At 42.0% G+C, this 142,500-nt stretch overlaps 6 protein-coding genes across 8 annotated transcripts in view; 3 read left to right on the forward strand and 3 right to left on the reverse strand.

Annotated features, from left to right (window-relative positions):
• Positions 1-2,859: 2,859 nt before the first annotated feature.
• Positions 2,860-4,324, reverse strand: LOC306923216 (E3 ubiquitin-protein ligase TRIM35-like; the record flags this gene model as incomplete). Its single annotated transcript, XM_079501242.1, has 1 exon — positions 2,860-4,324. Exon 1 carries the CDS (start codon positions 4,264-4,266, stop codon positions 2,860-2,862), a length of 1,407 nt encoding a protein of 468 aa, XP_079357368.1. The 5' UTR covers positions 4,267-4,324.
• An 8,055-nt stretch (positions 4,325-12,379) lies between these two features.
• Positions 12,380-19,754, reverse strand: LOC306923597 (high choriolytic enzyme 1-like). Its single transcript, XM_079501782.1, has 7 exons — positions 19,680-19,754; positions 18,962-19,007; positions 17,435-17,587; positions 16,081-16,198; positions 14,375-14,553; positions 13,634-13,715; positions 12,380-12,512 (listed from the first exon to the last, which is right to left on the reverse strand). The coding sequence occupies exons 1-7, from the start codon at positions 19,746-19,748 to the stop codon at positions 12,386-12,388; spliced, it is 774 nt and encodes a 257-aa protein (XP_079357908.1). The 5' UTR covers positions 19,749-19,754; the 3' UTR covers positions 12,380-12,385.
• Positions 19,755-23,337: 3,583 nt separating this feature from the next.
• On the forward strand, positions 23,338-35,760 carry LOC306923665 (uncharacterized protein). 2 transcript variants are annotated; one of them, XM_079501889.1, is made up of 12 exons: positions 23,338-23,388; positions 24,326-24,375; positions 24,483-24,534; positions 25,065-25,764; positions 26,899-27,022; positions 27,796-28,230; positions 29,037-29,106; positions 29,217-29,408; positions 29,938-30,082; positions 30,705-30,926; positions 32,524-32,640; positions 35,478-35,760. In XM_079501889.1, exons 2-12 carry the CDS (start codon positions 24,354-24,356, stop codon positions 35,559-35,561), a joined length of 2,163 nt encoding a protein of 720 aa, XP_079358015.1. In that variant the 5' UTR covers positions 23,338-23,388; positions 24,326-24,353; the 3' UTR covers positions 35,562-35,760. The 2 variants fall into 2 exon arrangements, with proteins under 2 accessions (XP_079358015.1, XP_079358016.1); XM_079501890.1 differs by having other exon boundaries at positions 23,366-23,388; positions 24,303-24,375.
• A 6,495-nt stretch (positions 35,761-42,255) lies between these two features.
• On the reverse strand, positions 42,256-100,425 carry LOC306923217 (plasma membrane calcium-transporting ATPase 1-like; the record flags this gene model as incomplete). The annotated part of the gene is made up of 20 exons (XM_079501243.1): positions 42,256-42,645; positions 45,738-45,929; positions 47,426-47,533; positions 47,703-47,914; positions 49,422-49,635; positions 51,585-51,776; positions 55,789-55,895; positions 56,363-56,450; positions 58,270-58,449; positions 60,015-60,252; positions 62,493-62,734; positions 63,493-63,735; positions 64,612-64,826; positions 65,475-65,621; positions 70,836-70,865; positions 75,442-75,648; positions 79,957-80,082; positions 81,235-81,492; positions 86,355-86,552; positions 100,212-100,425. 20 exons carry the CDS (start codon positions 100,423-100,425, stop codon positions 42,256-42,258), a joined length of 3,801 nt encoding a protein of 1,266 aa, XP_079357369.1.
• A 19,246-nt stretch (positions 100,426-119,671) lies between these two features.
• bet1l (Bet1 golgi vesicular membrane trafficking protein-like) lies at positions 119,672-125,372 on the forward strand. The gene is made up of 4 exons (XM_079501125.1): positions 119,672-119,782; positions 120,195-120,280; positions 121,370-121,426; positions 123,343-125,372. Exons 1-4 carry the CDS (start codon positions 119,767-119,769, stop codon positions 123,508-123,510), a joined length of 327 nt encoding a protein of 108 aa, XP_079357251.1. The 5' UTR covers positions 119,672-119,766; the 3' UTR covers positions 123,511-125,372.
• A 1,019-nt stretch (positions 125,373-126,391) lies between these two features.
• Positions 126,392-142,500, forward strand: part of deaf1 (DEAF1 transcription factor) — a 70,695-nt gene continuing 54,586 nt past the window's right edge. For both annotated transcript variants that reach the window (XM_079501891.1, XM_079501892.1), the window contains exons 1-5: positions 126,392-126,878; positions 127,265-127,368; positions 131,228-131,357; positions 133,466-133,615; positions 140,688-140,827. In XM_079501891.1, coding sequence (XP_079358017.1) covers positions 126,677-126,878; positions 127,265-127,368; positions 131,228-131,357; positions 133,466-133,615; positions 140,688-140,827 — 726 coding nt within the window. In that variant the 5' untranslated portion in view covers positions 126,392-126,676. The remainder of the gene's footprint in view (positions 126,879-127,264; positions 127,369-131,227; positions 131,358-133,465; positions 133,616-140,687; positions 140,828-142,500) is intronic.

The raw sequence follows: 142,500 nt of genomic DNA on the forward strand, positions 1-142,500 counted from the left end.
TGTATTTATTTTGTACTGAATAAAGTGTAATTCTGTCCAATCTGTATAGTAGAGTATATATTTAGACCTGAGGACGATTCTATAAATGTCTTCTAAATCCTGACAGTTTTGTGAAAAATCCATGTTTCTATGTCAGTGGTGCTCAACCTTTTTCATGTTAAGGACCCCAAAAATATATGTAATTGGCCGTCGACCCCCATCTGAAAATATGTAGTTCCAGGGGCCTTCCAGAGGCAAAGATTTGAGGGTTTTTTTTAACTGTGAAAAAATATATATTCAAAGGTTTGCAACACATGTTCACAATTAAAAAAAAATAGCAGATCTACAAGCTCGTAGATATGAGCTTGTAGATATGCTATTTTTCAATACCTGAAGTTTAACATAATGCTTAGAACATCAAAAGGGGATCCCGTCCTGAATGGGTTAATACTGTAACATGTGCAACTGGGATGGTTGCGTTGTCTCCCTGCTTCAGACATTTAGATCATCATGTCAAAGGTCATGTGACGTCTCACTATAGACAAACTTAACTTAACTTAAAAAAAAATCTTAAACACAAAAAAAAGAGAACTTAAAAAAAACCTTAAAAAAAAAATCGTAATTTATTCTAATTGTTGTTTTTTGCAATTTACGAGCTGCGTTCGCTTCCCGCGTTCGCGCGTCTTACTTGTAATGACAGGCAGGGCTCACATCTGTCTGATAGGAGTCATAATGACAGACAGGGCTCTCATCTGTCTGATAGGAGTCATAATGACAGACAGGGCTCTCATCTGTCTGATAGGAGTCATAATGACAGACAGGGCTCACATCTGTCTGATAGGAGTCATAATGACAGACAGGGCTCTCATCTGTCTGATAGGAGTCATAATGACAGACAGGGCTCACATCTGTCTGATAGGAGTCATAATGACAGACAGGGCTCACATCTGTCTGATAGGAGTCATAATGACAGACAGGGCTCTCATCTGTCTGATAGGAGTCATAATGACAGACAGGGCTCACATCTGTCTGATAGGAGTCATAATGACAGACAGGGCTCTCATCTGTCTGATAGGAGTCATAATGACAGACAGGGCTCTCATCTGTCTGATAGGAGTCATAATGACTCACATCTGTCTGATAGGAGTCATAATGACAGACAGGGCTCACATCTGTCTGATAGGAGTCATAATGACAGACAGGGCTCACATCTGTCTGATAGGAGTCATAATGACAGACAGGGCTCACATCTGTCTGATAGGAGTCATAATGACAGACAGGGCTCTCATCTGTCTGATAGGAGTCATAATGACTCACATCTGTCTGATAGGAGTCATAATGACAGGCAGGGCTCACATCTGTCTGATACAGTGGCGTGCACAGATAGACACTAGGGGGTGCTAGAGCATTTTGGCAATGTGCCCTTTTGAAAAAAAAAATAATAATCTTTTTGATTTTTCTTTTTTGATTTTTCAAAAATAGCAGACCTACAAGTTCATAGCGCGCCACTCGGTGGCGCGCTATGAGCTTGTAGATCTGCTATTTTTCAATAGCTAAAGCATAACATAATGCTAACACCAAAAGGGGTTCCCGCCCAAAATGGATTAAGGCAACCGGCCGGTTCCACGCGCTGCACAAGGTGCCCTTTTTTAACTTGAGCACCTGCCCCTCTAAATGTCTGTGCACGCCACTGGATAGGAGTCATAATGACAGACAGGGCTCACATCTGTCTGATAGGAGTCGTAATGACAGGCAGGGCTCTCATCTGTCTGGCAGCTCAGAGATGTGTCCATATGTATTTATTTTGTACTGAATAAAGTGTAATTCTGTCCAATCTGTATAGTAGAGTATATATTTAGACCTGAGGACGATTCTATAAATGTCTTCTAAATCCTGACAGTTTTGTGAAAAATCCATGTTTCTATGTCAGTGGTGCTCAACCTTTTTCATGTTAAGGACCCCAAAAATATATGTAATTGGCCGTCGACCCCCATCTGAAAATATGTAGTTCCAGGGGCCTTCCAGAGGCAAAGATTTGAGGGTTTTTTTTAACTGTGAAAAAATATATATTCAAAGGTTTGCAACACATGTTCACAATTTAAAAAAAATAGCAGATCTACAAGCTCGTAGATATGAGCTTGTAGATATGCTATTTTTCAATACCTGAAGTTTAACATAATGCTTAGAACATCAAAAGGGGATCCCGTCCTGAATGGGTTAATACTGTAACATGTGCAACTGGGATGGTTGCGTTGTCTCCCTGCTTCAGACATTTAGATCATCATGTCAAAGGTCATGTGACGTCTCACTATAGACACAGTATATCTGACACAAATTCTGACCTGAAGGTCAAGATTCAATTTATCCCCTGAGCGAGCAGACAGGCTCTATTAGCTCAATGGTAGAAAATGGCAGCACTTGAGCAGGACACCAGGGTTCAAATCCAGGGTAGAAGAGCAGCTTTAAGTGGAAGAAACCTCAGGCAGAAATAGACTTTTAAAACGTGTGTAATATTTAACGTACTGGCTTGTGATCAACGTCATATAAGACGTCATAACTTTTAATTACTTAAACGAGGGACCAATATATGCATCATGTAACTGAACACCAACGTTGTGTGGTATAGATGTTTATTTGATTTTAAAATAAAATAAGAATAAGATAGATCTTTCAGATCTATAATTTCAACAGAAATCAAAGGTAAATATGCATCAATACACAGTTTACACACTAAATAAAACAATTTAGAAATTGGTGTCCATAGACTTGGCCTCTCTGTAGCCATCAATGATTAATATTACCAGTGTTGATAGTTTATCGTCGTCGTCATCATTATAATCATCATCATCATCATCATCATCATCATCATCTGTAACTACGTCATTCCACAGTTACACTGACCTTCCCCGGTAACATCCTAAGAGGCATGTTGGACTGACCAGTCCAAATCCTTGGAATCAGTGTTTCAGTGAAAGTGTGTGTGAAGGTGTGTATGTGTGTGTTGGTATCAGGATCAGAGAACGACAGCGTTCCTCTGTTCCAGTCCAGCTGGACTCTGATCCTCTGAGGTTTCTGCTTCAATGAGAGAACAGTGCCTGACTTTGGTGTGGAGGAGAATGCTCCGTATTTACCTTTAAAAAACTGTATGAACATGTCTTGCCCCCCTCCGTCTCCCTTCCTCTGGCAAGACTCTGCTAACACACCCAGTTTCCATTCTGTATTGTCTCTAACCTCGACATCCCAGCTGTGAGTCCCTGAGCTAAAGCCCTCAGAACCCACGACAATTCTACGGTTGTCAAACCTCTCTGTGTTGTCAGGGAGCAGCTGTCTCTCTCCACGTCTCACACTGGTCAGATCATCAGACAGGGTGTATACTGGATGGGCCGTGTTGGGGTCCAGGATGACTGGATTGTAGGTGATGATGTCCTTCATCTTGTTCCAGACTCTGAAAGGCAGGTTGCCCAGGTGTTTGGTCACGTCTATCAGTGGTCCCGAGACCGGCTGTGGGTCCGGTAGTGTGCGCTGGACTCTCTCCATCGTGGTCTTGTAGTTCTGCAGGAATGAGACGTGTTCTGCTTTCAGCTGCTCCTCTGTGGCTCTGATGTTGTTTGAAACGGTTGATATGTCTCTGTTCAGACCCTCAATCTTCTCCTTCATCCTCTGGCTCTTCTGCTGCTCTTCCTCCCTCAGTTCAGCAATCCTCTTCTTCTCTTCCTCTTCTAGGAACTGATGCATCTTCTTAAACTGGTCCTTCATCTGCGTCTCTGTGTGCTGAGCCTGGACCTTGAGGTGTTCTGCTGTTTGGTCACACTTTGTTTTCACTTTATTGAAGACCTCTAGCTTCTCCCGTAAAGGCTTCAGTGATTTCTGGACTTTCTCCTTGTGATCCACTGCAGCTTCGTCGATGGGACTGATGCGGTGGTTGGCGTGTTTTTTAGAATCTCGACACACAACGCACACTGCCTCGTGACATTCCAGACAGAACAGTTTGAGTTTCTCAGCGTGCAAACCACAGAGACCCTCGACCTCAGACCCTGTTGACGCTCTCGGCTGTCTCTCCTGTACGAAGGTCTCACACAGGTTCTTCAGAGCCAGGTTTCTGGGTGGATCCACTGAATGTCTCTTCCTACAAACGGGACACTCCTTTATTTCCTTCTCTCGCCACCATTCCTGCAGGCAGTCTTTGCAGAAGCTGTGGCTACACGACAGGAGAACGGGATCTTTAAAGATGTCGTGACACACGGGACAGGAAAAATCCTCTTCCGAGAAAGACACCTTGGAAGCCATTTTGTCTTTTGAGTGAAGCTACGAACAATCAAGCCAGGAAATCAGCCAGTCCCTACAGTATATATACAATGTTAATGTCTAATTTCACTGTGAATCGTGGTTGTAGTTAAAGTCCAGTCAGCTGTTGTTAAAGTTGATTCAGCAGCAGGTAGTTCCAGTAGTCTGGGTCAGTATTCAGCAGGTTGTTCCAGTGGTCTGGGTCAGTATTCAGGAGGTTGTGGTTTGGGTCAGTATTCCCTCCTGTAGCTGTGGATGGTCTGTCCGCTCGCACTGGAAGTGTGTGTTTGACTCTTATCGTCTGAGATGAGTCCGACAAGAGGCGGAACCACACACACACACACACACACACACACACACACACACACACACACACACACACACACACACACAAGGGAATTCTCAAGGCGTGTTTGTTTGTGGACAAAGTTGGTAAACCGGTAAATCGTGTATATAGGAGGACAATGTCTGTCGCTTGTAAAACAACAGTAAAAGAACAGATCTAAAGCTCGATCTGTGAGCTTGTAGATGTGGTGAATATGGAGGATATGGAACGGAGGGGGGTGTACCTGGGACGCCAGGCACACCGTTGAGCCCTCTGGAGACGTAGTGGGCTAACATCAACGAAACGTCGATGAAGCAGGGGGCCCACCTGAAGACCTCAATGAAAGTCCTACACTCCATGTTCACCACTCCACTCTGACCTTCAAGAGCGCTAACTTACCATAGGGATTGAAACATCTAGTTCTATTAGCTATACCAGTAAACGTACAGAAGTATTGGCATCAAGATGTACTTGAAGTACCAAAAGTAGAAAGTACTCGTTATGCAGACTGTTCCATTTCACAAGTTTTCAAATGTCTAAAAAATCTATTAGTTCCTTTCCACCTTTGTCTCCTATACTCTCTTCCCTTCCACACAGCATGTCCTCAGGCTGACTGAAAGGTGAATGAAAGGTAGCTTGAGGTTAAAGGGGCATTCCACTCATTTTCAACATTTTACTATGTCATTAATATACCTTAGAGCTGTTGTGTGGAAATAATATAAAAGCCCCCCCATTCTGTGTTTCCTAGAACTGTAATTATTTTCAGACCTCTAGTTCTAGGAAACACAGAATGGGGGACCTTTTTATTATTTCCACACAACAGCTCTAAGGTATATTAATGACATAGTAAAATGTTGAAAATGAGTGGAATGCCCCTTTAAGCAGCGCTTAGTTCTCACTTTAAAACTTCAAAATAATGGAGCTGCATTTCTCCAAAGAGCTTTACAATGCAATGCAGCTAGGCGACATTACATTCACCAACAACACATCCACACACTGACAGCAGAGGAGACTATAGACACCAACCTGCTCATGGGGAGCAGTTTGGGGTTCAGTGTCTTGCTCAAGGACACTTCGACTGAGTCGACTCTCACAACACAGTGGGAGCAACTTCAGTGCGACGTGTTGTAAGCTTGTAGCCTGGATGGCCTATTTTTGGTTATTCGTTATTTCAGTCTTCAAGAAAACCCTAATGACCTCATATATTTCATAAGCGCAAGCGTTAAAAGCCTCAATTTGCTACTTAGGGCTACCAAAACATCATACAAAATAGCACTGACATTTAAATGACTTTATATGACCATTATCTAATGCACACCTATAGGACAAGAATGTTTAGCAGCTAGTTAGCCTATTTGTTGGCACAGGTCTATTCAAGCTGATTTGAGAAAAATAATGTTTTTCGCTCACAAGCCCTAAGCAACAAAACATGCTCATCAAGTAGTACTATAAACAAATCTCTGCTGACTGAAATGCTAAACAGCCATTACTGTGGAAAACACATCGTGAAAGGCACCTACCCAAATCACAATAACTAGTAGGCTATGACATAATACAATAATATAATAATATAAAGCTGTATAGCACTTTGTTGGGTAAACAGCATTTTCATGCTGTAGCATGTTCATGTACAGTATGTCCTTAAATAACTAACAGTGAAGAGTTATACCTATATAATAGAAGAGATTTAGGCCCATCAATGATATACACTTAAACAGATGGGTGGTCCCACAAACAAACACTTAAACAGATGGGTGGTCCCACAAACAAACACTTAAACAGATGGGTGGTCCCACAAACAAACAAATAGACTGACTAAAGCATTGGCAGTGAAGACATGCTTTTATTTTTTATTATCGACTCAGCTTAATTTATATTACGACTAGCGCTATAAATATAAGAAATACATGCTTGTCAAACTGTTGCTGAATAATTAAACCGTCTGTTGGTAATGTTAGTAAACATTGGAGTAAGCCATTATTGTTTGCCTGAAGGGGCGGGATCTCTTGTGATTGGCTAGTTGTTTGTCATGGAAACGGGTCGGGTGACTCAAATGGTCTTTTTAGACAAATTATCAACCGGGGCTTATAGGCTATTTATGAGCCTTTATTTTATACCATCACTGCCCTTTTATTTATTGTATGTCCATTTATACCTTGTAATTTATATGGGCACTTGAGGGAAACATGGCCCAGAGGGTAACATGAAAGGTGAGAACCAAAACATTCTGGGCACTAGGGAAAACTCAAACTGGCTCTAGGAACCAAGGACTGTCTAAAGAGGACAAGACGCGAAGACCGTCAGTGTTGGGTAACTAACACTACGTAACTTAATATATTACGTAATATATTACCGGAATACGGTAACTTGTAATATAATACATTACTTTCTGTCTGTCTGTCTCGTTGCCCGTGGCTCTGTCTTGTGACATTATGTGACAACTGCAGAAGTTAAAGAATTACGTATTTCCGCTCCCCAATAATAGTTCTCAGGTCTGGTGTTTGTCCTCTTTTTTTCTCAGTCGTGTTTTCAAATGGATTTGGCTAGGCGGCCGTTTGGCCTCGCCTTATTGTAGATACACCACTGGTCTACGTAATGTATAATTTATAATTATACTAAATATTTAATTGTTCGATTTGAGCATTTAAAAAAAAGTAATATGTAATATTAATATATTACTCTTGCTCAGACAGTAATATGTAATACAATATATTACTTGACAAATTAAGGTAATAAGTAATAAGAAATATATTCCAAATATAAAGTAATATACCCAACACTGAAGACCGTACGGGCGACGCCATGTTGCTTATGGTGCTCCATGGAAGGAAAGAAACATGCGCAATGGGCTATATGCAGCCAACACTTCCGCGTTCAGGTCCTTGCTAGGAACTAGGAAGATGGGCAGTGGGCACTAGGCAAATGTGCATGGCACCAAAACACAGAGTGGGCACCAGGAAAACTGGGCACTAGGAAGAGGGGCCACTACCACTTGTAGTGTCCAGCCACTGGTATTGCATAGGGTACCAGGATGTTAGAGACAGGTGGGTCATATACGACACTACACCACTAAATACCAAAACAGGAAGGTTAGGTTTTGGCATAGTTTTACAGAAGGCATAGTTTTTGTTGTTTTTTTTTACTACGAGGTTAGGGTGAAGGTTATAGGTTTACCGTTTAGCCATATATTTTTACTACTGAAGTAAGGAGGTTAGATGTAGGCATAGTTTAACTGAAAAGATAGGTCAGGATAAAGGTTAGGTTATTATTAGGCATCATTTTACTAAATACCGGTATAGTGCCCATTCTTCCCCGATAAGGTGTCCACTCTTCCTGGTGCACACTCTTCTGAGTCTTCTCCACCCAAACAAAGTGCCCACTCTTCCCTACTAAATGCCCATGCAGTCATCCCCAAACAATGGTGCCAGATTTCCCTATACACCCCACCTTTACTGTGTTCGCCCAGTGTGCATCAAAAATAATAAGTCATGGTGGTGCAAGACGATTATTGGTTCTTCTGTCAAGACGTAAAACAGCGTGTCCGTCACGCCTCAAGATACACACTCCATATATGGTCAGTACAGAATTCATTCCATATGTTGATCTGACCTCATTAAACCCTGTATACACTCAAAACAGTGAAAACACACACCATATATGGCGTGTGACATGGAGAAGACTGGATCATCACCTAGATCTGCATATATGGAGCTGGCCAGCAACTCTACATCTGACATCACGGACACCAGATTAATAGTTTGACTCCTGCTTCTTAACTGGGCCGTATTAAGAAGCCATGTTGTTTGCTTCTAGCCCTCAGGGCGTCTTACTGGTATAGGCTACCTCTGTCCTTTCCCATGGACGGTGGACCTCCATCCTCATCAACTAGGCCACTGGTTCCCAAACATTTTAGCTCATGACCCAAAAGAGAAATTTGATGTCTGACCACAACCAAGCTATAGTGTGCGAGATATCAACACAGGTTTGTGTATTTGTGTTGTCATGGCGACATCTCCACACCAGGGGCGTATGCACACCTGGTCCTACCTGGGCCTGGGCCTATGTATTTCTGAACTCGGCCCAGGCGAAATATAGTGGGTGCGTGTATTGTGTTTTATCAACTGGCTGTGAGCACTGAGCAGCGGAGCGGAGACTGTCAAGACACTGTGGGCACGTTCGGAAATACCGCACCGGAGCGCACTCGCCTATTAGTTTGCATTGCACAGTGCGCTCAGTGTGCTATTTCCAAACGCGCCCACAGTGCCAGGAGGCGGGCCGTGTGTGTGTGTGTGTGTGTGTGTGTGTGTGTGTGAGATAATCAAACTTGCATGTGTGTGTGCCCGTGCAACATGTGAGTGAGCGAGAGAGAGACAGACATGCTAAAAGAGGGTGTGTGTGTGTGTGTATTATTACTATGTGTGTAAGTATTATTACATTACATATTACATTACATATTATTATTATGTGTATAAAGTATTATTGGTAGCCTATCAAAATGTAGGCTACTTAAGAAGTAAATGTAGGCCACTATTTACAGATGGCAGACATGTATATTGGCTGAAGTGGTTAATGTATAGCCTATGTTGTGTTAGCCTGGCTATTGGCTAATAAGCCAGACCGAATCAGCCGTTGGCAAAAAAAATGCCTGCTGTGATTTGAGTCTGGCTTATTAGCCAGGCTATGGGTGACACAGCCTTTATACCTTTTATTTAAGGTACATTCCTAGCTGTACTTTGATTTTTCTGTGTGTAGTGGACCTTCTCAGCTGTTTCTAATAGTGAATGAGGACAGGGATAAGAAGTTCACAAATACGAAGGATATTGCTGATGGGTTTAATACATTTTTTGTTGATGTTGGTCCAAATCTAGCCAAAGAAATAAAAATAACAGGGAAGAATGTTGAGGAGGAGGACTGGGGGGAGAGAAACCCAAACTCAATCTCTCTGGAAGCCGTTGACAAAGAGGAGATTATAGAGATTGTTGAAAATTGCACTAACAAATCCTCTACTGATGGAAATGATATTGACATGGCTTTGATAAAAAACATCATTGAAGGAATCATTGATCCCCTTTCTCATGTATGTAACCTGTCATTTAGATCGGGATCATTTCCTGATAAAATGAAACTGGCTAAAGTTATTCCCATATACAAAACGGGGGAAAAACACCTATTTACCAATTACAGGCCTGTTTCACTGCTGTCGCAGTTCTCCAAGATACTGGAAAAATTATTTGTTGTAAGACTGGACAAATTCATAGACAGCCATAACTTACTAAATGACAGCCAGTATGGTTTTCGATCAACACGATCAACTTCCATGGCTTTGATGGAGGTAGTAGAAGATATTACAGGTTGTATTGATAATAAGAAACATGCAATGGGTGTGTTCATTGACCTTAAAAAGGCGTTTGACACGATTGACCATGGGTTGTTGGTAAGAAAAATGGAGAGGTATGGTATAAGAGGGACAGCGCTTGATTGGCTTCAAAGTTAAATAAGTAATAGACAACAATTTGTCCAATTGGGAAATTATAAGTCTCTGAACCTAAACATTACCTGTGGTGTCCCACAGGGGTCAGTATTAGGACCTAAATTGTTTATTCTATATATAAATGACATTTTTAAGGTATCAAACATTTTAAAACTAGTTGTTTTTGCCGACGACACAAATATTTTTTGTTCAGGAGACGATTTAAACCAGCTCACAACAGTATTGAAGTCTGAGCTATCAAAATTAAAACATTGGTTTGACAAAAATAAGTTATCACTAAACCTGAGTAAAACTAAATTTATGATATTTGGAAATCGGAAAAGAGATATAGAAATTAATTTAGAAATAGATGATGTAAAGATTGAAAGAGTATGAGATCAAGTTTCTGGGTGTCTTAATTGACCACAGACTCTGCTGGAAATCCCACACAAAATATGTGTGTTCCAAACTGGCAAGAACAATAGGGATATTGGGTAAAGCTAGACATATACTGGATAGGAAACCATTACACACTCTGTACAATTCACTTGTGGACCCTTATCTATCGTATTGTGTAGAAGTATGGGGCAATACCTATAAAAGCACTTTGACAAAGATTTGCACTTTACAAAAAAGAGCAGTACGGGTAATAAATGGAGCAGGATACCTTGATCATACCAATAACCTGTTTTTAAAATCTTATATTCTAAAGTTCCCAGACTTGGTGAAATTTAAAACTGCACAAATCATGTTTAAAGCCTGGAATAAATGTTTACCTGTGAATATTCAAAAACGTTTTAAGGAGAGAGATGGTAATTATGACTTAAGAAACAAACACAATTTTAAACAGACAATTATTCATTCAACACTGAAAAAAGAGTGCACTTCAATATATGGTGTTACACTCTGGAATAATCTTGATATAGACATTAAACTGTGTAAAAATATTAAACAGTTCAAGCACTGCTATAAGCAGTCACTCCTGCAAAATTATGAACAGCTGATTGGCTAGGATTAGTTTTACTCTGTGATGTCTTTTTATTCTTTACTATAGATTATTACTTAGTTAAATTATTACTTTCAATAAAATGGATTTACAATTACTGTATGTAATACAATGGTTTTATTATTTTTTATTATCATTATTATATACATTGTTTTGTATTATAATGTATTGTTTTACAATATATGTAAAGGTAAGAAGGGGGCCGGACAATATAAGCATTGCTTCTCTCTGTCCCTTCTTGAACAAAAAAAAAATGATGTGATTGATATTGTGTTGATGTACTGTTATTTGTACTTTTTATTTTCAAGATAAATAAAGATCAAATAAAAAAAAACAGTTGTGATGCTTATAACTTTATGAAGGTAAAACACTTTGCTCAACACTTTAGAGCATCTTTGCTATACAACTGCCCCCAGATAAACTAAAGTTGTACGAGTGACACGTCAATGACTCTGTGTGGTAGCCTACTTTTCCTGTTGCACATCCAGCAGTAGCATCATGGACTGGTTTTCTCTACAATCCTAAAGGGAGATTTTCAAGTGAAATCAGCTGTATTTTGTTCCCATTCGCCAGTACTTTACAGTACAGACAGCCACATCATGCATCCTCTGATACACATGGCGTCACAGGCCACTTTTCGGCTGACAAGGGAAGGAGTTTTGCAATGCACTTCAAGCACTGATACTGTAGGTTAATTGTTTTGAGATGGCAGAGACAATGTGCTGTTTCCCCACATAGTGAGAGTGAATGGAATTACAGTAATCTAGTAGGCCTACTACTACTTCCGGCTTCAGATAACGATAAGATGACTGGTAATATTTTGACTTATTTTGGATAAGCTATGGCCGTCAAACTGAACAAAACAAAAACAAGGAACACGTCGTAGGTAATGGCTAGATGAAGTTTATTGATTTCATGTTGTTATTATTAAAGTGAAGAAAGCACCCACAGGATTAAAACCATCGAAGTTCCCCTGCGCCGTCTCAGTCACCTGTATGAAAACAGAACATGAGGTGAATATCAACACATTTTGAAGCTATACAACATAATTGCTCAAGTTTCATTATTGTTCAAACTGAAGACAACATCTGATGCTTTCCCTTTGTCTTTAGACAACATACTGTACAAGTTGAGGAAACCGGCGGCGATGCATGTATGAATGCATAGTATGAATAAAACCAGATAAAGGAGTCTGTTTTTGTATTCATGTGAAAATAATGACTACAGCAGGAGCTGTGGAGGTTGTGTTTGTCCCATTGAGACCTGGAACGCATCCATGTCATGTTAGCGTTTAACCACATTAACCATTAAACCTTACTGCTTAGCACTTGTACAGCCTGTTGAGCCTGTCGATGTCATTCCTGCTCATCTGACTGGCTTTGCCGATCTCAACGTTCTGGTTGGGGATGGGCACCATGGTGGGCTGGTTGTTCTTGGAGAAGGCAAACCTGGTGGCATCACAAAGAACACATCGTATTCAGCTGAGTGCTAATGGAAGGCAGGTAGAATTGATTGATTGATTTATTAACAGTTTGCAGAATTACAGTACATTTCAAGTACAACTCAATACAAAAACTGTTAACAGTGAGTGGACGACACCATAAAGCATTACACTTGTTTACAATAGGGCCCACCATTTTCAATTCATCAAAACATTTAGAGACGTACGAATATACACAACTATATAGTCAAAAGGAAATCATCATAGGAGTTAAAAAGGGAAAAGAAACATATACAGTGAGGGGGAACAGGGGTGGGTGGGGGATTCAGATTTTACGGGGGCCAGTTTCAAATTGCAGCCGCCCGTAGGTATCCTTTGAGAGCAGTTTTGAAGGAGTCAAGCGATTTGCATGTCATGGTAGGGCGTTCCACATTTTGGTGGCATAGGAGCGAAATTAATTTAGTCCCTTGTTTGTGCCGAATCTGGTTTGCACAGGTTTGTTGAACTCCCTCTGGTGTTGTGGGTGTGGACTTTAAGGACGTATTTAGACAGGTACATGGGTATCTTGGTGGTGTAGCGAATCTTGTGGACCAGACCCATTGCAAGGTGCTGTACTCTGTCGTCAACCCTAAGCCATTCCAGCCTGTCAAAGTGGGCAGGGGTGAGGTGGGTTCGGGGAGTGAGGCCAAACTGGTCAGTAGCCTGACCAGTTTGTTTTGGGAAGTCTGGAGCCTTCTTTTAAGGGCCTTAGAGCTGCTGTGGTACCAGGAGGTGCAAGCATACTCGAAGAAACCTTGTACGAGGGCTCCTGTTTTTGTTGACCAGTGAAGAGATCCTGTATAGGAATCTTGTTCTTTGGTTGACCTTTTTGATTATGTTGGTGGCCATTTTATCACCGGAAAGATTTGCCTCCAGGATGGAACCTAGGTAGGTAATTTCATCTTTTCGTGTGATAATATTGTCACCCACTCTAACCAAGAAGCCATCTGCCTTGCTGAGATTACTATTTGATCCAAATAGAATGGATTAAGTTTTTCCCAGGTGTAAAGATAGTTTGTTATCAGAAGAACATACTGTAGCGTGAACATATACTGATATACAGTATTCTGACAAGAGAACATAACCCACTTGTGGTACTGCATGACAGAGTTGTAGTCATAGGCCGTTCCCTGGTTCAGAGTGTTGATCTTGTTGAAGTTGTGCTGCATGCCTAGAAACACACATAATTCCTGATTTATAAATAGTTGCACATCTGTGTGTAGTTCCACCTATCTCATGGTGTCAGGCACAGACAAATAGCTTGAACTACAAGGTCACAACGTGGCGCAGCTTCTAGATCTGTTATATTTGTGAGTATAAATCAGGCTTTAGACCTCAAAAATAAATACTGTGTGTGTGTGTGTGTGTGTGTGTGTGTGTGTGTGTGTGTGTGTGTGTGTGTGTGTGTGTGTGTGTGTGTGTGTGTGTGTGTGTGTGTGTGTGTGTGTCAGCAGCAGAGAAAGTCAGCAGCTTGTGTGCCTGTCTCTCAAAGTGTCTGTCTGTCTGTCTGTCTGTCTGTCTGTCTGTCTGTCTGTCTGTCTGTCTGTCTGTCTGTCTGTCTGTCTGTCTGCCTGCCTGCCTGCCTGCCTGCCTGCCTGCCTGCCTGCCTGCCTGCCTCTTCGCCTGAGCTATATGGTTTTGGGAGTTACTGTCTTACTCTTAATCATGTTACTGTGTTTTTTTTGCTTGTTTTAATGTTATTTTAAGTTTGTGTTTTTCTCTCTTTTTTTGCCCTGTAAAGCACTTTGCGCTGTATTACTATTATTATCATCATCATTATTTAAGGATTCAGGAAGAATGTGTGCATAAAAAGGACATGAGATATCTGACCACTCTGGACATTCTGCAGGAGGACGCGGATGTGGTTGTCCCTGTCGGAGCGGGTCTGCTCGTGGTTGAAGCCCAGCGCGTGGAGCAGCTCATGCTGGACAGTGTTGTGGTAGACACAGCCCTGACGGCTCAGAGACACCGTCTGGGCGTTACCGGTAACACCCACGTAGGAGTAACACCTGCAAACGCCATGCAGAGAGAATGAGGACATTTCTTACACAATGTCCAACAGAACTCACACAAGCATTATTTGAACCCATTAATTAAGACCTAGCTGGAACGCATCCGTCTCACTTTAGCTTTTAACCACTCAGTGCCGCACTACGGGCTTGTAGATCTGCTATTTTTGAGAAATTGTGAAAACGTGTGCAAATCTTTAAATATATATTATTTCACAGCAAGCGTTTATAACTCATGTGTTTGCTTCTGGGGGCTCCCTGGAACAAAATATTTTCAGATGGGGGCCTGTATTTTCAGATACATATAATTTTTGGCATGAAATAGTTTGAGAACCACTAATACAAAAATATAGGTTTTTCAGAAAACTGTCATGATTTAGAAGACATTTGTAGAATCTGGCCTCAGGTCTCAAACACTATATCGGTGCTCTCGGGTGGAAACCATGTATGTCCAAAAGCATATATTTCTTTCCATTATTGTTTTAAAAACGAAAATAGCCAATGATGTAAATAGCCTAAGCTCACGAGCTTGTAGATCTACTATTTTCATGACCTTAGTGAAAGATACTTGTAAGATGAAGATAGGCAACAACATAAACGTTGAAATGTTGAGAAACAGGTTCCTGCCCAACGGCAACAACATTTAAATAAAACATCTATATCTAATGTATCTGTACTTATTTAACATGACATTATAATAAATACATAGCATGACAGCTGTAGTGCTACAGCTGTCATACAAGTGCTATAATTCCGTCTTCTGAGTACAATATCTAGCACTTCTTGCAGCTGCAATTTCATTTGATGCTTTCTTGTTTCCAGTGAATACATGCATAATAATACACCAATGAAAATATTAAATAGGAAAACAAAATCAGCTATCAAAATGTCATCCAGTCAGCACCTCAGCATATGGCTGATATCCACAGTACATTAAGTTAAATATCTATACCTGCTTGAATGAAAGTAAAACCTAGAAATCTTCATGGGGTGCATACTTAGTTTAGACTAGTCATTGGTTAGACATGGGTTAAGGTTAGGTTTAGGTGTGCTGCCCGTGGGAGGTATAGGGTTAGGGTGAGGGTTTGAGATAGGTTGTAGTTGTAGGACTAATGACTGGTTGTTCATGAAAGGTCTACTGTTTGACATTGTCTATTTTGTTCATTACTAAACAGAGGTCCATCTTTTAGTGGCAGCGGTGGCCGAACGGATTGCGGAGCGGTCTTGATACCGGAAGGTCGCCAGTTCGAATCAGCTGTCCGACACGTTAAAATTACCACCGCTGAAGTGCCCTTGAACAAGGCATTGAACCACTACGATGAAATGTTCTATGAGCAGGGCCTGGCTGGAAACAAGTTCTTGAGCTTAGCCCAGATACCCTGGGTAAATATAGTAATCATTTCATTTCATTTATCTTGTTGAAAGTTTCCACTTTCAAATCTGTTACTTGTTGCAACTTGCAGAAACCTGTATACGTGACACCAACGTGGGACGGACTATGAACGTATAGGCATTATTTATCCTCACCCGTTGAGGGACTGAATGTGGAGGTAGTCTCTCTGGTTGGTGCGCCTCACAAAGTTGATGCAGGAGAAGCCGGCGAAAGACTGAAGACCACGTTCAATGATCTGGAGCTCTCTGGAAGCTATCAGAACAGTATTGGGTCAGAACAACAATGATCTGGAGCTCTCTGGAAGCTATCAGAACAGTATTGGGTCAGAACAACAATGATCTGGAGCTCTCTGGAAGCTATCAGAACAGTATTGGGTCAGAACAACAATGATCTGGAGCTCTCTGGAAGCTATCAGAACAGTATTGGGTCAGAACAACAATGATCTGGAGCTCTCTGGAAGCTATCAGAACAGCATTGGGTCAGAACAACAATGATCTGGAGCTCTCTGGAAGCTATCAGAACAGTATTGGGTCAGAACAACAATGATCTGGAGCTCTCTGAAAGCTATCAGAACAGTATTGGGTCAGAACAACAATGATCTGGAGCTCTCTGGAAGCTATCAGAACAGCATTGGGTCAGAACAACAATGATCTGGAGCTCTCTGGAAGCTATCAGAACAGCATTGGGTCAGAACAACAATGATCTGGAGCTCTCTGGAAGCTATCAGAACAGTATTGGGTCAGAACAACAATGATCTGGAGCTCTCTGGAAGCTATCAGAACAGTATTGGGTCAGAACAACAATGATCTGGAGCTCTCTGGAAGCTATCAGAACAGCATTGGGTCAGAACAACAATGATCTGGAGCTCTCTGGAAGCTATCAGAACAGCATTGGGTCAGAACAACAATGATCTGGAGCTCTCTGGAAGCTATCAGAACAGTATTGGGTCAGAACAACAATGATCTGGAGCTCTCTGGAAGCTATCAGAACAGTATTGGGTCAGAACAACAATGATCTGGAGCTCTCTGGAAGCTATCAGAACAGTATTGGGTCAGAACAACAATGATCTGGAGCTCTCTGGAAGCTATCAGAACAGTATTGGGTCAGAACAACAATGATCTGGAGCTCTCTGGAAGCTATCAGAACAGCATTGGGTCAGAACAACAATGATCTGGAGCTCTCTGGAAGCTATCAGAACAGCATTGGGTCAGAACAACAATGATCTGGAGCTCTCTGGAAGCTATCAGAACAGTATTGGGTCAGAACAACAATGATCTGGAGCTCTCTGGAAGCTATCAGAACAGCATTGGGTCAGAACAACAATGATCTGGAGCTCTCTGGAAGCTATCAGAACAGTATTGGGTCAGAACAAACTAAAACTACATACGGATAAAGTCTTATAATAAATCAAAACGTGATGAGACTATAATACTGGTTCTAATAATACTTTGAATAAACGTGTGTATACGATGAGACTATAGCACTTACAATACGAGTTCTTGATGATGTAGGGCACATAGACCTTGCCGTCGTTGGACTTTCTCCACATGCAACCACGGGACGTGCAGGGATCGGCGTTCCTCTCGTTCTCGTTCTCGTAGGCGATGTCGTCCTCGATGTAGGGCTCATCCTCGGTGTGCACTGTGAGTTAACACGAGGGAGGACACGGTGACTACTCTGTAGTGTGTGCCGCGGTGCATGTCATGCACTGAAAATATCTAAGCAGATCTATTCTACTGGCTGTGTTTACATACTGTACTGTACATGGACAATATTTATTCATTCAGAATGAATTCATTCCGAACAGAGCCCTGCACTGAGCATTTTTCAGGATATTAGACGTCTAAAATATGTCTAAAATCTACGTTGAAACAAGGTCGTTTCAACAGCTAGATGTAGACGGTCTATAAATAGATGTTTAAATGTAAACATGAAAGACAACATCTGATCGAACTACTCGATCAGATGTTGTCTTTCATGTTTACATTTCTTCACTTTATTATTATTGTTAGTATTATTATTTATGATTATTATTATTTTTCAAATGTGTTACTTTCAATGTTGCTGCTGTCTCCTTGGGGAGACAATGTTGTACTGAGAACTGAATGATGCTATATGATGCTTGTGTATAAAATGTATTGTCTACCCCGGCAATGACAATAAAAACAATAAGTTGAAAAAAAAAGAAACGTTCACTTTTAGACCAGCAGCTATAGCCCGGTTTTAAACAGATGTTTTAATTCTCAGACTATTTCTCAGTGGGAGATTCATACCCAACTGTTTACATGGAACCTGAATACAAGTATTCCTCGTTCCAAGCCAAGCATTGTGGTCTAACACAGGGGTTCTCAACGTTTTTGGCCGGGGACCCCCGAAAATGCTTTGGCAACGTCTCGGGACCCCCGCCCCGCCCCCTCCCGACCCCCAATATAAATTGACTGCTACAATAACCTTAAACCATTTTGGGCGGGAACCCCTTTTGGTGTTTTAAGCATTGTTATAATTTAGCTATTGAAAAATAGCAGATCTACAAGCTCATAGCGCGCCACCGAGTGGTGCGCTACGAGCTTGTAGGTCTGCTATTATTATTATTATTTTTTTTATTTTTTTTTGAAAATAATTTGAGGACCCCCTAAAATAATTTGGCGACCCCCCGAGGGGTCGCGACCCACGGGTTGAGAACCCCTGGTCTAACAGACAGACATGTGTAAAATAATGCACGTATTCCAAACTGTGTCGTGATCGGTGCCTGTAAATCACAGGCTCAATGTTTTAGTACCCCTATAAATAATACGTTTTCTGAAAAAGCTATGTTTCTATGTCAGTCGTTCTTCGATTTTTCAAAAATAGCAGACCTACAAGCTGCGCGCTATGAGCTTGTAGATCTGCTATTTTTCAATAGCTAAAGCATAACATAATGCTAACACCAAAAGGGGTTCCCGCCCCAAAATGGGATAAAGGAATGCAGACACATCACCAATAATAATAAATCAATAATAATGAATGTTGCCTCACCAACATCCTTGTTGGCCTTCCACAGCAGTTCACCGACAGACAGTTCCTGGGTGACCTGTGTTGAACACATTGAAGTATATTCATCATTTATTTATACCAAAGACGTACAATGATAGAGATCATGACAAATATTCTGTATCAGCTTCAGTTTTATAGTGTTCCAGTTCCATTTTTTGTTTCGTCACATCCAATTTCACTGTGTCCTGTCCTGTATGACTTCTCTCCTGATTGGATAAAATTGGTGCAACCTTGAAATGCATGTCTGTTTACAAAGACTGGCAGACCCCAGTTACTGAACAAACATTCTATGCTGTGGCAATGATTGCTATTGGAATATATAGAGTTATTTAACACTTATTTTAACAATATCACTTTACCACCTTTGGATTTTTTTTCTTCTTTTTTTTTAACAAAATAGAACGATGATAATAATATTGTTCATTTTTCACAGCAGTGGGTAACTGTTGGTCTACACAGCGGATAAAATGTGTATTCTGTTTGTACTCACCAAAAGGTTCAGCCCAAAATGACAGCACACAGAGAAGGGTAGAAAGAGAAAGTAAAATGTCAGGTGTGTTTCCAACATGAAGACAGCACAGATGGTGTCAAGGCAAGAAGGCACTATATAGTTACATATACTGACAAATTAATTATAGTACACGACTTAAGTAAAAGTACATTGAATCTTCATTACACACAACCCCACACATTCCCTCACCTCTTCCTCTGCCCAGGCAGAGACAGCGAGCAGGGCCAGGAGACCCAGGACGTACTTGAGGGCAGCCATGTTAACAACCTGTGGTTAGGAGAACAGTGTCGGTGCTGTATAGCAGTCGCTAAAGCAGCTCCTTTTATACCTCCTGTCATGCAACACAAATATATACTATGTTGCATATCTTCTGATAAGATGTACTGTGTAACGCACACTCACTGTGCCTTGTAAACCTGCTGTCAATTCCCACGTACATGCCTGCCCACGTAGACTAGACTAGACTACCCCTGGAGGGAGACAGCTGTTTCTTGCACAAAGATACCCACTGTGCACTGGTGTAGTTTTCTGACATATGCAAATAAAATAAATCCCTGATCTTGTTGAGCTTACTTAACACAAGTACGATTAAATCAAGGTTAATTATGTTGATGCTACTGTCCCATTTTTGTATTTGTACGTATTTTCCAAAATATAAATATGAAGGAATGTTAAAATTAAAAAGTTAAAACAAAGTACCGGTAAACCTTTTTAACAATAAATGCAAAGCAATAGCCTAATATCTTTTTTTAACTGGTTCAGATTTGAAGATAATATATGAAACCTAGTTTGTGTAATACGTATATGAAATGTGTGTGCGTGCGTGCGTGCGTGCGTGCGTGCGTGCGCGCGTGCGTGCGTGCGTGCGTGCTTGCGTGTGTGTTTGGCTAATCTCCAACATCGTCACACAAAAGTGGTTGTGCTGCTTGGAGAGCAGCGGTGGCCGAACGGATTGCGGAGCGGTCTTGATACTGGAAGGTCGCCAGTTCGAATCAGCGGTCCGACACATTAAAATTACCACCACTGAAGTGCCCTTGAACAAGGCATTGAACCACTACTATGAAATGTTCTATGAGCAGGGCCTGGCTGGAAACAAGCTCTTGAGCTTAGCCCAGATACCCTGGGTAAATATAGTAATCATTTCATTTCATTTCTGCTGTCCTGTGACTGACCTCTTTTGACCAGTGGTCACCCTACTGTGTACTGCTTGCTGTTCTACTGGACTGGAGTCATCTCGGAGGTGGTGAGCATCAGCTGACTCAACCTTGTGAGTCTCCTGACATCCTGCCGCGCAGCCTCCGGCTCCCTGCCAAGTGGAAACCTCAGCTTCTATGACCCCTGCCTGGAATGCCTTGCATGGGATGAGGAGACTCGGGAGAGTGTGGTGTGTTGTAATGGGGCTGAGACATGGACCCTCACAGTGGAGTCAGTACTGCTGTTTGTATGGGGCTGAGACATGGACCCCCACAGTGGAGTCAGTACTGCTGTGTGCATGGGGCTGAGACATGGACCCTCACAGTGGAGTCAGTACTGCTGTTTGCATGGGGCTGAGACATGGACCCCCACAGTGGAGTCAGTACTGCTGTGTGCATGGGGCTGAGACATGGACCCCCACAGTGGAGTCAGTACTGCTGTGTGCATGGGGCTGAGACATGGACCCCCACAGTGGAGTCAGTACTGCTGTGTGCATGGGGCTGAGACATGGACCCCCACAGTGGAGTCAGTACTGCTGTGTGCATGGGGCTGAGACATGGACCCCCACAGTGGAGTCAGTACTGCTGTTTGCATGGGGCTGAGACATGGACCCCCACAGTGGAGTCAGTACTGCTGTTTGTATGGGGCTGAGACATGGACCCCCACAGTGGAGTCAGTACTGCTGTTTGCATGGGGCTGAGACATGGACCCTCACAGCACATATGGAAAGAGCCCTGGATGGAGTTTGCACAAGAATGCTACGAATGGCACTAGGTAGGTGTCACATGGACCGTCCGGCGTCCGCATCATAAATGTGGACCTCCTCACCACGGGTCACAGACAAAGTCAGAGAGAGAAGGTTGAGGCTGGCAGGGCACTGCATCAGGCACCCAGAACTAGGAGCCAACCCAGGGCACAGCCAGGAGGGGCAATAAGAAGCACACCACCTACGTAAACGTACTACGACGCAACAGCTTAGCTATAACAACAATGCAGAGCTCAAGAACCTGATGTTAGATAGGAGAGTGTGGATGGCCGCGAGCCAGGAGTCCCCAGTTGGTGTTGGCTAGACCTCACTCTCGCATCGCATCATGACCTCTGACACATCTGCCTCTCTGTCTGTCTGCGAGCAGCTCATCTTGGACACCGCTGGGTCGATCAGTGTGAAAACTTTAATGCAAAGCCAAAACAGATCGTGACAAATCATGACAACAAACACAATATTTTGGGCCGAATAATTACAAAGAAGAAAAACAAAAAAAAAGGTGTTGTAACCTGCCCTTTTTTCTTCGAATTATTTGTTCAGCCCAAAAAAAAGTTTGTTGTCATGATTTGTCACAATCCGAGTTGGCTTTGTCAACGTCTTTAAATAAATACTTTTTGAAAAGTCTATGGGGAAAATGAACGGGGAATTATTTCCTGGGCCCTCGTCGGGGGCCACTTTGACTTGTTCTGCCCTTAGGGGACAGCACAAACACCAACATTTGCATTGTCTGTCGTAGGGGTGCACGATTCCGGAATTATGACCGATATTCGATCTCCAATTATTTGCAGGGTCATATCTGCCATTCTGCCAATAGTGATATTATACAGAGGACCACAATGGAGACAAGTCTAGGCCCTATAGGTGCTTAATGGCCCAAAGCCTGTTAATAAAGTATTCAATCAATCAATAAATAGCCTATACTCTTTTTCCAAGTGTCTGTTTTCACTACTGAATCAGAATGACTACTGAATGAGTCACATTATTATAGAGTCATCAATATCAGTGAAAATATTAAATAATCAGGATTATTTTTATACTGATCCGATACGGATATGGCATTTTTATGGCAGATATGGCCGATTCAGATACGCTACCAATTATATCGTGCATCTCTACAAACTGTATATTGCAGCTTTCTCGTGTATATCTATACTGACACTGACGGCTATACACTCCACAACTGACACACAGCCTGGGTATATTAAAGCAAACAAGCATGGCAGATCAGAGATCTGCACAATAGCAGCATATTACTTTTGTTTTATTTCCTCTACAGACCATTTGAACTACAATATTGTATGACTCGTTGCTGTCGGGAGGAAACCACCTATCTCCATTTCTTAGGTTTATTTTTTTATTTTTTTAAATATATAAATATTTGTCTTATTAAGTCACAACACCAACTTTGATAAGGCAGTATTGCTTTGTTTTAAAAATAGCCTATATGGTTTTCTTCATTTCCTGAAAAAGGTTGTTAATAATTACAATTATATGACTTTATAATATAGCCCATTATTTCAACCATGCATTCAAATTGCTTTGTCTGAATAAGGGAGTTTGTCAAACACTAAATCACTTCTAATCTCAGCCACCACCCATGCCATAATGCCTTTGAAAGGTTAGTTATATAGTAAAAAAAAACCCAAACAGGCTAAAACCCGCTAAAACTTGGTAGGTCAGGTCATAGGTACTTCTAGGTATGTATGTCACAGTTCACACGGTCTGTCCTGCGGTGTCCTCTGAGCGCAAACGGTGACGTTGTGTGTACGTTTCCACTGCTGACTGATCTATGGACTACATTACCCATAACTCTCAACCAGTGCACTTCCGTAAGATGTTTCCAACCAATGGTAAAGCACGTTTCACGCATAAAAGAACGACATTTGAAACATGTTTGTTTTGCTTGGTCGCTGACTGTTTGGGGAAGATTATTTTACGGTAGGCTGCCTGCATTAAAAAAAAGAACAACGCCAATATATTAAATATTTATTTTGTCGTCTGTGGTTGGAACTTGGAAGTTGTCACGGATGTGTGTGTGACTGTCGTCTTCGTGGCTTGTTTAAATATAACAATGTTTTATTTATTAATGTAGCTGCCTGCAGAACAGTGTAGCCTACTTTACTGCTATCAGCTGACCGACTAAACGTGATGCGTAGCAAGATGAGATTATAATAATGACATTGACATTGCAGTAATGCTACAGTATGCGACAATTTGTGGTTTTTAGATATTTATGTTTTGTTTTGGCGATATATCCAGACCGCAGCTGTTGGTACAGTATACATTATGCCCATGGTAGCATGTAGCCTGGTGAAACCACTCCCCCTGCTGGACAACATTTGCATTCTGCAGGCAGGAGGAGGGAACTAGTGAGTCAGGTTAGGTAGCATCATGCCCCAATGAGCAGTGCACTGAGCAGATATGTGGTCAATCTAGGCCCCACACTTTTAAACTGACCAGCTCAACAAGATCTACCCACCCCCCAAAAATATTATCTCATTCCATTGCTGAAAATAGTTTTTAAACAAAATGGAATTTGTAGGTTGTTTATATATATTATAACTTTGTAATTGTTGGTCTGCAATGCTCTTGAAAACAATTAATGTATTGCTTTGTGGGTTTGAGGTGACAGGTCACAGGTCCTTTTTTTATGTCAATCAAGTAACCTTAATTCAAGTGGCAGATGCCAAAAAATGTTTTTTTATTATATTCGTATTCTATATTTTAGGAGCATGATATGTGGTCTACTTGAACAGCCTATGTGATCTACTGGTAGATCGTGATCTACCTTTTGGGCACCCCTGATTCTAGGGAATTACAAATTGTTAAAATACTTATTTTCTTACATGAAGGTATTCTGTCTCTTTTGAATCAGCACTTTACATTGATTGCACTGCCCGAGGATGGATCCCTTCTCTACCGCCGGTAAATATAGGATTAATTAAAGCGCGATTGTGTAAAATTGTAACAATTTGTTTAGCAGCTCTGCGTGGTTGTGTCATTTGAGTTAAAGTATACCTCTTTTTCCACAGATGACTTCTATACATTGGCTGAGGAGCAGTTTGACTTCGACGTTTCACTGAGGTTTGATTGACATTTTTATTTCACAGTATGTACGGGTACGGGTACATTTCAAACGAAAGCACAAGTCGATACAAAAATTGCTACTTTGAGGACGAGACCGAAAAGCACTAGACTTTGTTCAAGGTTTCTTGGACCCCAACTTAAGGGTCTGCCCTGCAGCATACACAATACAAGGCACTCCTTAACATCGGAACTTTTAAAGGCATCATTTAAAGACTTATATACAGATGCACTTCTATGAAAAACAGAAAAGCGTCATGTCCTTACACATGTTAATTAAAAATGTTCTATTTTTCAGTAAACTGAAATATGAGGCAATTAATTCAAAATGGGAATACAATGGCCATTCTTTGCAAGTGAACATGCACGGTACATTTTTTTCCCCTTTTTTTTAAATTACCCAAATGACTGGCTGGGTTGCTCTCCACAGGTATTGTGATTGTGTGACAATGATGTAACGCATGCCAGTGTCACTCAGGCATACTTAAATCACTGGTATTTGTGTACTGTATTCTATCCCCCGTTTACAGTTCCAGAGAAGACGAAGGTGAGGATGAAGTATTTGTGGGTCCAGTCACGGACAAGGGCAAAGTCATCTGTGTCGGGGTGGAACATCTGGCCATGGACAGTGTCAGCAGTGGGCCTTCTTCTGTGGCTGAGGAGCAGACGTGGAGTCCTTGCTCTGGAGAGGACTTTGACAGAGTGTGCAGTGAAGCCCAGAAACTAGCCATTCGGTTAAAGGACCACCAGCCACACACCGGACAGACAGACGGTACTGCGACTGCTGAGAGGCAAGACCATATGGCTGGTGACTTTGTGCAGGAGCCGGCTGGGGCCAAACTGGACATGTTCAGCAAGCCATTCAATCGGGTTCTCAGTCCAATTAAACGGGAGACATTCTGTGTACAGGACAGTCCAGTGAAACTGCTTCCGCCCGCCATTCAGAAACGCTTGCTGAAAGGCGGCAGTAGTAGCAGCAGCAGCGTTGGCTCGGGCGTGGGTGTCAACTCCTCTCGGGCTCGTCTCAGCACCTCCAGTCCTGCTTCTGGGTCGTCTAAGACTAGGACGCAGCCCAAGATGGCACTGCGAAGCAAGGCAGGCCTGGGCACCAGTGGGATTCTCCCCAGCAAGCCGCTAGTTCCAGCCACAAGCTCTGCCACTTCACTGAAGACCGCAAAGACTAGAGCAGTGCCTGCAGAAAATGCCTCCCGACTGGCTCCATCAAGCAAAGTAAGTATATAGTTTAACTCTTGAGAGCGTAAAATGAAACCAAATGGACCTGTAAATGAAACCAAATGGACCTTATGGGTCCATTTGGTTTTATTTTACGCTAGAGTTAAATCCTTTTTTAATGACTCAAAGTTTATTCCTTTAAATCATTGTTAAACATCTGCATTACTTACTTTAAAAGAAGACTAATTGTTTTACTAGTTTTGGCGCTTATCTCTCCCATGGTACTATGTTAGTAAATACAGCATGGAATTGTGAACAAAATCTTATCCAACGACGACAAAATGGTTCTGAGAGGCTAAATCTCATCAAATGGTGGTCTGTGGCTCAAATGCCCAATAACCAATTGGCTGTGGTATGAAAAGGTGATCTTACATGCTCATTATGATGCTGCCTGGCTTGGTAAAAAGGGGAAAAACTATGTTTATTTAATCACGTTAGATTCATAGACTATCCCCCCCACCCAGTGCAGAGTTTCGGACTGATCAAAATGGAATCTTGCCAAAACAATATTTCACTTATTCTCCGATTATCTCCAATCCTAATTTTTCTACCAGAACTCTTAGCTTTTTAGTGTGACGTTAAAGGACCACTTCACCACTTTTAAACCTATCTTCATATAATAGGTCCTCACTAATAATCATGATAAAATGGCACAATTTTTTTCTACTCGGTCTGTGTCTCATAGGAGGGCTGTGGGCAGTTCAGAGACTCGTCCACCAGTGACATCATCGTTAGGCAGATTTATTTTTAAACACGATTTTTTTACAAACATTTTTAGATTTGTATTATCGTGAGAACAATGGCTTCCATTTTGGCATTGCAACTTTTCAGGAATAGAAAGCCTGCAGTTTCTATTAGCTTGGATTCCTCATCGATGATGTCACTGGTGGACGGGTCTCTGAACTGCCCACAGCCCTCCTATGAGACACAGACTGAATAGAAAGAAATAGTGCCATTTTATCACGATTATTAGTGAGGACCTATTATATGAAGATAGGTTGAAAAGTGGTGAAGTGGTCCTTTAATGGGGTTGTTTTCAAGGACTGATCCCGGATCAGCACTACGGAGTCTTAAAAGCAAATTGAGACCCCTGGCACGCCCCCCCCCCCCCCCCCCCCCCCCCCCCTCTAGGTTGGTTTGAGGTCCAAAGCACCACCTCTTCAGGTGAGGGGAGTGGTAGACGCGAGAAGACATGCGTCCTCTTCCTCTATGTCTAGCTTCAACTCCAGCATGTCCATTTCTCCTACTGGGAAAGGTAAGCTATCTCCATTGTGTGTATATAATGTTTTAAAGGAAGTTGGCTTATACTAACAGCCATGTATTAATTGGCTGCAAAATGTGTACAAATCGGCCAATGTTTTGTTTATTACCGTAAATATAATTATTACGCCGATTACAGTATGTCTATTAAATATCTGTAATGGGCATGTTTAAACCTGTAAATGTCAAGCAGACCGTTGTATTTAGAGGAATGTTGGAAACTTGGGATTGTTAAGACTGTTGAGTTATACATGTCAAACTGAAACTCATGGAGGTAATAAATTGTCCACTTTTGGCAATTGAGTGGTATCATAAATTATTGCCTCCTAAATCCTGTTGTCTTTGGTGCCATCTGGTGTTCACCTACAACAGGGGTTCTCAACCCGTGGGTCGCGACCCCTCGGGGGGTCGCCAAATTATTTTAGGGGTCCCCACATTATTTTCAAAAAAAAAAAAAGATTTTTTTTTTCACGTTTTTCAAAAATAGCAGACCTACAAGCTCGTAGCGCGCCACTCGGTGGCGCGCTATGAGCTTGTAGATCTGCTATTTTTCATTAGCTAAATTATAACATAATGCTTAAAACACAAAGGGGTTTCCGCACAAAATCGTTTAAGGTTATTGTAGCAGTCAATTTATATTGGGGGTCGGGAGGGGGCGGGGCGGGGGTCCCGAGACATTGCCAAAGCATTTCCGGGGGTCCCCGGCCAAAAACGTTGAGAACCCCTGACCTACAACACCCATCTTCTTTGGCTTTTGGACCGTCCTAGGAAAACTCAACGCTTCTCTGAACGCGAGCACAAGTGGTCCCAGCAGCCGCGCGCCGACCAACATGAGCAGACTTGCCAGCACGAGTACTACTACTGCTGCCAAAACTCGCCGTTGCACGCCCGTCGGCAGAGCCGCTGATCCTCCTCCTCCGCCCCCGACAGCCACCGCCACTGTCAGAGGTCTGCGCCGGTCCTTCTCGGTCCAGTCCCGGAAGACGTCCGACACGACAGACCCGACCAACCTAGCCAGGTCCACGCCTGTGAAGAGGGTCGCACCGAGTACCCCCACTCCGTTCCAACAGAGCCCGGCCAAGCGTGCCACCGTCTCCAGTGTGAGCTCCCAGCAGCAACTGGGCCCGATGAAGGCCAAACCCATGGCCTTCATCGCCCCTAATCCCAGTACTCGGCTGAGAGGACTCAAGCGATCTGAATCTGGTGGGTTCTCGGTTCGTTGTATAGAAATAAAATGCATTGGAACTATAGGCTTCTGATGATGATGCGATGTTTTTCGCGATATCAAATTCTCCATTCACTTTCACACCGCCAGCCTAATTTGTTTAGAACATGAAAAAAATCACACCCGTGTGAAGTGAGGGGTGCTCTTTATCATCATACATTCCGGCCAATCACAATTTGCGCCCTGCCGTCCTCGCCCTCTTCAATGTTTGTGTTTACACAATGTTTGTTTACACAAACACTCAATGCTAAACTTTTGGAAATATCCTAAAGTTTATTTGGGTTATCGGTTATACAGCCAAGTTAATTTTAAAGTAGTGATGCGCCGAATATTCGGCCGCAGAAAATATTCAGCAGTAAATATTCGGCAGAAAATGGCTAAAAATGCATTTTAAATCACCGAATAGTGTATGCAATTAATGCATTCATGTTTGATGGACCCATAATAGTGATTATTATTTAAGTTAAGTTTTGCCATAACTATTTTTTTGCCATAAATCGGGTAGCTTTAAGGTACGGCCATGACAGCAATGGTAGGAAAAAAGATATATAATATTAATCATATTCGGTTTTCGGCCAACTGTTTCCTATATTCAGTATTCGGTTTCGCCCAAGAATTTCCTTTTCGGTGCATCCCTATTTTAAAGCTTTTGTTAGGACTTTATTTTCCACCCTGACTGCATGTTTGCAGTTTGCCTACCTTCTACCTTGCACAAGCATTACTTAATTAGTCTTGTAACTAATGTCCTTATGATGGATTCAAATGTGCCTTTTCTCCATGGTAGTGGTTCACTCCCCAGACTCACTGAAGATCATGATACCAATGAGACTAAGGAGTGCTGGCAGTTTGGACAGGTATGTGTGCAATATGTACTAGTGTTTAAAAAAAAAAAACTGTCCCGTTTAATTTGGATGTTTAAATGCCCTCGAACCTCTCTCCGCTGACTTGACATTTCTTCCTAAAGTCTCCTACAGGAAAAAGTGCTCCCGAATTCGCATTTGTTCCAAAGTACACCATCCGTGTCTAGGATAAGAGGTCCGTCGGCCTTACCAAACCCTGTCAACAGGAGCGTCATCTCTGGTATTCCTGCCATGACCCCCAAGAGGCTGCCTGAGTCTGGCCCCGCTGACGCCTTCAGGAAGACCAGTAACCAGAGGTGAGATGGTGAAAAGCATGGGTGTCGGTCAGGTTTGGGAACCCATTGGGTAAAAAGAAAACTCTTTTCCCACTTCTTCTTCTTCTGTTTATTCCTACTAACATCATCACATGTTTAGGGCAGTTAACCCATTTAGACCTGACGTCGAAATACATAAAAGTCTTCTGAAAGAATATATATATATATATATATATATACGGTATTCAAAGATTTGTGCCGCATTTTCACGATTTTTCAAAAATAGCAGACCTACAAGCTCGTAGCGCGCCGCTCGTAGTGCGCCACTCGGTGGCGCGCTATGAGCTTGTAGGTCTGCTATTTTTCAATAGCTAAAGTATAACATAATTTTACTCTTTTACTCTGCAAGAGTAAAAGACCTGACCACCAGTAGAGTTCATTAATAATTTAATATGAATGGTAATGTTTCATGCAGCGCACATTTCAAAAGTCACTAATTGATTTTTAAAGTGGAAAAAGCATGCATTAGATATGATTTTTGGACTCGTGCTGTACCTCTCCCTCTCTTCAGCTCTACTCGGGTTGAGTCGGCAGCCTCAGAGGAGGAGCTGGTCGTCTCACCAAAGTTCCATCCGTTCTCTCTGGAAGATGCTGATCCAGCAGCTCTCCTCCAGACACAAATGCAGAATGAAGCACTGGCTTGTGTCAAAAGACGGGTATGTCGAGGCAGGCAGAGTTTAACCCCTTTAGACCTTACATTGAAATTTAAAAAAATGTCTTCTAAATCATGACAGTTTTCTGAAATACCCATGTTTCTGTATCAGTGGTGCTCAATATTTCATGTCAAGGACCCCCAAAAATATATATGTAATTGGCCGCCGACCCCCATCTGAAAATATGTAGTTCCAGGGACGCAACGATTTGAGTTAAAACCGTTGGCTCAGAAAGAATATATATTCAAAGATTTGTGCCACATTTTCACGATTTTTCAAAAATAGCAGACCTACAAGTTCATAGCGCGCCACTCGGTGGCAGTAGATCTGCTATTTTTCAATAGATAAAGTATAACATGATGCTTAAAACATCAAAAGGGGTTCCCGCCCAAAATGGAAAAACCTGTTCTTGAACTCTTTTTTTTTTTTTCTCTGACTGTACAACTTGCAGGAAGCTTTTTTTTTTATTTACTATTATAATTGGCCATATTAGGTTTATAATCAACATAACATACATACTGTACATAAAGATGCATTTGGCTTTTAGATTTGGAACATATATTTTAGTGCTGCTCACTGTGCTTCAGTTTGGCTTTTGAGAACTAAATACACATTCTGTCCACAGAGCCCGGAGGTTGCACAGGAAGTTGTAGAGAACACACTTCCTCGGCAGGAAGTTGTAGAGAACCCTGGAGAAAATGTGGCGCCTCGGCAGGAAGTTGAAGAGAACATGGAGTCTCAGGAGGAAGTCGTAGAGAACCAGGAGCCGGAGCCAAGTGGAAACCTGATTGAACTTTACTCTGTTGAGGAAGTGATCTCTGAAGACCATGGAGCCAAGACTGAGGAGGTACTGCTACTGTCGTGACACATCAATGAATTGCATTTTTATAATGAATTGCATTTTTATAGCGCTTTTCCAAGTGCTCAAAGCGCTTTACACAATGGTTCATTCATTCACACATTGGGAGGTGAAGCGGCGAACAGTCGACGTCAGCGTCCTCACTTCCCACATTCACACAGCAATGGTGGCGAGCTCACACCGACCCACTCATTGGCGGCAATGTAGGGTTCAGTGTATTGCCCCAAGGACACTTCTGTGTCCTTCTGTGGACAGTTTTTGAAAACATAAGACAAAGCAGCTATTCAAACTGTCCAAACACTCAGGTTTAAATGTGATTGTGAACCTGAATCACATCTGGGTGTGGCAGGGCAAATTACCAAGCCATGGTGCAACCACTCCAAGGAACAGCAATGTCCCTATGTTTAGAGTAACAACAGGGGGCACTGTTTCACCACTCACTTCAGACTGGTCTGATTTTTAAGACCAATTAATTGAAAATGTATCGCTCTAGATTCAGACAACTATGTGATCTCATTTCTAAATTTGAATCGTGCAGCACTAGTTGGCTGTCCAATTCATTTTAGTTACTCTTATGTTTTTGCTACAAGAGAGAGACATTAAGAGAGGTTTAAGTCGAGCAGAAATTGTCTGTTTAAAGCCACAGTAGTTGGCTCCTGATTCCACATTTTGTTTAAAGCCACAGTAGTTGGCTCCTGATTCCACATTTTGTTTAAAGCCACAGTAGTTGGCTCCTGATTCCACATTTTGTTTAAAGCCACAGTAGTTGGCTCCTGATTCCACATTTTGTTTAAAGCCACAGTAGTTGGCTCCTGATTCCACATTTTGTTTAAAGCCACAGTAGTTGGCTCCTGATGCCACATTTTGTTTAAAGCCACAGTAGTTGGCTCCTGATTCCACATTTTGTTTAAAGCCACAGTAGTTGGCTCCTGATTCCACATTTTGTTTAAAGCCACAGTAGTTGGCTCCTGATTCCACATTTTGTTTAAAGCCACAGTAGTTGGCTCCTGATTCCACATTTTGTTTAAAGCCACAGTAGTTGGCTCCTGATTCCACATTTTGTTTAAAGCCACAGTAGTTGGCTCCTGATGCCACATTTTGTTTAAAGCCACAGTAGTTGGCTCCTGATTCCACATTTTGTTTAAAGCCACAGTAGTTGGCTCCTGATTCCACATTTTGTTTAAAGCCACAGTAGTTGGCTCCTGATTCCACATTTTGTTTAAAGCCACAGTAGTTGGCTCCTGATTCCACATTTTGTTTAAAGCCACAGTAGTTGGCTCCTGATTCCACATTTTGTTTAAAGCCACAGTAGTTGGCTCCTGATTCCACATTTTGTTTAAAGCCACAGTAGTTGGCTCCTGATGCCACATTTTGAATGTAGTTGTATGTATGTTCAGAAACTACAGAATAAAGACCATAAATATTTTCATGGAAAAAATGAGAATCGTGATCTCAAATCTTGTGGAGGAAAATTGAGATTCACATTTGAGCAAGAATCGTGCAGCACTATTTGTTACTTTAAAAAACATCACGTCAGTATTGCTGTCCGTAACTTTTAACAAATTTTGCTTCATGTCTTGCCTAGATTTTGCTGTTGGATGTCCCGGTTTCTTTGTTTAAACCTGAGGATAAACCCCTCATCGACTTGTGCAATACTCCAGACATCATCAGGACGGTCTCGCACAAGGATGGTGAGATACAGGTGAGGACACATGGAAAAGAGGATGTTCCTTTACTGCCACACTGTTTTTTATTTTATTTATACTAAATATATTTGATATACTTTTATATCTTTCTGTGTGGTCTAATTTTGTAGTGCTATCTGGGATTGTTTTGAACATACTTTCTTTAACCCATTTTGGGCGGGAACCCCTTTTGTTGTTAGCGTTATGTTATGCTTTAGCTATTGAAAAATAGCAGATCTACAAGCTCATAGCGCGCCACCGAGTGGCGCGCTACAAGCTTGTAGAATCTGATCTCAGGTCAAAATGAGTTAAGTTTCTTACTTGGCAGACCCGTCTGTAGTGAGTGGTACTGTACTTGTGCTGTACATACAGTACTGTACAAGCGCTCCTCCCTGGCCTGTGTGATAGGCTGCACAACGGTGAGACTTGGGCTGCGTTCGAATTGCTAGGGTTGTTCCCTACTCCCTACTCCCCATACGGGGACCCAGACTCAGTGGACTCAAATAGTGATTAATTCGGACAATACTCCCTGTATGGGGAGCACCGACTCTGACGTCAATATCGGTAGAGGGCGCTATAGGTCCGCGGGTTCATGTACTTTTTATTTGCATTGTAATCCCCCATAGGGTTCAGATCGCCTCATAAAGAACTGTATGAAAAATAAACAAATCATCCCGGCCGTTTCACTCATTTGGATATGAAGAATCAACTGACTACAAAAAAACAGTCAAAACGCTGCTGCTGAAATGATGATAAAAAGGTTATTCTTTTAAAATAACATAGGCCTATGATTATTATCAATACATTAATATTATATCCATTATCCAGCAATATGAAAACAGTGCACCACCTTGACAATATGAAAATATCAGCAGCATGATTATGAACCCCCGCTAATCCTGGGGGGGGGGGGGATACGGCAAAAATAGCCGATCTATAAGCAACGCGACGTCCGTATTGTGAGCTTGTAGATCGGGTACTTTTGGTAAAGAATTACCAAAAGTAGCCGATCTACAGGCTCTGCTCACATTACAATACGGACGTTAACAGAAACGGCAGTCCAATAAATTACTGCCTACATAATGAAGTTTTAATGTATTTAGCGCAATTCAATGAAATAATGTTAGATAACATATATTTTTTAATGTCAGGAATTAATTCATATTAATAAAACATATGTTCGGAGACACAATTGATGTGTCTCACATGCATGTACAAAATATATATTGGACTTTAGCACATAGCTTTACAACCTCACCAACCTTAAGCCAAAAACTATTAAAATATAAGGCCTTCTACAGCAAGCAACTCATTCCTCTCCTAACATCATGCGCTGGGCCTGGGTGATATGAATGAATCAGATTAGTAATACTATTGCAAATGCAAATGAATTGTTTTATTATAAATAAATAAAACAAAACAATTGCAAATAAATGCACAGATCATTTGTCTCGAGATCCGCCAGGGAAGAAAAGAGAGGGGAAACGAAAGTTTAAAAAGTACATTTGTGTTGATTTCTTTCGCTGGTTCAACTTCTGCCTCTTCTGAGTTGGAGCGCAATAAGCGCATGCATGCAGAAGCAGCGCACGTGCGCGCAAACGCGTGCATGTGCGTTCAAGAGCGAGCTTGCGCAATGCATTATGGGGCAGATTTGCTTCGCTGTGTTTTTGTAGTGACCATCGGATGGTCCCTACAATTCCCGGTGCATTGTGGGATACTTCAGTCCACTACATTAGGGTGCAAAAATGCTCACTACATATTCGGACACTATAACAAAATGGCGGAACCCCAAAGTAGTGCACTATATGGGGCATAGGGAATGAATTCGAACGCAGCCTTGGTGGTGAAATGCTATTTCCGTGCTCTGACCGGCTCAGATTAGCAAGTGTCATGGCCATCTAATGAATATCAGGCATAGAGGTGGCCCAAGAGGAAATTGTTGGCCCTTGACGCGTCGGGATTACGAAAAGTATTTAATGGAGTTTAGAGAAGTACACACACGCATTTATGGTGGGGAATAAACCAGTCAAAGATTATGGCAGGTCACTTTGTTAATCGAACAATCTACGCAGTAAAACCTGACTGGACCAACATTGGCTTTTATTTTTTTAGATGGTTTGATGGAACATTGACCTGACTTCCCAGATTAATAAAATCATTGCGTGCTTTGTAATTGTGTGTGTGCTGCTAGCTACATAGTCATACTGTACAGTAGTGTACACTATACAGATAATTTAGACTATTGCCTAACACAGGGGTTCTCAACCCGTGGGTCGTGACCCCTCGAGGGGTCGCCAAATTATTTTGGGGGGTCCCCAAATTATTTTCAAAATATTTTTGCAACTGAATGGCTGTAAAGTGGAAATGAAGAATTTACATATAGTACACATAGTACATGCATACACCTTCCCTAATGATGATGGTTTCAGTATTTATTTATGGTGTATTGTCTCTATTATTAAGGTTATTGTAGCAGTCAATTTATATTGGGAGTCGGGGCGGGGCGGGGGTCCCGAGACGTTGCCAAAGCATTTTCGGGGGTCCCCGGCCAAAAAGGTTGAGAACCCCTGCCCTAACATACTGTAAATGGTGCATTTATATAGCGCCTTCATCCAAGGTGCTTTACATAGTGCAAGGTACCAACCAGCACATGGGAGCAATTTGGGGTTCAGTGTCTTGCCCAAGGACACTTCGACATGTAGCCAGGAGGAGCCGGGATTCGAACCGCCGACCCATGGATCATTGGACGACCTGCTCTACCTCCTGAGCCACAGTCGCCCCACATCATTTGGGTACTGTAATAGAGCTGACCAACTGCATGCCACTGATGTGAATGTTTTCCTTCTCTAAACAGTTAATTGATCTGACCTCTCCCCTGATGAAATGGAGTCCAGTCAAGAAGGAGAACGAGGCTCCCCTTATCAACTTTTCCTTTTGATCAAATGATGTCCCACGAGAGCTACAATCATCATGTCCATGTCTACTGATCTTGTTTGTTTACTACGTATTATGAAGTCTGTGTTTGTCAAGTTCTTATGGAACAATTTATTTGTGATCACCTTGCTGCTGCTTTTTGTCTATAAATGTTACAAAACTGTGTACAATGTTTTAAACTATCATTAAAGTTCAAAAACTCACCTTTTCATTTATTTTACATTTGTGCATTGATTGTTTACTCGGTTGACGCTTATGGGCAGAATATGGGTTCGGGCAAAGTGTGACGATTGTCCTGTTGGGACTCAATCACTTTAGTATGTAGCTGTTTTAACTTAAAAAAAAATGTGTTATCCATCTCAGCGTTGTGAGCTTGCACTGTAGATCATCTGCCATTGTGGAAAAAACAGGATGCCAGGTTGAACTGTGATAGCTGGCTCGCTTCTGCACACCCTTGGCTTGAAAGAACATTTTGTTAAAGAGGGAATGCCATTTCCCCCCCCCCCCCCCCCTGCCACCTTCCCATAAAACATGGTTATTAGGTACTATGATTATACAAGGAGGATCACCTTGGCACCGCCCACCTGAACTTAAGCCTCACTCACCGCTGTTGTTTGATAATGGGGGAGGTGTCGGGGTTATGATGTCACTAAAGGGGTGTATTTTGACTAGGCTTTCAGCTTCCAGGAAGAAACAAAAAATACACGGAAGACATTTGAATATAATAACCACAACCACACCTGGGGGTATATTAGAATAATGTTAATAGACGCATACAACAATCACGGCACTACTCCTTTAATACTATGCATGGATATAGAATTGCCAATGTCTATGTCTATTACTACTTAATTCAATGCTATGTTACAGTAAGGCATTAAGTTGGCTTATCACTTTAGGCCTAGCCTGGCTCAAGCTTCTGACTCGCTAGCCATGCCCATTAAAAAATATATATTCTGGCTACTTTAGTTCTATTGCTGTCACTAAACCGGCATCACAGACATAGACAGTCCATAAGGTAAACTAAATATTGTTCTTTATTGTCCAAAACCATACACGTAACAAGTTTCAAAGATGAACATCGATCACAGTAAGCACATTTACTTTCGAGGATGTTGATAGATATGTTGTACTTTACCAAATTGTGAGCTGAATAATTAACTTGTTTTAACTTTTAGGAAGACCATATTTATATTACATTACAAAGAGTGGAGTTTTGATGTCCATAAGATGTTGAAATGTGGCACAACATCTTACCTTGCATCTGTTTCATGCTGCAACCTCTTTGACTAACAGAGGTAGCCTTTATAAAAAAAAGTGATTGTATATGATTATGATCACTGTCATCAGCTGACTGTACGTACACCTGTGTACATTACACACGAGTATTCTGCATCGACAGACAGATGAACTATCATTATGTAGCTTGACTGCATTATAACCAACAATGCATCCAGCTTTATATAAATGATGTGTCTTATAATGCATTATAGATATTGTCTTCTTAGAATGTTTACAAAGTATGAATATCCCATTAACCACTTGAACCCTATTCTGGGGCGATACAGTACATTCACCGAACATAGATGATGGCTAACGTGTTGAGATGGGGTGCCTAGCATAGACCCCTGGAGGACTCCGGTGAACTAAGTTATAATAGGGTTTAAGTGGTTAAGACTGAGATGGACAAATCATTCCAACTTCAGGAAATTATGGATAAACAAACCACCAGCCAAATAAATAAAAGCCAAATAAATAAATTCCTCCCATTTGAAGTCTGTTCTTTTCTCCAAATCAATTAAAAGATGCATTTTTAAATGGTAAATTACATCATCCAAAAGCAAATGCACAATGGAGTTCAATTGGTCCAGAAAAGGCAAATTTCATAGCAGACTTGCCAAAAAAAACATAAACAAAGAAACAAACAAACAAAAATGGTGACCTTCAGACACCTGGTGCTTATACAACCCGGCTCATTATGCTTTGTTTGTGATGAACATGACTGACTGCTCTTTATAAATAATAGTATAAACAAAGCCATATTTTACAGTATGTCAAATCATTCTAAAGTAGCTTTACTGCGACAAAGAACCTTGTCCTGAAGGTCTAAGACTCTTAAAAGTACTTTCTATAATTCATTCACATAATTGTGGTATTTCAAAAAGACATGTCAGTTATTAATACTCCAGCCAGTAAACCAGAAGGTTTCAATAAAAATGCACACAGCCAAATAAATGCACAGGATAAGAAATCAGTGGGCATATATAGTGGTTTCAAAGTGAACGCATCTCAACCTCTACTGAACTTTTTCACATTGTCATTGTGCTGTATGTTTTTAGCTGACGGATCTAAAAAATATATTCGTGACATATCACTCTGGACATTTAAGAAATTGAATGTCAGAGGTTTTTCTCACAACAAACTATAACCTTTTTTTTTCTTCTTTTTTTTTTAATACAAATTCTAAAATCCAACAATCCACTTAACTTTTGTCTATGAATACACAATCTGAGAACCCATCGTCAAAAAATAAAAGGAAAAACAGTGCCCTCTTTTCCAGTCTGTCTCGAGGGACTACATGAATACACAAACTAATTTATATCATCTTCCACTGAAGATTAAAATGTTAACTTTGGACCTAGCTTGAAGAACAATGACATACGGTCATTACGGGATACGGTATTTACAGTGTTGAGACCAGCATGGATCATTTATACCCATACTGTACGTGTTTTTCCTTTCTCTCTCAGGCCTGACTCACACGGTCGCAACAGATTGATGTATGCTTGTTGTATGCAAAGGGTTTGATACAGCTTGCCCCAATGCATTTCCAATGGGAGTCACATGGTTTGTAGTCCACATTTTGGACTACAAGCTGTTGTATGGCTTTCGGCTGTGTTTCGACTGCGCCCCTCCCCCTCATACAACACAAATGTCAAACCATGTGACTCCCATTGGAAATGCATTGGGGCGGCCATGACACTACACAACATTCATCCAACAAGCATACAGCAATGCAGTAAAGGTCTGAGTGAGGCCTTTAGCCTGATTTTTTACTATGTTGTATAATGGTGTCATATACAGCGAATAGCAGATCTATAAGCTCACAAAGCTTCACGGATGATGGTGCGTTGTTGTAATGCTTACAGAAACATGTTCAGTCTCAGTGATGGTGTTCTATGTCGGAGGACAAATTCCTGTAGGCGTACATCTGCACAGCCAATTTACAGTGGTGGATAAAAGTACTCAATTGTTTTACTTAAGTAAAAGTACCAATACTGCAATTTAGAAGTACTTTGTAGTAAGTAAAAGTATGGAATTGAAAATGTACTTGAGTAAAAGTACAAAAGTATTGGCATCAAAATGGACATAAAGTACTAAAAGTAAAAGTACTCTACTATATTGCAGAATGTCCCATTTCACAGGTTCAAAATGTGTACAAAATCTATTGAAAATAGCCAATCTACAAGCTACGAGCTTGTAGATCAGCTATTGTCAAATGGCCGAAATGTATAGGGTTGAAGTGGTTAATGTATGTTTTCTAATCAAAATTAAAATCTACAAAGTAACTAGTAACTAAAGTTTTCAAATAATTGTAGTGGAGTAAAAGTACAAATTTTGGCTCTGAGATGTAGTGGAGTAGAAGTAAAAGTACTGTAAATTGGAAAGTACAAATACCTCAAAATTGTACTTAAGTACAGTACTTCAGTAAAAGTACTTAGTTACTTTCCCACCACTGCCAATTCCTCAGTCAGTACTGTGTACTACTGTAGAGAATTCTACAGGCTAGAGCAGAGTACAAAATACAACCTGCATGGAAAATTGTCCAGTTACAATAAAAGCTGTTCTTTCACAATATACAGTATGCTTATCATCCAAGATAAACGTGCCTTGCCTTGTCTCACTATTTTGTCTAAACAAATTTGTAAACAGCTCTTGTTCCAAAAACAAAAAAGCCAATATATCAATTTATGTTGATAATATGCACCATTAAGAAACGTTAATTTGCCTCCGATTAACACCTGTTTCGGTCTCACGACACAAACAAATCGAAGCCAGGTATATGGAGGAGGGATTCGGGGGGTAGTAGGGTGGGTGGGTGGGTGCACACACAGATAACAAAATACAGTATGACCTGTAAAACCCAAGTGGGTTAATGTCCGTCCAAAACGTTTGCTGTTCTCAAGTCCAGAACAAGCCAAACTTTCAAGTGTTTTCTTGATTGCCAACTCGGTATAGTTCATGCTGGCTTAGATAAGAGTTAGGCTGAGCTCACACCTTTCATGCAATTCTCTGCTCGTTGGATGCTCGTTGGATGCTCGTTGGGTAGTGTCATGGCCGTCCCTCCCTAGATGCATCCATTTCCCACAAGGCTTTGCGGGAAGTGGGCGGTGCGCTAGAGCGGAATGCGGAAAACAACAGACCCACGTTTATCTGCGTGTAGTTTTTGGTGACCAATACGGCGATATGTGGAGTTGTACACTGTCATAATAAAACGGATGGCTTTTTACATACAGAATGGGGCACTGGCTTGCTAAATGAATCAAACTTTCTTCGAAAGACGTCATCCTCTTCTGAACAAGCCAACACACAGAATCAGTGCCTTTAAATCTGGTACTGATTGTTGAAATGACTGGAGACAGCCGTGCGTCATTTCATCATCATCATCATGTCCACACCCAAACGCAGAAACGCATTGAACACAGGATAAAATCACTGCAGTAGCAGGTTTCAATTGTAGGCTATATTATACTTGCTTTTATATTTACACTTATGAGGTGCCAATCATATTTTTTAATGAAGGAATAAGTACCGCATTTAAAAGCCACCTAAATTGTGAGTGGAAGTGGAACATGTTTCTTTCATTGTCTGTCAGCATGTCACGCGTAAATCTCCAAATCCCGACTCTCGACTTTTCTCAATTTAAAAATGATAGACACTTTACCATTGCTCTGGCGACTTGGCAAGTCCTGCACATAAATTAATAGCAGAGTCAGACCTATAGAAGTAACAAGTTGTGAGCTTGTAGAGTGGCTATATTTTCGAGCTGTATAATAAATGTCACGTTATAATGTGTAGGCTGGCTAATACAAGTTCACGCGCGCACATTGTCAGCATGTAGGCACAGTGACATGCATTCAATGGTGCGCCCTTAATTACCTAAACATGAGAGAGATGTGCCATATACGCACGATGCGATTCCATTCACACCTCTCTCTCTCTCTGCACCCTCTCTCTCTCTCTCTCTCTCCTCGCATGACCATGACCATGAAATGGAGAGCAAAATACAGCACGATATAGTTTCACATGCGGCTATGCACACACCACGCATAGACTTGTTGGTGTAGGCTACTGCGCAATGGCATTTGGCCTGGGTGCTTATTGGTAGGTTAATATCCACAGTTTATCCGTAGCGGTCCGCAATGAACCTATTGTTCAAGCTTCGCACTCCAATACAAATTAGAGTGTATAGGCCTGCACCACAGATCATAGGCTGCATGGCTAACAGGACTTGGGCACTACCCATCTCTCTATATCATTTGATAAAGGCATATTAAAAACATGACTTGTACACCCAATGAAAATATAAACTTCACAGAATATATACCACTTCGAATTATAACAATCGGTTGAAGATTATCTGAATATTACACAAGTAAAATCTCAACTTTTTTGCGCAACGGGCCATTGCGCTGAGGACTGGCAGTGTTTTACATATACTTGAGGACCTCTGCTTGGAACGCGCTGCATGTGGACGCAACACTTGGAGCTTGTAGATACACGGAATGACGATAAACATTTCACAGAATATATACCACTTTGAATTAAAACAATCGGTTGTGCTTAGCACTCGGCACCAATGCAAATGAAATAGTCCGCACTGGACTAGTAGGCTGATATATTTATTATTGGATGCAGCAGAGCAGAGCCTTTGCTCACTGCAGTTGATGCAACATAATACGTTTTAAAGTTGTTAACAGTGATATATAAACATGAACACTTGGATAGATATCTGTGTAGTTTCCATGCAGGCACAAGCTGCATTTCTCACCTAATTATAGTAAAAATGATATGCGCTAATAAGCGGTGACATCATCATTTCTCAAAAGCTCTGTCACTCTCCAGTCGGACTTTTCTGCGGGGCTCAGGAGACTACAACTAAACTCCGCCCATTGGGATACAAAACAGCCCTTCTCTCCTATTGGTTGGTGGTTAACCCCACCCTCTGTGTTGGGTGGACGTTGGGTGGATGTTGCGCCTACAAGCTGTTGTATGCATAGATATATGGTTGGCTGTGTGTTGACTGCCCCCCCCCCCCCTCATACAACACAATGTTGGGTCAAAGCACGTGACTCCCATTGGTAATACATTGGGCGGCCATGACACTACCCAACGAGCATCCAACGAGCATCCAACGAGCAGAGAATTGCATGAAAGGTGTGAGCTCAGCCCAAGTGCCGCTGTGGGCTGAGAGAGACTTTAGTACCCAGTGGGCGGAGCTCCTGCTTCGAATGCTGTCAATGCATCGAAAGGGACCAAAATCACGTTTAATCAGAGCACAGAATGCAGCTCCTACTGAGATCTCGCCAGGTCAGTAGACGGCTACTGAGAGCATTCAATGCTCTGATTTAAACGTGATTGTGTCCATTGGAAGCGGGCGGTATAGGGAGGCATGTTCCCCTTTGAACATGCCCCGTTCAAAGGGAGGTCTCCAGGCTGTGCAGCGGGCTTCCCGGTTGCAGACCGGCGGCTTTGGGAGCGTTCAGACTGGTCTTTGTGCCTCCGTCCCTGTGCAGAGCGACGATCCGATCCACGGCGTTGTTGTTCTGATTGGGCGACGCTGACGGGAGCCCCGGGAGAGCGGAGAGCGCCGGCCGTGTGTGCTGTGGTGGTTGCTGTCGAGCGATGGAGTTTCGGTCGGTCGGGGCCTCGTCCTCGCCCTCCACCACCTCGTCGATGAGGGGGATGTGCAGCTGGGAGTCCTCCATGCGGAACTCCGGGTGGTTCATGAAGTTGTGGATGGAGCTGCGCGACTCCGGGGTCTCCAGGCCGTCCATGCTGTCTCGGAAGGCATTGACCACACGGATCTTAGGAGTTGAACACACACGCGCACGCGCACACGCACACGCACACGCACACACACACACACACACACACACACACACACACACACACACACACACACAGAGTTAGAACCAGAGAGGAACTGGGAATGGGAGATCGGTGGGGGGCGTTTTTTTTTTACCAAATCTTTCTCCTTTGACCAAATATAAATAACATCTTTATACATTTCTCAACCTACAATATATGTGCAAAACCACTTCGCAAGGACAAATGTTGTACTCTGCTACCATAGTACCATTCAGAGCATCCATTTCGCTGCTTGAGCTTGTATGAGTGAAACTTTTTGTTAAGCTTGAATGCTGGTGTAACTAAGATTTGCTGGGATATATATATTACTTTACACCTCTATATACTGTAGCTTTCACTTTTTCGCATCTATACTTCTTAGTTCTTACACAAAAAAAAGTCATTGTTCTGGACACTTAGGGCCCAAAAACCCATGCGGTAATACAGATTTTGGCCTCGCTCTGCGCCTTTTCGTATTATGGAAGCCGTGGTGAACGCTCACTCATATGGAATACCACGTTCCTGAATATTTTAGCATTGGGGGAGTGTCCATATGTTAATTATTTTCGCTTTGCGCTATTTGCTATTAAGCCCCTTGACCTAAAAACACTCAGCGCATACCGATTCCACCTGGGTCTGACCACGTCTTAAAAGCAAAAAGCACTGTTTGATTTTACACTTGAGCGGCTCTGGAGTGTTGCCATGTCTGTTTGCTGTTTATTATAAGCGGCTTCTTTTTCTGTAAAGTTGCTTGTAAATATTGGTAGTTGTGGTTGCTTTTCTTGTTTCTAAAGTGCTTATTTGGGCTTTTCTCCTAATGTTGTTTAAACCAGTGATCCTCACACAGCGACATTCCCATGTCAAGGACCCCCAGATGAATGCATTTGCCCAACTAAGCCAGTGACCCCCATGACAGATTTGTGTTTTTAAATGTTTCAATAACATTTTTCAAAAATATTCCACAATTGTCACTTTTTTCAAAGATTACTTTTGAAAATAGCAGATCTACCAGCTCACAATGCATCACATTCATTCATTAAAACTATGAACTCTGACTGCAGGGGGATATATATTTATAATGATCATTATAACAATGTGCAAGAAAATATGTAAAAAGAAGGAAGAACTTTATATTTGTGGACAATCAAAATATGCTGGAAATTTTAATGTGGTGTCATTAAAAGTAATCTTGATATGGCAGACTTCATTTAAAATAGGTTGCAGACCCCTGTTATATGCGATTCTTTTGGGAGTATGTTTATAGACCTATTTACTTGTTTCTATGAGACATGGCAACAGCAGGAGACAAGCTTTCTGGCTCAAACGTTCAAACGTTGAGATTGTAAAGGGTCATATATCGCTCAACCTTTATATTCTCAACCTTTTTAAAAAATTAAAACATCTCCATAATCATTGGGAGTTTGCTTTCATACGCTGTATCACACCCGACTCAATTCTTCTTCAATAAAATGCTACGAGCGAAGACCATAACATTGGGGCCGCAGCAATACGCATGGCGCACGTATGGCATTTCAACTCATTCCTTCGTCGTGACTCGAATGAAATAAAATAAAATAAACGTTATTTTACTGGTGTTTTTCAATAGAAACAAATAAAGAGCGTGTGTGCAACAGTCAGTGCATATACGTGCATGCACTATAGGCTATATTTCCTCCTTGTCGGGATGGTGAGCTGAGCTCTTCACAGCCCGTTTGTCTTTCATATTATTCTTATAATATTTGATATTATAAACACTCATGGTTCTCTCATTTCTCAACCGTTTTTTAAAATGTAAAAATCCCCATATTCCTTAGGAATCTTGCTTTCATTCGCTGTATGGTACATGGTTCTATTTGTATCGAATTAAACAATATCAAACGAACTTGTATGTTCGGGGGTTAGACGATTCTGGGAACATTACGCATGGATTGCCAATTTGCCAGCCAATGCTGCGTATCTACTCGCAGTTCCATTCCGATCTGAAAGGTATAGGTAGGTGCCATTTCAAAGGCTTAGTTATTCATTTATGAATCAAATCAACTAGAATAAAGATTTTTACAGCTGTTTTTCATGCTTAGAACAGAAACAAATGAAGTGATGATATGCGTATATCTCCCTCCCTTAGCATATGGCTGCACCGATGTAATTACTTTCCAATTAACACGGCAGGTTACTTAACAAAATAGAGACATAGGCCTACAAGCTATGCACATCATGGCTGTGACATCTTGTGGATCTGTTCTTTTGAGGCATAAAGGTGACAGTATGCAGTGCAATAGGAATAATTAACCCAAATGTGACAAAGTCATGTCATGTCTATGGTGCCAGTCTGCAGAAATGTAATACCACTTGCCGAAAAGGGCGCATTCCGTATGAGGACATCAGCTGACTCGTAAAGAGAATAGTACGGACATGTTCATTGGGTAAGCCTCAAAACTCCCTGAAACACTCCCATGACTAATTCAAGGCCGTTTTGCTCACACCACGGGGTGTCGAAAGCGCTTCTTACCAGGCCCATAATTGTAATATGACATTGCCCACGCCTCCACGTCTTAAAAACTGTAATATGATATGTAATTAGATTTCACCTGCTTAATCGGGCCCTTAGGCTCCTCTGCCATTAGCAGATTCTAATCTAACCCGTGCATTTTAGACCTTATAAATAATGTAAGATTTCCTTTCTTTTATTCTATTTTTCTCTTTCATTTTTTTACATTTTATTTTAGATATTAGAAAATATGTCTTTTTTTTAACCCATTTTGGGCGTGAACGCTTTTTGGTGTTTTAACTAAGCATTATGTTATACTTTAGCTATTGAAAAATAGCAGATCTACAAGCTCATAGCGCGCCACCGAGTGGCGCGCTATGAGCTTGTAGGTCTGCTATTTTTTTTAAATCGTGAAAATGTGGCACAAATCTTTGAATATATATTCTTTCAGAAGATTATTTTTTTTAATTTCGACGTCAGGCCTAAATGGGTTAAAGACTCATACGACAAACGTATATAATAATTTATATGAATCCTTAGTTTTGATGACGGCGTCCATACCTGAGTCTGCACCCTGTTGAGGCTTCGGCACCACAGCACCTGTCCTCTCCTCATCTCCATCTCCCCGTGGTCGATCTCGTCCTTGTCCTGCATGATCTCCTCCAGCTCCTCCTCTGGGATCTCCTCCTGCTGCGTGCCATGGCCCGCCGTCTTCAGGAACTTCAGACTGCTGGTGGGGATGGTGGAGACCACCTGGGACCAACATGGAGGAGGAGGCGTTTTAAAGACATTCTGTTCATGTGATAAAATACCCTAATACAGCTTTTCATCAAAGATGAAAAGCTGAACCCATTTAGGGACTGAGGCCAGATTCTACTAAATGTCTTCTCTAAATCATGACAGTTTTCTGAAAAAAACCTATGTTTCTATGTCAGTGGTTCTCAAACTATTTCATGTCAAGGACCCCAAAAGATTATATGTAATTGACCGCCATCTGAAAATATGTTGTTTCAGGGACCTCCCAGAAGATGAGTTAAAAACGTTCGCTGTGAAAGTATATATTTAAAGATTTGCACCACATTTTCACGATTTAAAAAGAATAGCAGATCTAAGAGCTTGTAGTTCTGCTATTTTTCAACAGCTAAAGTTTAAAACCCCACACAGCTGCCATTTGATTACTTACAGTCTGAAGAGTGCAAACTGACTGTGAAACTTTTCACAGTCAGTTTGCACTCTTCAGACACATGGCAGACAGACATACAGACATCTCCATAATATGGGCAGAAAAGGGACAGTTACAACGGGTGCTATGACAACGGCTATTGCATACTAGGTTCCCAACTTGCATCGTTCCAGATCTACGAGCTTGTAGTTCTGCTATTTTTCAACAGCTAAAGTTTAAAACCCCACACAGCTGCCATTTGATTACTTACAGTCTGAAGAGTGCAAACTGACTGTGAAACTTTTCACAGTCAGTTTGCACTCTTCAGACACATGGCAGACAGACATACAGACATCTCCATAATATGGGCAGAAAAGGGACAGTTACAACGGGTGCTATGACAACGCCTATTGCATACTAGGTTCCCAACTTGCATCGTTCCCAAGTAGGCCAGTGGCCGACGGGCACATGTCTAGTCAAATATTAAAGGTGTTTCCTGTACCCATTTCCAACTAGTGGCTACCACATCCTCTCTATTTACCTATAAAATACGTTTTATAATAATTAGATGATACTGTAGGCATCAATAATAATGTCTAATATTGTCTATGTGTCTGTTGTGCAAATCAAATAAATCAAATCAAATCAAAATAACCCCCCCTTTTTGTGTAGATCAGTGGTGTGCCATGAGGATATTGCAGGTGGCGAGATGTCAATGATAATGATCAATGATCAATTGACTGATCATAAAAATCTATTACAATAGTATTAAATAGAAAATGAAATGAGCTGTTAGCGGCACAGACAGATATCTGACAGATAATAACAAATATATATTTAAATATTGTAGTTGTAATTGCCGTGATACAAAAATTTACCAATACACTCAATTTGAAGTAAAATAAAAAAAACAAGTCAAATTAAAAAGCCTCACTCCGCAATTAAGGCTTTTACAAGAGCATTTTGGGACAACATAATCCACAATATTTATTTTAAGGCTTCCAATAATAGCCACAAATAAAATAAAAATCTATTTTTCTTTCCTCTGACACAGGATTATGAAAAGATTATAACGTAAGTGCCTCACCTGTCCCCACAGAAGACAACCGACCCCCAAGAACACACACCAAACCCACTGCTCAAGCGAGAGACGGACACAGCTGAAGGGTTTACCGCCAAACTGCACGATAACAATCTAGAACACAAGAAACAAAGTAAAAGAGAGAAATGATTGCTAATAGTATTCCATAAAAAACACTACAAGCCTATAGCACAATTTATTCCATTCTTAGAACCGTTATTGTCAATAACAAATTATACTGTAATAACCGTTCTATTCTGCAAGGTAAATAAATATACTTCACCTGTATAATCAACGTTCCGAAGACGATGGAGCAGAAGATGGGGTTGTTGAAGATGCCGTCGAAGACGTTCCTCTCGCCGTGGATCTTGCGCGCGTTGATCTCGTTGAAGATCTGCATCAGGACGAAGGTGTTGAACACGATGGTGTAGTGTTCGGAGGGCGGGGCATGGAGCGGCGCGTTCCTGCCACTGTCGATGTCAAAGATCCTCTCGCCTGGGAAGGAGACGGAAAAATCTGTTACACTTCATGTTACAATTTAGGCATTTAGCAGACGCTCTTAATCCAGAGCGACTTACATTAAGCAAGAACAAAAAGCATGGGAATACATCACATATATAAACAGCATTTATCAAGAAACATGCGTAAGCTAAGAACGTAACTAGAACATATCTATATATAATGACACTATACATATAAGCTATACATATATATTATACTATGCTGTACTGTTATTGTGCTGTCTACATGACATGCTATAAGTCTGTTTCAAATGCTATCTAAGTCTAAAAAAGTGCTGTCTAAGGTTGGGAAGAGGAACAGGGAAGAAGCCACCCGAATTCGAATGTTATCAACCAATAATCACCAGTAGGTTACTTATCACTCGAATGCAATCGAGCCAGCAGGCTCGCCTGGAGCCGACTGCATGCAAAATTTAAGTTCTGTTTAGTCCCACATATAATCTCGCTGTAAGAGCCATTTCTTTTCTATGCATTTCATTTCTATAATTGACGTCACGGTCAAGGCCAAGGTGTTGGCCTTGTCTAGTCTATATGAGGAAGTGGGTTACAAGGCACAGGTGTCACTGAAGTGAAAGAGGCAAACAGTTTGTTTGACTGTATTGTGAGAACAGAGACTGTCGATTTGTACGTTGTTAACCTGCTGAAGTGACGGTAAATAAATACCCTTTCATTTAAAACGAAGTCAACGTTTGGACATCAGTTTTTTGTTTTTTATTATACACGTCTAAACTAGATCTCGCTTTCAGCAACCAGCCAGTGGTGTCAAGTTCAGGACTGACATTACACTCGCAATATTCCCCTCTAGTCTCGCATATTTCCACAATATTTCCACAGGGACCCAAAACACTATAAAAAGAAGCACAGAATGAGAGAGAGAGACACACAGAGAGAGAGAGAGAGAGAGAGAGAGAGAGAGAGACACACACACACACACACAGAGAGAGAGAGAGAGACACACAGAGAGAGAGAGAGATCAAGCCCATTTAATGGAGCCAGTAGACTCTACTGGAGCAGAGACGTTGTTGTAGCCATTGTCCAAGTCGGTCGCGGCAATGGAGGCAATATGGACATTTCCACATACTGCCTGCCGCGAGTAGGCGACTATAGGAAACGTGGAAGTGAAATGACTGCCGCCGAAGTGAAAACATCGTGAAACTGCGCTTATACAACAACTTTGCTTTATGTTTTACTTACGTGGCCAGTTAAGACTGAGGTTAGGGTTAGGGTTAGTAATAGGGTTAGTAGTCGGACAACAAGCCAAACGCCGTGTCAGACAACCACGTCAATATGTAGGAAATGTCCATATTGGTTCCATTGCATGGTCTTCTTGATAAGGGCTGATGACGGAGATTAAATCATCTGATAACATCCAAAACACAGAAGGGTGGGGAGGGGGGCTCCTAATACAGGGCACTAGTTTGTACTTTCAAGACCCACACTGTAAGTATTTGTGCGTGGAAACGTGGCAGCAGCCAACTGACCGGCAAAGAGCAGAGTGAAGATGATGGTGAGCTGGTAGACGGCGTGTCCCAGGATGTTCTTCATCATGGTGCGGGAGATGAGGGGCTTCTTGCGCCCGTAAGGCTTCCTGAGGAGGAGGGACTCGGTGGGGGGTTCGGTGGCCAGCGCCAGGGACGCCAACGTGTCCATGATGAGGTTGACCCACAGCATCTGGACGGCTTTCAGCGGAGAGTCCTAGGAAAGAAAAAAAGGATTTTCTATCAGATCATCATTTGCAGTGTATGACGGGAAATGTGACACCATTGGTTGGAAACAGCGGTGGAAAAAGTTATCGCACGTTTTACGCTTTATGTAAAAGTATCAATACTGCAATGTAGAAATACTCAAAAGTATATTATTATTATTTTTTTTATATATAATTTTTATCCCACGATTTTGTAACCCATTTTTCACCCCTGTGTCAATTATCTAATGTGATCCTGGGCTCTACACACCCTCCGGCTCCGCCAACCTAGTCCCCATATATGGGGGACATGGCGGGGAGAGCAACGGACTTGAACTCATGCTTCCTTCATGCCTGAGTGTCCAAGTTGCTCCTTTACACCTGACAGGGGGGAGTTTCCCTGGTTGGACGTAGCGCGTGGAAGGAACACGTTATTCCAACCAGTTCCTTTCCCCTCCATCAGGTGCCCCGGCTGGCCAGGGGGAGGCAGTTTAGAGACCAGGATTACTGCATGTTTTTTGTGAGGGTACCTACCCTAGGGGACACGGGGAGAACATGCAAACTCCACACAGAAGGGCCCTTTCGCCAACCCCGCCTCGGGTATGGGCACTGATGACGCGGAGGAGGAAACACGCCGCCAGCACCCACAGCATCCCGAGCGGGAATCGAACCCAGGACCTTCTAGCTGTGAGGCGACAGCACTACCAACTGTGCCACCGTGCCCCCCGAAAGTATATTCTAAGTATTGTGTACTGTGTAATGTACATAAAGTACCACAAATGTAAGTACTCATTGTGTAGAATGTCCCATTTCAAGTTTTCAAATGTATAAAAGTAATTTGAAGATTGCAGATCTACAAGCTCACAATGCTTCGCGATGCAACGCATTGTGAGCTTGTAGATCGGCTATTCTCAAAGGGCCGACATCTGGGGCTGAAGTGGTTAATGTATGTTTTGTAATAATAATCCATATCTACAAAGTAACTAGTAACTATAGTTTTAAAATAATCGTAGTGGAATAAAAGTACAATATTTGCCTCTGAGATGTATTGGAAATACTCAAGTATAGTACAAATACCTCAAAATCTTACTTAAGTACGGTACTTGTGTAAATGTAGTCTGGTTACTTTCCACCATTGGCTTCTGAACCATTTGACCAGGTTTATGAACCTGTATCTGTGTCTCCGAGGACCAGACGGAGGGATTTACATCGCCACACTGGCCCTGGAACGTCACAGGATCCCCCCAGGAGGAAGTTACTTATGTTGCTCTGGAGAGGGAAGTCTGGAGCTCTCTGGTGGAGCCGCTAGCCGCAGATAAGCGGATAAGCGGTTGAAGATGGATGGATGGATCTGTGTGTGTCTCTGGGACGATTCATACTCCTATTTTACCGCTGTAGTGCCGAAATGATTACGGCTCGTCAGCAGCACCGAAGAGCCGACTTTAGGACGGTACCCCCCCTCCCGAACCTCAAATGACGCATTGTAGGCTCTACAGAGCCGAACCGACTTTTATTCGGCTCTAAATAGTAGGGATGCCAGAAAGTGACCATCAGCCAAATCGAATATTCGACAGCTCTGCCGATTAATAATCGATTAATTGAACCCCCCCCCCCCCTAATCAATATCAGATACAACTTTTAAGATTTTATATTATGCACATGCCATGGTCACATAACCATTATATGTTGAGTGCATGCTTTGATGGTTACAGTTTTATAATCAGTTTTGATGAGTAAACCTTTGTGGAGATCTTCTCAGTTCTCATTATATGCTAGTTACTGCCATTCAGGATGGAAAATGAAATCCATTTGGATTTGGGGAGAAGTAGTTTCATAAGGGGCTGGTATGAAGTACTTTTGGCTATTTATTTATTTTTTTCGATTTTCGATTATGAAATATTAAAATTGATTTCGGAGACTCCGATGATTAATCGGAAAATCGATTAATCGGCCCTCTCACCTGAGTGATGCAGGCTCCGGTGAAGGCTACGATGACGGCCACCACGTTGACCGTCAGCTGAAACTGGAGGAACTTGGAGATGCTGTCGTAGACGTTGCGTCCCCACATCACCGCCTTGACGATGCTGCTGAAGTTGTCGTCGGTCAGGATGATGTCCGACGCCTCCTTGGCCACGTCAGTGCCCGCGATGCCCTGTGGGTGGCGAACCGTGTCAGGTCAGGTTAGCACATTGAGACCTGAGATCAGATTCTACAAGCGTCTTCTACATCCTGACAGTTTTCTGAAAAAGCTATGTTTCTATATGTCAGTCATTCTTCGATTTTTCAAAAATAGCAGACCTACAAGCTCATAGCGCGCCACTTGGTGGCGCGCTATGAGCTTGTAGATCTGCTATTTTTCAATAGCTAAAGCATAACATAATGCTAACATCAAAAGGGGTTCCCGCCCAGAATGCGTTAGTCCATTGAGACCTGAGATCACATTCTACAAAATGTATTTTCTTTCTGCTGATAAACCTTTCTATATCAGTGGTGCTCAAACCATTTCATGTCAGCGAGCCCCAAAAGTATATGTAATTGGCCACCGATCCCCATCTGAAAATATGTTTTTTCCAGGGAGCCCCCAGAAGCAAAGATATGAGTTAAAAACGAGGTCGCTTACATTTCATGAGCTGTTTCAATTGCTATGAAAGAATATATATTCAAAGATTTGCACACGTCTTTGTGATTTTTGAAAAATAGCAGATCTACAAGCTCATAGCGCAGCACTCGATGCCGCGCTATGAGCCTGTAGATTTGCTATTTTTCAACAGCTAAAGTTTAAAAATAATGCTTAAAGTGGTTAAAAGCTATAAGACGACACAGATGCTGATCCTCAGGTCTAAATGGGTTAGATGATATTTGTCCTCCTGTCACGGCGTATCCGTGACACAAATGACACGGCACCGCCGCGACACTCGCCGTAGGTGTCAGTGTCAGATATATTTAGACGTGTTGCCCTTCCACTGGAGTCATATTTTGACGGCAGTAACTGCCTGTCATAATTTCACCCCCCTCCCCATCTAACAGTATACAGATGATGATATTCAATTTGTATTCATCTTTTAGGGCCCTAAATCATACCCTAGAAAGCACTATAGTGTCTATTTAAAAAACATAGACACTAGTGCATATTTTGACAGCATATATTCGGATGTTGATATTCATTTTGTATTGATCTTATACGGCCCCAAATCACACCTTAGAAAGCATGAGTGTCTACTTCAAACACTTTGGGGCAGTATTATGCGTGTCTTAAGTACCAGGTCTTATTATTTAACTTAAAGGACCACTTCACCACTTTTCAACTTATCTTCATATAATTGGTCCTCACTAATGTTATGATAAAATACCACAATTTTGTTTCCTACTCAGTCTGTATCTCATATGAGGGCTGTGGACAGTTCAGAAACCCGTCCACCAGTGACATCATCGATGGGGAATCCAAGCTAATAGAAACTGCAGGCTTTCTTTTCCTGAAAAGTTGCAATGCAAAAATGGAAGCCATAGTTCTCATGATAATAACAATCTAAATATATTTTAAAACAAATCTTGTTTTAAAAAAAATCTGTTTAACGATGATGTCACTGGTGGACGGGTGTCTGAACTGCCCACAGCCCTCCTATGAGACCACAGACCGAGTAGAAAACTAGAAAAAGTGCCCTTCTGGGCACAGGTCTCCACCAGGAGGATAGGAGTGTGTGTGATGTTTGGCAAAATGTTTAGGAGTAATATAAACATGTGCCAGATCACTCATAGCATCTCTGAGGATAGAATTCTGGATGAGCAGGACATCAGGCCAACAGGCTCGTCTTGATCACATGACTACAGAAATCACGTGTACAGATTTGCGTGAGATTTGGATGAAATCTGTGCCACTAACATAAACAATGTGTTTTGCAGAAATCGACCTCATGGTGGCGCTATAACCGGCAGATGTGGAAGGATGCAGGGAAAATGTTTTTCCATGGCCTCTAGGGAGTGCGCATACATAAGTTGTATACAGATTGATGCAGTTATAGGTAAAAACAGAAATTGGCCTGTTATAGCGCCACCGTGAGGCTGATTTGGGGAAAAAATTGTGGCATGTCGTCCTCGGCCTAGTGGAAATGTGCGTGTATAATTTCATGGAAATTGGACACTGTGTTTGTGATTTGTGGCATTTTGTTCGAAACGGACCAATCATGTGAGCTTTGGAAGCCAATCTTAGCCAATCAGGATGGAAGATGGGAAATTGTGCAGATCCGTGTTGATCACATGACTATGGAGATAGTGTATACCGAATTGTGTGATGTATGGATAAAATGTGTACGAGTTATCTACAGAAATGTGTTTTGCCTAAATCGGCCTCATGGTGGCGCTATAACAGGCCGTTGAGGAATATTTGGGGCAGAGGTTCGTCGTTGGCATCCAGGGAGTGTGTATGCACAGTTTGGCATGGATCGGTGCCGGAGATTAGCTGATAACGGACGGACGGAAGGACGGACGGACGGACGGACACACGGACGGAGTGCAAAACATACTCTCTCCCCATGCCTTCGGCCTGGTGGAGACAAAAATGGTGGTGTTTTATCATGAACATTAGTGAGGACCAATTATATGAAGAGATGTTGAAAAGTGGTGAAGTGGTCCTTTAAGACCTGGAGGCGTGATCAATGCCATTTGGCTATTCTGAGTGGCCAAACAGCATTGACCACGCCTCCAGGTCTTAAGTTAAGTAATAAGACCTGGTACTTAAGACATGCATAATACTGTAGTCATATTTTGACGGCAGTAGTCTATGCCTGTCATAATTCCTGGTTCCCCCCCCCCCCCCCTCTGTATCAGATGCACACGGCATTAGAGCTATGGACCAGACCTAATAATTATGTATGTGAAACTGTTCTGTTCTTCTGTAAACATACTGAGCATGACCAAATAATGTGTAGCCTACAGCCTTGGTGGTATAGGGCTGTCACGATCATGATGACGTTTTAGTTTTTACACAAAATGCTACAAGCACCTCTGGAGATTTCTCATAATTCTATTCCGATTGGCTACAGTTGGCTTTCAAAGATTGCAAGAAGTGGCTTGTTTTGCACACAATGCCAGGCACAAACCACAAATTGGCATGCAACTGCATACACTCTCAGTAGCCCATTCTCAAGATGTATCATAATTCTGAGTTTCCTTGTTTTCGTTTTTTTAGGCAATTGTGAGAGAAAAAGCTGTGCACAACATGTACAGTATACACATACTTATGCAAGTACTTGTGTAAAATGGTCGCCCGTCCTGCTATATTATCTCTGGGGGAAATAAATGTTTGCAGTAATGCAGTTCTTTACTTTATCCACTTGATGTCAGCAGACACAGAACTACAACTACACCTATATACCTGTACACAGAAGTACACTGCTGCTGCAAACGTTTTTTCTTTGAGAAACTACAAGTGGATTCTGGACACTTCTAAAACGATGGGACTGTATTTCCTTTATAGATAGAAGATTTTACCATACTTCAAAATACTAATAATTCAATATTGCAAACGTTCTTTCACAGAGAGGCTGAGATTTGAAAGTTTGTAGCGGTCTACAGTACTTGCACTCTGTCGAGTCTACAGTAGGCACTCTGTCGAGTGCCTACTTGCTTGTTGCGCACTAGTAGGCCTACTAGTGCGCAACAAGCAAGTAGGCACTCGACAGAGTTCTAGTTATTTACTATTATGCTATTTTGTCAGTGTTTGTGGACTGTGGTCACTGCCTCAGTGCCTCTGCTACAGTATGCACAGCAGAGGCGGGTGCAAACCTACAGAAATATGTCCAAAACTGTTATGCTGAGTGTAGACCTACTCATACTGGGTTAGGGTACTTCCTGTTTCCACTACAGCCTCTTTAACTAAGCATTACGTTATACTTTAGCTATTGAAAAATAGCAGATCTACAAGCTCATAGCGCGCCACCGAGTGGCGCGCTATGAACTTGTAGGTCTGCTATTTTTGAAAAATCGTAAAAATGCGGCACAAATCTTTGAATATTATATTCTTTCATTATTATTATTATATTATTTCGACGTCAGGCCTAAATGGGTTAAGTGAAGGTGCGGCATGTACTGTACTGTATGTACTGTATGCTCTAGTGAAGGCTTTATAACTTATATAAGCAACAATGCATTGCTTTTATAATACCTACCATGGCAAAACCAACGTCGGCTTTCTTCAAGGCAGGGCCATCATTTGTTCCGTCTCCTGTCACGGCCACCACCTGTCTCTGCTCCAACACTGTGCTATCAATAATACCTGTGGAACACAAGTCAAGACTCTGTCACGGCCACCACCTGTCTCTGCTCCAACACTGTGCTATCAATAATACCTGTGGACACAAGTCAAGATTCTTAGGTGGTCTTTACACGAGAACGGTGTTCATAGAAAACGGATAAATAAAGTATTGTTTGCTGGTGTCCCTTTAGACGAGAATGGTGTTTTCAGGTGGTGAAAACGCAACAAAGTGAAACCACCTTCCAGAGTGGACATCTTTGAGAACGCCGTTTTATCCCTTCTCCATGTAAACAGGCAAAACGGTGAATCCGCAAAACGTACATTCATAAAGTGTGCGTTCTCGTGTGAAGGGTCAATAAAAATTGAGAACGCAACAGGACTTTGCCGTTTTATCTGGAGATGGTCGCCGTGTAAAAGAGGCGTTAGATTCATCAGATTTAGCTTAATCACATTTGCCAATGAATTCCAGAGGGAAACCGCATGCATACCTTTCACTAGAGTATGCTTATCCGTTGGAGAGGATCTCGCAAGGACACGCAGTTTTGGCCAAATCTTGTCAAGGCGCTCTTGGTCAACCTGCAGAAAAAAAAGAAAGAAAAACAACACATTTTTCTCCCTGCTCGGCACAATTGGACAACCATCATTGACCATTAACAGCAGGGAGATAGATATACAACTATAAAAAGTGCCCTTCTGGGCACAGGTCTCCACCAGGGGGATAGGAGTGTGTGTGTGATGTTTAGGAGCAATATAAACGTGTGTGTGTGTGTGACGCGGCTTGGCCTGTTGTAGCGCCACCATGAGGCTGATTTGAAAACTGTCAAGTGGCATTTCTTCCAAAGCCTAGTGGGAATATGCATGCACAGTTTTACCACAATCGGACGCTGCGTTGAGTAGTTGTGGCGATTTGTACAAAACGGGTACAAAGCGGGCTACTCCTGAAATGTTTAGAAGCCAATCGTAGCCAATGAGGGTGGATTATGAGAAATCAAACAAACCTGTCTTGATCACATGACTATGAAGAGCATGTGTACCGATTTGCGTGAAATTGGGATAAAATCTGAAGGAGTAATATTAGAAAATGTGTTTTACATAGGTCGGCCTCCTGGTGGCGCTATAAAGAGCAGATGTGAAAAAATCCAGGCAAAGGTTTTTCCTTGGCCTCTAGGGAGTTGGCATACAAAGTTATCCACAGATCCGTGCAGTTAGAGGTAAAAACACTTTTCGGCCAGTTATAGCGCCACCATGAGGCTGAGTTGAAAATGTTCATGTGGCATTTCTTCCTCGGCCGAGTGGGAATGTGCGTGCACAATTTCACGGAAATCACACAATGTGTTCATGATTTGCAGCATTTTGTTTGAAACTGAGCCCTCCTGCGAACTTTGGAAGCCAATCTTAGCCAATCAGGATGGAGTCTGAGAAATCTGAAAGACCCGTTTCGTTGAATGGCTCTAGAGAGACTGTGTACCAATTTGCGTGATGTTTGGACAAAATCTGTAGGTGTACTGTCCAAAAACTTGTTTTGCACAAAGCGGCCTCCTGGTGGCGCTATAAAAGGCCGTTCTGGAAATTTTGGGGCAGAGGTTCATCGTTGGCATCCAGGGAGTGTGTGTGCAAAATATGGCATCGACCGGGTTAACGGTGCCGGAGATTAGCTGTTCACAGACGGAAGGACGGACGGACGGATGGACGAACACACACACGGACACACGGACGGACGGACGGACGGAGTGCAAAACATACTCTCTCCCCATGCCTTCGGCCTGGTGGAGACAATAACAACCCACCCATGGAGAACAGAAATAGCAGAGCCCACCGGTGGTGGTGGGAGCAAACATTGCATAACAACAACAAGGAACGCAGGAAGAATGTAGTCTTAAGCCCAAACAGGCCCGGCGCCAGGAGGCGTCAAAGGGGGTACTTGACCCCTCAACCCGACCTCCTTGACCCTTCAGTCATTTCATCCTGGCGCCGGGCCTGAGCCCAAACCACACCAAAGGGTCGGGTTGGGACTAAACGTTTTTTAAGATAAACCACACAAATGCAACTCATTGAGTTGCAAGGAGTTGCATTGGTGTGGTTGACCTTAAAAAAAAACCGTTTTGTCCCGACCCGACCCTGTGGTGTGGTTTGGGCTTTAGGTGAGCTTAAATAGCCCAATCGGTCAGCTGATTTCCACGTCAGCGCTTGACATAATGGTTCTTGCATAACACTGTATACGCCCACATAGTAACGCAGCATATTAACCCCTCGAGTATACCTGACTGAACTAACTCCGCAAGCTACGTTTCATTTTTGTGCCTTAATAGTGTATGAGAAATATTCATCAAATTTGATCAAACAGTAAAGAATTTGCATCATTTCATCATCATTCTCCACTTAGAACACGTCCTACCTCCCCGAGATCATTACGTATCCTCTTGTTGAACTCCTTGCCCTCTATGCAGATGAAGTCGTCTCCAGGGTGCAGGATGCCACATTTGAGAGCGATGGCGCGGGCTGTGTTGATGTTGTCTCCGGTGACCATGCGCACCGTGATGCCGGCGCGCTGGCACCTCTTAATGGCATCTGGCACCTAACATGGAAAAAACAATGATTGTCACGTCCTGTCCTAGCACGTACCACGCCTGGACCGCCGTCCTTATGTTTGCCCCTTACCACCCTGTGTGTTCCCCCCCCCCTGAGAGACTGATTAATTCTGGACTCAGCTGCGGACTATTATGCCATCAGGGCCTGTTGCTATTTATGTGTGTCTTGTGTTGAGATCTGTGTGTTAACTTAGTCGTCCTTTGACGCGTCGCGTGTGGTGTACGTGATATCCTTGGTTGCTCGTTGAGTCGTTCTACAAGCCCTGCGAGGCATCTTGTGTTCTAAGTTCCTGTGTGTGAACGTTTATTAAAGTCTTGTTCCAGTACTCCGGTGTTCGCTCCCTGCATTACACTCCTGCACCAAGTCACACCGTGATAATGATTGACTACAATCGATCAATCAATCATTTTTTTCCCTCCCCAAAAAAACATGCAGTAATCCTGGTCTCCCCCTGGCCAGCCGGGGCGCCTGATGGAGGGGAAAGGAACTGGTTGGAATAACGTGTTCCTTCCACGCGCTACGTCTAACCAGGGAAACTCCCGCCCCCCCTGTCAGGTGAAAAGAAGCAGCTTGGACTCCTCATGCATCTTGAAGGAAGCATGAGGTCAGTCCGTTGCTCTCCCCAGGTTGGCAGAGGAAGTGTAGCGCCCTGGATTACACTAGACAATTGAGTTGGGTGTAAAAAATGGGTTACAAAAATCGTGAATCGTGAAAAATTTAGAAAAAATCAATCAAACAATCATCAAACTAGATTTATATAGCATATTCTGTACATTAGAGTGCAATATAATAAACGTTAAATTAAGAATTATATGTGCACAGACAAAAAATTGGTAATGAAAAAATAACAAGGCCTAAATAGAACATTACAACAACAACTATTACTACCATTGCTACTACTACTTATTACTACAATTACTACTACTAGTACTACTACTTAGGCATGTAACGTAGGCATATATCGTATATCGATATATATCGATATTAATCCCGACGATATGAATCGGTTTATTGAAATAAAAAAATCGATTAAAAAAAACCTTTTCTTTTTTTAGGGGGGCTAGTGAATTATGGTGTGTGATGTAAAATGTGAGCTTTAGTCATATTCCATCATATTCAAGTGCTTTTGGAGAGAAATGAGAGTCACTTTCAGTAGTAGAGCACTGTAGCGGGGAGCTGTGTGTGACTGTGCCCAGGTGATGATGGTCGTTGATGCTCATCAAGGAAGGCAATTATGTTTCTGCACTGTCAAAAGTAATGCTACTTATTTTGCAATGTAGTTAAATAAAAAAATGTGAAAAAAGGGGCGGGAAGATAAATGATATAAAAATTTAAAAAAAAGGTAATTTTTCTCGAAAATATTTTTTGCTTAAAATATCGTGAAAAATCGTATCGTGAACCTCATATCGTGATATGAATCGTATCGTGAGTTGAGTGAATCGTTACATGCCTACTACTACTACATCACATTTCAAAATGTGAATCATTGCAGAGTGTGATAATACAGCAATGCGTCGTGTTCAACCTTGTTGTCGTAATGTGTGGTCCTACCTCCGGCCTGACGGGGTCCTCGATGCCCACCACGCAGATGCAGGTGAGGCCCGTGAGGATCTCCGTTTCGTTGTCCCAGTCGGGCTCTCCGTCGGCCAGGGGGAAGTCCCGGTAGGCCAGGCAGATGGTCCGCAGGCCCTCCGACGCCATGGGCTCGATGACCTTCGTCACCATGTCGTCCCTGTCCCGAGGCTTGAACGCCTTGGCCTCGCCACTGGCCGTGAGGACTCTGCAGCATCTGGGAGGAACGAGAAGGAAGCTTCGTATATATACGGCCAAGGACGTTTTTAACTTTTAATACAACACGTCAAAGAGTCTTAACCCATTTTGGGCAGGAACCCCTTTTTGGTGTTTTAATCATTATGTTACTGTATACTTTCGCTGTACGGTGCAGAATGCTGGAAAACAACAGAAAACGACATCCATAAACTATCCACTTTCCACACATCATGCCTGCGAAAGATCCTACACATATTCTGGCCCAAGACCATCTCAAACATAAACCTCCTCAACATCACCCAACAAGACAACATGCACAGTATAGTCAATAAACGCAGGTGGACCTGGATTGGACATGTGCTCAGAATGGACATCAATGCTATACCAAGAGTCGCACTACACTGGACCCCAGAGGGAAAGAGAAAGAAAGGCAGGCCCAAAACGACATGGCGTAGGACGGTCGAGAAGGAGCTCCAGCAACAACATCAGAGCTGGGGGACCATAGAGAAGATGGCCAAAGACAGATGCAAGTGGAGGAACTTTGTTGCTGCCCTATGCGCCAGCCGGCGTAATGGGGATAAGTAAGTAAGTAATACTTTCGCTATTGAAAAAGAGCAGATCTACAAGCTCATAGCGCGGCACCGAGTGCCGCACTACGAGCTTGTAGGTCTGCTATTTTTTAAAACGTTTTTAACTCAAATCTTTGCTTCTGAGGGGTTCCTGGAACAACATATTTTCAGATGGAGGTCGGTGGCCAATTACATATATTTTTTGGGTTCCATGACTTTTAGGATTTAGAAGACGTTTTTTTAAATTTCGAAGTCAGGTCTAAATGGGTTAAGGCCCCCGAAGGCAGAACCTAGTGTCCGTGCTGCTCCTTAACACTCAAATGAACATTGAGTGTAAGGATGCCACCAGCATCATAAGGGACCCCCATCATCATCACCCTGTTTCTTCTCCTATACCCGAAGAGCAGTGTTGATTTTGACAGCAAATTTTGATTTTAATTTTAGTCATTAGTCTCTTGAATAGTTTTCATTTAGTTTTAGTCACTAAATATCATAGGATTTTAGTCGACTAAATCTACAGTTCATTTAGTCGACTAAAATGTATTCTGGTAGCCAATCTACGAGCTCACATGTCACGCTGCGTCGCGTTGTGAGCTTGTAGATCTGCTATGTTCAGCATGCAAACCAAGTGTAAAATGGCTTATACTGGATCTCTTGTCCACGAGTCCCTTCCTAACATTTTAGACTAGTTTTTATTTGTTGACGAAATTGCCAATATAATTAGTCTTAGTTTTAATCACCATACTGTAGCTTAGTTTTCATTTAGTTTCCATTTAGTTTTCGTCAGTGAAAAAAGGTAGTCGACGGACATTTTTCGCCACAGTTTTAGTTGACTAAATCAACACTGCCAAAGAGCCACGAGCATCATAAGGGACCCCCATCATCACCCTGTTTGGAGCATTCATATCAGGTCAAAAGTAGTAGGATGCTGAAAGGACTGAAATGAACTGCGCCCCCTGCCAAATACATTACATCTAAAGGATATCTAAAAAGGAAAGGAAAGAAGTAAAAATAAACAAGAATGACTCAGTCATAACTGCCAGGTGCAGAAAGCTCTCGATATGAACATCTGCAGTATAATCAGTGTGTGTGTGCCGCAGCCTGTGCCTATCAGCTCACGGCTTCACGTGGGTGGCGTTCAGAGTTTGGGTTTCATGCCGTCCAGACTATGGGTTTTATGGGTACGTCTCTCATTGGCTTAGAGGCAGCCTAGAGACGAGGCAGCCAATCATGAAAAACATGATTGGCTGCTAGCAAATGTAGTCCAGCACCTGGAAAAAAGACATTTTACCCATTTAGACCTGAGGATGATTCTACAAATGTCTTCTAAATCTTGACAGTTTTCTGAAAAACCCATGTTTCTATGTCAGTAGTTTTTCATTTTCATGTCAAGGACCCCCATGTAATTGCCCGCCGAGCCCCATCTGAAAATATGTTGTTCCAGGGACCCCCCAGAAGCAAAGATATGAGTTAAAAACGTTCGCTCTGAAAGAATATATTCAAACATTTGGGCCACATTTTCACGATTTTTCAAAAATAGCAGACCTACAAGCTCGTAGCGCGGCACTCGGTGCCACGCTATGAGCTTGTAGAGCTGCTATTTTTCAACAGCTAAAACATAATGCTTAAAACACCAAAAGGGGTTCCCGCCCAAATTGGGTTAAAAGCCACCAATACTTAGGACACCTACTTCTTGAGCAGGATCTCGGAGGCTCCCTTGCTGAACATACGGAAGCTGCCGTCAGCGTTCTTCAGAACGGTGCTCATCGACTTGCGGACAGAGTTGAACGTGTAAACCTTGAAGAGTTTCTCCTCTGGGATTTCATTGCGGATTTTCTGGTAGTCGCGGCGCAGGTCCTTGGAGAAGCCCAGCAAGGCACATTCTGTCTTGTTGCCCACCTGACGCGGGAAACCACCCTCTTTCTCTGCAGGCTGGAACCAGGAAGCATGGAGAATGAATTCATGATGATTCATGAATTTTCTCTTCTTTACTATACAATTATTAGATAGTAGAGAAGAGAAAATTATGCAACAGTTTTCAGTTTAGCTCACTGGTAGAGCTGTTGTCACCTACCAACCTACCAACTCTTCTTATAATCATCCTAATTACAGATACTTTGAATTTAACATCCAATGTATCAAAGTCTTATGTTGTGTCTGACGGATTCTCCATTAACATCAGTAGTATTAAATCAGTTTCTGAGTGACCAGCAGTGAGTGTCACCTTGCTTTCCTCTCTTTGGCCCTACTTTACACGCTGAGCTCTTCTGGATGAATTTAAAGCTCATGCCGAATACTTTAAAGGTCTGGTGACAAAAAAATATATTCTTATAGAAAATAATACCAGCACTCAAGTGTATCTTCCAGAACCGTGCACCCGTGACATTATGACGTGGAAATACTCAACCGAGTGCTTGCTTTTACCTTCCTCTTCAAGACAAAAAAATATATACCTGAACTTTTGACATTCAGTAGATTTTCTGTGGTCTGGGGTTTTCTGGCTCAAACAAGTGCTCTGATTTGCCTGTTTTCATTGCAGCTCAAAAGGCTTCAGAACACCCAGAGAAAACCCCAAACCACAGAAAATCCACAGAATGTTCAAAGTTCAGGTTGTTTGGGTGTAATGAAGGTCATAAAATATTAAAAAAAAAAAAAAAATGAAAGAAAGAAAAAAAAAATCAAAAACTCACCATGATCTTAGTGGTGTAGGCGCAATTGACCCCGATACCCAAGACGAGCAACTCGAGGATCTTGTCGGGGATGAGGTCTGGTTCCGGGACCTTCCTGTAGTGTCGGTCTGCGATGTGGGCCTGCACCACCGTCATGCGGTTCATGGTGAGCGTGCCCGTCTTGTCCGAGCAGATGGCCGTGGCGTTGCCCATGGTCTCGCAGGCGTCGAGGTGACGCACCAGGTTGTTGTCTTTCATCATTTTCTGAGGGAGATCGGGAGAGCAAAATGTGTGTTACACTGATTCCTTGTTTAATTCATACGCAAAAGCACAAATTATTTCATAAATACAGTCAACGTATTTATTTAGGTGGTTCGGGCATCTGGTTAGGATGCCTCTCGGGCGTCTCCCTAGGGAGGTCCTCGAGGCACGTCCCACTGGGAGGAGACCCCAGGGTCTCGGGATTCCCCGGGAGGAAGTCACTAATGTTGCTCTGGAGAGGGAAGTCTGGTGGAGCTGTTGCCCCCGACTACGGATAAGCGGTTGATGATGGATGGAGTCAACGTATTTACACTTTTACTGCCAGGACGGAAATCTTCCGTCTTTTAAGCCCATCTGTTGACTGCCCAGGACGGAGATGTTCCGTCTTTTAAGCTTTATATTTGTTTGATATCAGCGAGTGACACACTACAGTCTGATCGCGTCTGTTGTGCAACTTTCGAAACCACGTCCGGTTGGTCCGTCAGCAAAAGTGTTCCCCCTCCATTATAGCGGATGGGAGCCACAATCTTCTAACGCTGATATCTCTGCTATCTGCACAATCTATCTGCACAACAATGGAGTCACTGTGTCACCTTGAAAAGGAAGCAACAAATAGCTGGGCAAGGTGTAGGGGGCAGTAGTAGTGTTAATACAGTCGACTACACAGAAAATATAAGAAAGTTCTGATGTATAAACCGATGGACTGCCACTGAATCGACGAGAAGACCGCAGACGGGATCTTTTTGCCCTGACATAAGTCAAGCAGCTCTGCGTCTCAGGCTGGTACAAGCTGCATTCCTTCAGTCGGATTAGCAGACCCTAAACATTACATTTACTAAAACAACAACAACAACAACACATGTCATTGTTTAATTGTACCTTAACTGAATATGCCAGTGAGATGGTGACGGCCAGGGGAAGGCCCTCGGGTACAGCCACGACCAGCACCGTCACACCTATGATGAAGAACTTGACCATGAACTGGGTGTAGACGGGCAGACACTCCGGGTTCCACGGCAGACCCTGGATCCAAAACGTGTCCAGCAGGAACAGAGTGATGAGGATAATGACCGTCAATCCCGACATGAACAGACCTGGAGGAAAGAGACAGAGAGAGAGAGAGGCATCCTGAGCATCGTGAGCGTAAAGGCCTATTCATACTCCCGTTTGAGGTGATAGCTTATCGCCGCGGTGTCGTTTTCTAAAGGTTAGAAAGCTACAACATTACGTCACTCGTCGCGGTGATCAGCTATCGTCGCGGACCCGACACATCTCTCTGTTTTTACCAAGGCCCCAGTGAGGCTCTTCAACGTTGAAGCACTGGGCCCTAGTGGTAAGAAGAGGGACTACAGGCGGACCCGTGTATTCATGACCGGGAAACCCCGTGCAGCTGGGCTTTAACATTGAGCGCTCAGTTGCACTTCCGCATTTGACCACCAAAATGTGGTGGTACTGCGTACTTTGCGTAGCTATTAGTCTGGAACTTCGGTGTGGAAGATTTATTTCCAAGGGGGGCGGGGTTACAAACAGATTCACCCGGAACTCTGGGGTGAGTGAAATGTAATTCAAAGTGAGAAGTGCCAGACCAGGGCAAACCCCAGGGGTTTTCTGTTTTCCAGGCTAGGTCTACTGTGTTCAGTACACTACTGATATTTGTGTAGACTTTATCACCAATTACATTTCTAATTGTTTGTTTGTTTTTGCTTGAGTCAAAGGTTCACAGCATCCTTTATCATACATACCTGCTTTGCCAATCTGCAAGGCTAACTTGGTCAACTTCCCTTGGAGGACTGATTTCTCCTTCTTTGGTAGGTTGGTTTTCTTCTTCTCTCCTTCTCCGTCTTCATTGAGGGGCTCCATTTCTACAGGCGCTCCGTACTTGTTTTTTCCTACAAAAAGGGACAGCATTTAGAAGGATGCAGCTTTTCACATTGATACCAACATTTCTGATTACTAGGCATCCGTTTGGACTGGATTACATTCATTTAAACAACCCTAGAGGTAGTGACGGAACTGCATTTAGTGCTAGGGCTGTGAATCTTTGGGTCTCCCACGATTCGATTCGATTTCCGATTCTTGGGGTCACGATTCGATTCAAAATCGATTCTCAATCCAAAAACGATTTTTTTTAAATTCAAAAGCATTTTTTTTCCAGACGATTTTCTATTCAAAATGATTCTCGATTCAATACATAGGATTTCATCACAATCTACTCCAGTCTTGAACTGAAGTGACTACAGCAACTTGAAAATGACTGAAGACATGATGTTTACTGTGATTAGGGTGAGCTTACATTTCATATCACAAACACCTGTAACTGTAACCAGAAAAATAAATCTAAAAAAAATAAAGACATTTAAATTTTGTTTTGGAAATTATGAATCGATTCTAATTAGAATAGATTTTTTTTTGACACCCCTACTGTAATTAGTGTGTGTTCCATGGTGTTTTTCGACCTAATGGACTCCAACAGCTGTTTGGAGTTTTATCTTTAAATCCATCTTCAACTAATTCACGAATGAATGAACACCCAGCTTAACCATGCATGGCTTTTATTAAGTATTATCTGTGATTTATCTAGTATAAAACAATGGCCTGTTGGCTTTTATTAAGTATTATCTGTGATTTATCTAGTATAAAACAATGCCCTGTTGGATGTCCTTGCTACATACAGTTGCGCTGTGCACAGTCTAATCACATTTGGTGTCGCCACATAGCTTGTTTCTGTCTTTTAGAGAAGTCGGTTTCGCTCAGGTGCCATCTTGCAAACGCCCTCAGGGAGTAGATGTTGACTAATAACACATGACTCTTTAAATGGGGATTTGTTTCACATGCGGCCCGAAGGCAAGTAAGTCAAAATGCAAGGGAGTGTGCTGTACAACACACACATACAGTATACTGTATCTTCAAAACAAAATGCTGTGACACTTCCTTCTAGTATAGGCGGGTTGTGAGCTACAACCATTCACAGGCTAGATTCTTTGAAGCAAGGGAAAATATTAGGTATTACAGGTACATTTGTCTGTATATTATAGCTATTATAGTCTGTCTCTCTCAATTTCCTCGTTCACTATAATTTCATGTGACGTAACAGTTAAGTCCGTGGCAGACACCTGAGAGATGAGCCTGCCTGCCTGGCTGGCTGACTGACACACTGCATTCTATTCCACTAAATCCTAGTCAATCCATGACATTTCATTCCATTCAATTCACTACGATTATAGCTCGGTACTACAAGGCTGTTACTGTCACTTTTTAAGTGGTGTGCCCCACTAAAGTGGCTGCGATGCTTCTGCCCCACCCCCCCCCCCCCCCCAGATGGTAAATGGTGCAATTATAGCGCGCCTTTATCCAAGGTGCTTTCCATAGATTGTGCATTACATTCACACACACACACACACACACACACACACACACACACACACACACACACACACACACACACACACACACACACACACACACACACACACACACACACACACACATTCATACACCGATGACAGTGGAAACCATTCAAGGCACCAACCTGCACATCGGGAGCAATACATGCTGTGGAAGATACATGCTGGATAGTCTGCTGCGCGAGGTTACTCCGTTGTGGGAAATAAATAAATAATACAAGTCAAGTACGATATATAATAGCTACAAGGAAATGACAGCTTGGCATGCGCGACAGCAACTTTTATTTTTGTAGAAGAGGTAAACTAATATTGTTTATGCCGTTGGCCTGTTTGGACACCAAAATGCGGAAGTGCGACCGAGCGCTCAATGTTAAACCCAAGCTGCACAGGGTTTCCTCCGGCAAAATGCAGGGGGGGCCGCCTGCATTCTCAGCTCTGACCAGTAGGGCAGAGTGCTTCAATGCTGGAGACTGGAGAGCCTCCCTGGGGGCTTGGTCCCACCCTGAGATTGGGAGGTTGGGCTGAGTCATATCAGACTATAAAATGGTGCCCAACATCTTCCTGCTTGGCACCTTAGAGCAGGGGTTCTCAACCCGTGGGTCGCGACCCCTCGGGGGGTCGCCAAATTATTTTAGGGGGTCCCCAAATTATTAAAAAAAAATATATATATATATTTTATTTTCACTATTTTTCAAAAATAGCAGACCTACAAGCTCGTAGCGCGCCACTCGGTGGCGCGCTATGAGCTTGTAGATCTGCGGGGGTCAAAAATGTTGAGAACCCCTGGCTTAGAGTATGAATAGAGACGGCACCGGATTTCTCCTCTCATCCACTTGCATTAAGTTGCTCAAAAGCGCATGAGGCGATTTCACTCCTCCTTCCGGTTAGGAACAGAGTGCATTCTGGGAGGAGTTGGGCCAAATCGTATATCAATACATATGAAACCGCGTTCACGTGTCATCATGAACGTGCGCAAAGATAGTCAACGGACCAGAATTGGCCCAGCGCTACAATACCAAATCCGGCCACTATGTCCATTTCGCCTCAGGGTTTCCTCCGGGTGCCGTCTCTATTCATATATACTCTAAGCTTGACACTCAGCATCAAGGAGGTGAGTCCTTGTGACAAAACTAGCGTCATGTCCGAGGGGTGTACATTATGGCTGTGGGGGGCAGGGGAAGTGTCTGTCAAGAAGCTGCCTCACCCTACAAAAACAGGAGATAGCGAGGCCACATGCATATGGCTTATTGTTGCCCAGGGTTACTTAATTCCTTACTTACATATCTAGACAGACAGACACAGATAGGAGGCGCTATATTCTGTGTGATCCTTAGCAGCAATTGCACTGATTTGCTGTTTGGCTCATTGGTCTGTAATCCTAGTCTGGGGATTACAGCTCTTTCTGCGGGCTGACATTCTCCACAAGACATCAAACCAAAACATACTCGTGGAAACACACACACACACACACACACACACACACACACACACACATGTGTGTGTGTACGTGTGTGTACGTGTGTGTGTGTGTGTGTCTGTCTGTGACTGTGCGTGCGTGCGTGCGTGCGTGCGTGCGTGCGTGCGTGCGTATGTGTGTTTCTAAACACAGTAAATGAGGCTGTTAGCGGGAAGAACGGCAGGCAGGGGGAAAAAAAAGCAGCTGCCAAGCTTAAGGTCTGTAATCTCCTTGGTCCTAATCACCATTGAACGGAGAGCACCTGCTGCTCTGCTCGACCCACAGGGACGTTGCAGGCACATGACCATATGGCCCAGTAGCACAGGAGACATGCAACAGTCTGCCTTGCCTGCCTGCCTGGCGACAGTGGTGGAAAAAAGTACTCCAATGTTTGTGTGCTTAAAGATGGAGTGCCGTGATTTTTGTATTTTTTTCTAAGTTTTTCATGTGTTTATGAGGTGACAGAACTGACCCCCTGGTGTGGTTGTAGGCCTGACGTCGAAATAAAGAAAAAAGTCTTCTGAAAGAATATATATTCAAAGATTTGTGCCGTACTTTCACGATTTTTCAAAAATAGCAGACCTACAAGCTCGTAGCGCGCCACTCCGGAATTCAAAGTGCAAAGGTATCGGCCTCAAAATGTACTTAAAGTACCAAAAGTACAAAGTGCTCATTATGCAGAATGTCCCATTTCACAAGTTCAAAATGTATAAAAAATCTTTAGAAAATAGCAGATCTACAAGCTCACAGATCTGCTATTTTCAAATGGCCGAAATGTTTCAAGGTCTGAAGTGGTTAATGCATGTTGTTTTGGAATATAATAATCAAAATCTACAAAGTAACTAGTATGTAGTGGAGTAAAAGTACAATATTTGCCTCTGAGATGTAGTGGAGTAGAAGTGAAAGTATTGGAAATCGGAAATACTCAAGTAGAAACACCTCAATGTACTTAGTTACTTTACACCACTGTGTATGGTATGATGATGATGATGTGTTGACCCACATGATGTCACAAGGGGCGGAATGATAAACCTTTTGGTGTTATGCCCTGTTAGCAGCCAACCACACTAATAATAATTATGTCCCAAAAATAGAAACAAACTTTCATTGGTTGTTAAGCAACTTAATCTCTAAGGTTTACGCCAGAGTTAAATTGGTTAAGATCTACATCTTTGCAACGTGGCTGGCTGGCTGGCTGCCGACTGAGAAAGTGTTTATACACCTAACTAGCATCAAAGCAGTTTTATTGTAATAGAGACAGAGAGCACTCTATCGGTTTAGGTTGTGAACGACAACGTAAGAGGAATATGTCAGCAAACTCGACTTGACTTGACTTTTGTCTGCATATCATTAAGGCCTGACCTCGAAAATTCTTCTAAATCCTCCGGTTTTCTGAAATAAATATTTTCACGATTTTTCAAAAATAGCAGATCTACAAGCTCGTAGCGCGCCATGAGTTTGTAGATCTGCTATTTTTCAATAGCTAAATTATAACATAATGTTTAAAACACCAAAAGGGGTTCCCGCCCAGAATGGGTTAATAAAATCCACCATTCATAGACACGAAATTAATGTTGTTAACTCATTCTATGCCTAGGGCGACATCGGACGACCGTTTTATAAAAGTCCTAGATCGCCTATAGCAGGGGTTCTCAACCCGTGGGTCGCGACCCCTCGGGGGGTCGCCGAATTATTTTAGGGGGTCCCCAAATTATTTTCAAAAATAAATAAATAATAATAATAATTTTATTTTCACGATTTTTCAAAAATAGCAGACCTACAAGCTCGTAGCGCGCCACTCGGTGGCGCGCTATGAGCTTGTAGATCTGCTATTTTTCAATAGCTAAATTATAACAATGCTTAAAACACCAAAAGGGGTTCCCGCCCAAAATGGGTTAAGGTTATTGTAGCAGTCAATTTATATTGGGGGTCGGGAGGGGGCGGGGCGGGGGTCCCGAGACATTGCCAAAGCATTTCCGGGGGTCCCCGGCCAAAAACGTTGAGAACCCCTGGCCTATAGGACGTCAAAGAGTCTTGTTTATTAGTCAGCATTAGGGAGTTTCAAAGATGGGACCTGAGTGAACCTCCTCTCAAAGACAGAAACAAGCTATGTGGTGACAAACAATTGCTTTATGATTTCTCTATATAGGGAGATGTTTTATACTAGATAAATCACACGTTAAGCTGGGTGTTCATAGTTCATAGTGTTCACATTATTATATAAAGTACAGAAAAATGCTTACCTTTCTTCTTGCCTTTCTCATCCTTCTTATCTGTAGATAAAAGAGGAGAGAAGCATTTTCTTTTATATAATCACATTGCTGATATGCTGTTTTTTAAGATTTGTTTTATGCCTTTTTTATGCCTTTAGCAAACAGTAGATGATTGACAGGAAAGGGGGAAGATGGGGAGTGACGCGCGGCAAAGGCTGTCGGGCTCGGGAGTCGAACCCGCGGCACGCCGTCCAGCTGGCTTGGCAGCCTGGGGGCCCAGATGGTTGAGCTAACCGTCCGGGCCCTGATATGCTGTTTTGTTAAAACTTTAATCTTTCAATAAAATAATATAAAAGAGGAAAAGCTATTTTGGAAGTCTACCGTCTGTGGACAATATAAACATTTTCAACCAAACATTATACCATGAAAACAATATTAAAACTGGCAAATATAAAAACTGGAAGATAGATTTTATATTATATTCACCCACAATACTTGGCTTATGCAATGCATGACCCAGAACTGTCACTTCAAGATTCTTGAAGAGACTTTGGTCGTGATATGTGTTAGTACTTGATGAATTATTCATTAAAACCGATTTCATAGATTTGCAGCTACAAATAACCTGTCACTGACAATTGACATTTGATGGAGGACAAAAATAAGAAGAATTCATGTAAGAGCCATTATGACTTTGACTATGTTAATTGATGATGTCACAATGGGGCATGGTCAGGGCCATGGTTGCCATGGTTACAAAGGGTATTTAGCCCTGTTCCTGATTAGGCACAGGTGTTGCTGACAGGCAGAGGCACACTGTTTTAAACTGTGTTTGTTAGGCTGGTGATCTCTGTATGCGTTAATTGGCCGTTTATGTTTATTTTATTGTATTTAATTTCTGGACTAAAGTATAGGACTTTGGACTTTTAATAAATATGATTTAATACCAACTGAATGGGGACGTTTTGGACTTCAGTTCTTCTCCACACGTCTGAACATCCTCCCTGGCCGTCGGCAACCACGTAGTGCCAAAGTATTGGACTTGGGTACTACAATTCATATCAAGTTAATAATAGAACATGCACCAGCTGTACAGAATGTGCCTGAAAACAAGTGTCCCTTTTTGACACATATTTTCATGTGAAAGAATCTCAATAGCATTTACACAACACCTTTGCAAATGCCCTCCTTTGTCACTGACAATGTTCTGGCAATTTACTGACAATCCACTGTCTTGCCAATTATTTCATGACGTGTGAAGTTCTCAAATGCCACTTCTGTATTTCTTGTAAGGTTCCTCTCAACAACAAGATCTGCATGTCCCCATAGTGACAAATTAATGGTGGTCAAAAGTAGAAAATAGCCAATCTACAAGCTCACAACGCAATCTTATTATTGAGCTTATTCCTGAGCTCGAAGATCTGCAATTTTTGCTATTTTGTGTGTGTGCGTGCGTGCGTGCGTGCGTGCGTGCGTGCGTGCGTGCGTGCGTGCGTGCATGCGTAATACACGCACGCATACGTACATAGGATATTAAACCAATTTTATGTGTTAACAAGAACTTCTGACTAAATAATTGGATCCATTGGAAGACAGGTTGTTTGTTCCATTTACTGCACAGTAACACTTTTAGACGTTGCTACTGTACAAAAGGCCCTAATTGAAATGGAAAATTAAGTCACATCCAGTGCAGGTGTGATTATTAGCACAGGGTCACCGTGCCCTTGATGAGAGCTTTCATTCGCTTCAGAACAAGGACAGGAGAGGAGAACATACCAGCAACAGAGCTGAACATTTCTATCTTATTGTCTCCACCAGGCCGAAGGCATGGGGAGAGAGTATGTTTTGCACTCCGTCCGTGTGTGTGTGTGTGTGTGTGTGTGTGTCCGTCCTTCCTTCCGTCCGTCTGTGTACAGCTAATCTCTGGCACCGTTAACCCGGTCGATGCCAAACTTTGCACACACACTCCCTGGATGCCAACGATGAACCTCTGCCCCACATTTTCCAGAACGGCCTGTTATAGCGCCACCATGAGGCAGCTTTTCACATTTTTTTACCTAAAACTGCACCGATCTGCGTGAAACGTTGCATGCACACTCCCTAGAAGCCAAGGACAAACCTTTGACCTGCATTTTCCGCATCTGCCTTGTATAGCGCCACCAGGAGGCCGACTTTTGTAAAACACATTTTTTGATATTACTCCTCCAGATTCTGTCCAAAAATCTCACAAATCGTTACACACTATCTCTATGGTCATGTGCTCAAGTCGGATCTGTCCGATATTTCATATTCCATCCTAATTGGCTATAATTAGCTTTCACAGTTTGCAAGATTGCCCCGTTTTGAACAAAAGCCTCATATCATGAACGCAGCATGCAATTTACGTGAAATCTTTCACACATTTTCTTACTAGGCTGAGGAATATATCCCACCCTTTTCACATTGGCCTGTTATAGCGCCACCAACAGGTTGATTTTTGCAAAACACATTTTTGGAACAAAATGCCTCAAAAACATGTTTATATTAATCCTAAACATTTTGCCAAACATCTCACACAGTCCTATCCTCCTGGTGGAGACCTGTGCCCAGAAGGGCACTTTTTCTAGTTTAGTCTGTTTTACTGTGTTACCATGTCGACTACCTGTCAAATGTTTATGTTGTGTGCGTCACTGACCCAAAGTAAGTTACCAACATTACTGTTATTTGGTTCTGATTCATGTAAATGACAAGACTAATGATTAGTATGATTGGTTGGATTTCCCCATGTCAATGTGGCAACCATGTGTTAATACACAGAATATGGGTGACAATATACTTCCCTTATGTTGTATTTGATGATGGTGATAATTTAATTTCATGAAGCTGATATACTTAAGTGATTCTTTGTGAATACTTAACTGTTGTGTACATGGTGTATATTGTAGTGAGTGTTATGTGCTTTGTGGAGTAAGTACTGTTTGTAGTAATGGAGGAGTTTGCTGTATTGTAAGCAATGCATACTATATATTGTGATCTCCTTTGTCTCCCTCCCTCCTTTAGAACAGGGGTTCTCAACGTTTTTGGCCGGGGACCCCCGAAAATGCTTTGGCAACGTCTCGGGACCCCCGCCCCGCCCCCTCCCGACCCCCAATATAAATTGACTGCTACAATAACCTTAAACCATTTTGGGCGGGAACCCCTTTTGGTGTTTTAAGCATTGTTATAATTTAGCTATTTAAAAATAGCAGATCTACAAGCTCATAGCGCGCCACCGAGTGGCGCGCTACGAGCTTGTATGTCTGCTATTTTTGAAAAATCGTGAATTTTTTTTTAAAAAGAAAAATCTTTTTTTTTTTTTGAAAATAATTTGGGGACCCCCTAAAATAATTTGGCGACCCACGGGTTGAGAACCCCTCCTTTAGAACCACACATGAACAGACAAAGATTATTGTGTCTTGCCAATCTACCTTACTGTGCTTTAATTGTGCTGTGCTACATTCAACAAAGACTGTGCCTACGAGCAACACTCCATCCTTGTCTCCTTGTGAATTCTTACCAATTCCCTGTGGGGAATACTACTGCCCTACCCTACCACCTAATACAGTCCTTACCCTCTCGAACAGCTACAATGCCACCCGACAGCGAGGAAATTACACTGCACAGGGCCTTGAGCTTGACTCATGCTCCATGGCACACCGATTACACTTACTACACAACAGATCTACAAGCTAATAATTTTACCATTTTAATTAAGCGTTATAAACAGTGTGGGGTGTAACGGCGTTATAAATAACAGCATTATATAACGAGAATACTTTTTTGTGTAACGAAGTAACCTAACGAGTTAGGTTAGGCCGCATTCACACGTACCAAACACCAATCAAGCAATGTTTGGTCGTTTTTTTGTTTTTTTGGGCCAACACAATGCTTTTCCAATGGGAGTCACATGGTTTGATCAAACATTTGTGTTTGATCGCTGATTAATGATTGCTCCCCCCTCATCAAACAAAAATGTTTGGTCAAACCATGTGACTCCCATTGAAAATGAATTGGAGCAGCAATCAAAAAGCAATCAGGCATCACACACGGACCAAACATTTGTTGTGTAGGTGTGAACTAGGCCTTACTAGTGCCATTAGTGTAATCTGCTACCTAGTTACCTTTCCCAAAAGCAATGGCGTTACTAGTTACATTTAAAGATGGAGTGCCGCAATTTTTTCCCACCCTAAAACATGATCATCAGGTCTTATTGTTATATAAGGAGGTATATTTTTTCCAAAAAATTGTACAGTATTTGTTAAAATGTTGTTTCTATGTGGCCACGCCCACCAGTTCATTAAGTATGCCTGGTTTGCCTGGTGGGTGGTGATGGATGGTGATCCACCTGAACTTAAGCCGCACCCACAGCTGTAGTTGTATGATAAAAGGGGAGGGGTTAGGGGAGGGGCTGATAATGTGATGTCACTATATTACTGTTTATTTCATTAGCCCGTTTGACTGTCAAGGGTTCAGCCTCCAGGAAGAAACCCTAAATACAAAGTGAATATATCATTGCACATAAAAACGACTCCAGGGTGTCTAATGAAGTACTGTCACCTCATAGACACATGAAAGTAACGATACCCAACACTGGTTATAAAGCTTGTTTGGCACCTACTTTTCTTGTCTTTCTTTTCTTTCTTTTTCTTTTCATTCGCCTTCTTCTTTTCTTCCTTCTCCTTTTTCTTCTTCTCCTTCTCAGACTCGTCGCCTTCGTCGTCGTCGTTGTCACCGGCACCCAGGAGGGTGAAGATAATTCCTGTTTGAGAGTTGACGCCCACTGCCGTCACCAGGACTTTACCGGAGCCTTCCATGACATGGGTGCCTGCATGGTGAGAGAAAGGTGGACAGTGAGTGAGTGAGTGAGTGAGTGAGTGAGTGAGTGAGTGAGTGATTGACTGACTGACTGACTGACTGACTGACTGACTGACTGACTGGTGGAGCACCGCATTCACCGTTGTAAGCTTGGAGATCTGTGCATTTTGCAGGCTGTGTATATAGTCTGTACGACTATACATGCTCATTTACGCACTTAATTTACACCTGGTGGTAAATTTCCTTTGTGAATCTGGCCCTGTGTGTGTCTGCACTATCTGCACCAAGCGACCTCGGTACATAGAAATTGATTTATTGGATATTTTGACTTTCAATTGTACATAACATTTTGTTTTGATCGTATTGTTCCACATTTTGCTTTGGCAATGTAAACGTATGTTTTCTCATGCCAATAAAGCCCTTTGAATTGAATTGAATTGAAATTTGAATTTAGTGAGTGAGTGAGTGAGTGAGTGAGTGAGTGAGTGAGTGAGTGAGTGAGTGAGTGAGTGAGTGAGTGAGTGAGTGACAAATCAAAATCATTTCTGAATCTCATGACAACCAGTTTAAGAGATAGAAAGAATCTTTCTTTCTTTTTTTTCTTTCTTTCTTTCTAAGGTTGAATCATCTGGGATGATCAACAAGTTGGACCGAAATCTTAACATTGTTTGACAACAAGCTGCCAAGGTGGGACCCAAAGGCAGCGTTCAAAGAACGATCGTTCACGAACACGTTCATATTTTGGGTGAACGTGAACCGAACGTACTGTATTTCTGCTTGATTAACGACATTGTGAACGCGTTCATTTCTGACGTGTGTGAACGTCACTTTCTCACGTTCAACTTCGTTCAAGAGTGAGTGTTTCCATAGAGCCTTCCAGGCGAAACCCCTGCTAAAACACACACTAAACAGGCCTTAATATCTAGCGGAAAACCCACCAATAAGCCCTTATCCGACACAAATTAACTAATCTTTCTCAGCAGTACAATTTCACTGGAGCACGCAGGGCGCATCTAACATGATCCTGTCATCATGCACGCAGACAGCAGACACAGAACATGTCCCGACCCAAACACTGAGGAGGTAAACGTGTTGTTGTTTGATTAAACATAATGTACCACGAAAAATAGCTTCTAATAGCTTGTTATTTTTGCGTCGAGGAGCTATGTGTCCAACTGTCCATACACGATCGCCACGATCGCAGACAACAAAACACATCTCCCTCCACAGAAGCGCAGTGATGCCTGATTTATTCTTCGTCGTACAACGTGTTCCATGCTGAAAATAGCTGATCTACAAGCTCACAACACGTTGCATCCGCGACTCGTTGTGAGCTTGTAGATCAGCTATTATCAGCACGCGGAGATATGCAGGCTGTGAGAACTGAACTGAGAGCCTTCACAATAAAAGTATGCAGCTTTCACAAGTTGGCCCGTAATAAAGACAAGGAAAAGGATTAAGAATTCGGTGGCATTTCACATTGCAAAAGAGCTATTTCTTTTCCAAAATGTAAAAAATATATATAATAAGGAATTAATTTGAATGATGGTAATGGAGATATTGTAAAAGTTGTCACTTTATTAATCCCAAAGTAAAAAAAAAAAAGTTTGGACTTCATTCCCAATATAGGAATAAAGTTCTATGGCATAAAAAAAGAAAGAAAAAGAACAAAGAAATGGAACTGTGAACTGAATTAGTTCATAAAAAGCGAACTTTCCCAACACTGCTCAAAGGGTGGAATTTGGGGGGCCTCTTTAGCTGCAGGAAGTTCTGAGACATCCAGCACTTGAAGGGACACTTCACCCCTTTTGCAACCAGATCTTATTTGAATGATGTTTTAAGAGACAATAAACACTTTCCTGGGGGTTTTATGTGGGGAATATGTGTTTTTAGATATTTTAGTATTTCAAAGTGCCAGTGCTGTCATAGACACTGGGCTCACTTACTTCCTGGACTACAACAAGGACTGTCTAAAGAGGACGAGGCGCGAAGACTGTACGAGCGACGCCATGGTGCTCCATGGAAGGAAAGAAACATGCGCAGTTGAGACCAGGAAGTTGTACATGCACAAATTTGGGCATGTACAACTTCCTGGTCTCAACTGCGCATGTTTGACTGCGTCGCCCGTACGGTCTTCGTGTCTTGTCCTCTTTAGACAGTCCTTGGACTACATGTTGTCTCAGTAAAACAGCCCTCCCCCTCTCCACAAGAAGGAGCATTGTGGAAATTGTAGTCCAGGAAGGAAGTGAGCCCAGTGTGAGTGTCCATGACATCATGGACACTTTGAAATACTAAAATATCTTTTATAAAACACATATTACCCACATAAAACCCCCAGGAAAGTGTTTCTTGTCTCCCAAACATCATTAAAATAAGATCTGGTTGCAAAAGGGGTGAAGTGTCCCTTTAATGTCAGAAAGACATCCAGGACATTATGTTGTCTGCACCCCTTGGTTTTGGGAGGAAGTATTAACTGCGTGTCAACCTGCCTAACAATGAAAATGGATGCTGTGCATGGCTGTTGTGAATAGCGGTAATATGACCCTGGGGAAGCATGCACACACCACCTGGGGGACAGTCGCTGATGCCAACCCATTTTTCCAGGCATTTGATTAAAATAGAATGATCAACAATATCAAATGCTGAGCTAAGATCTAGGAGGATTAAAATTGAGCAGTTCCCAGAATCAGCCGTGACCTTTAATAAAGTTGTGCTGTGCTATGGTGAGACTGAGACTGAAAATAATCAAAAACACTGTTTCTGTTTCTAAACTTTTGGATAAACATTGGCACATTTAAGACCGTAGGAAAATATGCCAGTGAACAGAGGAGCAATTAATAAAATATTAGGGCAAATTGTCTGTAAAACCTCCTTATTGGAAATCTTCTAAGATGTTCTGCTAATCTGCTAAGATCTTCAATGGGCAAGAAGAGGATTTCATTATGGGAAAAGTGAGTGAGTGAGTGTTAGGCCAGTCACAATTATTACATAATCGTAATTATTTGAGACAAGCACAAGTATTTTTTGCATAATCGGGAAAAAAAGCATAAATAGCAGCTTGTAGATCAGTTATTTCCGCTATTATAAAAATATATACCGGTATACATTTATTAAATATATCAGTAATTTCTTTGTATATTTAAGTTACGTGGTCATACTGTATCTGCCCTATGCAATTTTCGGAAATTCAATCGGAAATTTTATTTTGATTCATATCAAGGTTCCAATGTTCAATGCCAAAAACACAATAAAATTGTTATTTCTGTGACAATTAACTTAAATTTGTAATCGTGACAGGCTGACAGCCCTAGATTGAGTGAGTCAGCCAGCCAGTCAGTCAGTCAGTCAGTCATTGAGTGGCAAATACTTCAAACATAGTCTTAGTTTACCATTGTTATCATTGTTATACCATATTATAGTATCCTACACTATTACATTTATTATTATTGCTATTGCTACTACTTGTATTTGCCTGTATCTCCCTCTCTGTCTCTCCTTCTCTCTCTCTTTCTCTCCCCCCGACATGGTCGAGGAAGATGGCCGCCCACCCTAGAGTTGGGTTCTGCAGCTTCTGCTTGACGTTTCTTCCCAAGGGGGAGTTTTTCGTTACCACTGTCGCAAAATGTACTTTCTCAAGGTGGGATCTCTGTCGGTTCTCTGCTCTACATGTAAGACTTGAGACAACTTGATGTGATTTGACACTCAAATTGAATTGAGTTGAATTAGTTTGAACAAGGAAGGTGGGAATTCAAAAACTGATAAGAGATCCAGAGACTGTAAACCCGGCCACTACCAACATGTGCAGACAAAAAATAAATAAATGGTTTGTTATTATCATGTTTTGTCTTGTAACTTCACACGACCAGTGTCAGCCAGAGAGAGCGGGCGCAGTACTTAGTTTAGACCGTTTTTAGTTTAGACTAGTCATTTGGTTAGACCAGTCATTAGTCCTACAACTACAACCTATCTCAAACCCTCACCCAAACCCTAACCTCCCGGGTGCAGTACTTAGTTTAGACAGTTTTTGGTTTAGACTAGTCATTGGTTAGACCAGTCATTAGTCCTACAACTACAACCTATCTAAATGACTAGTCTAAACTAAGTATGCACCCCAACCTCCCACGGGGCAGCACACCTAAACCTAACCTTAGCCCATGTCTAACCAATGACTAGTCTAAACTAAGTATGCACCCCGAGAGGGCACAGTGAGATGGAATACATTACCAAACAGCCCGCTCATAAAAGCAATGCTGGCCTGGGAGACATCAGAGACACAGAGAGAGAGTAGCAACACACTGGGGGAGGAGCAGTGAATTACCTGACAGCAACATTGGGTCTTTGTCCAGGGTCTTCTTGACATGTTCTGATTCTCCAGTAAGTGAGCTTTCGTCAATCTTCAAGTCGTTCCCTTGAATCAGCACGCCATCAGCAGGGAGAAGGTCACCTGAAACCACATACGCAAAGAAGCACACATTATGGAGTTGTAACAACAGATGTTCAGGAGGCGGAGGAACACACCTTGACCATACCTTCACGCCACTCTCCGCCCTCCACGCCAATCTACCTGAGCCTACTTATACCCGCCCAATACAACCCAGCATCCTCTATGCTTTTCGTATCCCGCCTCCTTCCCCATCACCACCACAGGCCCAGCAGCATCTCCACCGCTCCACCTCCTCCTCCCGCTCTCCTCACCTCCTCCCTTCCTCGCAGTTCCCGGGGGGGATCAAATCCTTGCGCGTGCCGCGGGCTGACCGCCACACGACCCCCTCCCCAAAGACTCCAGGGTCGGCGACCCCCCCGGAACCCACACCCCGCTCCCCCCACTCTCTCCTCCTCCTCCATTGATTCATTCATTCAATAAAATCTTTAAACCTTCCACAATGTGTGTTCATTCCAACTAGTGAAATGTACATTACGCACACAAGCACATGTAAGTGCGCACGCACGCACACACGCACGCACGCACGCACGCACGCAATGAATGTCGTTTCTGGTGAAAACAAGGTTTTCCAACAGCCGACAGCAGGCGCCGTGATACTCGCGGTCGGGTTTTTTCTGCACCGAGCGAGAGAACAACCGGTCAGGACACCACACACAGCATTACGTCATCGTAACATCCGGTTACGGATATTTGGCTCTTCAAAATAAGGGTTGAAAGGGGAAAAACCTTGACAATGTGCGATATGGCGTCTTTGTAATTAAACCCGTTGTCTGCCGAAGACTTGATATGGCGCCTTTGATCACTTTACATCAATCACGGTTTTGCGGAAAACCAACTTTTAGCCCTAGCCCGGTTGCTAGGCAATGTCCTGTACACTCCCCGCCCGCACGAAACGTGCTCGTGTACTGTATATGTAGACTACCGTTCTAACAGGAATCTTTTCTCGCATTTTTCTCAGAAACTACGAGTGCTGTCCATGCATGGCTTTGATCATCCAAACAAGGTTCGGATCTGATTTGTGATTTTTATACGGCATCGTGATTAGGATATTAACGTTTCTGGCGATATATATATATATATAGCATTAGCAAACAATTTCTCACTCGATTTCTCACTCACACAATTTACAGATATGAAGAAAACGTCATTCACCATATTTGACTTGTGCAATGTCGCCAACTACGATGTCGGATACAAGGATTTGGATGACTTGACCACCGCGAACCACTGTGAACTTCTGCTCCTGTTCGATGCGACTCTGGAGGCCACGGAACTGCTTCTCTTTGCTCCAGTCGTTGAAGGCGGTCACCAGCACCACACAGACGACCGACAGTAGGATGGCGGCGCCCTCGATCCAGCCGGTGTCGGCCTCACTCTCATCTTCTACCCCGGCCGACAACCTTCCACAGTCTGGGAGAGAAAGTGACGTTTAATTTAAACATTAAAAAACTGCAACTATACGTACTAGCCCTCTTCCCTGGCCTGTGTGTGTGTGTGTGTGTGTGTGTGTGTGTGTGTGTGTGTGTGTGTGTGTGTGTGTGTGTGTGCAATATGCAGATGACAATGTCATCATCACCCACACAGAGGAAGATCTTCAGAGCATACTTGATGCTTTTTAACCCCACCAACAATAACGATCAACAACACAGTCCTTGAAAACATACACCAGTTCCCCTACTTGGGTAGCCACCTCTCCTCAAGGGCAAACATTGACTGCGAAGTACGTCATCAAATCTGCTGTGCAGGTGGGGCTTTTTGCAAAGCTTCGTAAAAGAGTCTTTGAAAACTCCGACCTGTTGGCTAAAGACGAAGCTCCATGTCTATAAGGCAGTTATCCTGCCCACGCTCCTATATGGTGCAGCGACAATGCGACATGGACCACCTACAGCAGACACATAAGAGCCCTGGAGTCCAATACCACCAGAGGTGCCTGCGCAAAATCCTGCGCATCGATTGGAAGGAGAGGCGCACAAATGTGAGTGTGCTCGAGGAGGCAGATATTGACAGCATTGGCACAATCATCTGTAAACACCAGCTCAGATGGACAGGCCATGTTGTGCGAATGCCAGACACTTCTCCGCTCCCTCCATTGGCTCCTGGTTGCTGCTCACACAGAGTACAAAACTCTGATGCTGGCCTGCAAAGCAACCAAATGTATGGCACCCCCATATCTTCAAAGTCTGATCGGACCCTACAACCCCCCCCCCCCCCCCCCCCCCATGCGCTCAGATCAGCCAACACAGGGAGGCTGGCAGAACATTCACTATAAAACAGCCGGGACAACGCTCATCAACGCTCGACAATGCACGTCCTACCAGTGTTGTTTTCGCCGACTAAAACTAAGACGAAAAATGTTCGTCGACTAAATGTTTTCACTGACGAAAACTAAATGGAAACTAAATGAGAACTAAGCTATGATGACTAAAACTAAGACTAAATATATTGACAATTTCGTCAACAAATAAAAACTAGACTAAAATGTTAGGAAGGGACTAGTGGACAAGAGATCCAGTATAAGTCATTTTACACTTGGTTGAAAATAGCAGATCTACAAGCACACAACGCGTCGCAGCGCGACGTGTTGTGAGCTTGTAAAACTAAAATAGAAATGTGCTGCCAAAAACAACACTGCGTCCCACACTCTTCTCCCTTCTGTCTCCAAAACTATGGAATGAACTTCCCAGAAGTGCAGATTCACTCCCAATCTTCCGCCGTAGTCTGAAAACCCACCTCTTCTTCAGACTCCATCTTTGCCTATATAGCACTTGCCGTAGCACTGCGCTAGCCTAAACAACGCTCAGCCGTATGCAAATAAGGCTCAACTTATGTAATTTAGATACTCATAGTTTCATATTCTACTATTAGCTTCCTTATGATTCTTGATGACAATTCTTTATGTATTTGATGTATTACCATGTGTTGTTCTTGCTTACTGTAAATCGCTTTGGATTAAGAGCATCTGCTAAATGCCTAAACTGTACATTTTAAAAACCTATTTAGCAGCAATGGGGAATGGCAGAATTATAGGTGCTGCTAATGCTAATTCTAGTGCAGTGAAGTAAGATATGCATACATCATATCTATCTATAGTATTTACATCAGTGCAAGTACCAGTGTGAGCAAAACAATTAGTATAAATGCAGTTTTTTGTACAAAAAAGAAAAGAGGGAAGAAAGACTGTATACAGAGGACAGCCAAACAGGGACAGGAAACCAAATGGAGAGAGACTACTAGTCTAGACTAGACTACTAGTCACTCATAACTGAGCATGTGCAATACATGATGTGTGTGCCTCAGCCAGGCTGGATGCTTCTGCCATTTGTATTTCTAATCTACATTGTTATTATCTCCACAAGGCCGGACTGCCAAAGGCAGGACATTATGTTTGTCCGTTTGTCGGTCCGTCTGTGAACAGCTAATCCCCAAAACCGCACTCGGCAGCAGCAGCAGTGAGTGCACCCATCCATTCACACCTCACCTCACACATGTCAAACCGCAGGGCGGACGTACCGTGTCAAATGTGCTGGTGAGCAACACTGACGTTCCCAAAGGAAGTGTTCCCCAATCACCTCTACATCTCCGACTTGCACTTCAACTCGGATATGTGCCAGCTAAAGAAGTTCTCTGATGATTCCTCCAGTGTTTAGTGTCAGCTGCATCACAGATGAACAACGAGAAGGAATACAGAGCCTTGGTCGGGAGCTTTGTATGGCAACGACAACCAGTGGCGTGCACAGATAGACACTAGGGGGTGCTAGAGCACCCCCTGCCCTTTTGGCAATGTGCCCTTTAAAAAAAAAAAAAAAAAAAAAAAACTTTTATTTTTTTGATTTTTCAAAAATAGCAGACCTACAAGCTCGTAGCTTGTAGATCTGCTATTTTTCAATAGCTAAAGCATAACATAATGCTAACACCAAAAGGGGTTCCCGCCCAAAATAGATTAAGGCAACCGGCCGGTTCCACGCGCTGCACAAGGTGCCCTTTTTTTACTTGAGCACCTGCCCCTCTAAATGTCTGTGCACGCCACTGACGACAACATTCTCCCCCATGCAGCTCGACATTGGAGAGACCAATAAGGAGCTGGTGGTGGACTGGCAGCAAAGCAAGAACAGTCCCCCAACTCCCATCGCCATCGGGAGGAGATGAGGTGGAGATGGTAGACACCTATACTGCACAAGTTCTTAGTGGTACAAATTAACAATTAACTGGACTGAGACTATCTACACTCTACAGTCAGAGACAGTGCAAGCTGTTATTTCCGGAAGATGCTCAGGTCCGTCAATGTGTGCAACAAGCTGCTGCAGATGTTCTACCAGTCTAGTAGTAGCACTGTACTGTGTACTAAAAGCATAATATATTAAAATCCATATGGAGCAATTCTATATAAGTGCTGTCCTCATCTACAGCACTTACATATAGGGTATGCACGCGCACGATTATGGCAAGTAATCACGGAATGTCACTGCACTGAGAGACATGCAGCTGCTGCATACTCCCGCAGCTGCTCTATACATCTCCTTACAACAGTGGTTTACCGGATTTTGCCGTTTGTGTTAAATAACCCCATAAAACCGGCATTACTCTTTTCATGTCACGCACCCCCTAGAGGGCGTTTGCGCACCACAAGGGGTGCACGCACCACAGTTTGGGAACCACTGGTCTAATATATACATCCAAGGACGCCAGCACGACTCCCACTGGACAGCGAAATGGACAGTGCTTTGTGCCAATAGCCATCAGCATCCACACAACCAAGGTTGGCCCCTATATATGAGACTTAGGGCTCCATTTTCGTCACCGCTAAACCCCTTATCCCTAAACTTCTTTGCCTTTTTTTTACTATTTTACAAAACATTTTTGAATAGTTAAAATGGCCAGTCTACAAGCTCACGATGTGTCAATGTAGATTGGCTAGTTGAACTATTCAAAAATGTTTTTCAAAATAGTAAAAAAAAAGGCAAAGAAGTTTAGGGATATGGGGCAGTATTATGCGTGTCTTAAGTACCAGGTCTTATGACTTAACTTAAGACCTGGAGGCGTGGTCAATGCCATTTGGCTATTCTGAGTGGCCAAATGGCATTGATCACGCCTCCAGGTCTTAAGTTAAGTAATGTAACTCTTGAGAGGGGTCCATTTGGTTTCATTTTACGCTCTCAAGAGTTAAAGATCTAATGGTCCATTTGGTTACCAAACTCTCCATCATTTAGCCGGGGACCACCAGGAACCCCATCAAGGACCACTGGTTGAAAACCACCGGACTAGACTGTACATATACTCATTATGTTTAGTATGTACGATGTGTGGCTGAAGCTGTGAATAGGCAATTACATGTTATGACAGTGGTATACAGTCTTTTAAAATATATACTCTCTTAGCTAGGCGTCTGATTCTGATGAAATGGAAGTCCTCTGCTCCCCCAACCCATCTTCACTGGATTAGAGATGTACTCCACTTTATTAAATTAGAACGATTTTGATGTACCCTGAGAGACTCGGTATCCAAATTTGAGGATACATGGGGCCCCTTCCTTGCACTGGTAAATGACTTGCAGTTCCAAGCTATTCCAGATTAAATGAGTTTAAACCTGAATCTGAGCGTGCTAGACATGCAGCTGGGTTGTTCAGTGTATTTATTATTGGGAACCATGTGTGGGTGCACTGCCACATCCATTAAATGGGCCCTATTATGTGTGTCTTAAGTACCAGGTCTTATTACTTAACTTAAGACCTGGAGGCGTGATCAATGCCATTTGGCTATTCTGAGTGGCCAAACAGCATTGACCACGCCTCCAGGTCTTAAGTTAAGTCATAAGACCTGGTACTTAAGACACGCAAAATAGGGACCATTATGTTTTGGAGGGGTGACCAATGACCATGCCATATTATGTCTTGTCTTGTCTTGTCTTGTTGTATGTTTTGTCTTGTTTTTGTTTCAAAACTTGATTCAGGTTATGTGGTTTGTAACTGTCAGTGTCACATCCCTGTTAGTATAGGACTATACAATTTATTTGTCTTTTATGCTACCACAATATTTTGCATATGGTGGTTATGACATTTATATGTACATGTTATATTTTTGGTATGTCCCATATGGGTGTGACACATATATTGCTATATTATCTGATTTGCTGTATACCCTGAAAACTTGAATAAACAAAACTGTGGAAAAAAAACAAGTATTTTAAAATATATGAAATATAGTAGGTCTAATAGATAGCGACAACATTTGAATAACATTTCATATATTATACAGAAAAGAAAGAAATGACTTACTTTCTCTGTCGGCATCTGGAGGTTTATACAAAGAAAGGCCTAGTGATATTATGGCTGCCACCTCAAGGATGATCAGTGTCACATCTTGCAATGCTTCCCACACTAACTGAAGAAAGGTTTTTGGCTTTTTGGGAGGTATAAGGTTCTTTCCATATTCTTCTTTCCTTCGCTCGATGTCCTCAGAAGTGCCGTCTAAGCCTAAAACGAGAGAATCAAAGGAATAATGATCATCAATCAAAATAATCAACACATTCTTATTATGCCTGTAGATTGGTTTTCACATACACAATGTGTGCGTGCGTGCGTGCGTGCGTGCGTGCGTGCGTGCGTGCGTGCGTGCGTGCATGCGTGTGTGTGTGTGTGTGTGTGTATATAATTTCATGCTGTCTCCATGTTTAATCAAACTATGGGCAGGAACCCCTTTTGGTGTTTTAAACATTGTTATAATTTAGCTATTGAAAAATAGCAGATCTACAAGCTCATAGCGCGCCACCGAGTGGCGCGCTACGAGCTTGTAGGTCTGCTATTTTTGAAAAATCGTGAAGGATTTAGAATAATTATTTTAAATTTTGAGGTCAGGCCTGAATGGGTTAATGCGGTATAGCACATTTAAAGTACTGTCATTCAATGTATACAGTAGTAGAGTCCAGACTTTTTCCAACACCAGGCAGTTTCAGCTTCCATTACTTTCCTGCTGCCTTCTTTAGATTACTACACTATTTACATTAAAGCTGCAATCCATTTTATGTCCGGGATATTCGAACACATAGGTCTCACGCTTAGTTGAGAGACAATTCCCACCACTCATTCAAGATCAAGAGGCAACCCCCCTTTATCCAGGCGAGATTTTTTTTTTTTTTTTTTTTGGCTTTCGCCTTTATTTTTTATTTTTTTTATGGAGGGACAGACAGTAGGCTGACAGGAAATGGGGGGAGGGAGATGGGGGGAAGACCGTCGGGATCGGGAGTCGAACCCGCTGCACACTGCCAGACCGGATTGCCAGCCATGGCCCAGGCGGAGATATTTATTTTATGAGCTATACATGTCCCCCCGGGACCCCCCCCTTTTCCTCTCCCTCCATTGGCTCCCTGCAGTTACTGCCTGTGCCTGCACAGATAAAAACCCTGATCCTGGCCTACAAAGCAACCACAGGTGTAGTCTGATCCAACCCCACAACCCCTCCCTCCCGCTCACTCAGATCCACTAACACGGGAAAGCTGCCAGAACCTGCCAAATCCTGGGCGCTATACACTCCCTCTGGCAACGGACTGACCTCACGCATGCTTCCTTCTATGCATGAGGATTCCAAGTTGCTTCTTTTCACCTGACAGGGGGGGAAAGCGTTGGGACGGTCGGACGTATAGCGCGTGGAAGGAACACGTAATTCCAACCACATGGTTCCTTTCCCCTCCATCAGGCGCCCCGGCTGGCCAGTTGGAGGCAGTATAGAGACCAGGATTACTGCATGTTTTTTGTGAGGGTACGTACCCTCAGTCTTAACCGGCCACGTACAGTAGGTCAGACTAACGGGATGTCAGACTTGACAACCATGATGTCTTATATTATGCAAAGGTTAAAATGTAATTGATAGCATGTTATTTATAGACAACATACCTGCTTAATTTGTTTACCTGCTGCATCCTATAGTTTGTACAGTTTCAATGTACAGATTCATTCATTCATTCATCCATCCATCCATGCATTCATTCATGCATTCATTCATCCATCCATCCATCCATCCATCCATCCATGCATGCATGCATGCATTCATGCATTCATTCATTCATTCATTCATTCATTCATTCATGCATTCATTCATTCATTCATTCATCCATCCATCCATCCATGCATGCATGCATTCATGCATTCATTCATTCATTCATTCATTCATCCATCCATCCATCCATGCATGCATTCATTCATTCATTCATTCATTCATTCATTCATGCATCCATCCATCCATCCATCCATCCATTCATTCATCCATCCATGCATGCATTCATTCATTCATTCATTCATTCATTCATCCATCCATCCATGCATGCATGCATGCATTCATTCATGCATTCATTCATTCATTCATGCATGCATGCATGCATGCATGAATGCATGCATGCATTCATTCATTCATTCATTCATTCATTCATGCATTCATTCATTCATTCATTCATTCATTCATTCAAGTTTTATTTATTCTCGAAATTACACTGAGTAATTAAACTCATTTTCAGTGTCGTCGAAAATATCATATAAAAAATATCACAATACATCAGAAGATCAGGAAAAGGAAAACAAAAGGTATACATGTGAATTACATCAGGTTTACAAATAGAAGCTAAGACAAATTTCACAACGATCTGAAAACAGTTACATATTGTGGGGATCTGTTTGCTCACCAAGGTTTTAAATTAAAAACAGTTACATATTGTGGGGATCTGTATGCTCACCAAGGTTTTAAATGATGATTTAGATCATTTCGATTTTTTGGTATTATAATGTTTAGACTGATTCTAGGTTCTTGGTTTACAGGTATGGCCCTAAATGACCGAGGCACTGACTACACTGTCTCTATGTATTTGATGTACAGTATACATGCACAGTATGTGGTTATACCTTGCTAATGCTTACTGTAAAAGCTTATGAAGAATTAACATATACTGTACTATACAGATTCATTCATTTCAAGTTTCCAGATTGCAGCTTTAACCCATTTTGGGCGGGAACCCCTTTTGGTGTTAGCATTATGTTATGCTTTAGCTATTGAAAAATAGCAGATCTACAAGCTCATAGCACACCACCGAGTGGCGCGCTACGAGCTTGTAGGTCTGCTATTTTTGAAAAATCGAAGAACGACTGACATGGAAACATAGCTTTTTCAGAAAACTGTCAAGTTATGATTTAGAATAGATCAAGTCGATCATAGCTGAGCTGACATCGGAAATGTCATGAATGCAGTGAACAGCCCTACTGTGTGTGTGTGAACAATCTGCCAGCTCAAAGCCATGGTCCAGACAACGGTAAGTACATCTCATAGTTACTGCATCTCTTTCTCAGGTATAGTGGAGCAAACACGATTTATCTTTCATTATTATTATTACAACTTCAGTCAGCTTAACCCATTTTGGGGCGGGAACCCCTTTTGGTGTTTTAAACATTATGTTATAATTTAGCTATTGAAAAATAGCAGATCTACAAGCTCATAGCGCGCCACCGAGTGGCGCGCTACGAGCTTGTAGGTCTGCTATTTTTGAAAAATCGTGAAAATAAGGATTTAGAAGAAGGATGAACAAGAAAAATGTGAATGCAGTTGAAACGTTGAACGTGAAGGCTTTACAGTTTTTTTTCCCTCCACCGCACTATAAGTAGAATCATTTCACTGAGCTGCAGTCAGTGTCGCCACCCACAGCTGTATTGTAAGTGACAAAAGAAAAACCTTAAACCTTGAATACTGAAGGTAAATGCTTTCTTGCTAGCTCATTGTGTGCTGAATGTTGCTATGCGAGTCATAGTGGAATAGCCTGAAATCACCGGCACCCAAGTGCCATACCACTTTCGTCACCGGCACTCATTGTGTTAATCATATTCAGCTATTCGGTTTTCGGCAAACTGTTTCCTATATTCGGTATTTGGTTTCGGCCGAGAATTTCCCATTCGCTGCATCCCTAGTTCCCTAGTTATGTAGGATAGCACCAAAATGTCACCCAGCGTCAATCCGAACTGACCATCAACTTAAAGGATCACTTCACCACTTTTCAACATCTCTTCATATAATTGGTCCTCACTAATGTTCATGATAAAACACCACCATTTTTTCCTACTCAGTCTGTGTCTCATAGGAGGGCTTTGGGCAGTTCGGACACCTGTCCACCAGTGACATCATCATTAGGCAGATTTCTTTTTAAACTAGATTTGTTTTAAAATATATTTAGATTTTTGTTATCGTGAGAACGATGGCTTCAACTTTTGCATTGCAACTTTTCAGGAAAAGAGAGCCTGCCGTTTCTATTAGCTTGGATTCACCATCGATGATGTCACTGGTGTACGGGTTTCTGAACTGCCCACAGCCTTCCTATGAGACACAGACTGAGTAGAAAGAAATGGTGGTATTTTATCATGAACATTAGTTAGGACCAATTATAGGAAGAGAAGTTGAAAAGTGGTGAAGTGGTCCTTTAAGGCATGACTACTACACTCCTCACTGGATCATTAATATACGTCTCTCCACACAAAGCACTGGATAAACATAAGCATGTCTCTAAACATGTGCAATTGCAACTGCAGCTCATGCCGGCACAAATGAACAGTGAGGATTTTACTGGCCAAATGTAGGTTACAACCAAAGTCCTGTGCTTGAACTGACCCACTGAGATGGCTCAGCACAGCATGCTTATATATGCTAAATCCCTCTAAGCAACGCATCTCCTTCTGACACCCTATAAAGCTTCCATTTCCAACCCAGTGGTGAGAGTGCCTCGCAGGCTAGAGGAAACCTGCTGCATGCTGTTCTGCCTCAACCAACCACCCACTGCAGTACAATGACCGACTTCTCCTAATTCATTCAGCCCATAGGCAGAGAATGTAGAAGAATTGCTATTTTGATCAACGTTTGCCTGTTACTGTATGTCTCCTAACAAAATGTTTTCCGATAACAAAATCTTCTAGGTTTGGGGAGGATAAATACCATCAAATGGTGGTCCGTGGCTCAAATTCAGAATAAATAATGAAAACGGGTGCAGTACTTTAGTTTAGACAGTACTTAGTTTAGACTAATCATTTGGTTAGACCAGGCATTAGTCTTACAACTACAACCTATCCACCCCCCTCGGGGTGCATACTTAGTTTAGACTAGTCATTGGTTAGACATGGGTTAAGGTTAGGTTTAGGTGTGGATCTACAGTAATAAGGGTCTATTTGGTTAGCAACTCTCCATCATTTAGCTGGGGACCACCTGGAGGAACCCCCTAAAGGACAACATGGTCCTCTAGTCGTGAAAAAAGTGTTACACAAGCGCGACAGATTTAGTCCACAGCCGATCAATCAACTACCGATGCTTGACGGTTTAAGGTGAGTGGGATTAATGTGAATCAATCTGCCGCCGGCTGTCACAACTGAGATATAACGTGTAGTGTTTTGCCACTGCACCGCACGACGTCCGTGGCTATCAGTCCAATGCATCTTCCTGCTGTATGCAGGGCAGTGGTGGAAAAAGTACTCAATTGTTTTACTTAAGTAAAAGTACCAATACTGCAATTTAGGCCTCACTCAGACCTTTACTGCATTGCTGTATGCTTGTTGGATGAATGTTGTGTAGTGTCATGGCCGCCCCAATGCATTTTCAATGGGAGTCACATGGTTTGACACAACATTTGTGTTGTATGAGGGGGAGGGGCGCAGTCGAAACACAGCCGAAACACAGCCGAAAGCCATACAACAGCTTGTAGTCCAAAATGTGGACTACAAACCATGTGACTTCCATTGGAAATGCATTGGGGCGGCCATGACACTACACAACATTCATCCAACAAGCATACAGCAATGCAGTAAAGGTCTGAGTGAGGCCTTAGAAGTACTTCGTTAACAAGTAAAAGTACGGAATTGAAAATGTACTTGAGTAAAAGTACAAAAGTATCGGCAGTATACAGTGTAACGATACACTCAACTCACGATACGATACGTATCACGATATGAGGTTCACGATACGATTTTTCACGATATTTTCAACACAATTATTTTCCAGACAAATTATCGAAAAATCTTTTATTTTTTAATGATGTATCTTCCCCCCAAGATTTTTTCACAATTTTTATTTAACTACATTGCAAAAGTAGCATTACTTTTCATGTAAAATTACTTAATTTCTGTGCAACAACTGTAAACATGCTTTCATGTTTAAACCTAGCTCGAGTTAACATTTCTTCTTTTCTTTGATGGCATCTTAGGATAGATGTAGACCTATTTGACAGTGCAGAAACATAATTGCCTTCCTTGATGTATTAATGAGCATCTATAACGACCATCACCTGTGTCACAGACACATACAGCTCCCCTCTGCAGGCCTCTACAACTGAAAGTGACTGCATGGAGTCTGTCTCATTTCTCTCCAAAAGCACGTGAATATGATGGAATATGATTACAGCTCACATTTCATATCACACACTAGCCCCCCTAAAAAATAAATAAATCGATACATATTGTCAGGATATAATATCGATATATATCGATATACGATATATCGTTACATAATCTGCATCAACATGTACTTTAAGTACTAAAAGTTAAAGTACTCATATTGCAGAATGTCCCATTTCACAAGTTCAAAATGTGTACAAAATCTATAGAAAATAGCCGATCTACAAGCTCACAATGCGTCGCAACGTGACGCATTGTGAGCTTGTAGATCGGCTATTTTCAAATGGCCGAAATGTATAGGGTTGAAGTGGTTAATGTATGTTTTCTAATCAAAATTAAAATCTCCAAAGTAACTAGTAACTAAAGTTTTCAAATAATTGTAGTGGAGTAAAAGTAAAGATTTTGGCTCTGAGATGTAGTGGAGTAGAAGTAAAAGTGCTGGAAATTTGAAAATGGAAATACTCAATTAAAGTACAAATACCTCAAAATTGTACTTAAGTAAAAGTACTTTCCACCACTGTACGCAGGCAAGCTGCTGGTGACATTTTAAGGCTCTTTTTCAGTCTCGACACAGCAGGTGGGGAAGAAACAGGACGAGAGCGAGGGGAAATACTAACGGTGTTTATTGAGTGCATGGTGGATAAATAAGTAATGGATAGGCAAATGTCAAAAGACTGAGTGCGTCACTATCCCGCTGTAGGCTGCAGGGGGAAGTTTTGGAGAGACTTGTTTTTCAAGTGAAGATAAATTGACTAAGGCCTGACTCACACCTTCGCAACAGATTGATGTATGCTTGTTGTATGAGATGTATAGCTGATGCAAGCTCGCAATGCATTTCCAATGGGAGTCACATGGTTTTGTATGAGGGGGTGGGGGGCAGTCGAAACACAGCCGAAAGCCATACAACACAAATGTTGTGTCAAACCATGTGACTCCCATTGGAAATGCATTGCGAGCTTGCATCAGCTATACATCTCATACAACAAGCATACATCAGTCTGTTGTAAAGGTGTGACTCGCCCCTAATTGAGATTATGTGTTTAGAAATCGAAATTGGTTTGCATCCAACAATTTACAGCACTACTAAAGATTTTAGTTTTTTTTTGGGTACGTTTTAAACATCTTTTTAAGAAGCATTACATCAAATGGACATACATACATGCATTCGTTCCAGTGTTGTTTTTTGACCGCAAATTTAGATTTTAGTTTTAGTCATAGTCTCTTGAATAGTTTTAATTAAGTTTTAGTCACATTTTAGTCACCTGGAATTTTTTTGTGTTAGTCTAGGTTTAGTCGACTAAATATCATAAGATTTCAGTCAACTAAATCTAAAGTTGATTTAGTCCGCTAGAACGTATTTTGGCGGGCCTTGATTTATTTTACACTAAAATTACTTTTGTCTTTTACTTGGATCTCTTGTCCACTAGTCCCTTCCTAACATTTTAGTCTAGTTGTTTTGTTTTTGACGAAATTGTTAATATATTTAGTCTTAGTTTCCATTTCGTTTTCCTCAGTGAAAAAAGGTAGTAGACGAATATTTTTCGTCATAGTATTAGTCGACGAAATCAACACAGATTCGTTCCAAATTCACATCCGCCTGTAGAATAATATGTTCTACGTCGAGGTTCAAAAGGATTTATTTTCAAACTCAGGCTACAAATCTTGAAATCTAGCACACCCAAGCTGCTAGCACCCAATTTTCTCTGTTGTAAAACCAATACATTTATTTGACATTTCACTAGAGGATAGGCTTATCATTGAGTTGCAGGCAGCAACACATTTTCATGGGGGTTCTCAAATATAACACAATAAATGAGCTGTTGTGTTGTGTTATGTGTTTTTTTAAACCCATTCTGGACGGGAACCCCTTTTGGTGTTTTAAGCATTATGTTATATACTTTAGCTGTTGAAATGTTTTGAAAAATCTTGAAAATGTGGCACAAATCTTTGAATACCGTATATATTCTTTCAGAGTGAACGTTTTTAACTCAAATCTTTGCTATATTTCATGTCAAGGACCCCGAAAATTATATGTAATATGCCGCCGACCCCCATCTGAAAATATGTCGTTCCAGGGACCTCCCAGAAGCAAAGATTTGAGTTAAAAACTGAAACTCTGAAAGAATATATATTCAAAGATTTGAGGCACATTTTCACGATTTCTCAAAAATACCAGACCTACAAGTGCATAGTGGACAAGCTAAATGTTATAATTTAGCTATTTTTCAATAGCTAAATTATAACATAATGCTTAAAACACCAAAAGGGGTTCCCGGGGTTCCCGTTTATATGGCTTAAACTGTATGAACCAGGAATTAGTGCTGTTCTTTAGTGCATCAATAAAAGTACAAAGTTCAGACACAAGACTCTTCACTGTGCTGTGAAGATTGAATAATTCATAGCATTCAATCATACAAGAACGACCTATAGCTCAATGACTCACCTAAGCACGCAATTTAAAATGCATTAAAAATGCAAAGATCTCCACAAATTAATTTTATGCCCTCGTTGTCGTTGATAACCCGAACCCGAGTCAAATAGCATTTTGTTTCATTTCCAGGTGGCCTTTAATACCACACTACTACAGTCAACAGATGCCAGAACATTTGAACACGTCTATTTAGTGAGTTTGTAACTTTAGCAAACTAGTGATTGACATCTTATCTGGCTCTATTTGGACTGTGCTGCTAACACATCAAAGCTATAATTATCATGGTAGCCTAATTCATTAATTGTCTTAACCAATCTGTATGGTAGTGTACCCATTTTGGGCGGGAACCCCTTTTGGTGTTTTAAGCATTATGTTATAATTTAGCTATTGAAAAATAGCAGATCTACAAGCTCGTAGCGTGCCACCGAGTGGCGCGCTACGAGCTTGTAGGTCTGCTATTTTTGAAAAATCGTGAAAATGCGGCACAAATCTTTGAAAATTGAACATATATTCTTTCAGAAGACTTTTTTATTTTATTTCGACGTCAGGCCTAAATGGGTTCATGAAATATAACTAGTGTATCTGCATATCTGAAGTGGTTGGAGGTACTTCTGAAACCTGGTCTCAGTCGAGACAAGAGTAGTTACTTCTCCCTATACTCGTGTATCGACTGAGAGCTGGAAACCTGTCATTCATTACATTCCTCATATCAACTATCAACTCAATCACCTGGCTCAAACAAGGGGTTAAATTCATTCCGCTCCTATGCCACTAAAATGTTGAACGCCCTAGCAACAGCCATTAAGAAACATGAATCCCTAGACTCCTTCAAAACTGTACTGTACCTATACAAACAAACAAAAAGTCCCCCCCCTTTTTTTCCATAGGCCCACATGTTTTCCCTTTTTTATTAACTGTATATGATTTCCATTTTTTTCATAGAAGTGTATATTGTATATTATATATTGTCTTTAAATGTTCTGATGAATTGAAAATGGAGGACCCTGATGTAAACAAGTCTCAGTGCTTTTTATGGTTTCATCCTCGCAGCAGTTTTTGTCTTGACCTGTACTTTCGTTTGAACTGTGCCCATTCCACAAACTGTGAATACAATTTTCAACCAATCAATCAACCTCATTATTGGCCCTGCTCCAATCAGATCAGTTGTTGCTGATTGGCGGAGTCCCTTTAAGACAGTGGTTCCCAAAGTGGGGTCCGGGGACCCCTAGGGGTCCTTGAGGGAGTTCCAGGGGGTCCCCAGCTAAATGATAGTTAGGAACCAAATGGACCCTTGAGGGTCTGTACTCTGTAACTCAGAGAGTGTACAAATGGAACCAAATGGACCCGTTACCGTTACACTCTCTGAGTTAAATTAACTTTGATTTTACAATACTAGACCTGTACGTGCCCGTCGGTCACCGGCCTACAGTACTTGGGAACGATGCAACTTGGGAACCTAATAATAATAATAATAATTGTCATAGCACCCGTTTTAACTATCTGTCTGTGTCCCTTTAGTGCCCATACTGTATAAGGAGATCTCTGTAGTATGCAATACTAGCACCCATTTTAACTGTCTGTCTGTGTCTCACATGGAGATCTCTGTATCTGTCTGCCTGTGTCTGAAGTGTGCAAACGGAATGTGAAAAGTTGACTGGTTAAGTAATCAATTGGCAGGTGTGGGGTTGCCACGGCAATCAATTGGCTGAGGCAGAGGCTGGAAATTGCACAGGTGAGAGGAGTTGGCCTCATTAGGCCCACTGGCAGAGCCTGACCAGAGCCTTTTGTGGTGTTTCTGGACAACGGTGTATGCCACCGACTCGAGGCTGGGCACTGCACTCCCTGCGGGGGTGTGGAACATGTGTGTCGAATTTGAAGTCGGTGGGGCAACCGGTTCTCGAGTTACGTGCATTACAACCGTGTACACACACACACACGCGTGCACGCGCACACGCACGCACGCACGCACGCAGACAGAGACGTGGCGCATTTATAGTTAGATACATTGGGGTCCCAGAGATAGAAATGGGGGACCGTAGCCTAATTCAGGGCAAACAGGGGGTCCTCAAAATGAAAATGTTTGAAAATCACTGCTAGAACCATGAAAATCTTCTCTTATATGGGCCCTTGGCATATATTTTTAAATGGGGGGGTCCGCAGGCTAATGAGTGCCAATTTGGGGGTCCTTGACATGAAAAAGTTTGGGAACCACTGCTTTAAGAGGACGCCTCCTCCTTCCTTGTCTCACTAATGCTCTCTGTTCAGGTCTCCCTGCACCACCTCCCCGACAACGCCCAAGCAGCAGGCACCACCAGGTTGGTCCTATCTATTGCCGTTTTAGCCCCAAAAGAGAGATTAGATCTACAAGTTCACAACGGGTCGCTTCACGCCACGTTGTGGGCTTGTAGTTCGGCTATTTTCCACTACTTCTTAATTATTGTTAATTATTTTTTATTCATGGAATTTCTTAGATTTGTTTGTTTTAAAATGTATACAATTCTTTAAAAATTAATAATGATATATATTAAAAAATAATCTTTTGAAATATTTATATTTTTTCCAGGTAAAAGAAAATGGGAATTTTACTCAAGTCGTGACCCATAGAAATTGGTCCGTGACCCACAACAAGGTCACCGACCCACTGTTTGGGAAACAGTGGGTTGGTGAACCAATAGGAAGTCCTATAGGAAGTTGGTCCGCCCCTTCTATGCCCATAGATCTCTTTCAGGCTATATGATGGACATACAGTACACATCTCAGGGACACTTGACTCCTCAGGCAGGTCATATACAGTACTGTGTGAAACTGTGTACAAAATGACATCCCTGCCTTTAGGTCACCTTGCACTCGGTTCTTCCAATACCAAATGATCTGATTGTTCAGATGTATATGCTCCTAACTATACGCGACATATTCTATTAATAGTAGGCCTATGCATAAATACATTTGGCAATAGAACCCATAGGCAGAGTTGTACATGCCCGTGCCCTGAAACGTCCCACTTGTCCCTGTTCTGTGTGTCACTACTTATCATGTCACTGCTTGTTTTCTGAGCTTGTGGGATTCTGAACATCAATAGAGTTGATGTGTGAAATTTCTTTCTTTCTACTTTTCGACTCCCCTGCGGAGCTGACCCAAATCCTTTATGTTTATTTGTTTCATACATTTTGCGTATATTGTACTCAAAATGGGTCCACTGCATGGGCACGCCCTACCAACAGTCATTAAGACATGCAAATCCCTTGAGTCATTCAAAACCGCTCTCAAAGGGCACCTACGGACGACTGCAATTCGAAACTGGCCCCCGTAAAAATCGGAATCCCCCCCCACCCCTTTTTCCCCTCACTGTATATATACGTATATATACACGTATATACTGTATATGTTTCTTTTCCCTTTTTACCTCCTTTATGATGAATTCCTGTTCTGTTCTTTGACTATATAGAAGTGTCTATTTGTACGTCTCTAAATGTTTTGATGAATTGAACAAGGACCCTCTTGTAAACAAGTGTAATGCTTAATTGGGTCGTCCACTCACAGTTAACAGTCTTTGTATTGAGTTGTGCTTGAAATGTACTGTAAATCTGCAAACTGTTAATAAATATATCAATCAATCAAACAATCAATCAATCAATCAATCAGTAACCCGTCCTAACTATTAGGAGCAGTATGGGCAGCGAGCGACTGAGCTGCAACCAGAGACCGCTGTCCCTAACATGCAAGTTTTTTTGCTTAGTGGTGATCAGGGTTTTTTTTTTGGGACTGATCCTGATCACCGATTGTTTTTCTCACGATCGGTCGATACCAATACCGATCTTGTGCGTACGCTTATGACATGTCAAAACCTACGTCAAAACTGTTCCGACCTGTGTGCGTGGGGAGGAAGGGGACAATGTTTAGGCCTGTCACAACGATATTATACTTTATATATCTGATTGACTCACCGATCGAGTCATTTGGAGTGAAAATCGGCTGATCACTGATCGTTGGCCAATCGATCGGAGCACCGCTATTTTTGGTGTGGGAGAAAACTAGCCGAGTAAAGCTACATTAACACTGGTAGAACAGGTAAACTGAGCTTCACACAGAAATGCCCCAGATGGGTTCAAGCCCATGCAGGATCTTTTTGCTGTGAGGCAACAGTGCTAACCACTGAACTACAGCATCTCCCATGAGAGGTCACGGTGCCACACACCAGTGGCGTTTCCAGGAATTACATTTTGGGCAGGCAAGATGTGTTAATTGTCGTCTCCCCGCGCACAATCATAGCACTAAAGGTTTTCAAAGAGATATACCTGCCAGACGAGTGGGATACAAAGGCTGAAAGGCATACATTTACATTCCAATGGGTGATTGAGGGTCGCGCTCTACCGCAACGGCCAATCAGCTGTCCACTAATAGTTCTCACTCAGGTCTTGTTTTTGTCATCTCTTTTTTCTCATTGTATGGATTTGGACAGGCGGACGCCTGCCCTCGCCATATTGTAGATACACCACTGCCACACACCTTTTCTTGACAAGAGGGAAGCACCTAAGTATAAAATGTAGGGATGTCCCGATCACGTTTGATCTGCTCCCGATCAGATTCCAATAATTTGATTTCGAGTATCTGCTGATTTTTCCCGATCCGATATTTTACACTTCCACTGCCATTATGCCATGTATATACTGTATATCACAATATCCAAAATCACAGACAATATCCACTAGTCATGGATATCATATAATATTGATACTAGCGATGTCCCGATCACGCTTTTTTGCTCCCGATCCGATTCGGATCATTTGAAAATGACGTGATCGGCCCTGATTTCCGATCACGTGATCGGATTGGGACAACCCTAATCAAATGCTTAGTATTTATTTAACACTCGGTTAACCCATTAAGACCTGAGACCAGATTCTACAAAGTCTTCTAAATCATGAGTTTTCAGAAAAACCTGTTTCTATATCTCAAAATATTTCATGTCAAGGACCCCAAAATGTATATGTAATTGGCTGCCGACCCCCATCTGAAAATAATGTTGTTCCAGGTACCCCCCAGAACCAAAGATATTAGTGACAAAACGTTTGCTGTGAAAGAATATATACTGTAAGCCTATGTATTCAATTCAAGATATGTACACGTTTTCACGAGTTTTCAGAAATAGCAGATCTACAAGCTCGTAGTGCGGCACTCTGTGCCACGCTAAAAGCTAAGGTGACACCGATGCGTTCCACGTCTTATTGGGATAATAAAAAAAGGTAATCAACAAATGGCCACATTTTGCACTTCACATTTAAATAAGACATATTTACCATCAATAGGTGATGTTCTCAGCCTAGAACACAGTCCGTTGACATCTCCGTAACATTCCTCGATTTTCGCTTGTCCTTCGAGTCCTCTGAGCTCCATGAGGGAACGGAGTTCCTTGAGTGAGCAGCTGAACTCACTCTCGTGATTGGCCTCCGTCGTGCGGCCATGTTTCATGGACCCGCGTAAAGAGTTACGGAAAGAGTTGTTCATGGCCATGTCTTCCTCTGTCTTCCTACGATACGCTACTCAGTGACAAACTGTTCCTGTAGTATATTTCCCATAAAAAAAAACACTGTAATTCCTCAGGAGTGTAGCTCGCTTGTCTCCCGGCAGCGTGACGACGTGCACACATAGAAATCTCCTTTCCTTTGGTTCCTATATGCCCACTCGCTCATCTTGACTGCTGAGGGTGCCATGTGTCTTTTGGAGTTACGAGGGTACATCTGGAATGAAATGAATGAAAGATACAAATTAGTGAACTTCCACAGGCTTGGCATCAGTGTTGTTTTCGTCGACTAAAACTAAGACGAAAAATGTTCGTCGACTACATTTTTCCACTGACGAAAACTAAATGGAAACTAAATGAAAACTAAGCTATGATGACTAAAACTAAGATTAAATATATTGACAATTTTGTCAACAAATAAAAACTAGACTAAAATATTAGGAAGGGAATAGTGTGCAAGAGATCCAGTAAGTCATTTTACACTTGCATGCTGAAAATAGCCGATCTACAAGCTCACAATGCGTATCGCTGCGACGCGTTGTGAGCTTGTAGATCGGCTATTTTCAGTAAGTGTAAAAACAGTCATTACAATGGCATCAAGGCCCGCCAAAACACATTTTAGCCGACTAAATCAACTGTAGATTTAGTCGACTATGATATTTAGTCAACTAAAACTAGACTAACACTAAGACATTCCAGGTGACTAAAATGTAACTAAAACTAAATGAAAACCATTCAAGAGACTATGACTATATGACTAAAATCTAAATTTGCTGCCAAAACTGCTTGGCATCCAAAATGTTGCATCAATATATGGAGTTGGTACAAACAGATGTTCAGGAGGCGGAGCAACGGGAGAACCACACCTTTGCTCCGCCCTACACAAACACACTAATCTTGGGAACTAATGCCCAAACCAACCAGAAGCCTCTATGCTTTTCGCATCCCTCCTCCTCTTGACCAATGAGCATCCCTTTTGAATAGACGTCTTCAAATTTGATAAATACTTTTTTGAGGGGCGCCTGTGCCCAGCTTTGTCTGTTTTTGTGTACCCCATTATAGCGATGATTTGATTGGCTAAACACCCCGTAGCGATGATTTGATTGGCTGAGCAAAGTACGTAACGACTATGGATAAAACGCACACCCGTGTGAAGTGAGGGGCGCTCTTATCATCATCATACATCACATTCCGTGCTCAACCAATCAAATCATCAAAAATGTAATTCCGGCCAATCACTTTTGGCTTTCTGCCCTCACTTTTATCTTCAATATGTACTTTTGCTCAGCCAATCAAATCATCGCTATGGGGTGATCAGCCAATCACAAGCACATTTGTGTTCACACAAACCCGGAAAGCTGGGCATAGGAGGGCATAGGAGGATTTTTGAAGCTTTCAAATATTATATATTTTCAAATGAAAATATGGGAGTGGAAACAAATCAACAGGTTTTCCTTCATTCCTGTCATAATAATCAATCAGTCATAATAATCAATCAATCAATCAATCAATCAATCAATCAATCAATCAATCAATCATCTGTGAAAGCGACTGAAGAGAGAAACATGTTTGTGACAACCCTGTCATGCTTCTCCAACTCAATGACCAACACATGAAGTGACGTGACGCCTTAGGAGCGAACAAACTGCCAAGTACATTTAAGATATGTAAAGCCAGCGCAGTTAAACAAACCTGACAGTCAATTACCAGCTTGCAGGCAGTGTTTTTACTTGACTTGAAAACCCCAAAATGGAATTCTGAAATGTTTACTACCGGTATATATTATGTAACCGTACACCGTTGTGCTCACCTGTCGCTCACCTGTGGAGTAACTACAAAGTGAGTAGCATATAAACTTAACCCATTTTGACCTGAGATCAGATTCTAAAAATGTCTTCTACATCCTGACAGTTTTCTATGTCAGTCGTTCTTCGATTTTTCAAAAATAGCAGACCTACAAGCTCGGAGTGGTGCAAACCCCTCCAACAACCAGCTTTGTCTGTATGTTTGTGTACCTGTACCTATACGTGTCCGTGCACAGGTGAGCATGGTTGCTATGGTTAGTGTGTGACGTCACTGACATAGCTGATCAGACTATATAAGACCTTGCACCACTTTTCAATAGCGAAAGCATAACATAATGCTAATACCAAAAGGGGTTCCCGCCCAAAATGGGTTAAGGTTGCATACAATGATGCATTACGGTTACTAGTGAGGGCACCAAGATGGCACAGCGCCAGTCAGCTGTTGGTGAACTTGGGGGTGCCTACCTGTCAAGCCCTTCTAAGAAACGTACCGGTAATGTACAGTCTGACAACTGTGTCATCAGCATGTTAACCAACCCTGTGAAGAGTTCTAAATCGGTTCTTTTCCATGATTTGGAGACATTGGCGAAACTGCCTCTACAGGCTGTGAGCATATATGTACTGTATATGTATGTATGTATATATGTACTGTATGTATGTGTACATGTATATGTGCATGTGTAGTATATTTTTTAATTGTTCTATTTTTCATTTGTTTTAAATTATTTACTGTGTCTTATGTTTCTTTGTATGTGATATGGACCGTGAGGTGAGTCTGTAATAAAGATTTAATTGAATTATGTACTATATCATGTTGTTCCATAAGTGTGTAGTATGTCCAGATGGGTGGAAATATTATTATGACAAGTGCTTTGAACTGGACATATTTACAATAAATGGAGCCTAATGGCCTGCTCAGACTGCGATGGAGGTAGATGAAGTTAAAAGGCTTTTACTCTAATGCTGTATAAAGTTCAACCAACCGCAACAAATTCAACCAACTGCAATCAAGAATAATCACCCATTACAATCCAGGGCCTGAGTTGACGACAATTGCAAACTCTGTGAGGTTATTATAACCATTTTCGGTGCAATCTCCCTTGTAGTACAAATGCACTGAACATCGAGGGCCGCATGGTGCATTTCAACAATCGAATGACGTCTTTTGACATTATGCCTGGCTGCATGGCTGCTACTAAAAATAAAAAGGTTCTACTTACAAGAACTCCCCCCACTCCCACTAGCAACAGGAGGTATTACCGGTAGCCTAGTAGTCCGCTTACACAAGCCTGCATCTTTCACAGAACTCTAGATCTATAGACCCTGCTGAGCTCTCTGCAGCACCTAAGAAGACAATGTGGATCGATCGATACTCTCTGTGACCACCAGGGTTGTGGCTGAATAGCTCTTTCTTTCTTTCTTGGAAATATGATTTGACCTTCAGCACGCGCGCGCGCACACACACACACAGAGAATCACACACACAGAATCACACACAAACACACAGATACATACACAGTTACACACGCGCGCACGCTCGACCGACCGCCGCGAGGATTCACAGCAGGGAAAAAGGGGCTGGCTAAATGATTATCTCGGGGAAAGCTCTCTCTTAATCTAATTAGACAATCTGTGGCATCAGTGCTGTGTATACGCTCTATAGAGCCACTCCGGTGTAACTACTAGCCTAGGACATATGTTATACATACAGTATATATATATACTGGGCATAATATGATGAAGTCAGTCCTTTTGTTTAGACCTGAGTTAAAAACAGTCGCCCTGAAAGAATATATATTCAAAGATTTGTGCCGCATTTTCACGATTTTTCAAAAATAGCAGACCTACAAGCCTGTAGTGCGCCACTCGGTGGCGCGCTATGAGCTTGTAGATCTGCTATTTTTCAATAGCCAAAGTATAACATAATGCTTAGTTAAAACACCAAAAGGGGTTCCCGCCCAAAATGGGTTAACCATGCACAGTCTTCTCTGCACCGCATGGCATTTTTCATATACAGTAATATCAAATTGCAGCTTGGATTCTGTCTCTATTTCCCACACCTTGGGATGTGAGCTTGTAGACCAGCTATTTTAGCTCTTATTGAGAAAAAAATCAAACCTGTGTGAACTGAGTGGTGCAACTCCCCTCCCCCCCTCTCTCTCTCTCTCTCTCTCTCTATCTCTCTCTCTCTCATTAGCAGGCAACAGTGCAGCACTATCTCTCTCTCTCTGTTTCTGGCACAACAGCGCCACTTTTGCCCCTACTGGTACTCATAGTCACACATGAGTCACACACAAACATAGTCACATACAGTAGTAGGTTAACACATAGGTTAACACGGGCATTGCTGTTCCTTGGAGTGGTTGCACCACTCAAAAATGTAAGTATAAAAGAGGGATTCATTGGTAAAGTCATATGGATATGTTACATGTGGTTTGTTTTGGTCCGTGCACCATTTCTACCACCAGTGAGACCTTTGTCTCATTTGGTGGTCATTTGATAATTACCTGTTGTTTGCCTGATAAGGTACAAACATAATACAATGGATAAAAGGATCTGACCTGAAAGTCACTGATGTGATCAGCAAAGGAATTATATATTATTCAATCTGCATTCGTATTACTTACATTTCAACTTGAATAGGTAAACTTAGATTGCCCCAGTTTAATAAATAATAAGATGACTGTATGTATTCCTAGTGAGTCGTGACCTTTTATAAATGTCACAATAAGGTTTTGTTTTATTTTCTTTGCCAGAAAAGGGCATTGTTACCTCTGCAACTCTTAAACTAGATGCCAAACTTGGCTATATAGGCATGTTTAATTAAGATCAGAACCGGATATGAAGCATATCATCATCCTATACATATACAGTATCCTCATGCATGTTATGCCACCAGCTGGTCCAATTGGGTCCAATTTATTTCCAGTCAGCTGATGCGGCAACCTCCATTTGTCAAGTGTTAATTTATGTTGTTAATGCTAATTAAGAAAGAAAGAAAGAAAGAAAGAAAGTAAGAAAGAAAGAAAGAAGTTATAGGCTGCCTGGCTTTGCATTGCATATAGCCTTTTCTCACAACTGAACTTTTATTATTTCATTTAATTTGCATGCAGCTCCCCTCTAACATCTCCAGTATAGCTATACTCAACCTCAATTATTGTCTGTCTGTGTCTTTGAATGAAGAGTGTACGTTAACAACTTCAAAATACAAAGTTTGGAAGCCAGATAGAGCTGACAGACTGCACTGCATGCACCCACCGTGGTCAAGTATTTAAAAAGAAGATGCTCTCAAACCGTCAAACAGATGTTCGCTCGTGAACTAAGCACAAACAAACAAACAAACAGCGTGATACAGCTATGCCTATATCTTATACAGACTACAGTCATCATAATAACACCCAAACCAGAGAGCTTAAACAAACAAATTGACACTAGAAATATTAGAAATACAACCATAGCCGAGATTATTATTATTTATTTTTTTACCCTATGTCGACTCGTGCAGCATCATTTGCCCTCTCCTCTCCTCTCCCCTCTGCGTCCATCATCCGTCTAGATTCGGTGACAGATCGTGTGAGTAGCAGCAGGTGTCAGCGGGCTGGCAGCGTCGCCTCTCTCCCCACTCCCCTCTCAACTCGTATTAAAGCCGCGCCCACCCCAGAACCATTGGATGATGACTAAATACTAACTACTAAATACAACGGTGTCGCTTGCCAGACAACCAACAACACATCAACATACACACACGTTTCGGCACGTTTCGCCTTCTGAAGTTTCTGAACTCATGATAGTACAACACCAGAGGGAGTTCAACAAGCCATGTGCAACCCCATCTGGTCCATAGCAAGGCCCCCACTGCTAATTCTGCCCTGGAATTAGCATTAGGGCTATGGACCAGAGCTATAGTGCAACCCAGATTCGGCACAAACAAGGGACTAAATTAATTTCGCTCCAATCAATCAATCAATCAATCAATCAATCAATCAAACAAACATGTGGAGGTCAGCTGGTCAACTCTTATAACATAATGAATCTGCAATCTCTCAAAGAAAAGTAGGCCTACCTCTATTTTCTTTAGACCTGTATGTGTATAGCTGTTCCTATGGAAACAACTGAATAAATAAATTGTTTTTGTTATAGGTCTGTTCCACTTCCTATATATGTGTGTGTGTGTGTGTGTGTGTGTGTGTGTGTGTGTGTGCGTGTGTGTGTGTGTGTGTGCGTGTGTGGGGTGGGGTGGGGTGGGGGCCGGGGGCTTATCGTGATGATGTCTGATGACGTCATGGGGGATAGACATACACATGTTGGCACAGTTGCACAGGTATTCTCCGCCAGGTCAGGTAGGATAGCCCAGAGCTCGTATAGATGAGAGAGTTACGACAACTCTGTTCACTTCATGGGGCCAGTCCAAGTCTACATATAGACTTCTATTGGCGAAGAGCGGCAAGGCGACAAAGGCCTGAACCGGAAGTTTACGGAATACATTGGAGTCTATGGGCTAGAGTGTGACAAACGAGTTACATGAACCACCTGACAGGGCCGTTTTCTGCCCTCTCATTGGCAGCCTTGTGTGGGCCAGCAATGTTAGGAATTCGCCAATCAGGATGGATTATGGAAAATGAGAGATCCGTCTTGATCTCTTGACTAGAGATATTGTTTACCGATTTGCGTGATGTTTTCATAGTAAATAGGGCGCTATAATAGGGCAATGTTGTTGGCATTTGTTCCACAACGTAGTGCAAATGTGCTTGCAAGGTTTCAACACATTTGGACGCGCTGCGTTCATGATTTGCAGCATTTTGTTCAAAACGGGCCACTCCTGCAAACTTTAGATGCCAATCTTAGCCAATCAGGATGGAATATGAAACAGATCAAATCAGATCAAACAGATCCGTCTTGATCATATGACTATAGAAATCATGTGTACCGATTTGCGTGACGTTTGGACAAAATCTGTAGGACTAGGCTACTGTCAAAAAAATGTTTTGCAAAGATCTGCCTCCTAGTGGCGCTATATGTGTGTGTGCACAGTTTCGCTGCCATCGAGTCAATACCGAAGATTAGCTGATCACACGATGGAAGGACTCACGGACGGACGTACATGCGGATGGACGGACGGGCATGGCTTTCGACCTGGGGCTGGCGGAGGTCTCACGTGGCCAGACTGTTGCCTCTCACAATTTTCAAACGCTTCCATCATACAGTCTGGAGAACGGAAGTGAAGCCTCCTCCTCACCCCTCACGTTTCGTCTTTACAGTCGCATCCTAATATAAGCATAGCTTGCTGCTTAGCAGAAATGGAAATACAAAAATAAAATGTAAAGATATTTTAAAATGTATTTTCGTGAACCAAAATGGCAGCTTCCTTGCTCTGATTTCGGGAGGTGTAGTTCGAGACTCTATATAGCATTCGGAGATTGTGGAATAGTTGTCTGGCTACCGCGAGACGAGACAGAGGGAGATGAATACAGATTGAGAGGTGGAGGTGTAAACGAGAGATATTCAGAATGTGTGTAGAGCTGAGATCGTGAGGATTACCAGCAGTGAGATACCGGTAGGTACATTAAGGATGAGGAATTGGTTGGACCTCAAGGGTCAGCCCTCAAAGGTTTACTCTTGGCAAAACAGAATCAGCTCGGAACTATTCCACATGGGTTCTTCCTTTCTAATAGCCACTATTGGTTGCTGAGCCTCCAGCTTTGATATACTTTGTAGATTCGTTTGACAAATCTCAGACAGTATTGTGTAAAAAAAATGTTGTTGTTGTTGTTGTTTATTTTTATATATATATAGTTCCTGTCATAGAACATTTAGAAGCTCCCCTAACTCTGAGGACCCCCTCGACCCCCTGTTGAAGACCCATGGAATAGACAGAGTTTGCATAAAGGGAAATGAATCAATATTTGAGTGGACTTAAAATGGTGCATTTATGTAGCACCTTTATCCAAGGCGCTTTACATAGATTGTGCATTACATTCATCCATTCACACACACAGATGGTGGAGGAAACCATGCAAAGCACCAACCAGCACATCAGGAGCAAGTCTTGCTCAAGGACACTTCGACACTAAAACTCTGGGGGAGCCTGGGTTCGAACTGGGAACCTTGCGGTTGCCATCCAGCTGCTCTACCCCTGAGCCACTGTGTCACTATATGGAAAGGTGTAATCATATCTGTATCACCACTTCAAAGGATATAATAGCCTGAGGATGCTCTGAGTCGGGATATGGCATAAAAGGGAAATGAATCAATAGCATTTTTGTTAGAAAGGTCGTTAAGGGGTGAATAATTCTTCTAATTAACTAGTGTAACCCGGTGTACATTCATTCAGTAACAAATGATCTGACACTCAGTTGAAGTAATTACAGATGCCTGGAATTGTATTAATCTTTTCTTCTCATAAACACAGAATTGAATTGATTGAGAGTTCCTTATTCAATTCACAAGGAAACGTCTTATCTTGGTGGTCTTCTGCTGCTCTTTGCCCATCGTCTGCCTCAAGATTCAACACGCTGTGCTTTCAGTGATGCTCAGTTGTAACTATAGATTATTTTATTGTTATTGTTGCCTTTTTGTCAGCTTGGACTAGTCTGGCCATTCTCCTCTGTATTCTCTTACTGGTCTGGTATATAATGAATGAATTGCATTTCTATAGCGCTTTTCCAAGTGCTCAAAGCGCTTTACAATGGTTCATTCATTCATACATTGGGAGGTGAAGTGGCGAACAGTCGACGCCAGCGTCCTCACTTCCCACATTCACACACGCTTACACCGACCGACTCATTGGAGGCAATGTAGCCCCCTTTCTGAAACCAGCTCCTCGCCACTCGCTCTACACACTTGCCCTCGATATGCGCGTTCACGCGAGGCTGCGCCATATTAAGTGTCGTCCGAAACCAAGCAGCCTTGAGTGGAAGTGGCTTATAAAGCCCTCAAGAGCGAGTCTGTGCCGATCTAGACTCGATTGCCTTGTGCAGCCCTGCTCTGTGTCCGCATGGAAACCGCGACCTACAAATGTAAGAACCACCACAAATAAATGATAAATAAACTCCTCCTAAACAATCGTCATCTGATGCAGAATAGACAATGCTCCAACTGATGTTCACAAGGGCTCTTTATTTACCCCACCGTGAAACTATAAATGAAAGTTATGAAACCACACAACAACTTTTAACACAATGATTTATAAACACCATGGATGTATATGACATTTTTGACAGTCACGCTGTATTTCCTTTTTCCATATTAATGAAATCCACATGTCACAAACATACACGATGCAATGCAATATAACTGTACAAACAAAATAACAGGTAACACAATTGCGTGATGGTAACCATGGCAACGAATGGTGTCTGTTTCCTGTTTCTGCACAAGGAGGGCGAGTGTATTTCCAAACAGTTTTGTATACCCAGCACCCTAATCAAGGGAACTTGTTTCAGCTGGAGGGGCACTTTCTGACGAGGGAACCTCCTGAGAGCACTTCAAGTCAAGGGACTGGTTTCAGAAAGGGCCCAGGGTTCAGTGTCTTGCCCAAGGACACTTTTACATGTGGCCAGGAGGAGCCGGGATTTGAACCGCCGACCTAGGGATCATTGGACGACCTGCTCTACCTCCTGAGCCACAGCCTCAAATATATATTGTGTCACTAGAAAGGTCTAATCACATCTGCATCAAAAGAGCTGTAAGCAGTATCAACACTTCACGGCATGGTAATAATAATAATAATAATACAATTTACAAATAGTTTATCCACTAAAAACAAAATCTCCATTTGCAACAGTTTTTCAAACCAACTCATCTGTGAGACTATTGAAGAGGTCAGAGGCTAGATCATCCAGTGGAATTGAATACGGTAATCTGGAAAATCTTCTTAAGCATTGAGATGTTGGGGGTTGGGGTGTGTGAGCAGGGTGGTCCTAGTCCTACTACTGCACTTCTATAAGTGTCATTTCCCACTAACATTCACCTGTTCTGTGCTTATTATGCACAGGCAATGTTTTTTGACAGCATTGCTGTGACACCACCACTTTATTAAAAGTGACTAGACACAGTGTAATACCCAAACTGAGAGACATGTAAATACTCAGGCTGGTGTGCAGATCTGCCATATGGTTGCCTTTTAAGCCATGTTATGTGGCAGTTTCATAAATGCTTAATCTCAATATGGTGGTGCTAACCTATCAACCTATAAATGCAAAACCCCAGACAGGGACCGTTAATAATCTGAGTTGCCTGGGTAATTTATCTAGTACACCTATCTGTGTGCGCGTGCGTGCGTGCATGTGTGTGCGTGCACGTGCGTGTGTAGGTGCGTGTGTGCGTGCTTGCGCACATTGTTAGATTCAGAAATTCATTGTGCAGGGGACAGCTACAGAGAGATATGCATTTAGAAAAGGCTGCCGGGCTGCCCACAGGGGCACCGATGGCCTTGTGGTTAAGGTACCATATACAGTATTAAAGGCTCTGACAGCAAAGTAACGGCTTTGATTCTAGAGCCCGGTGGACCCTTTGCTGCATGTCACTATGCTATCATCTATCAATAAAGGCAGAAAATATAGATTTTTTTTTTAAAGAGAAGGCTGTCCAGGCATAGGTTGTTATCTTTCCATAGCCATGGTATAATAAAAGAAATGACTGACGCATGAATGGCAGCGCATTAAAAGGCAGGGTCACTTACAGGTGGCCGCGGGACTCGACTTGCAGGCAGACGTGTGGAAGAAGGTCCGGCAATTCTTTACACATCTCTCAGGAACGGTTGCCTGTCTGTCTCCTCCATCAACGCCCCTTCATCCCTCACAGACTGTCAGACACTAAACACACAGTACTCTCACGAGAATAGATGGATGCGGGGAGGGGGTCTGCTGCCGTTCAACTTCGTCCATTTCTTTGACCAACTAATGTCACGCGAGCGCGGCACTTAACTCCGACTGCTCCATCCCAGGGGATGGTAGAGAGCACGACCTCATCGAAACAGGATTAGCTATAAATAGTTGTGCATATCCTCTGGGAGCTGCATGCAGCCGGTAGCAGTATATACCAGCTCAAGCTTCTGCCTGAGTGAGTGAGTATGAGTGTACTACACGGGTCTCTCTGGGCAGTGGGGTGCTAATGGAGTAAAACACAAAACTTGACCCCCGCCTCCTCTCCCGCCACCGCGCCGCATCCCTCCCCCCATCCTGCCTGCTGTTGGTGTAGGCCACTGCCAAGGGGCCTTACAGAGTCAGTCATGGGCCAAAGAGGTTTAATAATACTCAAGGCTAGTGTGATGCTGTGAGCCCCCACTACCACCTCACCCCTCCCACCACCCCCCATTCTGCCATCCCACAGAGAGAAACTATTCCCTCTCTCCCGTGGACATAATGGACATCACAGTAGCCGTTTTGACCCCCCTATTACTGGGTGAGGCCTCTTCTCTCGGCTGTCATCTCAGCATGCACGGCTGTGTGACGCAAGATGACGTGAAGTATGTGCGCATGCACACACGTGCCACATCCTGGTCAGTCCACACACACACGTACTACTGTATGCCTGGGTGCTGTGTCACGTGCACGAAGGGCCGAAGTTGGAAGAGGATTACACACACACACACACACACACACACACACACACACACACACACACACACACACACGCACGCGCACACTCACACTCACACACACACACACACACACACTCACACTCACACTCACACACACACACACACACACACACACACAAAAGCGAAAAGCAAACAGGCAGATTATAGCACATAGAGACAGCACAGCAGGATTAAGCACACATGCACACAAAAATATTTACACACACTAGCGTAACCAGACGATCGGACAGACAGACAGACAGACAGACAGACAGACAGACAGACAGACAGACAGACAGACAGACAGACAGCATGGGAGATATCATTAAATTATTGAATCATAAATCATTTGTACTGTAGCCTATAGATTAGAAGGTTCTGTGTGTGTGTGTACTGTGTAGGACAGGTCATGTTTTAATAAATGTGAACATGTGTATATTGTTGTTAAGTTGTTTGTATGTGATTGTGTACATGTGTACATGTGTGCGTGCGTGCGTGCGTGCGTGCGTGCGTGCGTGCGTGCGTGCGTGCGTGCGTGCATGCGTGGGTGTGTGTATGTGCGTGCATGCGTGTGTGTGCGTGCGCCTGTGCGTGTGTGCGTGTGTGCGTGTGTGTGTGTGTGTGTGTGTGTGTGTGTGTGTGTGTGTGTGTAACAGGCAGTGTCTATTGTTCATAAGCCTGGTTGTGTGGTGGAAAAAGCTGAGCCGGAGCCTGCTGGTCCTGGCCTTAAGACTGCAGTTCCACTTGCCAGACGGTAGAAGCTGAAACAATCCATGGTAGGGGAGACTAGGGTCTTGATAACACATGTATGTATAGGCATTACTTTTTTTTTTAAAGATATTTTTTTGCGGCTTACGCCTTTTATTGGTTTTTGAAGGGACAGACAGTAGGCTGACAGGAAACGGGAGAGAGATGGGGGAAGACATGCAGTAAAGGCCGTGTCGGGCTCGGGAGTCGAACCCGCGGCACACTGCGACTGGATTACCAGTCGGGTGCCCAGACGGTTACGCCACCGCCTGGGCCTGTATAGGCATTACTGACACACAGACACAGTCCATTATGTCAGTGGTTCCCGAACCTTTTCATGTCAAGGACCCCCAAATTGACACTATAATTAGCCCTGCGGACCCCCATTTGAAAAGATATGCCAGGGACCCCCCATAAGAGAAGATTTTTACGGATTGCAGCAGTGATTCTCAACCCGTTTAATTTCAAGGACCCCCATTTTGATATGCATATAAGTCTACAGACCATTTAATGGCATTTCTATATCTGGGACCCTCAATTTATATGTAAAATCAATGTCAATTTAACTCTGAGTGTACAAATGGAACCAAATGGACCAATTTGGTTCAATTTGTACACTCTCAGAATTACAGGCCCATATAAGGGTCCATTTGGTTCCAAACTATAATTTAGCTGGGGACCCCCTGGAACTCCCTCAAGGACCCCTGGGGGTCCCCGGATGGTGCTTAGTGTTAGGCGGTGCATGATGAAACACCCAGGCCTCTATAGAATATTTGGCCCCATGCCAAACTTCTAGCCACCTGAGGTCAAAGAGCTGTTGCTGTACAATTCTTTTTTTTTTACCACATTGTAGACAGTTGCAAACTTAAAGGGTAAGACCACTTTGGGTTGTGTAATTTGTCCATTTTATTAGGAAGAAAACCCGGACTGGATCCGTGGATCCGGATCCAGTTCTTCAAATAGTAAAATCAACAGGAAGTTAACATTTTTATGAAAAAATAAAACCACATGAGTTTTGGTGATGCTCTATCTATATTGTCTGTGTTTTTGTCTGTGTGTTTGTTTATGTACTAAAAGAGTGACTTTGAGAGTATCAATTTCTAATCACTGGAAAAAAAACTTTTAATTTCTTTCCACATTTGGAGTTACTCAGTTACATCATGGCAAGACTACACAACCCAAACCTAAAAAAAAGTGGTCTTACACTAAAGATGGAGTGCCGTGATCCCACATGATCATCAGGTACTATCTATGACTATACTAGGAGGAAGATTCTTTAAAAAAAAAGTGTACAGAAAGTGTTCAAATTATATTTTTATGTGGCCACACCCACCAGTTAATTAATTATTATACCTGGTTTTCACCTTTACCACCCACCTGAACTAACACAGCTGTTGTATGATAATGGGGAAGGGGTTAGGGGAGGGGATGATTTTGTCACATCACTAACGTGGTGTATTTCGATTGGGGCTTTCAGCTTTCAGGAAGAAACAAAAAAACACACACAAATATTATATATAATAATAATAATAGTATAACCACACCTGGGGGTCTATTATAGTAATGTCAACTCCATAGATACAAAACAGTAAAAGTACAACAATCACGGTACTCCATCTTTAAGTCATAAAATATGTGTAGCTCTGAGATAAAGGCTTGCCGACGGTGACGTCATCCTTTTCCCATTGGCGTGATGATATATCCTGCCACTGACCCAATACAAAAGATGAGCTAACATGACATTTTGCTTGTGGCATAAAACAAACAAGCACCAATGGTGAATCACTGAGGTGTGCTGAGAATAGTGATCGCGTTCCAGGATTAGCCTACCATTCTCCTGCGGGATAAGGGTCACTTTCAGTGCCCTATTTCAGTAAATGCAGAAAATATTTCATCTGAACCGAAGACTCTGGCGTTTTGGGCAGTACAGTTTTATGCACACATCATCCTTATTGACCACTTAAAGGACCACTTCACCACTTTTCAACCTATCTTCATATAATAGGTCCTCACTAATAATCATGAAAAAATGGCACGATTTTTTTCTCATAGGACGGCTGTGGGCAGTTTAGAAACCGTCTTCCAGTGACATCATCATTAGCCAGATTGGCGATGGCTTCCATTTTCGCATTGCAACTTTTCAGGACTAGAAAGCCTGCAGTTTCTATTAGCTTGTATTCCCCATCGATGATGTCACTGGAAGACGGTTTCTGAACTGCCCACAGCCCTCCTATGAGACACAGACAGAGTAGAAAGAATTTGCACCATTTTTTCATGATTATTAGTGAGGACCTATTATATGAAGATAGGTTGAAAAGTGGTGAAGTGGTCCTTTAAATCTATATACTTGGGGGACCGGAGTCCCCCATCAATCTATACTTCATGGTCCCCTCCTTTGTTCCTCATACACCAAATCTCTGACGAAAATAACTAACTAATCTACAAGCTCACAATGTGTTGTTAACATATTTTCGCAGAATGCTCACTTATTATGACATGATGTAGCAGTGGCTCAGAGCCTCTGCCTGCCATCTCCCCCTGTCCAGAGGGATATTCCTTTGGTCTAGTGCTTAAGATGTTGGACGTGGGAGGCCCGAGTTCGAATCCCAGGTGTTACATTGGTGCCGTGACCCGGATCGTTTTTTCCCGTGGGAGGTCAAAAGGGCGGTGAGTGTAGCAGAGTGGCTCTGAGCCTCTGCCTGATGGCCGCAAAACTCTAATATCTCCCCCGGTGTTGTGGCTGGGACTTGCTAAACATGGGAGTTAAAAACAATCTGTAATGACGCGCCATCATACACAATGATAAAAATGATTAAATGATTCATACAAAAACGAGCTCATAAGTTTAAAATGTTTATAATTATTCAGTGCACCAAGTATCACAATACAATTTCAATAAATATATATGTAATAAATATGTGCAAAGAATCCAAAACAATCAAACAGTGAACAAATAAAACGTGTGAATCAAACTATCAAAGTGCGAGTGCGGTCAACAAAATATACGTATCCTCCCAGCTCACCCTGCCTCCAAGATCAAACAGCCTTAGAGTGAGCTGGTACAGATACCCACATTTATCAACTCCAGGTGGCCACCCACAGAGACGCTCCCACCAATAATGGAGCGTCAATGCGGTGCCCACACCCATCACCAACCAAGTGAAAACCAAGCACTCTTTGGCTCCTACACCCGGTCCAGAGGGATATTCTTTTGGTCTAATGGTTAAGATGTTGGACGTGAGAGGCCCGAGTTAGAATCCCGGGCGTTACAATGACATGGGACCCTAAAAGGTTCATGTAGATGCAAAGTGGGAAATTGGCTCTCCCCATATGAAAGCATTTTTAAGTGAAAATGTAGGACGTACAGTATATTGTATATACAGTCAACTTCTAGTATAGCAAATACATGGACATTTTGTGTACGTCTTCTATTCTATGTAATGTGCAAAAATGAAAATACAATTCTAATACATTAATTGAGAAATAAAAGTATAAAAACAACAAAACCCAATAGGATATCCACATATGCATAAAGTAAGAGTAAACCTAAAACAAGAAATAAAGGAACAAAGCCTGTCTCCTGCATGGTCAAGTTTAAATAATATAATACGATGGGACATTTTGAGAAGTCGATGTTGTAGGCCTATATTTGTGTTTCACACATATTCTTTTGAAAATATCAGCATCACCATTACCACTAATATGAGGATAAAATTGATTGATTGATTGATTGATTGATTGAAATATTTATTAACAGCTTGCAGAATTACAGTACATTTCAAGCACAACTCAATACAAAGACTGTTAACTGTGAGCGGACGACCCAATAAAGCATTACACTTGTTTACAAGAGGGTCCACCTTGTTCAATTCATCAAAACATCTAGAGACGTACAAATAGACACTTCTATATAGCCGTCAGATTTTACGGGGGCCAGTTTCAAATTGCAGCCGTCCGTAGGTGCCCTTTGAGAGCGGTTTTGAAGGAGTCAAGGGATTTGCATGTCTTAATGACTGTTGGTAGGGCGTTCCACATTTGGGTGGCATAGGAGCGAATGACCTTAACTCCAACAAACATTTACTAGAGAAAAACAAAGATCCAAACCAGAAGTCATGCTCTATGAACCATAGTACTATTAAATTAACCTTATTAACATTTCATACTGGACAGCCCTTCAGTCAAAGCCAGGTGACAGCAGGGGAACAGTATCACCTTTCTACTTTTACATGCTCTAGCTGTTACAGAACAAATAGGAGACAATTAGGAGAGTTTAATAATCCATGGCAGTCATTGTTTGAATACCACATCTGTTTCAGCATTGTGGGCCCTATATCTGTATACCTGTGGTCCCCGAGGTTAGTATACCCTTTATGTTCAGTCAGAGAATAACTTGGTAATTGTACCCAGTTCAATATCAACTTCCTTGAGCAGTGGCGTGCACAGATAGACACTAGGGGGTGCTAGAGCACCTGCCCTTTTCTCTCTGAACAGCAATGTGCCCTTTTGAAACAAAAACTTTAAAAAAAACAGTGTACACTGATCAATCCTTGATAAAAAGCTTCTAATATATGATTTAGGCCCCAAAATCTATAAATCTCACACTATTAAGGCAACCGGCCGGTTCCACGCGCTGCACAAGGTGCCCTTTTTTCACTTGAGCACCTGCCCCTCTAAATGTCTGTGCACGCCACTGTCCTTGAGGCTATCTGTCCAGGGGTCATCAATCATGTGTCCGTGGCAAAGACTTGGCCTTGTCCCTGGAAAACGTTAAAATTTCTAATTTACATGCATACACCATTATAATGCTCTTATTTTCATCATAAGACCAAATTTCGGTATTGTGCCGAATATAAGATGACTCTGATTATAAGACGACCCCCATTTTTCAAGACTCATTTGTGGAAAAAGAACGACCCTGTCAGTCTCCAGGTTTTCTTCAGAATATGTATAACACTGATTTACTATGACACTAAGAAATAGTGGGAGTATAGGCTACTACAGTATAGTTGTTCTCAAACTTTTTATTTGCAAGGACCCATAACTCTGAGAGTGTACAAATGGATTCAAATGGACCATTTTGAACACTCTCAGAGTTATAGAGCTGTTATGGTCATTCAGGGCTAGCTCGTTGTGTGTTTCTGGTCATATTATTGTCCGCTCATTTTGTATGTCCATGGCAAAAACAATTCTTTGACAAAAATGTCCACCAAAAGCCAGGATGGCAATGACCCCGATGCCGGCCTCCTTGTGATCCCCAAGAAGATCAGGCTCAAAACCTGGGGCGACAGGGCCTTCTCTGTGGCCGCCCCTACCCTCTGGAATGCCCTCCCCAAACACATCCGAGATGCCCCCTCACTCCCCACCTTCAAAACCACACTGAAAACCCACCTGTTCAGAATATCATTCCCTAGCTGATGTGTTTTTAACTTGTTATTACATGTACTGTTTTTATTGGTTTGTTTGTAAAGCGTCTTTGGGTATTAGAAAAGCGCTATACAAGTCCCAGATATTATTATTATTACCCCTGCGCATCTGTCATTTATATGAGAACTGCCAGTACTGTACTGTACGTTGTTTGTCATTATTTGTCTTAAACTCATGTCACCTGTTGATCTGTTGATTACACATGAACTCTGCATTATGAACTTGGACCGTGACACATGAACTGTTTCTTTTTAATGCTGTTTTTAGTGCTGCCGCTTCTCATGGGCACGTGCAATATCAGTGGGTTGTGCAAATGCTTTTTTGCACTATAGGTTTTAATTATATTTAGTGTTTTTAGACGTACTGTATTTTACTTCTTTTATGCCTGACCAGGGCCTGGGTAATCAAATTTCGTTCTGTACTTGTATGGAATGACAATAAAACGCATATCCCTCAATCTGCCTCTACTTCTCGTTTTTACACTGGACAAACCCCTATTTTGCTCGATTTGGTCCATGTGTATGCTGTGATTGCTGCGTATCTACAAGTCTGCACTGCTTTAGACGCCACTTGGCTTTATAGGAAAGAATATTGGCACAAGAACAATAATATGAACTGAAATGTGTAAATTATTACTATTATTTGTTTTTAATTTGATTTATTTTAATAAATGATTCAGAACTTCTACAACTGCTGAGGAGACAGACGTGAAGTAAACACTTGATTGGACTCAGTCTTGCAGTCAGAGATACTCAAAAGTTGGCAGAAGTTCTAAATCATTGATGAAATGTGTAAATTATAACACATGATTTTCCATTAATACAATGTACGTACCTTTGATCAGATCAGGTTTAATTTGCCCTATAGGCCTATTGATTGAACGATTGCTTATTTATTTTTGAGGGGCACCTATAGGCCTAGGCTACAGGTTTAATGTTTGTTTTTCCTTAAACAAACATTAAAAACGCCATTGACATTGAAAGGAAAATTACCTCATATTGTCCCTAACACAAACATTAAATGCCATTAACCATAAAGAGAGTTTAATGTTTGTTTTGTCCGTGTTTGTTTTACATCACCATTACATCACCTAATCATAGCAACATGGATTAGATTTTAATATATTAGCGCCCCTCACTTCACACAGGTGTGATTTTTTTATTACAAAATGCATTATACACATGATGTTGTGTCTCCCACCACAAGATGGCACTATTAAGTTGTTGGATAATTTTTGCCATACAAATAATAGGAATAAGCTGATGAATCCATATAGGTATATATAGAAGTGTCTATTTGTACAGTCTCTAAATGTTTTGATGAATTGAACAAGGTGGGCCCTCTTGTAAACAAGTGTAATGCTTAATTGGGTCGTCCACTCACAGTTAACAGTCTTTGTATTGAGTTTGTGCTTGAAATGTACTGTAATTCTGCAAACTGTTATTCAATCATTCCAGACTTTTCATTTGATTATACAGTATAGGCTATATTTAAATTGAAATAGGCCTACACACACGCACTGTCGCGCGCACACACACACACACACACACACACACACACACACACACACACACACACACACACACACACACACGCGACAGTGACGACACCCAGTAGTCAACCACGTCACATAGTAGCAATAAACGTACAGCAGAGCCATACTCTTGCTTGTACAGTAGGTGGCGATATGAACATTTAAGTTGTTTGCTATCCGCTAATATTAAACCGAGAGAGGAAGAGGAGAAAAGGAAGTTGTTGGAACGTCAACAACCAACATGGCGGACTACCGAGGTAGTTCTTCTGACACGTATTTAGTTTTCAATATTCTAAAAGATTACCCTGTCTCTCATTCAACCAATTCAATTTTCATAGTTTGTTCCAATTGGCGAAATAATCCAACATAACGATATGCTTTATTACGAGAGCTGCGTGCCAAAATAGCAATTTGTGTATAATGTTATCGAAAATAAGTTTCTGGATTTAGAGACAACTACTCTAGTCAACTGTATAATTCAGTTAATCTTGTATTTGGACTCCTTAACGTCTATTATACAGGCTTTTCAGTTGTTAATGTTGTAGGGCCTACACTAATGTAGGCTATATATCGTGTTTTTCATAATGGGGATTCGGGGAGGGGGTCAGGTAATGTTATGAGACATATACTACTATAGCTTAGCTTCCTTAAATCTCTGGCTTTTCGCAGGACATGGCGCTGTGGACGACATGTTAGATGCCGAAAATAAGCTTATGGCTGAAAATTTGGCAAGCAAAGTCTCCAGATTGAAATCGGTATGTATGTCTGGTGATATTGCTGTTTTGAACGACATTGTCAATGATAATATAAAAGAAATGTACGAATACAGTTTGATTGATTTAAGTATTTATTAACAGTTTGCAGAATTACAGTAGGCCTACATTTCAAGTACTGCAACTCACTAGGCCTACAAAAAAACTGTTAGCTGTGGACGACACACTGATAAAGCATTACACAGAGGGTCCACCCCTTTTCAATTCATCAGAGTCTTAAGAGCGTTATTAATTTATGATTAGATTAATATTAATAATGTTAATGTAACATCAGACTCCACATGCTAGGGTAGCCGCAATTTGCAACTCTAGATTTTTTATAATGGGATGAATCTAGAGTTGCAATACCCTCCATTGACTCCCCACTCATCATTTTGCGTTTGCGATCTGCTTGTCTTAAACGACGTTAAACTCACCAACATTGCAGCTGTAGTCCAAGCTTGAATTATTCTCTTTCAATCTGCAAAGCTTGTTTTTCATAAAAATCCCCCGTAGACATGTTATGAGCTACTTTCTGTCAAGAAATGATGTGCAAGTGATTCTTTTTCTAAGTGCTGGAGTTTGGAAGCGCTCGTCGTAAGTCACTGAACGTCCCTGCATGCATCTGTTTCGCATTTGCACATAATGCAGGAGGCAGCAGCGCGACCCCTTAATACAAACGAGCGCTTCCAAACTCCAACATTTCTTCTTCTTGACAGAAAGTAGCTCATAACATGTCTACGGGGGATTTTTATGAAAAACAAGCTTTGCAGATTGAAAGAGAATAATTCAAGCTTGGACTACAGCTGCAATGTTGGTGAGTTTAACGTCGTTTAAGACAAGCAGATCGCAAACGCAAAATGATGAGTGGGGAGTCAATGGAGGGTATTGCAACTCTAGATTCATCCCATTATAAAAAAATCTAGAGTTGCAAATTGCGGCTAATGCTAGGGATAGTTTCGCCCACATTAGACCTGTAAACCTGTGATATGACAATACGTTTAAGTTGAATTGATATCTATTGAGTTAGTTTATTCTGTAGGTGAAATTGATGTAAATTACTATTATTGTTTTTTTCTTTGTATTTCTTAGCTTGCCTATGACATTGATAAGGAAGCTGATGACCAGAACATGTATCTGGATAATATGGTAAGAGGCCTACTACTGCTACAGTATAGCTGTGCAGTGTGCATCCACACATGTCTATTCTTTAACCCATGATTTAGACTTCTAAAAAAATAAATAAATAAATGTTTTCTGAAAAACACATGTCAGTGGTTCTCAAACTATTTCATGTCAAGGAGCCCCAGAATTGTATGTATTTGGCCGCCGACCCCCATCTGAAAATATGCAGTTCCAGGGACACCCCAGAAGCAAAGATTTGAGTTAAAAACATTCACTCTGAAATAATATATATTCAAAGATTTGCGCACATTTTCACGATTTTTCAAAAATAGCAGACGTACAAGCTCGTAGCACGGCTTTCAGGTTGCCCGAACGGGCAAGCGTATGAGATATCTGTTTAAACACCAGACTCTCGTCTGTGGAATGTAAAAAGAGCACTGTTTACCTGGCTATAATGTGCTGTTTTCACTGTTGCTACACCTAACAAAAAAAGACAAATGTGAACCCATAGTCCTATTCATAGCTAGGTATGCCATTTTTATTGCACAGCCCCAGAATGTTAAAACAAAATATATATAATGGTGTATTTACTTTTGTGGGAAGTGGGCAAGACCTTTGGGCAAGTAGAACTGGAACATGACCTGTACTTTGGGCGACGGGCAAGTGCCTCTGAGACCCCTAATACTGTACATCACGTGGTCTCAGTGAAAACAGGGGTGGGGTGTATGAACTGTGATTGCCATTTGCGCTGAGTTTGCCTCCCGCACTCAAGTCGACCTGGAAAATGAACAAGTGAATCAAAATGAAAATTGAAAATGTATTTGTAAAACTGTGCATATTAATATGATCAAATATATATATTTCCCCTCAGATATCTTAGTTATACCAACATTGTTCATGGGGAGTAGTTTGTTTATGCTTATTATATATTGAAATTATGAAAATTGCTACGGTCACAATTGGACCCCTGGGTGTCCTGGAGGTGTAAAGAAGGGAGAAGAGCACCTCAGCTGGGGACATGTCCGGGAGAAATGCGGGGACTGCCGCAGTGACAAACTTAATTTCAGCTATATATATATCCCATTTTGGGCGGGAACCCCTTTTGGTGTTAGCATTATGTTATGCTTTAGCTATTGAAAAATAGCAGATCTGCTATTTTTGAAAAATCGAAGAACGGCTGATATAGAAACATAGCTTTTTCAGAAAACTGTCAGGATGTAGAAGACATTTTTAGAATCTGATCTCAGGTCAAAATGGGATATCCCCCACCAAATCTTTTAGTTACACTAGTTCATATGGTAGTAGTAGTTTGTTTATTCTTCTTTATGGAAATGATACAAATCGCTATAATTTGAAGAACGCTGCATGGGTCTCTGTCTCTCTGCTGTGAGTCAGAGCACCGTATCCGCGGCTCCCCAAGCTGAAACATCCCATACAAAAATCCAAATATATTCTATTGTGGAATGCACTTCCCGTTGCAGTCAGAACTGCAGCATCAGTCCCAATCTTCCGCCCTAGTCTGAAAACCCACCTTTTCAGACTCCATCATGGCCCGTAGCACTTACCCTACCCCCTTAGATAGCACTTTTTGTAGACTTAGATAGCATTTGATACAGACTTATGTTATGTAGACACTAGACAGCACTAGAATTGCATTGTATGTAGTCATAGCACTTCATAGTACATATGTATAACATAGTATAGTATATATGTATAGTTTATATGTATAGTTTCATTATATAGATATTCCACTGTTACGTTCTTAGCTTACGCATGTTTCATGATAAATACTTTTTTATATATGTGATGTATTGCCATGCTTTTGTTCTTGCTTAGTGTAAGTCGCTCTGGACTAAGAGTGTCTTCTAAATGCCTAAATTGTATATATTAGGTTAAATAAATATAATATGAAATATCCCTCTTATTTCTCTCCTTTTAAGGACTCCAATTTCATGAGTGCTACTGGACTTTTGACCGGCAGTGTTAAGAGATTCTCCACCATGGTACGCTCCGGCCGGGACAACCGCAAGATACTGTGCTACGTATCTGTTGGACTTGTAGTGATCTTCTTTCTGCTCTACTATATGGTTTCCAGACTCCAAAGCTGATCAGGATGAAGACTAAATTAATGTCTTGATTTAATTGAACCTACTTTACTTCTATTTAGCCAGTGGCCAATTATAGCTTTACCTCTTTAGCTATTTTCTAATTGGTCAGTCTGGCATGGTGGAAGTCTACTATAGTTCGGGTTTACCTGTGATGGGAATAATCTTATATAAGAGCGGGACGTAGAATACGTACATCGACAGGCTGGGTGCTGGGCTAAAGTAAACTTCAGAAGATGATGGATTGGAGGCCGCACACCACAGGTACAAAAATACTTTCTTTATTGAGAAATCTGACAACGTTTCGATCCATTTGATCTTCATCAGGTCATTGACCTGATGCGGTTGACCTGATGAAGATCAAATGGATCGAAACGTCAGATTTCTCAATAAAGAAAGTATTTTTGTACCTGTGGTGTGCGACGGCCTCCATCCATCATCTGCTGAATAATCTTACATAACACAGTGATTCTCAACCTGTGGGCCAAGCCAAATTATTGGCTAAACATTATGATTTTATTTTTATTGATATTAATATAAAATATATATAAATGTCAGCATTTTGACTTTCAAAAAAGTTTTCATTGTGATAACAATAAGTAAGTTAGTTTCTAAATGCATGCCGAATGGCTGCTGTGTTAAGTGGTCAGATGGTTGGCCCACGGACGGTTTTGAATATTTTCAAATGATCCTTGATCCAGAAAGGGTTGAGAACTGCTGTTCTAACATAATAATCTGTTGCATTCCTCTGTGACGTGGCTCACCCAGTGGGACAATGAATGGTTAATGTGCATATCTGTACATGCAACTTCCATCTCAGTTTTATGAGAGCAGTATACATGGATATATTTATTAAAGTTATCAATAAATAAAGGACCTATAACTATTAAGGAAAGGGAAAAGTTGTGGAAATCTACTTTAGAGTCATGTCACTGAACCCTTTTCCACCGGTTCAGTTATTTTTTTCTCCACCTAATATTGAACCAGTGTTTCCACTGAAAATGATTTTGTTCAGAACCCTAAAAGTTGGTTTGGAACTGGAACCACGTGGAACTGGAACCAAAATGGACGCTGGTTCCGTGAAAGCACGAAAGGTTCCTAGAATCTAGAACGGAACCAGTTCTAGAACCCAATGTTCTTTTGGTGGGAAAGGGGCTGTTGTGTCTTGAGTTCTCAAGGTGTGGAAATGATCTGTTGTCAGATTTTGCTAGATAGTGTAAAGGGTGATTAGGTGACCAGTACCGAAAACTACAGCATGATGTCACAACGCGGTAAGCGACTCACCGCTCACCCAAACACATCGCTCTGTTGTTTACTAACCACAGTTTCACCTGAAACTGCAGTAGGAATAGTCCTTAAGTTTTGTATTTAGGGATATTAGGGGCAAGGGCCATAATCAGACTTCATTATTTGGGGGGATAACACTGCCTCTGGCTAGTGCAGTCAGGACCAAGTTAACTGTGTTCTACAATTGAAACTGATTACCTGTGAAGGGCCTAAATTACACATTGTCACTTTCGGGCATAAACCTTTTTGTGTCCAAAATCGTTACTTTTCAGGAAATAGGAAAAATAACTCCCAATGGATCCAGTCCAGTGTAGTTATCATTTAGTCACAAGCTCTTGTTAAAACTTAAACATTTGTTAAATATTTTTACAGACAGACTTAACCGCTTTCAAACTAGTCTCCCTGTTTTGGGCATGTTGTCATAATGTGAAACTTTCCCAAAATGTTCAAGATAAGGGAAAAAGCTCACAAAACGTAAGGGATCTTGAAATGTGGCTATTTTTTTGTTTTGCCTGACAATATCATAATGATCACATATTAAATGTAGGGTAAGTGATAATAAATAGCTCTATATATTCTGACAGTCCATGAGTCTCTGTCTCCATGCAGCTCTTTGGTAAACAAACTAACACAGTGACTATGTATGATAACCTTACTAATTGATTACAGTGCATGTATGTATTTTATTTTCTTTATTAAACATACGTCATTAAAACGGGTTTAAAAGGTTATTGTTGCTGTTATTCATCTACACCTTTATACACCTTAACAACCATCTTTAATTAGATTATCTCTTTCAGTTGACAACAATTGAGTTGTCATGATATAGCATGTACTGGGTAAGCCTGACATACATGTGTTTAATTTTTCACATCAGTTGGTGGCTGCAGTTATGGTCAATAGATTGGACAAATTAAATTGATTGAAGTATTTAACATATAGAGAGTATGCGCATGCTTAAAGTGAATGGCACATCGAGTGGCAAAGCAACAGGCAAAGTGAGTTTAACATCGTTTAATGTTTGATCCCCATTTTGCTGGAGACCCTGCGGAACACTGTCAAGGACCCCTGGGGGTCCCCTGAAATGCAATCAGATATGACTTTTCTGTGTGTATGTATGGGCTGTCAAGGCCAGAAAGTCGTTTTTTGCCACTCAGTAGGTGTTCCTGCATAACTTCCTGGTTTGATGATGATGTCACGCGCATACCCTCTATAGGAGAATTACAGTACATTTCAAGCACAACTCAATACAAAACTGTTAACTGTGGATGACACCATAAAGCATTACACTTGTTTACAATAGGGTCCACCATGTTTCATTCATAACATTTAGAGACACAAACAGGAAATCATCATAGAGGAGGTAAAAAGGGGGAAAAAAACATACAGTGAGGGGAAAAATAAGGTTTACGTTTTGTATTAAATATTACATATATTTATTGATATCCTGTGGTCTTATTTAATGCCTACATTTTGTTGTTTTTAACGTAATTACTCCATTGTATTTATTTATATTAATAACTCATTGATATAGACTGTTTTTATCGACTTACTAATGTTAAACGGTTTTCCAAACATTTTTGACCGTTCTGTCGCTTCGTATCGCGTCGTGTTCGTTCGGTAATTTCCGGTGCATCTCTTTCCTGTTCATGAAAACAAAACCGTTGGACGCCATTTCACTGTGGTTGCGCTTGCAAGTGTTTTTTTAGAATCTCGGAAAGCTAATCCTCATGTCTGCATGAGCCATAGACGTAAATGCGCTGCACAGTTTGTCCCTTTTAATCCTTTATTTAGGCTGTGCAATCGGTACCTTCCTTGCCGGCCGATTTCACCTCGGTTAGATTCGGCTTAAATCGTTAGCGGTAGTAGTAGGAGGAAGAGAATGGACGAAACGGACTCGGCAACGAAGGCGCTTGGGCTGGTCGAAACGCCCATAACTGCTATCGGCTCGGCGGCGGAGGAGGAGGAGGGGGTGGGCTCAGACACCGAATCGGAGGCCGAAGTCACCACCATGACAGTCATAGGAGAGCCGGGGAGCATCGAGTCCCTGCCGAACTCTGACGATGCCGAGGCGGCATTTGCAGGCAAGCAAGGCTGGCTGACTCAGTCCGTTGGAGGATTATATATTATGCACGCATTACAATTAATTGCATACATCCCCCAACCAGCGCCAAACGATTCATCAAAGACAAAGTATCGGAGAACATTGCAGGCATGATGCAGACTTGGTTGTTGCATAAATAACCAGCGTCTGCGTCATTTGCTATTATTGCTAGACTGAGCTTTCACACAGTTGCATAAAGTTAGATATAACAATAACGATATAATATAATAATGATATGGCTATCCTGATATATGTTATGGTTATTGCTTATGTTGCTTATGGTAAATTGTATGTTGAGCATGCACACACAGTTCCAAGTGAGATATACAGTATAATAATGCCAATATGTCATGCGTACTGTTACAGACGTCACCACCGTGACTGTGAGTGATGTGCATTGCCACTCCGCAGAGGACAATGTGTTCACGACAACCGTGGCCACCTCAAGAAGCATCCCCGAGCATGTCTTTGTAAGTTCCCACTGATAATAATTAGCAGCCTATATATAAAAAGAGTTCGGGCACCTAAATGTTTAATTGACAAATCTTTCCAAAATGGCAAAAAAAAGAAGGGGAAACAAAAATAATTTGGAAAAATGGTCTGCAGTAATGTAAAGTATAGCCTAGTTAATGATTTGAACATTTATCAGACGTAAATTTACCCCTCAACGTATTGTTTATAAATGCTGTTTATACATGCTAGAAACAGATTTGTTGTAATTTGCAGCAATTGTAGAAACATTGGACCCTACATGTTGAATGATGATCAAGCGTTTTCAAATATAGTTTACTACTTCATTACTACTTATTTTATTTTATTTTAAATAGCCAATTTAACATTGGATGCCCAGTCTGCACACAACAGGTGCCCACTCTTCCCGTTACAGCTGTGCCTATAATGACTTGTAATGGCCAGTGGTGGCCCTATAAGTATACACTCCCATTGATCTACTGGACCTGGAGAATATACTGATGATATGATATAGTAGGCCTACTTTATTGTCAGTTTGCACTGACATTTGTCTTGCGACCCAGCGGCATTGTATTGTATACGACACATATATATACACACATTTGACATTTGACATTGATAACGCAAAACAGAAAATAAAATACAATTATATACATAGAAACAAAGGCAAGAGCAATGTCCACAGCTCAGTCTAGTCCTGGCCAAAATCCTGATTAAGCCTCAAAGTTGACTGATGGAGGCCTCTTCAGTCTGACCTTATTGTATGCTGGAACACCATTATCTCCTTCCTGAAGGCAGTAACCTCTCCATACAAAACATTAGAGGTGATATTCCTGGGCTGGCTAACCTTAGGATGCTGTTATCATACGTGGATAGTACAGTCTCTGAAGTGGTTGTCCATCAATCTTTGAACCAAATGTTCAGTTGTTGCAGCAATTCTGACTTTAAAGGCCCAGACATAGTCCGTTTTCACTTACGTTGGGGTGAGATAAGGCTACAGACAAACACCCATCAGGGCTCCAGACTAAAGTTTATCACCAACATCCCGGAACCGTCCCAAAATACAATTTGAACCGTCCCAAAGTGAATGTATACACTAGTCCCCGATTTCTTTTAAATGTTGATGTCATTCTAACCATTCACACTAATGTGAGGGCAGAACATATAACAGTTATTTAAAGACTTCCAGCATTGCTTTTGAAAGTGGCAAGGAATCATAATAGGTATCAAGGTATCATAATAATCCTTGATAAATGCATTAATCCTTAATGAAATAAAAAGTAAATGCCTTCTTAGAATCTTTAGATCAGTCCCAGATCAGGGTAACCAACATTTTTGGAGGGGTTGCCAGTTGCATTTCTGAATATGTGCAAAGTAATGAAAATCTGAATAAAAATAAATAAATCCATGTGTTCTAAGTTAATATTTTAGTAAAAGCACAGTCACAATACAGAATATTTAGGTAATTAGTATAGGTAAAAGCTTTCGGTCTGCATGTGTGGCACTGAAAACTTCGTTTTTCACTGACGTGTGTCAGAACCTCAGGCTCAGACTGATCAATGCACAGCCTCAACTTGCCCTCTGTGATCTTCTCACTTGCGGGTCGAAGTTGTCAGTGTGGGGTGTTAGGGTAACACCTCCGGTGTTAGGTGTGTGATATCTTTTTAGGGATCTTAATGATCTTACCAATAGCAGGATGCATCCAGCACATTGTTCCATCCACCGTCCACAGGCTGTTGAGAGCCACTGTTTCATGTACAGTATTAATTTCCGACAGTTTCCTTACATATATTAACTTTTGGCTGTTATCATATGAAAGTTTTTGAGTGGTGCAACCACTCCTATAGACAGCTATGTGTGTGGCTGGGTCTGTCCCTGTGTCCCTGTGTCCGAGCATGAAAATGGCGTTATAACGTTTGTTCACCACCAAGTGTCACTGTTTCACAGCCTAACACACAGACACACACAGGCCAGGGGGGAGGGCTTGTACAGTATTTATTGACAGTTTGCAGAATTACAGTACATTCAACTCAATACAAAAAACTGTTAACTGTGAGTGGACGACACCATAAAGCATTACACTTGTTTACACCATTTTCAATTCCTCAAAACATTTAGAGACGTACGAATATACACTTCTATATAACCAAAAACAGGGAAAAATAACATATGCATCTGAAAACATGTTGTTCCAGGGACCCCCCAGAAGATTTAGGCATTTAGCAGACGCTCCAAAATAGCAGATCTACAAGCTCATAGCGCGGCACTTGGTGCCGCACTATGAGCTTATAGATCTGCTATTTTGGAAGAATCGTGAAAATGTGTCTGTTATATCGACAGGTGAGAATTTCAAACGTTTAGATTAAAAACAACAAAAACAACAAAAAATACTTTTATCTGTTGACCTCAAAGCTGTGCTCAAAGAACTTAATAAGGACAACCTTTGTTCATAGAAATGTAGTTCAGTCAAAAGGAAATGTGCTTATAGTCATACGTTTAAATACATAAAACTAATACTAAAGTAAAACATAAGTTCTCCAATACAGCACTCCAGTAACTGTACCATGTTACTGGCCACCACTGATTGCTTTGTTGTGTCACCCAGTGAAAATTGTTGTTCTGTTGAAAATCAGTCATTTTTGTAGGTCATATTCAACAAAGCATAAATTATGTGTTGGATAATGATGATGAAAATGCATTCAGAGTTCAGAGACAGGTAGAATGTTTTAGTGCAATGGTTTCCAACCCTTTTCATGTCAAGGCCCATTATTTATAGTACAGGCAATCTAAGAAAAATAAGGGGTCGGCATTTGAGACAACCATTTGATGACATTTAGCCTCTCGGACCCAAAACTAAAGAATATTTTGTTATCGTTGACACACAGTTCCATGCTGTTGGCAAACGTTGATCAAAAATAACAATTCTTCTACATTCTCTAATTGTGTACAGACTTCTTGTAAATTAAGTAATGCAGAAGTGTAAAATGAGTTTCATTTTACACTCTCAAGAGTTAAAGATCTATAAGTCTCCATTTGGTTAGCAACTCTACATCATTCAGCTGGGGACCACCTGGGAACCCCCTCAAGGACCACTGTTGTCAAACTATTTCATGTCAAGGACCCCAAAAAATAAATATATAATATAATATAATATAATATAATATAATATAATATAATATAATATAATATATGTAATTGGCCGCCGACCCCCATCTCAAAATATGTTCCACCACCCCCAGAAGCAAATATTTGAGTAAAAAAACGTTTGCTGTGAAAGAATATACAGTATATTCAAAGATTTGCACACGTTTTCAAGGATATTTAAAAAAAATCAGACCAGTCTGAAGCGAGTGGTGCAACAGCACCCCCTATTGGTACTCTAAACATAGTAACATAGTCCCATAGTAACATAGTCACATAGTCCCAAAGCTGTTCCTTGGAGTGGTTGCACCACTCAAAAGAGCTTGTAGATCTGCAATTTTTTCAACAGATAAAGTCTAAAATAATGGTTAAAGTGGTTAACAGCTATAAGGTGACACATATGTATCCTCACTCAGGTCTATTGGTCTTAATGCCATGAGTATATCTGATCTGACACAGTTTGCCAGGCCACTGCTACAGAGCTGACAATGAGGTTATATCTTCCCTTCTTCTCTGGAGTCCTGCCTCAAAGCAGACCAGAGGTAGAAAACTGTCGTTCCCTGATGTCATCGCTAGGGACACATGCATCAGTAAGCAGGAACTGGGGATGGCAATGAAGGACCGGAAAGTCTAGCGTGGCATTGTGAAATCCATGATCTCGACTGCGGTCGAAAAATGATGATGATGATGATGATATCTGATCTCCCTCTGCACTAGACTGGTAGGACCACGTTGCAGCTCGGAGACGGCCTCAACTCCCAGAAGGCCACGCTCATAGTGGTCCACACCGATGGGAGCATAGTGGAGGCCACAGGTCTGAAGAGCGCTGCCGCTGCCATCGCATCTGGTAAATCACAGCCTGGATTTATTTCCTCAATGCCCTGTTGAACTGCCATGCACTCACAATTCCGGCTTAACCTACTGTAGCCTTATCAGCAAGCCAGGAAAAGCAGCTTTATTATTATTATTCAAGTATTTTTTATTGAAGTTTGCACATAAGACAGGACAGACAACAGATACATGACAACAATTACAGAACTCAACATTCATGTATAAAATATAAAAGTCTGAAATAAGGAAAAGCAGCTTTTTCCATGTAACCACTACAATGGTGTACACCAGGGGTATTCAACTAGATTAGGCCGGGGGCCACAACTGTAGAATGATTGTGTGTGTGTGTGTGTGTGGCGCACAGCGTGCGGCGGCGTGCCCGCACACTGACATTTTGTGGAATTCTCAAACACGAAGATTTATGTATACTAGTCCTTACCCGTTCTGAATATATGAACAGCAAATTATGTTCAGTGTGGGCGTGTGGGTCTGTTGCGCGGAAAAGTGTGTCCCAGTATTAAGTTTGGGGGTGTCTAATGCAGGTGCCGATTGAGGTTGGAGGACAGGGCTGTGCGGCGCTAGGTTCCGTGAGGCGGTCCGTGCGTCGTGGCGTTGTGAGATGGCGCAGAAAGCGAGCAGCTGTCTTGCTCTATGCTAAAGAAGTACTCTGACTGACAGACAGCGACCGAGCGATTTAAACAGCGAGCGAACGTCCGCTAAATTATTAGATAGATATAATACATGTCTGTACAGTAATGAAAGATTTAAATATTATTCTAAGGTAGCATATATACTATATAGACATATTATGTCTATATATTATGCTACCTTAGAATAGATGTAGACCTATTTGACAGTGCGTACACATAATTGCCTTGACATTAACGACTCATGTCTCATTTCTCTCCAAAAGCCCTTGAATATGATTGAATATGATTAAGGATTACTGTCATTATGGTATTCTCACACTTCATATCACACACACCATACCTGTAACTTTCATTAGCCCTAAAAAAGAAAACGGACCCCCCCCCCCCACCCCCTTTACAAGGGGGCGCTCCGTGGGCCACATTTGGCCCGCGGGCCACCAGTTGAATACCCCTGGTGTACACTGTATGTTCGCAAGGACTTGTTTTGGTGCTATCCTTGTGTCTGACTTACATCTCTGTCTAATATTCAGTAGTCAATGTACTCCAAAATTCATCATCCACCTGAAGTATATTACCAATTTTCTTTTTCTTTTTTAAAGATGGGATTCAGTGTGTCACCGTGACCGATGAAGGCTGGACAGTCTGGGCAGTATTATGCGTGTCTTAAGTACCAGGTCTTATGACTTAACTTAAGACCTGGAGGCGTGGTCAATGCTGTTTGGCCACTCAGAATAGCCAAATGGCATTGATCACACCTCCAGGTCTTAAGTTAAGTAATAAGACCTGGTACTTAAGACTGCCCTCTGTCTCTGTTATTATGTTGAATTATTTTTTTATTGAAATTCATCAGCCTTGCCACTGTGTGCGATCCAATACCTTTGTGTTTTTTTGGGATCAAACACGTACACCACCACCACCTGTCCACGCTCATAAAAATTGAACCTGACATTAAGTTTGTTTTGTTGTTCTGTGTGTTGCTAACCTCGCCCACCAGGCTTTCCACCACCTCGGAGGAAAGCCTGGTCTCTGTTTCATTTCGGCATATGATCCGCTTGGGAGCGGATGATATCGTTACGTCATGTTGTAGTATTGTTTTGTAGTCGACAGGCAGGAACAACAAACACAAACTTCCTTTTCCCTCAAACCGGAAGAATAACAATAAAAGCTCTCGTAGCCTGCAGCTTTTATTGAGAAAAATCGGTTTGAGGGAAAACAATACTACAACATGACGTAACGATATCATCCGCTCCCGCCCGGATCATATACCCGAAATGAAATGGTGCCCAGGCTAGTGTGTTGCTGTTCCAGGCCCCCAGACCCCGCCCACCCCACTGAGTCCCAGTAACCTGACATTAAGTTTGTTTTGTTGTTCTGTTGTGTTGCTGTTCTAGGCCCTCAGACCCCGCCCACCCCACTGAGTCCCAGTAACCTGACATTAAGTTTGTTTTGTTGTTCTGTTGTGTTGCTGTTCTAGGCCCTCAGACCCCGCCCACCCCACTGAGTCCCAGCTCAGAGAAGGACAACTGCTCCAAGTATAACTGGGACCCGTCCGTGTATAACAACGAGCTCCCCGTGCGCTGTAGGAACACCAGTGGCATACTCCATAAGAACAGACTCGGCTCAGGTTGGTGGGAAGAGTAGAGAAAGTAGAAGAAAAAGGCTGCACAGTGCAGTGAGTGCACACTCATAGATAGGATCCGACAGGAAGCACGCACATCTCAAGACATTCTGCAGGTGCTGGTCAAAAATATACGTACAATGAAAAAGGAATGGATGTCCGCACACTGAGTTGTAGCTCCCAGGAAGATTTATTTATTTGTTACAACGTTTCGACATATGGGCATATGGGCAGGTCAACAATGAACAAGCTCTGTTGCAGCAGAGATTGTTCATTGTTGACCTGCCCATATGCTGTTGTATATAATACGCCTCTTGATGTTGTGTACTCATACCTGACGAAGACCCACAGAGGTCGAAATGTTGTAACAAATAAATAAATCTTCCTGGGAGCTACAACTCAGTGTGCGGACATCCATTCCTTTTTCAGTGCACACTCATAGCCACGATGCTGGAAAGCCAACGTTTCGACCTGTAAGGTCGAAATGTTGGCTTCTTTGGCTTCTCTGACCTTTTCTATGTTTATCGCCTTAGGCCTTTAGCACCTCACCAATACTGGTGTGCGCCAGACAGTAAACATCATCCTTGAACAAAAAAAGTAGTTTACTGCTTAATGTAAAATGCAGACTCCAAGGCACTCCGTCTTTGATGGAAAAAATATGGATTTATTTATGAGCAAGGCAACAAGATATTATGACCAACGCGTTTGGACCTAGAAGGTCTTCGTCGGGGTATATTCATTATTCACTTATTACATCATATCATATTTCATTTCAATGACCGTTTAGGTGAACATAAATAAGCTACTCAAATAAATCCTACTCTTCAGCTGCGTTCAGACCTGAATATATATATTTGCTCGGTTCGCCCCGTTTGTGCCACGCCAGGTCGCGCCGCGCAACTTTGTATGTAATCGCGCCGCTCTAACCATCCAAGTCTGAACACACATTTAGAATGAGCAAAGCACCTTTGTTTTTGTGCGTTTGGCAGACCTAAAGTACAATTGCCCCTAAATTTGGCACAAATGTAAGTTCTTGGTCTGGCCTTTGAAGAGGCTATCTCTTGAACCTTTCCCTGTGCACGTGCATGACTTACGCATACATACACACTCTCTGTTGTACAAACAAGATGGCGTTTGGAAATAATAATAATAGCCTAATAATAAAGCTTTATTTGTATAGCACCTTTTAAGAACCAGTCACAAAGTGCTTTAACAAAAAAAACATATATAAAGACATAGCAAGGAGGCACACAATAGAATAAAATACATTGTCAATAATGCACAAAATCACAACAACAACAGAAGAAACCAATAAAAGAAATCACAAATCACATGGGTGGGGGGTTAAATGCAGCTTTGTAAAAATGAGTCTTAGGGCGGGAACCCCTTTTGGTGTTGGCACTATGTTATGCTTTAGCTATTGAAAAATAGCAGATCTACAAGCTCATAGTGCGCCACCGAGTGGCACGCTACGAGCTTGTAGGTCTGCTATTTTTGAAAAATCGAAGAACGACTGATATAGAAATATAGCTTTTTCAGAAAACTGTCAGGATGTAGAAGACATTTTTAAAATTTCGACGTCAGGCCTAAATGGGTTAAGGTGTGATTTAAAACGGGGCACAGACTCGCCTAGCCTGATCTCTAGGCCGCAGGGCATTCCAGAGAGACGGTGCACGGATAGCGAATGCCTGGTCGCCTACAGTTTCTTTTGCAGCCTGATCTTATTGACAGAAGGGCCGTGCAGGATGATCGTAGCTCGCGGGCTGGCACGTAGGGGTCGAGTAGGTCAGAAATGTAAGATGGAGCAAGTCCGGACCTGGCTTTGAAAGTGAATGAAAGTATTTTGAAATCGATTCTGTATGAGACAGGCAGCCAATGTAAGGTGGCCAGAATAGGGGTGATGTGATCAAATTTTCTGGAGCCTGTTAGGAGGCGAGCTGCTGCATTCTGAATGAGTTGTAACCGGTTGATGGATTTTTTTGAGAGGCAGGAGTATAGGGAATTACAGTAGTCTACACGAGAGTAAATGAAAGCGTGGATAACTTTAGTGAGGTCGGGGCGGGAGAGAAGGGGTTTGATTTTAGCCATGTTTCTAAGGTGGAAAAATGAAGACTGGACAACTTTTATTACGTGACCCTCCAGGGAGAGGTCGGAGTCTAAAAAGACACCCAGGTTTCTGGCTGCAGATGTGATATTGGGACGTAAGGGGCCGAGGCTAATTTCAAGACGTGCTCTGTCACTGTCAGATGGTGGGCCAAATATGAATACTTCAGTTTTTGATTAGTTTAGTTGGAGTACGTTTATTGTCATCCAAGCCTTGATGTCGGCTAGGCATGAGTGCAGTATGGCTGTGCTATGCTATGCTGGCTATGCTATGCTGCACTCAGTGTTGTTGTTTTTTTATAAAGTATATTTATTGGTTTTTAACAAACTTAAAGACAACAAACAGACATTACACAACAAGAACATAATAACAAACAACAAAAGAAAAGAAAAACTAAAACAAAAAAAACAAAAAACAAAAACAGCTCAGGCACAACATCATTATAAATAAAAAGATTGAACATACAAAGACATGGCAAGGACAATGAACCATAATGACTCTTGAGGTTTGATAGACTCCCATTCAGGAAATACATCCATACAGTATATAAATACATGTTAAAAAGGCAGACAATACAGTTATCATAGGCACAAAACATTACAATAAGAGCAGACCCATGCATACTCCACTCAAAGGCGGCAACCGCCCCCCCCTCCAGGCGGCAGGGCCACCGCCCCAAGAAGCGGCCCCGATGCAATGCATCGAGACCCCTGCCCGGGCTGCACTCAGTGTTGTTAAAGCGTAAGTATGCCTTCAGCGTACTCTCACTTTCTGAGACACATGGTACAGGAACTAGGGGTTGGGGAATCTTATTCATTCTTGTAATAATTGTGCTTTTTCTAGTATTTTCTTTTTCTATTTTCTTCTGTGAAACACATTGTTGTCCTGTATAAAATGTCGGATATATATTACATATATATTACACACCTAAATATGTTTAGTTTCCACCAAACAACAAACGGTACTTAATGTACAGTAGTACTGTTGGTTGTTTTACAGTTCAAATCAGCTTATACATTTTCTATAAGGTACCGAAGTCTGCCACTTGGAGTGTGGTGCAACCACTATGACCACCTAGCCAGATATTATCCTGCTTATTACATGGCTACATAACATAAATTAATACATTGACCCAAAACACAACAACAAAAGTATTCCATAAGTGTCGCGCTGGCTGCGTCTGGCCAGCTGCAGGGCTGCAGCACTGTCGGAAAACAAGGAAGTGAGTTGATGAAATAGAATCCATTTTCGGGTCCTGCTTCGTCTATTTCTCGCTCAAATGTTTTCAAAAACATTTTTGAGAGCCATGTTTAGCTGTAAATGACATTGTGTGTCACTAGTGTGTGTGTGTTTACATGGCTGTCGTGTTGGAAACAGCAGTAAATCAAGCGGGGCGCAGCTGGTGCTCAGAGGGTTTGATTAGGCAGAGGTCCACAGCGGAGCGGTCATTATGATGAGATAACTCACCGCTGAATTAAGCGATTGACCAATCAGAATCAAGCATTCAACCAAGCCATGTAATAATAACGATTAATCGATAGTCAACGGCGCCGGGGAGGCGGGGGTTGGTGGCCGCTTTAAAAAATAAACCATAAAAAAGCATCGATTGTGGGGAAAATAATCTATTCTGTTATCCATCCACATAAATGTTTCCTCAATCAGGCTAATGATAACAGATACCATTACATTACCATCAATACCAATAATGCAGGAGGCACACATCCTTTTAACGATGAATCGATTTATCTGACGCATCCCTAATTATTATGTGCAAATTTGATCAGATGAATAAGCTGGCCAGCTGTGTGTCAGTGGTTCAGAAGATAGAGGGTCTGTCTGGGAGCCAGAACGTTCCCAGTTCGATCATCAGCGCCTCCTCCTGGTTGTGTTATTCAGCAAGAGTTGACACTTGAAACACAAACTGTAATTGCTCAGACTCTTCAACAAACATTCTTTGTTCTGTACTTATACATACAATTGTATAGTACAAAACACTGAAGTCCTTAATCCATTTAGGCCTGACGTCGAAATAAATACAAAGTCTCCTGAAAGAATATATATTCAAAGATTTGTGCCACATTTTCACGATTAAAAAGAAAAATAGCAGACCTACAAGCTCGTAGCGCGCCACTCGGTGGCGCGCTATGAGCTTGTAGATCTGCTATTTTTCAATAGCTAAAGTATAACATAATGCTTAGTTAAAACACCAAAAACGGGTTCCCGTCCAGAATGACCAGAAACCTAATGCTAACACTAAACCCTAAGGTAGTGTAAGTGGGGAACATAGAACCTGGGGAACATAGGGATGACCCCTGAAACACTAGCTCCACCTGAGGATAAGATTGGTGTCTTGCATGGTTGCTGTGTGAATGTGTACTACACAGATTGTATAATAATGTGTAACCTAACCATCACACAGTGGTGGAAAAAGTACTCAATTGTTTTACTTAAGCAAAAGTACCAATACTGAAATTTAGAACTACTTCGTTACAAGTAAAAGTACAGAATTGAAAATGTACTTGAGTAAAAGTACAAAAGTATCAGCATCAAAAAGTACTCGTATTGCAGAATGTCCCATTTCACAAGTTCAAACTGTGTACAAAATCTTTCGAAAATAGCAGATCTACAAGTAGATCGGCTATTTTCAAATGGCCGAAATGTATAGGGTTGAAGTGGTTAATGTATGTTTTCTAATCAAAATCTAAATCGTCAATGTAACTAGTAAGTAGTAACTAAAGTTTTCAAATAATTGTAGTGGAGTAAAAGTAAAAATTGTGGCTCTGAGATGTAGTGGAGTAGAAGTACAAGTACTGGAAATTAGAAATACTCAATTAAAGTACAAATACCTCAAAATTGTACTTAAGTACAGTACTTAAGTAAAAGTACTTACTTTCCACCACTGCCATCCACCATAGTGGTTTGCAGTGATGAAAATAGTCTACGTAGACTCGTAGACTCACAAAATTGAGGAAGGATGCAATCATGTCACCCTCCAGGGGTCCTGCAGGGATGCAATTATGTACTCGGTACTGTACTCTAATGTCATTGAAGTAGGACTCATAAAATGTCCCTCATGGGACCCATCTAAAAGACCACCCTGGGTCACGGGACCCATTGCATTTACATCACTGGGTTTTGTGCAAATAATAGAAGTACATGTAAATGGCATTTAAGTGGTTGGAAAGAGTAAAAACTAGAAAAAGTGCCCTTCTGGGCACAGGTCTCCACCAGGAGGATAGGAGTGTGTGTGTGATGTTTGGCAAAATGTTTAGAAGCAATATAAACGTGTGTGTGTGTGTGTGTGTGTGTGTGTGTGTGTGTGTGTGTGTGTGTGTGTGTGTGTGTGTGTGTGTGTGTGTGTGTGTGTGTGTGTGTGTGTGTGTGTGTGTGTGTGTGTGTGTGTGTGTGACGCGGCTTGGCCTGTTGTAGCGCCACCATGAGGCTGATTTGAAAACTGTCAAGTGGCATTTCTTCCAAAGCCTAGTGGGAATATGCATTCACAGTTTCACCACAATCGGACGCTGCGTTGAGTAGTTGTGGCGATTTGTACAAAACGGGTACAAAGCGGGCTACTCCTGAAAAGTTTAGAAGCCAATCGTAGGCAATGAAGGTGGATTATGAGAAATCAAACAAACCCGTCTTGATCACATGACTATGGAGAGCATGTGTACCGATTTGCGTGAAATTTGGATAAAATCTGAAGGAGTAATATTAGAAAATGTGTTTTACATATGTCGGCCTCCCTGTGGCGCTATAAAGAGCAGATGTGAAAAATTCCAGGCAAAGGTTTTTCCTTGGCCTCTAGGGAGTTGGCATACAAAGTTATCCACAAATCCGTGCACTTTTCGGCCAGTTATAGCGCCACCATGAGGCTGAGTTGAAAATGTTCACGTGGCATTTCTTCCTCAGCTTAGTGGGAATGTGCGTGCGCAATTTCACGGAAATCACACAATGTGTTCATGATTTGCAGCATTTTGTTTGAAACTGAGCACTCCTGCGAACTTTGGAAGCCAATCTTAGCCAATCAGGATGGAGTCTGAGAAATCTGAAAGACCCGTTTTGTTGAATGGCTCTAGAGAGACTGTGTACCAATTTGCGTGATGTTTGGACAAAATCTGTAGGTGTACTGTCCAAAAACTTGTTTTGCACAAAGCGGCCTCCTGGTGGCGCTATAACAGGCCGTTCTGGAAATTTTGGAGCAGAGGTTCATTGTTGGCATCCAGGGAGTGTGTGTGCAAAATTTGGCATCGACCGGGTTAACGGTGGCGGAGATTAGCTGTTCACAGACGGACACACGGACGGACACACGGACGTACTCTCTCCCCATGCCTTCGGCCTGGTGGAGACAAAAAGAACAATATGAATGCAGTCAATTACCAACTTTATATAGCCTGATTTAGCGTTACCGGCATTTAGCCATTTAACTTCTTTAAATCACAGCTTATCTCAGAGAATGAAAACCAATGTGGTTTGTTAGTTGTTCCATGGTTTTTGTCCCTTTTAAGATAGAATTCTCATTTTATTTTTGGAGTTTGGAATCTACTCCAGTCGATGACATAAGGTCACACAAGGAATCACAATGCATCTCAACATAGTCATGAAGAAGAAGATAAAAAAATGAGGTCAAAGCTATATATTATTTCTACGTGAATTGAGGTTCACCTGTTCATTCCCTGAACCCGTGCAGCTTGTTAACTCATTTTGACCTGAGATCAGATTCTAAAAATGTCTTCTACATCCTGACAGTTTTCTGAAAAAGCTATGTTTCTATGTCAGTCGTTCTTCTATTTTTCAAAAATAGCAGACCTACAAGCTCGTAGCGCGCCACCGAGTGGCGCGCTATGAGCTTGTAGATCTGCTATTTTTCAATAGCTAAAGCATAACATAATGCTAACACCAAAAGGGGTTCCCGCCCGAAAATGGGTTAAACGAATGGATTGCGTGTATGGTAATTATTTCCCCTCGAACCCACAGGTGGGAAGGGTCGCTGCATCAGGCACAACAACAAGTGGTACACGCCCACCGAGTTCGAGGCGGCGGCCGGCCGCGCCAGCAGCAAAGACTGGAAGAGGAGCATCCGCTACGCCGGTCGGCCTCTGCAGTGTCTGATCCAGGTGCGTTGTGTGAATACCAAACGACTCGCCCCTTTACCAACTCGCCCCGTGAAATGTTTTAATGTAGTTAATAGTTAATTTAGTATTTCCCTCCCTCTCTGAAATCTGAAATGATCTTGTATACAGATTTATTTGATTGTATAGTAGTCGATCTCTATACTCTGTAAAATTTAGAAAGAACAACATGTCACAGAGACGGAGACAAAATTAACTGCTAGAAGGTCCTACATTAACTTAATTAAGATTAAGTTAATTTAGGACCTTCTAGCAGTTAATTTTGTTTTATTAAACACATTTCTTCCATGTGTAGCCCATGTTTTGTAATGGCATCATCATGCTATTATGCCTGTGGATATACAGAGTGAACTTAACAATGATAAATTAATATGATAATACCTTTTATATAATCACCAACATGAATTATGTTTGTTATTTACAGCTAGGTATAGAGTAGTGGGGCGAGATGGAAAAGAGGCGACCGTACCTGTTACCCATTGTGTGGCTCGTTAGTCGGTGATCGTTAGACAGGCCCTTTTGGATTGCCCTCCTTGGTTTGTGCCCAGACTTTTAACCCATTTTTGGGGCGGGAACCCCCGTTTGGTGTTTTAAGCGTAATGTTATACTTTAGCTATTGAAAAATAGCAGATCTACAAGCTCATCATCATCATCATCTTTCGATCGCGGTCAAGATCAAGCTTATAGCAAGCTCATAGCGCAGCATTAGACTAGCGTCTGCTTCCGTGCTTGCGGTTATGGTTAGGTTAGGGTTTGAGGTGGGTTGTCGTTTGTCGGACCAATGACTAGTCTGAACAACGTATTGCACCCGGTAACCGCAAGGTTGCCAACTCGAACCCGGGCTCCCCCAGAGTTAGTGTTGAAGTGTCCTTGAGCAAGACTCTGAACCCCAAATTGCTCCCGATGTGCTGGTTGGTGCCTTGCATGGTTTCCCCTGTCATCGGTGTGTGAATGTGTGTGTGAATGGGTGAATGTAATGCACAATCTATGACGTAAAGCGCCTTGGATAAAGGCGCTATATAAATGCACCATTTTTTTTAACTGATTTGGATTCCATAGAAGCCAGCATGAAATGAAATGAAATGATTACTATATTTACCCAGGGTATCTGGGCTAAGCTCAAGAACTTGTTTCCAGCCAGGCCCTGCTCATAGAACATTTCATCGTAGTGGTTCAATGCCTTGTTCAAGGGCACTTCAGCGGTGGTAATTTGAACGTGTCGGACCGCTGATTCGAACTGGCGACCTTCCGGTATCAAGACCGCTCCGCTATCCGTTCGGCCACCGCTGCCCGTCTATGAAAGCATGTTGCGCACAGAAAATTGTAGATCTACAAGCTCACAACACGGCGCTCTGCGAGCTTGTAGATCTGCCACGTTCGGTTAGAGTGACTTTATGTGAACTAGCAAAGTCATTGATATTCGGAAGCATCTTCCATAAACATGCATGGTCTCAGAAATGTCATAAAAAGCAAAAGGTTAATGCCTCGAATTTAGAATCGCAATACCAAATTAAGCTTAAGGTCAACCTCTGCACACTCTGACTCCACTCTGTCCAGGAGCTCCTGTGCTTGTTCCACATGGTTGGAATAATAATAATAGCTTGAATTTATATAGCGCCTTTCATGAACCCAAGAACGCTTTACAAAATGTACCAACA

This window comes from Electrona antarctica (genome assembly GCF_951216825.1).
Source record: "Electrona antarctica genome assembly, chromosome: 5".
NCBI lineage: Eukaryota > Metazoa > Chordata > Actinopteri > Myctophiformes > Myctophidae > Electrona > Electrona antarctica.

Coding starts and splice junctions, on each gene's coding strand:
- LOC306923597 (XM_079501782.1), bottom strand. CDS start 19,748: ATGGCTGCCCTCAAGTACGTCCTGGGTCTCCTGGCCCTGCTCGCTGTC. Junction 13,716..14,374: donor CCTGCAGAATGTCCAGAGTG/GTCAGATATCTC, acceptor GTGTGTTTCTAG/GCATGCAGCACAACTTCAAC. Junction 12,513..13,633: donor TCTGTCATGCAGTACCACAA/GTGGGTTATGTT, acceptor TGATGCCACCAG/GTTTGCCTTCTCCAAGAACA.
- LOC306923665 (XM_079501889.1), top strand. CDS start 24,354: ATGGATCCCTTCTCTACCGCCG. Junction 24,535..25,064: donor GACTTCGACGTTTCACTGAG/GTTTGATTGACA, acceptor CCCCGTTTACAG/TTCCAGAGAAGACGAAGGTG. Junction 32,641..35,477: donor ACAAGGATGGTGAGATACAG/GTGAGGACACAT, acceptor TTCTCTAAACAG/TTAATTGATCTGACCTCTCC.
- bet1l (XM_079501125.1), top strand. Junction 120,281..121,369: donor AAGTCTCCAGATTGAAATCG/GTATGTATGTCT, acceptor TGTATTTCTTAG/CTTGCCTATGACATTGATAA. Junction 121,427..123,342: donor ACATGTATCTGGATAATATG/GTAAGAGGCCTA, acceptor TCTCCTTTTAAG/GACTCCAATTTCATGAGTGC.